Here is a 109,925-nt window from a genome sequence, read left to right as displayed (position 1 = left end):
GGACAGTTTACAGTGCTCCCTGTTACGAACCTTGTGGTTTTCATAGTTCTTAAATATTAGCTGTCATGTCAAACTAAATGAGAAACACGTTCATCTATCAGTCGCTCTCAGCGAATAAATAAACACTGCCTACTATAGAAGAAATTGAGAAGATGAAAGAAGTAAAAAAGATGTAAAAAAAAACTATGGGATATTCTTGAGAGCATCCAACTGGCAAACAGCTTTCGTCCAATGTGTTGACGAGAACAACGGTAGACCGCGCATAGGCTTTTTTTACACAGGCATGCTACTCCTGGTCAGGCTGCTAGGAAAGCTCCAGTCAGATACCCGCTGTATTTTGCGATCTTTGCATGCACTCCGCCCTGCTCGACCAAAACGAGTCTAATCTACTTTCATAACTCGTCGACGCGTGAGGTTGTGGTGCTGCAGATTTGCCTTGCGACTGACAAACAGACCACTAAAGAACTACGTCTTGACATTTGCATTAGCGGCCAGGGATTGTAGTCGATCTATCACGTCAGCTATTGTAAAGACCGCCCAACCACGAAGATGCCCAAACACCGATCCAAACGAAGTTCTCGTATGTCGGGGCGAACTAAGTTCAGATGAACATAGCTTTTAGGTAGATACTTTGTAAATTTTCATCAGTGCCCACCTACGATGCGTGTGCTGCTGTTATGCTCAGAGTTACAGAGTGCCTATGATATTTTAATTTTTCGTTTATATCTGTTTAGAGTTAGCTTATATAGAAAAAAAATTTAAATGACTGTGAGCACTTAATTGTGTCTAGTTAAACATTAGACGACTTATGATTGAATTGTGTGGAACACGTCTACATACACAAGTGGCATGCAGTCCTACCGTTTATGTTATTGCCTGGCATATAAGGCTGTTGGTCCTTTCCTAAAACTTTCCTTTAAAAAAAAAAGAACTTTTCTAAAACCTGCATGAGCACTGACTGTAAGCAAAATCAAAGAATATGTTTCTGAACAGACAAGGAATAGTCCATCACTCGTTACTAAAAATTCTCTAGTAACTAAGAACAAAAACATTTATGCGATCGTTGACTTTTACATTAACGGCGTAGGACAAACACGGAAGGTTGGAAGAGTATTTAGACACAGGTGGCAGGCAGTGTGTCTGCGAAAACAAAATGAAATTTAACTTAGATTTATATTGATGTTATATTGGTGTCAGTTCAGCGGCTCCACTCGTAGGAACCAATTTGCTTACCTCATGATCGCAAAGTAGACTTTTCCTAGAACTTTCATAGATGTTTACCATTATTCCCTGATTGCAAATTCTGCCTGCTCAATTATGACAAGCTTGTATGTTTTCCCGTTGATGTGGCCTGCCACCAGGTTCTTCTAATAGTCAGGGTTTCTAGTAGTCATCTCATAAATGCTTCGAAATATCATCTGATTCCATTACTTCAATTAAGCATCATTAAGTTTAGATGCAGACACGTTACGATTAAATCATCACAGCTATATATTGCTTTCCATTAATATAGTTGTTCCTACACTTCGGAGCCCATCCTTTTTGAACCCGTGCCTTCCAATCATTTTCAACTATTACGACACCTTTTTATCTCATTCTTTTCTTTGACTACAGTTGGCTTTATCTACTCGTCTGGGTATCGGTTTTGACCTGGATGGTGGAGTTTCTGTCAGTGCGCTTGCCCCTTGCTCCGCAACCACCCCCATTCTTAGTTCGGTTCACAGAAAAGCGGTATGTGTCAGTTAGCGATCCCAGATTGGCTATGATATCAACACATCACGTCCAGCGCACTCGCTCTCGAAGTACCAAACACTTTTGGATATACTTCTATTGTAATGAGTATTGACAGTTGGTACTATGTGGAAATCACAAAAACTTGGTGGTTGGTTTACGACGTACAACTTAGCAGTCCTGGAGCTTAACTCGAAAATGTCCCTTAAAAGGTGTCCAATCAGGATTTATAGATACATACATATAAAAAAAACAACTATCATTTGCTTTATTGGTTATTTTACACAAGGCGCCTCACACCCACAGGATAATTTAAACACTGCTAAAGGCAGAACATGTAAGATGATCAAAATCCTTTTGCGACGCGTATCCCGTGTGCGTAAGTTTACCCTCGACTTTTTCTTTTTGTAGTTACCATCCTTGCTTTCGCAACGGCATTGGCAAAAGGGCTATCCATCGAAAGCGGAAAGATCGAAGACAATGAAGTCTTACTAGTGTTCGCTACCACAATGATAGAAGTGTGGTTTCGTGGACCTACGAAGGGACCAAACAGGCGAAAAAATTATTATATCTATCGCCTATATTCTTGTTGTCTGAAGTTTTACTGAGCATCAGAGTTCGCCGATTTCCACGTTCAGATCTAAGCCAATTTTGTCTTCCTTTAGTTAATAGGCTAGTACATTAATAGTGCAGTATTGTAGAGTCTCTATGGTATAACTTTTCTTAGGTGTACCTGTTAGATATTAAATGGTACGAAATAAATTTCGGTTGTCTTCGGAAGACAAAGTCGTTGGCGGATGCCGTTTTCGGCGGATTGCCACTGGGTCAACGAAGACGTGGATTACCCAATCCATCGATGATCTTGTTGCATAAGCAGTTATTCGAATACTACTTATATTATTATTATCAGTATCGACCCGGTAAGGCCTTCTAACTGTAGAGATATAAAGAGCTAACTTTTAACTCTTTCTTTTGCTATATGCGATATTGTTGGCTTTGTCAGACAAACACCTGTCTAAATTTTGGACAATCTATAAATAATGCGGGCCAAATTCTAAGTGTTTTTTTCTTATCTCTTTAGCATTTTTTTATTTTCCCAAACTAACACATTACAAACTCTCTGTGAATTTTCGTGAGTCCAAAGACATGCTTGCTTATCTCACCGACAACTCAAAGGTAACTTTACAGTAATAGCTCCGAACAAGATATTAGGATATTTACTATTACCTACACCTCCCGCCAGCGTTGTTACAACGGTCAGATTAACCCATATCAATATACACCAGCATATAGATATTGCGCACGTTCCAATACGGACAGAAATAAATAAGTAGAATAAACCTCTCACGAATTTTGTCAATTAGCAGATGATGACAATAATAGTCATCTTATAGTATTAATCAGGTGCTTCCTTCTAAAGTTCATCTCGATTTTTTGCCATCCATTCCTCAGGAAGAATCGAGCTCATCGCACAAAACGTGTTGTGCCTGCTAGTTCCGCCGATACTTGGCCCCAAGCGAGCCGTCTCCTTCATAACAACACTATCACACCACCTTTGAAATGATCGAAGTATTGCCCTACCTTTGATGCGAACAGCAGAGAAAATGAAGAAAGCTCAGTATTATTATATTATTTACCCACGTTTAATTCCTTATTAATACTCTGGGAAAGCTTTGAAGTAGGTCTACGGTTACGGCTCTTCCTACAAGTTCTCCGTGACATCTTATTGCCTAGTCTCTGGTTGTTTATTGAAGCCCCTGGTCTCGCCACTACAACGGCAGCAATAACGATAGCTTGGGATTGTGTTTCAACTTTAGTATCCACCAAACACTCGATACCAGATATTCAACTCTGTTTCTGTTTGTTTGCGGCAGGTCTTCCACCGCGTAAGAATATCTAATAGTCAACAGCCTACGTACCATACCCAATCGCGCGCCGTGGGCAATATGTGCAGAATGCGCTGCAAGGGGTCAAGAAACTAGCTCTTCTCCCCCTCGACAAGACTGTGCTTTGCTTTCTGCGGTTACTTCGTTTCAGTAGCGTCCTTTCCGCGATTCACTGCTTCGTTGTTACGCCTCTCGCCGTGCGCCCAAACGGCAAAGATGCCTGAGAAAACGCACTAAGAGTCATAAACATGTGCCCCTCCATACGGATTCTATTGGGAACTGTTTCTAGCGTGCTACGTTGTGCGCCTTGTTGAATGCAAGGATGCCGACACTTCGGAAAGGGTAACGGACTGCGAAGCGCTAAGAGCAGCTTGTAAATCACGCAGAAGTTTCCTGCAAAAAAAACAAAAGGCCTGATCTAATTTTTTTAACTTGTTGCTAAGTTCAAGAAGGCAAGAAAGAACAGGCTATGAAGCAATGGAACGTCGCTATCTTATGGAATCGTTGGTAAGGGCTAAGGATTAGACACGTACAAAAAAGAAAAGACCGTGGCTTGAAGAGTTTTCCAGACAGCGTTTGGCTAAGCTGACTTTGCGAAAATCGTTAGCTACATCTTTAGCGAGTTCGCGTCATTTGCACATTGATCGCAATTGTTCAACGCTTAAATGGTTAGCTTTGAATACAGATTTTTTTTATCAGTATAGTTTGCCGCCGTAAGGAGAACTTCTTGTGTTAAAGCATTTTTATTTAGTAAAATTTGCATAAATAAAAAACCTTATTACCAAGGCGAACTAGATCGCTAATACTATGAGGAGACTTTCAACATTTCATTACTTCAACACAACGCCCGAGCTTTTTTGTTAGAACCAGTGGTTATGCGATCGCCGAAAAGTCATTTGGGGTTAATTCTATGACTTTATGCTAAGCAATCTGGCTGCGTAACTTGTAACATTTTCACAAAGTACGCAACTTTTGTCTACAAAGAAGTCGTCTGCTTGATACATAACATTTTGTAGAGACAGTTCATTGCTTTCTCGGTAAGCGCTATTCGCCTTCCTTTCTATAATACTTATCTTTCACCCCTTTTTTCGCGGATAAGATAATCGCATTACACACGTATCAAATCGTGTTTATACGAACAATTTCCACAATTGGCGGACAGATTTTCTTTTAGGCTAGTGGGGAAGTTTTCATGAATGTCCAGAACGCTGAGGTGATATTTAGCTACTAGGAAGCGGTCAAACAGTGACGATTAAACTGTCAAAGCTGTTAAAATATAATGGTTATTTTGCTAGGTAGATTGCCTAGAAGTTTCATATATTACGTGACGTAAACTGCGTCGGGTCGACGGGCAGCGTTATTCGAAAGCTGAGTTTTAACAGCAATACAAAGTCAGAAGGCTTTTTTCAAGACGCAAGGCGCGGCATTTTGAAAATAGGTGAAATTTTGTTATATTTGATAATCTTATTACGGTACAGGTGTAAATGCTGTCCAGCCGTATGAAAATGTGTGCCGTACATGGACAAAATGCGTTATCGTAAGGAACTGCTGCACCTGCTCTGGAAATTACGATGTGAAAGATAGTCCTTTTAGTGTCGACTAATTATGAGAAAAAAAAAATAATGAAATTATTGTGAAAGTTGACTGATTGGCGCGTCAGTATAGACACCTTGTCGAAAAGTTACCTATCAACCACTAGACAGTTTTAAAGCATTGAAAGAAGGTTGACTACAAAGGGAAGCTGCACGTTTGGGTGCTCCCACACAAATAGGCATAAAATTATTTTCTTTCCATCTGCGAGAATCTCTAGGAAGGCAACGAAGACGAATTACTTCTAAAACGATTGCTCGCGCGTGATAAATAGTCGGCTCCATATGAAGATTCCATGTGAAAATGAAAAAAATTCAATAACATTCCGCAACGATGCGATAATTACAGTATAATCAGAGAAACGATAGAAAGTTAACGATCGAAGTGACCCATATTTAATTCAGTAATGTTATCTCATAAAATTTGAAAAACATTTGCTTCAATCTTGTTCTGAAACCCTTTCGAAAATCCGAATGTATGGGTGCTTCGTGCCATCGGAACAAGCGGTGTAAAAGGGGTTTCGGTCGTTGTGATTGCTGAAACCCGTGTGATACGACAGGAAGCAATCATGTTTCTCTGTAATGAATACATATGGGCCGACTGTTAGCTTAAGTTAGCGGAGGCGGCAACACCTCTTCGATGCTTGCAATTTCTCTATTCAGAGCACAATGATTCCTTGAACTGGCTAACTATTTATCGTTCTTTGTTTTAGCTCCTGCGTAACAGGTTCTATTTAAAGGTAAAGTACATTGTAGGTACATTGCAACCCAAGATCACGAGTAGAATTATCACGTGTCTAAGACAAAGCCGCACTTTTGTTTTTGTAATGCCCGCCCAACGAATAGCATTGCAGACGATGTGACAAATTCAATTCTGGCGCCACACGCAGTTTCAGTCAGAGTCTTCAGCACTACGGTGGCACGAACTGGCCAATTAAGATTTTTCGCCTAATCTTCTCATATGTAACGCATATAATCCTGTAACATTGAAAATTGGCTAGTTTTTTTTACTTGCATTTCTTCTTATATAATCCGACCCTATACTATCCATAATATAGATACGTGATTGGACCAAACGAAAGATAAGTTTGGCAATTCTCAAGAATCTTTATGCGGTCTGAAGTAGTAATTCTATTAATCTAAATAACAATCGCCGCTCCCCAGTGTAGCATTCACTGAAGTGATACGCTACAATATTGACATTTTCTTCCATATTTGCACTAATTATTTTTCCCAACAAACAAATGATGTGTCGACATTCGAGCGCACGTTTTGTTTGCCCTTTACTTGGCCCGGGCTGAAGTTCTCAGTGTTTTGAGCAAATCGTGCGCGCTACCTTTGAAAGTTGCCCTTTACAAAATCAAGCATCCGCGGTTCCTGTGTAATATTGCATGCATGTTGTGTACGAAGATAATATACACAGATTTTTTTCGTAGTGCACAGTTGGTATGTACATAAACGGATATTACGTGTACCGTAGCCTTTTTCTGCCCACATTAGGTCTTTAAGGACCTGTCTCTTGTTTTCTTGAACTCAACAATTTTGCTCGCCTTGAACTTTTACTGCCTAGGTGTGTATAGGGATGCCAGTATAACATCGGTCACGTGGAATCCGTAGCGGACAAGATCGTTGTCAGATGACTGGGTTATTCGCCCGATTCAACCGCGAGATTAAAAGCGGAAACGAGATTGAATATGAGCTTGTAGTAGTCAATTGGCGATTGAGTGCAGCTTGTTATACCTTTGCCTCTCTTGGTTATGGAAAAATAAAATAAGAAGCTCGTCCACTTAGACTATGAATAGCTATGAAAATACGGCACAATGACGTATGCTTGTCTCCGTGATAACGCAAGGCTAGCGCGTTCACCTACTATAGTTACAAACGCGTAGTAAGACGACCTATGTCCGAAACCCCGTGGACACGTTTTCCCTCAATTTGTTTCGTGCTAGAATATACCTACCGTGCGAACAGTGTTTCATTGAGGCAGTAATACAAAACGTACAAACTCAAATAAGTTAGGGGTCACATGCCTAGGAAGAAAACTTTAAGCTGAGGACTATTTCTTGGAAGCAAATATAGTTCTAGTTTTACCCGATCTGAGTCATTATGTCAAAATATAAACGTGTGGTTCCAGGTGAGAGGATACACGTAAAAGAGTTTCGTGCTGTTATCTTCAGCAACCGCCGAATATTATATGGAGGTTGCAGCAGCAGTTTATAGCGTAGCTAAGGCCTATGCGTAATAATAACTCATACAGTTGTAAATTTCCCGACACCCAGAACTCTGTTCTGAAGGCTAGAAAATTAAAAACTATATTGATATCATTTATTTAGTTATGCTAAAATATGAGTTGGATCCTGCTAATACTAACGTGAACGAAAGAAGCTTCAACAAGACTCAATAGGTTATACAGTATACTTAATAATGTCGTTTTCGAACGCTTTTAGAATCTTCTTTTTGGCCCTCAATGAAGCACGAAATGTAGCCTTTTTGCCTTTTACTTGAAAAGATGAGCTGTGATAGCGCTTCTCATACAGAAGCCTCAAAAACTATATAATAAGCTTTTTGAGACTTTTGCACCTATTTAACAATGCAATAATTACCCCATCCAAGGAACATACGCAAAAATCTTAAATATGAGATCTCTATATTTGTTGAGACTAAACGTATTTTTGGGATCAACTTTGTTTATACAAAAAAGCTACTGGAGAGTTTCAATATTTTAGAATCAGCGATCAAGAAGTATTATTTTTGCTGAGAAGAAAACACAGTGCCCGGTTCGTGGGTCGTCCTGCCTCGGCATTGGATGCTTACATCACTTTCATTATTGTTGTTTCACAAATACAATTGCATAATGGGTTGCACCTGGAACAGCTGAGAATCTTCACTATATATTATGAGATATTAGAAAGAAGCATGATAGATTACAAAGATTAATCGTTATATAAGGCACCTCTATGTTTTACGTCCGGCATCGCCGTTCAGCATCTCGTCATATGGCTGGCTCCCAGCACGAAACGACGTTTATTTATACTGAGGTTCGGACCCAGATCACAAGACACAGAAGCTAGTCGTAGAGGACACCTATCCTGGCCTTGAAATAAATGTATTTAATTTTCGAGCTGAATCAAAAAAGGATTTCGTAAAATTAGATTATCAGAGACGAAATCTAAAGCTTAATATCATTCGGAATATTATATATGAATACTTCAATAAGTTGACTATTGATATTATCTATAAGCAAGAATTAAAGTTAGTATCTACAAAGTTATATATATATATATAATTATTTTTAGTTACTTTTTCTATAATTCTTTACAGTCTGAATCTACAGTAAACGAAACATAATATACATTGGATTTTACATTTCGCGTTTGTTATTTCTTATATTTTTTGTCTTATAATTATATATATTGCATTATGCAATGTCAAACTTTTCTATATTTTTTTAATTAATAATATTGTATCACCGCATATATGAGCTAGTAAAACTATTCTCAAGGTTGCAGGTTCTTTTAACATCTGAACATTTATTGAAATTTTTTTTTATGTCTATGAGAAAATGAGGCATACAGGATATTGTTGACAGTATTATAGTTATGATTGCATGGAAAAAGTACATATTAACCTTTCTGTAACTAATATTCCCTCCCGTAAGGAGAACCAACTTCAGTATACAACTCGAACACTGTGAGGTTAACTTGAATAACTCTTAAAAATATATATGGGTTCAATAAAAAAAAAACAACTATTATGATCTCGTCTGAAGTTGACTCAGCGAATAGCATGCAAGTGTTTAATGATGCTTAGCGCTGATCATTATGCTCGCACAGTGGTTTATATATGAAGACGCCAAAAGAACCGTTACAAAGTGCTACGTGGATAAAAGTCCTCACTATGGTAATTACACTGACGGCCATTCTAGACTCAATTCTAAGGAATCAATATTTTTCGGCAGATTCTGTACTAAGTTTGTATTCAATGGCATAGGCGATGTAAAATTGAAACACACTGACAAACTTAGCCACTTTAATCTACAAAATAAAAGAAAATTGGAGTGTATAAGGCGACAAAAGGGAACGTAATCATCGGTTGTTTGTTATGTTTGCTATTAGTTTTCGATAGTTGTCTTTTCTTAAGTATTTACGAAATTATTTTCTAAAATATTAATGAACACATAGCAGTGTAATGGTCAAAACGTAGCTCGAAAACGATGCCTTCGGCACCTGATCACGTTACGGGCCTATCCAAACGTCGTATATCTACATATAAGTAACAATATTGAGCGTCCCAAATTTACGAAAGTGTGTTTAATAGAATTAGACCATATATCTGTTAAATAGGGTCTGGTTGAAAGAGCTTTCGTAGTTGTTTGCTGTCCTCCATTCCACCACCATTCCACATAGTACCAAGTTTCTAGTAGCAAAAATATCTATGTAGAATTCCTTCTCACTTTTCTGGGTAGCCAGGGCACATACAAGCTGAAACTTTTGTTATTTCCCAACCAGTGACAGAAACGACCAGTGACTTAGAATGAGGCCTTAGATAGTCTTTTTTGAATAAACAAATTCGATCACATAGTGTATAATGTCAGATATATTTATTCGATCGAATAAATAACTTCTATCATCATTTAGCACTGCAATGAGGGATTTTACACTTTCCGTGTGCGCAAAATACACTATAAATTTATTTATTTACATAAGTTCGGAGCATCTTCAGGCTGGATGGGTTTTTCAGACTCCGGTCCACAACATATCAGCTTGAGAATATACGCGTTCACATCAACGACACGAATGCTAAACGCGTTGTTTTTTTGCTGGCACAAAGAACACTGTGTATATTTACGGTAGTGTTTACATGGATGCGATGTCCTTTGACCAGCTAGGGATTTGTCCTCGATGACTTTATAGGCAAAAGCACCATGGGATTGGTTCGAAAAGGGCCATCTTTATTGCCTAGCGAGATGGAAAGATTATGGATTAATTACAGCTATATCTTGAGGGCAGCCATTTTGAACGTGATAATTCTTTGCTACTTGAAAAATGCTATCGCCACGCTAAAGTCTGTTGCCTCCACTCGTTTATTTTGTTTAATCTATTGCGGCCTGAAATGCTCAATTTTCGTTCGATAGTAAGATGAAGCCAATTGTTGTCTCGTGATCAATTTTCACTGTATCATATTTTCCATCTAGGTATATAGCTGCTCGTCCTACGGGATAGCTGGTAACGGTAAACGCAAAGGTAAATGCAAAGTTCCATCTCCATTTCCCATGCTGTTTGGCATCAACACAGGTAAAATGACCTCAACAGATACCGTGGGTTTTTTTCTAATACCACCTCAGCTGAGTACGTATTTTGAATGAGGTTGGAACCGCAGGGTCGATATCTGTCACGACCCTGCTCAGTTATTATCGACAACCTCTTTAACCAGCAGAAACCAATTCTGTCTGTATCCCTGCTTTCTTCCCTGTATGCTAATGTTGCTTGGGTTTTTTTTACTTAGTGTCCATCGTATCGTTTTTGCACACCGATACCCCTCGATTGGCTACTATTACTGACGAAATCACTAATGATTGATCCTGAAGAAGATCGAATGACTGCCCGTTATATAATAACTGTATTATTAATAATAATGACTGCCTATTTTCTCCGTTTCGTAGAGCATCTTAGCCGAAGCAGGGCGCCGTTTTGTGTGAGTTGAAGTCGAAGTATGCGTATATCATAATATGTTGAAGTTGCTTATCAAAACTATAATCAGTAAAATGTTTACTACATACTTTATTATATTTGGACTAAGCTGATTATTATGTTTGACTGTTTCACTCTACTCTTAGCTACAAGCAACCTAAATGTAGTTTGATGATAAATTTATCATACCCCGATTTGGCGTTCGAAGCACGCTACTGCACCAGAGGGAAATAATCAGTAATTTGTGTATCAGGAGGCGTTCAAATTCTATTAAGCAGTAGTGACAACGGTCATGAATGAAAATAGTGATCTCAGCTATATAGCCAGCTGCGAAGATAGCCATGTAGCCTCAAAAATTCGAACTGTCTTATTATAATAAACGACCTCCTGACCGCAGAAGGCTACATAGTAGACCCAAGCTCGTAAGCGTATGTAAGGCATTCAGTCGTATGATATCTGAAAAACTTCGTCAATCGAAGATTTCATAATGGGGTACATAATGTTATAGTTATCCTGTGTCATTAAACCGGTGCAAAAGATTTTTATTTAAATCGCGTTTATCGGAAAAATGGTTGCTTGAAGTGTGTGTGCATCGTCCATCGCTGATGCGTACTGAGGATAGAACCGATGTTCTAGCTCTACTTTTGACTCGAAGGCGATGGGCGTTTACTGGCCCTATCGATGCTAACACCCACTCACAAGGAAATGTACGATCTCATAACAAAAGAAAAAAAACATTTCATGGCAGTTTACGAACGCTTCCGCCCAACTGAAACACATTGTTATCATTGGGAATGAGAAGAAGCCGCGCGTTTCCGTAGGCGTACCGGTCGAGTTCCTTCCATTCACTGTTTCGTCATACAGATCTACGACTCTCAGAGACCGAGATCAGTGAAAAGCCACAATCTAGATCTAAAACTCTATAGTATATACATTACACAAAACTATATAGTATAATTCCGTCTACCTCATGCCAGTCAGTTCTTCGTCTAATCAGCGATAAATGATGAGATCAACAACGACGAAAAAGCTTTAATAGCAATCAATTTGATCATACTCTGTTCAGATGACCAGTTATCTAAAATAGGACGGTGTAGATGATTATGGGATATCAAGTCTCATTCGATACTGAACCAGTATAAGAATTTTCGTTAATTCAATAATTCAATTGGCCTAAGAAATCAATATTGGTACCACCCGGTAAAAAAAATTATCACACGCTACATATATCGTTGAAGAATGAGGAAATACCGCATATTTTTTTGAGTTTTAGGCTACGTAGCCGAGAGCATGATAAAAGCGCATTGATAACGTTAAGTTCACCTGTTTCTGTTTCGAAGAACAAAAATGATGTTTTTTTGCCTTTGCGATTCGGTTATAGTATCAATGAGCAATTGGAAATCAGCAGCGTTACAATACATTTACGATCGGCTCTTCGACGAAGTAATGTTTAGTAATCTTTGAAAAGACGATATTTTACCTTCGTCGCATCTACATCATCAAAAGGTCGTTTACCGTCTGCTACAGATTGGCATTTGCATTGGCCTCGTTCCGCTTTTCAAAAAAAAAAAAACTCTACTCGGTCTCGATAAAGATACGCTCATATAGCAAACACACAGGCCGTACAGGACACACTACATAACAGAAAATCATACCACATACGCATAGCTGATTTGAGAGGTGCGTGCCTATAAATAAGCTATAATATAGATGAATTTGTCGGTGTTCGTCATTGGGTGTGGTGAATAAATCTCTCTTCTCAGACGGCCTGTCGGGTTTTCAAGATGGCTGCAGCCGCTTCCGGCTAAGAAGGCCGTCTACGCGATTTTACCACGCTCTGTACCTTAACCAAGGGGTGATTCGGTAGCAGGGTGCTCTAACACTAAAATAGTTATCCGAAATGCTTTGATGCATCTGTCTCGTTCAACGGTCACCAGTTGCTACTGTTATTGCCATTGAGTGACGACGTGCTTACAGGTTTTCCATCATTATATAGTCCGGTATTTTTAGACGTAACAAGGAACGAAATCGCGCGGAAGGGAGACGAGTCTCGGATATTTTTTTTCGTATCCTACGTGAGGTATTCGTTGAAGAATACTAACCTTCTTTATTGAGCACAATAATAGTTAACTCGTTGAGCTCAATTATATAGAGATAACAATAATCACGCATGCATTGGCCCTAAAATAGTCCAACACTGGTCATTTTTTAAGATTAAGATATTTCAGTATTTTCTAACGATGCAGTTTTTTTTATTTTCTGTGTACGACAAACATTATGGTGATAGACAGCCACTTCGATGTCTATGCAGAATAAATACGATGTAAACATATCATCACTACTTTTATTAATGTTTTGGACAGTCGCGAACCGCTACGCCGTGAACTACGTAATAGGAAACAGAGTTGAAAAGGTTGTTGGTTTAAGAAACTTAGATTTCTACCCTGATTTTCATCTGTGCAATGTTAGACAGTTAGTACCAGACTAGATAATGGCGTGAGCTTGTCGATCTATATATATATAGAACAACACAGTAGTTATTGTCATTGTAGAGGCTTGTCGCATCGTTGGCAAAGCTCATACGCTTACGAAGTATATCGCTGAGTCGAGACGAGTAAAGCTTTAGTGTAAAACTAATGGACGTGAAAAGACCTTGTCCTTCTTGCCTCTCTTGGCAAGGGCCTAGTCGACATTCGGTATCAAACAAGTTTATGAAAGTGTACGGTTTTATTGAATTCACGAGGTTAAGCGCGCAACTAAAAGTGCGTTAACCCGTCGATTTATAAGGGAATATCTCCCAGCTTATCGACTGCTACAGTTATATATCGAGTGTATTTCTTTGTGATTTTCTCAGCAGCAGCAGCAGCAGTGAATACAACCCGAAACGCGACTTCCATCAAAGCGTGATCAATCGCTTGTGAACAAACCCAGTGTGAGTGTACACTTGTTATATCCCACATATTAGCTAGCCAGTATATGTGCCTCTATACTTCATAAACTATTTTGTGTGTGTCAGAGACGCATGTAAGGGCGTTCCGCCTTTGTGTGTGTGCATATGCGCGTTTGTCAGTGTCTACGAGACGCATACTCGCGTATATAATGCATCTTACAGAAGAATTTCTATCTCAATGAAACAACTCTGGAAATGCTGTCCGCCCCGCTGCCTGAACCGACTATGTACATCCATAACCTTGTCAGTCTTTAAAACGCTGTTTGTAGAAGGCAAAAGCTTTAGAGTAATCGCGCTTAGGGCAGTTCAAGCTAAGCGAATTATGACTAGCCTCCACCCCAGTGGGTACAGCACAGAGTCATGTGAATGTCGCCTAGTAGCATAACTGGCCTGCTGTTATTAGTCTTCTTCCTCTTTTGAACTAAGACAGTTGTGGGCCCAGCTATCCGTACGCTTTTTTTTTCTGATCACGGCCGCCTTACCTTAAACAGATGCGTCTGTATATGGAGGAACTTCATGGAAAGCTTGACATACTCGATGCTTCTTGGACTACCCAACTAACATAAATCGGAAAAGATCGCGTTCAGACAATTATCGGGAAATAGAGATGAAGACTATGATCATTCCAACCTAAATTGTTGCAAGAGTCTGGCGGGAGTTTGCCCGTAACCGACTTTGTTTTGTGTATTGACCACTCAGCAATAACTAATTATGCTAACTATACATATATATATATATATTTTATATATATAATTAACTAGCAATAAGAGCGCGTATGATGTGAGGGTTTTACACATTCTTCGGCCCAGAAAAAGTGTCATCAGTTCACAGGGGAACTCAAAATTATACTACCACCACATAAAATGTTTTTGCCACATGCCACCAGACCCGGGCTTACCATTTATTATTTTAATTCAGATAGCCTTTCCCTCTATCGATTTGCTTTCCTTCATTTTTTCGAGCATGTTTAGACTGTAGATTGAAGATGGATAATCCCTTACAACTCCATCCCCGTTGATTCGGCCGCCTCCGACCTATTGGGTTTTTCATGCCGTAAGCCGTAGTCATCTAAATAAAAATATTATATACATTACGGACACACTTTTTATAAGACGCAGCATTCATGTATTTAGCTTGGCGTCTTGCCATTCTGACACCGTATTTATACGTGCACATATCTTTTGATTGCTAAAGATGTTAAAAAATTCATGCTCCTCACGGGCGCCTGCGTAGACAGTAAAAGTCAAAGGGAAAAAAAAGCTATATCTACAATGTTATATGAGCCGTGCGCATTCCTTAGGTCCGAGATAGCTATCACAGAGGCACAGTAAGTCTAGGTGTTCTGCAGAAGTGGCCTTACTTATTACTTCAAAGGTTTTCCTTGCATGTGCCTTATGCGAGCGGCTTTCGGTGGCCGGTCTTTCCCCCCTCAGACAGACAGGCACGATCGTATCTCAAAGTTATAGTGACTTGCTCTAGTAGTTGTTGACACTGTTGGTTATATAGGCAGACCTTGCTGCTGCCGTCACGAAGATTGGACCCGGTTCGAGTGTTGAAGCTGATGACCCACTTAGGGCAGCCACTGCCGGGAAGCTTCAAATATGAGAAAAACGAGACCCCGTAATGCTCAGTGTATGAATGACTGTATAGAGGAATTCTACCATAGAATATAGCGCGTCTGAAAAATTCCGACAAGCAAATATGTATCGTTGAAAAAGTATGATGAATGTTTCAGTGTTACTGTGTGCTAATATACACGAATATTTTCATCTCGCAGGGATCACTGGCTCAAGTCCAGCCAACAGAATGACCTGTGTGATAAAAAAAAAAAAAACAATTATATTAATTTTATCTCTGTTTGACATCAACATCGTTTCAAAGGTTTAAAGTTTGAGTAGTGTGTTTGGTGTAAATACGGGTACGCTGCAATGTAAATCCGGCTATGGGGCCGAATCAGCGTGCGTTACGGATTCGCATAAATTAAATCTGATCGTTAATGCTCGAAAGATCGAAAAAAAAAGGCATAATATGATTCTTCTCACCCACAAATAAAGAATATATTCATATACATGTACTAATATAGCAATCAATGAAATACTCGAATTTTTCTATATTCTTAGAAATAATTTCTACTCTTTACTCTCCACGAACGTCGCGGAGTTCCTCAACTAGTTTGATCTCTCGACAGCTCAGCGGCGTCGACCAACAACCACACTTTGAGCTTCCTAGATATAGAAACGGGCAAAGAGTGGTTGATTTATCCACCCGTCTTGACCACGGGCCGTGACACAAAACGTCGAGTTGTCGCAGTTATATCTTTGTGCTGCTTCGGCGATATAGGGTCTAGCTAAGATTCGTTTGTGTGCATTACCGATGCATGTGACACCCTGTGACGACTTCATAGGAGATTAGTCATGGCGGCAAGTATAATGACCGATTAAAGAAGGTATATCGCGTTCATACGAATACTCACCGCTTGCAGAGAGTAAAGCACATTTAGAAGTGGACTATTGGGCTGTGATTAAGGCTTCCTTCGAAGGGGACGTTAATTAATGAAAAAGAAAGCGTCAGCAAGCATACATTCTAATGAGGTAGAATACAGAATAAATGTTGTGAACTTCCTCGACCAGCATGAACCGAGGTATGTTTACGTTTTTACGAAAAGGCTATTACGTTTCCGTTGAAGTTTTACTTAGGGCCGCTTATGTATAATTGTAACTGGAAAAAAATACCTAATAACGAAATTTTCGCGTATCTATTATGAGTCAAGCTTTAACGTTATCGACATATTAAAGTACGTAGTTTACCCTCAGAGTAATTTCAGCATAACCCCTTTAGGCAAGAACTCACATGAACACATACAGTTATGCTTCACAACATTTGCATCTGACAAACTCGGCAAACATTTCGATCAGATCGAAAGCGTCCATGATCAATAGAGACAGTTCAATAGAGAGAGATATGTCTCTGTAATTGGTAACGTATTTGGGACACGTTATGGTCTAGGTTCTAACCTCGGGCATAGACACACTTCATCTCATGCTAGGAGCCAGGCGCCTGATGGAACGCCTAACGTCAATACCGGACGTAAAGCTCGAAACATAGAAACTGAACGATTTATAGATATACCTAGAACTATTTGGTCCTCGTATATTTCGTTTGGTTTGGATATTTTCCAAATAGCTGGCAAATATTTTTAGAATGATCACAACAAAAACAGTGCTCTGTATATGCGTGCAGTTCCTACGCACTTAGACAACGTTATTGACAGGGAGATGATCTTTAGTCATACGAAGTCATCGATAGGTTTGGGTCTTTATGCGTACCCTATGACGGAGAAATGTATGATCACTTCCGACTTATCGATCTGTTGACTTCAGGCTTTCGCACGCTGTTCCGACAAAAGGCATTAAACTTTTAAAACAAACGAAACCAAAATATCAGACTGTGCAAAAAAAAACCATTCGGCACTGAACACTCGAGTAGTGAGCGGTACATCAAAAAACTGGCAGTATTTCCCCTTCACATACATAGAGCAAGTAACAAAACTGTATTCTACAATTACTATTTAATTTAATACATGTGGTGGATCTTGAGGGAGTGGTTGGAATCGGACGAGCTATTGTTGCTCTGAGTTCCGGACGTCACAGTATTAAATGCCGCTGGTTAATCTATTGAGGTCTTTCTGGCGCGTACTTTCACAGATAAGAACACGCAGGACTGATCTATTTCCTATCATTTCTTTATTATAATAAACCTCCCTGGCAGGTTTTGTTAGTATTTAACTCAATACACCGTGTTTATATTAGGCTTTAGTATCTTTCATATGTGACTTAATAATAGCCAGGTTCAGTATTAATCTTAGATCTTATGCCAAGGTATATGAGGCCTCGAACGTTTGCTGTTGCCTTATATACGCCATTATTGGTATTACAAGGTTCCCAACACCAAGATTTCTCTATCTTCGATTTCTTCAAGTAAATCGATAGTGGTATGTGCCTGCCTAGCAGAATACTCCGTAATCAAACGGACATAGATCGGAAAAATAGGCGGATTGAAACCAACGTTGCATATTCTTTGCCTTAGACAAAAAAGTAACGAAATCACGGCCATAATGTTTGGTGTCGCCATTAAATAACCAGACTGCTGGTTACTGCACCCGACGGCTCGGACCGTGCCAACAGTACATGGGTCTCTTGAAAAACGCGAGAAAGTGGGCTGCATTCGATGTTTCATTTTCAGCGAATGTCTCATTATAGCAGATGTCCGCGTACTTACGCTTACCTAAATACTATTATCATCTTACGTTCGAACCTACTCGACGTTATTACTTCAATCGATTTCTCTTTCAAGAGAGGCCATTCTTTCGCCTGTGCGCTTTTTGGCTGGAAGTAGAGGTTGAATTGTTTCGTCCGTGGCGATCGTATGCTTTAGGCAGGTATTTCGTTGAACAAAATTTCATAAATTGCAGGTGGAATACCCCACACATATTTACAACTGGTCGGGATTCGATTCGAGGGAAACGCAGATTCCGCTTTTTCGGTATTTAGGTTATAATCAGTAACGCGTTACATGGCAATGCTAGTTTTGACCAACAACGCCGTTAGAAAGTAGTCAGGCTCTGCTGTCATGAAGGGCCTTCTCAAGGCAATGCGTTCTTATCCTTCGTGTCCCAATATTTAGTCACCTCCTGGCTGGCCTTCAGTCCGATTTCCGTTCTGCACTATATATCTCGTAGTACGGTTTCACTTAAGGTCTCCATATCTAATGTCTTTGCTAATGTTCAATTAGATTTGCCGATTGAGGAATGGCATGGCCTGGGTGATTAATGCACGTTGCCATAATAAACATAATTAAGAAGCCAGCCGTCACGCTGGTTCAAATGTTATTACTCCTATTATTAATCAAATTATTTCCAGATATTAATATCCAAGAAACTAGGCAATGAAGAAAGATGAAATACTATAAAGAAGGTTAGTAACCGTATGATTGCCATGCTGTTTCATAAATTTGTTGGAGAAATCCTAGATAGGTCCAGTAAGACCTACTTTGGTTAGATTAGGAATGGGGGCAAGGCCTTAATGCTATACCTAAAAATAGGCTATTCTAAAGACCTATGCACGTAGAACGAACAATTGATAATGCTAAAAACCAAAGAAAGAAAAACAATCTTGGATGATTTTATATAGTGCTCCGGTCTCAAGGAACAAAAATTCAACAAACGAGTATTGGTTTTTGAGGTTAGAATATGTTTTCTGTCGGACTAATTTCCGCTGAAGTACAGTCAATCTGATTCTACTCATAAGTTTTTTAAAAAGCTAGTGTCTTTAACTAGCCAAATTACGTTTGCTAACGACGCTTAGTTTAAAAACCATTCAGTTAAAAAGCTCGTTTATTTAAAGTTCTCTTTTCTTTATTCAATTATGTTTGTTCGCAGTCTTCTATATAATAATCAGAACAACACGTTACGGAGGTGACGTAACTTTTATCAAAGAAAAGATGTGGAAACCATCTCTTAAAACGAGCGACGAATAGACAACAAAAAAAAAAACGTTTTTTTCATTGAAGATTAGTTATAGAGATGAAAAAGTTGCATCTAAACAACGCGGATTCCCGGCGAAATTAAATGAAGTAATGCTGGAATTATTTAATGACCCACTGTCCGCACGAGGCGTATTTTTAACAACTATCGGGTATTTTCAAATCTCCAACAAATCATTTATGTGCGATCATATATGCTTAATAAAATTGGTATTTTAAATCTTGTGAGAAATGATCGAAAGAAAGATCCTTTTAGAAGATTGCTGAAACAAAGAACGTATCGATTCGTATTGAGGCTTTAAATAAACAAAAACTAAAGTCAAACAAACGTATTTTCTAGAAACTGGGCCGCTTAGTAACTATTATTTTATGATTATATCGTACCTTAATACGTGCAATAAGAAGTTTCATTATCTACGTACATCGCGCTCTCACTTCGTAAGCCAGACATAACGTCTCCAGGACCAATGCAGTTACAAGAGGGTAGGTTTCCGTAATTGTTAAATCCTAATGTATTTACCAACGAATGTTAGACATGCATATGGGGCCTACGTCAGACAGACCCTGAGTAAGCAGAACTGTTCGTGCTGGATCAGCCGTTTGGTGTAATGCTTAACAGCTTTTTCTACCCTTTTTTTCGAACTCGAAGTATATAATCACGACTCTTTTATTTCATTTTAGCGTAACACGATTCTGTTACACATGTACATAAGGAAAAGCACATTAGCTGAATCGACATAACAACGTATACGGCCTAAAAGGCCATATTGATCCACGTAAAGGCTTATTTTATACATAGTTAAAAAATCTTCCGATTAACTATCATCTTCAGTCGAACGCGGTCTCATTCCACCAAAAAGCCTAAAAGCCTTCTGCCACCATGTTTCGCTTGCGACCGAACGCATCATCCTCAACCGATGAAAGGGCTCTGTTCGCCTTAATAATCGTTAGTCTCCTCTAGCCGTTGGCAGCACTATCATGTCCCATCGTTGCGTGATCGTTCTAATCACTCCGCGCATTCTCAACGACTTGCAGTAGCTGCACGACTGTTAAATGTGCCGTGGCGCAAGGACCGTATGTGTCCTAAATCCTCGCAATTGACCTTGGTGAGGTCAAGCTATGTGATAAGATCTCGGCCTTCGCTAAAGACTAATCTCATTTCATGAACTTCCCAAAAAATTTTAAAAAAACGAGTACATTAGCTACATTCGTAATACTTGGACAAGTGATGATAACGGCTATCCGCCAGCACAACAATGTAAAAAAATATAGCCACAGTGACCAACTAAAGTATGGTACGCACGAGTTTGTTGTTGTCTAATGTTGTTATCGTCTGCTGGTGCCGTCGTGTGCTGTTGTGCTGTTATCGTCTGCTGCAACAATGCGCCTCAATACGTCGTCTGGCAGAAACAGGTCACGGGCTCTGCAGGTCACTGAGATGGCCAGCAGTAATCGTTGAGGGGCGGCACGAGCCAATAAAAGTTTGAAGGACGCAAAAAAGAAGTAACAAGCCAATCTACAGGAAGCTTTTAGGGGCGGATAGTAAGATAAAGCATTCTGATATCATACGTCGGGTGGGTATGTAGACATATGACCCAGAAAGGCGCTGCCTTTATGCTGAATAAACCTCGACATGCGACGTCAGGGGAAGCGCTGCGAGACTAACTAAAGACTAGTAAATATCTTTATGGGACGGTAACAACAGTATCAAGACTACACAGATAGCCTCTTCTAGTTTCTTGACGAAATTAGCTTGTGAAAAATGAGTTTGAAATGTGCAGCTGAACCGGCCTTTCTAAACATTTAGAGTACAAGTCCAACACCGCTAATAGGAGTTCTGTAAAACGGCAGGCTCCCAGCATAAAGTGGGTCTACTCTTAGATACGAACTCACATCACGTGTCTTATAAGTTTAGCAGGAAGACACGGTACTTGCTTCGCCACCACCGGGACAGCCTACCAGCCTAACTAATCAGTTATGATAAATGGGACTATATCGTGGTGTCCTGAAACCAAACATTATGATCAAGTGGGTAGGTATAAAAACTATGAAGTGTTGCAGATAATGTTTACGACGGGCAGCATGAGGACGGGTAGACTTCAGAAAGGCATTGGTAACATCAAATTTTAATACAGGAGCATGATGATCGCAAATAATGGTCCACTTTTAAAATACTTTGTAGATGGTTTTAACCATACATACTTATTACTCTAACGTATTTCTCATCGTTAAGTGCGTGCAACAATTATTTCCTTACTGTACACTTTACTTCGTTTTAATTACGCGTTAAGACTGCTTCGTCAAGCCAGTGCTAGCAGGTAACAGTTCGATCGTGTTATCGGGGAGAAAGAATATCGTTTTTATGCGAATTATTGACAATATTCCATAATTGACTTTTGATTCCGTAACAGATAACAATCGGGTAAATGGCTTTCTATGAGTCGGAGCAAGGCTCATCGTGTCTGAGGCCATGTGAGGTATATAAATGGGCCTATTTTAACGCATGATTCAGTTCAAGTTGACCTTTGTTCCGCATGACTTCATCGCATAAGCTAAATATGTCTTCAAGGTAATTCAGTAGTTCGACCGATTTCAGCGCATAATGGCAACGATACGAGCGTTGTCAGGGGCCCTTGTCTCTCACTGGAAGAGGTACTTTGCAATAGTGCAGAAGTAAATGACAGCGCTGAGATCAACAATTCAGGCCTAATCAAATGGTTTGTCAATTAAAATAGCATTACAACATTTATTACTCATGCCCTAAATCTAATCTATATGTCTTCAGGCACTATTCATTTGTTAGACATTGATATATTTGCAATATCTAAAGGCTTTCAGAGGACCGCTTTTTTATCGCGTTTTTCGGCCGATAGAAAAATGTGCGTGAGAATTTTTAAGCAAGAACCCTGAAAGAGTCTTTTATCACTTCCGCTACTGAATAATGATCTGGGCGCTCAGGAAACACAGATGTGATTCGATCGCGTCATCCCCTTACTCGTCTTAACTCTAGGCCCTTTTTTATCCACAAACGCGGAATTACCTGTAACTCGATAGCTAACGTTAGATACAAGAATTACGGAAAGTGTTTTGACAATCAACTTAGGAACCCTATTAAAAACCACGGAAGCACCGCGGTCATCTAATCAATAATTGGGTATCTTACATGCGTTAACCCTGTTTACAGATTGCTTTGTTCCGTCATAGTGGAGTTTGTACTTATGCTATACTTATATACTAATACTTGTATCACCATTACATAACGGCCAAAAGAGACAGACTTTCAAATATCGTTATTTCAAGATCTCGAAGCTCACTTTAGCGCCTCAACTTCATCAACAATCGACAAACAAAATCCCTTCAATTCACGGCGTGTTGTCAACATGTGATTACACTCTCAGCCATTAATTTCCATTGTTAACAATGTCGTATCATTCGTGTACCCCGTCAGACAAGTCTGAGTGAACATTACTGACCGCTGAGACAGTGAACTGCTCTTACTTGGTGGCCTCTCAAGTTATCAAATTATCTGTCTCGGGCTACAAGGCATGTAAATTAAGGCGACTGGGCTATTATTCCACAAAACCAAGTGATACAAACTCAAGGACAAGAAGGTGAGGACTTACAGAAAATCAAGGGCTGAAAGAAGCAAGAAATAGGCCCAACAACGTTTGACCTTTCTTTCCCTGTATCGCCGTGTCCTACTAGTTTCGTCGGTCTCTTTGACCCAAGAAGATACGAGAGCGTTTCTCGGGAAAGAAGGTCCTTCCCAACGCCTCTGATCGCCTCCGCAAACCTCGTTATGGCTTGCCTGACCGCAAGGCCAGCGGCTGTACTTGCGGTATGCGATGGGTAGAGCTGGTTTGCTGCTTTCTGTGGTCAGCAACAATAGTGGCAGCGATGTAGTCTCGACGTAGAATCCACAAGCACCGTCTTGTTCGCCCTGCCAAGCTCGTTTGCCTTCTACCAAAACCGCGTTTATCATGAAGTAGGCAGCAGGCATTTACTCTCCCAGCCTTCGCACCGCCATCACCAAATGCATCACCTCTCGGACTGAGCGCTACTACGGCGGGGCGTGCGACGGCGTAATAATGAGTCTGTCTTTCTATCCGTCTGTCTTCTTGCAGCCGCCGACTGCAGTGAGTAGTTAGTGTCGTGCACCGTTCCCCTATTGTATCAACCGTAAACGAAGTAGCAACGGAAGACACCGTAATGTACATATAAGTAGTAGTGTTAGTGGTACTAGTACTGGAGTGACTAGCCATCGCGCGTCCTTCCCTGATCTACTACCGGAAAGATTCAGTTGCGCCTGCAAGCGTAGCCTAGTCTATGGTATTGGGCTTGGAGGAGGAGGAGGGGGAGGAGCAAACAGATAAACTGATTAGCTCACGTAGCTTATAGAGGGCAAACATATGATACCGCCGTTGGTCTTAAGGGAGGTTCTAACCGCTGCGGGCGACAGGTAGGACAGCGATACTCGCGCCACGTACCACCCAGTTACCACCAGTACAAAAGGGACAAAACAGAACGACACTCACACAAATCGAGACAGTGAGAGATAGCAGGCTATGCAGAAAGAAAAAGCCTGAGAAAGAAAGAGCGGCTGGCTGCTGGTTGCTTCGTGGAAAACCTGCGTGCGTGCACGATAGCCCCTTTGCTAGCTGTGGGACCACAACTGGATAGGCTACGCCAGTTACAACAGCAACGGCCTTAGCTGCGGTGGTAGTAGCGATTGCATAGCCACTGTCTCTTGTTGCTCGCTTGTTTTAACGGAAGGTCCAAGCGAATACCAAAGGACCGCGTCAGTCTTCCGTCTCAGCCTATAGCAGACAGTAGAACGGTGGGGCCCCAGCTGCACCTCATTTATAGCCCAACTAAATTAAACTGCAATTAACAGAGCGCAATAATGCAGTATCCCAAACGAACTCAGTTGCGCGTCGGATTCCCACCCGTTGGATAAACCTGGTCCAGCATTAACGAAGTCGGCTATCCAATACCTTGATGTTTTTACCCTCTGGAAATTATACCAAGCTTGTTGATATACGTACTAATGTGCTTGTGTTGCATCGTTATATTCCTTACATACAAATCCCTGGATTAAGAATTCGCTTTTTCGGTGGCTATTTTCTCATCAAGGCTCGACAACTGAGAAAGTTACTGAGGATAAGTCGTGCGCGATTTTTGTGATCGGTTATCTGGTATTCCTCCTATATAAATTCCCCTAACGGTCATTGAGCACCTTGACGGATTGCGCTGGCTAGTAACAGTTGTGAGTTATCTTAAGTGAAAATCCCTATAGCTTAGACACCGGTAACTAATAAAGGGGTTTATGATGTAAACAGTCGTGGATGCTTCAGATGGATGCCTCTTTGAAGTATTTATTGATCTAGTGAAAGCTTTCGTTGTCGCAAGAAGAAAGCCAACTGACTGGGCGTTACCTAAGAACCAAGTAAATTCCTGAAATTTGGCTGGCGTTTTCCGCTAAGGTGCTTCTCGATTCTCACTTCGTTTCCCTTCACCGTATCTTCGGTTTCTGAATGAGATTTGTGTTCACTTTTGTCTGCTTTTCCATCATCCCCCGAGAGAGAAAAAAAAGAGTTGTGGCGTTGGTTGTTCAATGATGCCGGATTGACCTGATGATGATTTCAATATTTGGTGATTGCCCTCTACGCAGTTTTCGTCAATATGAGTGCGCTGACGCGACGCTTCGTCAAGACGACGACAACGACAACCGTCACGAAGTCGGAGAGCGAGGGTCCCACGGCAACTGAAGGAGGCGAGACTAAGACCGTCACGGTAACCAAGAAAAAGAAATCTATCGATAACGGACTCGAACGCAAGGATAGCAAACAGGAAGAGGTCAGTTAAATTATTCAATGAGGCAGCTTATCAATACGCAGTCAATCAATTGTAATTATGTCCGGATTAATTAATGGGGAAGATACGAGGGCCGCAGAAACGTGATCCTTGATGTTTGCCTGCGTATAAAAGCTAATCTTCAAATTTAACGTTCCTATACTGCTTCAAAGATATATTTTATGTAGCGTCGTCAACACTTCTTGGATGTTTATTTTTACCGGTCACACAATATAATAATGGTACAATATAGTACCCATTAACCGTTGGCTTAAAATTTGGACCAGAAAGTACACGACTGTAATGATTGTTATAATAACTACACGTGCGTAACTTATAGTAGTTCACTTGTATATTTGGTCGTCGAATTCCCGTTCCAGCGAGTCCGAATTCTGTTCTTCTTTTAAATAGAAAACAGTATTTCTATCAAACAAATACAGCGCTAATGGCTATACCTCCCCTATTAGGAAACAAATAGCAGGCAAAATGTATAGAGAACAAGTACGGATTATTGTTGGGTGGGGGGCAATTCCCCAGTAAAATCAAAGTTATGTTGATGTTTAGCATGCCCAATGTGTCGGCCCGATTTAGCAATGTGGGCTGGCAACTATTATATTGTATTTGGATCGCTAAAATGCAGCCCCTCTTCCCGCACCAATGAAAAGCCCTTTGTTGAGCTTTGCAATGACTTTGCCCATTAATTACATAACTCTGGTCCGAATGTTGTCATTTCCGAGACTGCTCAACAAAGCAAGTCATCGACCATTGATTGGCGCGCGAAAAAACAAAAAACGTATTGTAATAACCGGTAGCAGTAGTATAGTCGCACTGATAGATGGCTGCATTTTCGACATGAAGATTCTTAAATTTGGCCATGGGTAGACTCATCTATATAAATGAAAGCGGAGTGAACGCTCTTGAGTCGCAGTGAGGAATGATTAGCCATGCTGATGTCTTCGCACCTCGTACATAAACTTCGTGCTCTCAAGAAAAGGTCGCGTTTTTGCAAATTTCCGAGTACAAATTGCCCCATGGGAAATCTCGGACGATTTTTGTACATTGCGTACCGGTATGATGAAGTCTGAAGTGCTTGATAAATTTACAGTGCCATTTCTTTTGCATAGCAACGTGCGTGTATAATTTAGCTGACGCTTTTTATATTTGATGCTAAAAATTCGAATCGTTCTATCTTCTAATGCTTTTGTTTTTCTCGAAAAAAAACATCAATGTTAAGAATTTTTCGACCCAACGCTATTCAGCAAACCGGGACATTGCCTATTGTTGGTCAGATACTCAGGTCTTCCTGACGTCCTCCGCAGGGATTGAATTTCGAATCTGTACTTAGTGCAGCTTCGAAAAGAACAGCGCCCACATTCATCCTGTGGAAGTTAACCGTCATCCGAGACAACATGCTACTGAGCATTTGGGTCGTTCAATGTGTGTCCCTAACTTTAGGCCACTGTCGGCTTTTAGGCCGTCGAGTTTTGTGCGCAAGGTTGGCGCCAGCGGCAAACGAACGGTTGGTTCATAGATCGAATACGAACAGTTAAGCCGAAAAAGAGTGGCTCTACTTATGTGAAGAAATAGACTGTCGTAAGAAACGTTACCTTTTCCCGAACGCTGCCCGGCAATGTGCCGGCCAGCGATCAGCAAACATAACGCCCCCTTCTCTGGGCCCTGTTCGAAAGATCTAAATGGATGGTTTCAAGCAAGGTCACTTGGTATGGCCAAATTTTGGTCAGCTTTGTTGAGGGATTACTGCATATAGGCGTGTCGCTTAGCTTGTAGGAGATCTGAGACTAACCAATGCTCATATATTTACCGAGTGTAAATACGATCACCGAGGGTCGAATTCAGTAAATCAGAAACACACTATATAATACTAACGGCCGCGATACATAAACTATTTGTACACTGCACCAGACGCTCACTACAGATCAAAGTTACTTCATGCGTCGGTTGTTTTTGTTTCTACAATAGTTAATAACTTTTGTTACCAGCTTTAGTTCTATCAGTAGGCAGCCTTGACAATTAGCCAGGTTGTACCGATGTCGGATGCTGATTCAAACACGTGCTAAATCTTTATCTATAAAATCTTAGCTTCATGAATAACCAAAGCGGTTATAGTAAACAATATTGAAAGGTATTTAACTGAAAAATATTTACACAAACATAGCAAAAAAACATCAAGAAATAGGCATCCGTTTTTCACCTATTGGCCATAAACACTTGAAAGCGTTTTCACTGATCTCAGACTACTGAAATTTTAATGGGATCTGACAAACAGATTCGAATATCTATCTACCTTATCTCCGATTGGCCGATTATATTCAACTTTCACCCATTAGTAACCGATTTACAAATTCCAGTACCACACTGGGCTTTCTGGGCTCTTTTCCAATGCCTTCTTCTGTCCTCGCTCAGTCTGTTTCATACGAAAGTAGCCTTAGTTCATATTTCCGTTTAGGCGTAGTTAATTTTTATTTTGTATGTGTATGCGTATGTGTTTGTGCGTGTGTGTGTGTGTTTTTATTCGAATATATCCTAACATGTTTCCGTTTGCTCTACATTTAATTCGTTTCTTCCGCAGCTGTTTCTCTCTGGCTACGTCAATTGGTTGTTGACCATCAAATAGAGTATTCTTCAAGACGATCTGAAAGCTCATTCAGCGGGTTACTGCTATTTTCTTGCGCTCTCAGTGTCTTCTCTGGAAGAGGAAGCTTGAAGACATAGCATTGTTAGAGTCCTCCAAGTAGCAGTACTTCGTATATTCCCATTCATTATAGATTCTCATGCAGTAGTCTCGCAGTTGTGGCAGTTCCCTAGCAGGACTGAACGGGAAGGCCTCTTGAAGAACGACACCAGTAGCAACAAATGAAAATGGGCGCGTTCGTCTATTGACTGGCAGCGCACAACATGACATGTTATGATGGCGATGCTGCCTAACAGCAGGTTATCTCAGTCTTGTGGTCCTAAGGTGAACTATCGCGTTCTGCCGCTGTCCACGAGGGTAGCCTATAGACAGCTTAACAAGAACGCGCCCGCATATTGGTCCTTCGGCTGCAGTTGCTGATAGGCGCCAGATTGCTCTCGCTTGACGACAACTTTATCTTTGAACGTGTGTTGTACAGCCGAGCTAGGCTTCCATCATTATGTGTCGATCATGTGTTGTTTGCTGGATGTGTCTTTCTGCTGAATCACTGATAAGGTGCTAGTGCGTTTGAATTTCCCTATATACAAAAATGCTGGCATTGGGTACCGATCTGTAAGGCATCTAGGGTCTGTCGCTGGTTTTGGGCCAGTGCTGGCTTAGTTAAAGTACTAAGTAGAATGGTACCAATAGCAAAAAGCCGCTGTGCTTTAAGACAGCACATCTAGTCTTTTCAGATTTGGTTAAATAGAACCTTAAGGTACGCGAGTTTGGCTAAAATAGTTAGCAGGCTAGTTTACTAGCAGGACACGGGACAATAGGCCGGCGGCTTCGCTAATAAATACTTATCAAAATACTCACACCACAATCAAACAAGCTGATTCCTGGAGGCGTTCGAGCCTGTGGAGCGCCGAATTAGCCAAACGTCCGCCTGGCGGTGGCCACTGAGCAGGTGGTATTAATATCCACACTTGGTGATAATGTTGCTGACGGCTCGGACGACCATCTGCAATACGCGAGACAAACGTAAGACGCCAAATGACGGCTAGTGTTTGCGTTGTTTAGGTAGCCCATAGGTAGCGCTAAAGTTCATATTCTTCGCTAGCGGTAAGCGCTTGAGTCGGATGGTGATAGTGGCAGCAACCATGTCTTGCAAAAACAGCAGGACGCAACGGGCAGCCGAAACTGCCCCGGTGCGTCAGCTAGTGGGTCTGCCTGTTTCTCCATTTGCTTCTCATCCATCCGAACAGTGAACTAGTCACTTTCCCAGTCAGCCCCGCTTCGTTTTTATTTATCGGAACTGTCCGACGGTTTGAGTCAACCAACGCGTTGCACCGGTTACAGAGCGGTGTTCGGTACTGCGGACGTTATGGCGACAATCGCAACACAGCGCAGCGCGACAGAGAAGTGTTTCCGTACACGCGAGCCGGCTGCGGCTCTCGCAGCCAGCAAATTACGAGCTGGCAGCCTCCACTGCAGCATTGCTTCTTGGTACTTCCTTAATGGCTTCTAAAACTTATAGCCAGCTGGAAGCGAACCATAACCTAACAGTGTATAGCAGGTGGCCGCATGAGGGCCTGACGGTTGTCTCTCGGCAGGGTCTTCTGCACTACGATTCTGACCGACTCGGACCGGCTGAGCGCTCAGGCGCCGGCCCGTACTAGCGCGCGACCACGCTAAAGCTACTACCAGCTGTGTCATCCGCTCATGCTAATGCTTACTCTGTCCGGGCTCTATTCGCATTAATAGTTAGGGCTTGTAGCTGCTGCTGTTACAGTGAGATGGACTCGGGGACCGTGCGGTATAGGCGACTCGAAGATTGACATTAGCCATTTTGAGAAGCTCGCGCGGCTCTCGAGAAGCCAGGCCACCAGAGGCGGGCATCGACTGTGGACCATCCTTCCTCACCGCTTGCTTCCTAGGTCGCTGTTTCAACAGCTTTTGCTGGGGCTATCGTGACGATCGGTGCCACTCAGAAGTTTCTTGGGCCAGCTCAGCAAGGAAGAGGAGCTCACCGTGCGACGTCGACCACCATCAGTAAACCTTTTTTGTGTGAGTGCTCCGCAATTTTCACTTTAATTTCCTGGTGCCTGGAGCCTTGATGGGGCAGCTTTCCCAACTGCTGTAGCTGATCGAGGAGTATAGTGGCATGTGGTAAACAGCTACTGCGAGAATTGGGGGCTTCGGCTATGCCTATGATCCACTGTGCATAGTGTTGCGTGTTGAAGCGTATTACAGGTGAAAGCGTGCTTTCGATATATGCGGTTGTTTGTGTATGCCAGTAAGTAGGTGAGGTTTAATTATCATTGAGGTATGCGTTGCTATTTTATGAGAGGACATGGCTCTTTGGTTTAATCGGGGAACCCTAAGGATAAACAGATCCTTTATTATGGTTTCAACTGAGAATTGTTGGTAGCGAGTTCATTTTCATTTGGGACCTAGCTGCTACATATTTCATAGGACCTTCTTGTCTAGTACTTATACAGTGGTGCTAACTCGTACTTTGGCTTCATCATACATCAGTACTCTATGAAAAAAATCAAGAAAATGAACATTTGTATTTGAATTGCTCCGTAACAGATCAGTTTAGTCCATATTGGGTCCGAATGGCATCGACTTAAAGAAAATCGTCTTCCAAGTTCTACTTTGTTTTTAAATCTCGAGCTGTGTAGTGTAATTGGACCTTGACAGAAAGTGGTCTAGGCCATTCATTTCCTGAAATGGCGCTAGAGGCACGCGGAAGAATCATGCCCGCCCTGAATTCTCTGCCTTCCGCCAAAAATAGCAGCAGGCGCCGAGATTCTCTATCTGGTTGGATAACGCAGATCTACCGTTATCGGCAGATATTTTAAAGTAAGGTAAAGATGACATCTACTATTTTTGATAATTAAAATTTTGTTTTTAACACAAATCGAGATTCTGGGTAGAGACATTTATAAATGGCCGATACAAAAAGATGCAATGGTGCTACTTCATATTGATACTATAATACAAAGTGATTATACAGACATATAGAAACATATTGTTATAGTTAAATTTGCAAGCAAAATCAGGTTGAGTTTCGGGACTTGACATACAAAAAAAACATATAGATGAAAAAAAAATTTAGCGTGAAAGAAAGTCTTCAATAACGACTCCGTTATTTCTGATCATAACCCACGTCACATGTACGTACCTTTTTCACCCAGCTGTTGCAGCCCCATCTGGGCGCCGACAAAGGCAATTTCACCTCTTCTTTATTGGGCTTTCCCCTTTTTGCACGAAGTGCCCATGTTATACGAGCTAGTCATACGACAACTAAGCTACAAGCATAATTAGATATACCCAACATTTGCCGAGAGACAGAATTGTCATGTTTAAGGTAGGCTACAACAAACAACAACAATAACCTCTATTGCTAACATTAGTATCGGATGAGGAAACACATTTTCTTTTAAATTTAATTGTCAGCTTTTTTTTATAATATGTTGCCATGTGAGACTCTTGCTGACAACGGGTCATTTATATATAACATGAAACTTTATTATTTTTATGTTGTACCGACTACGTGCGTTCGCCTACAAATTCACATTGTCAAAATCTGACACGCTCTGTAATACAGGTAGTCGACCTACTGCCAACCTTTCACGCTACGGTCGTTATATGCAGTCGTATTCTATAGTCACGAGACAAGCTTCGCGTATGACCTTTCAGTGTAGCGCAGTTAGTTTAGGTTAGACCCATCTGGTCATCTCGTTCATGGCTAACCAGCCTATAAGCTTATCCATTTTGTATTTTTTACCACCAAACCCAGACCACACGCGTCAAATTCCCATCGTCGTACCGATCAAACCAACCACAGACGCCAGAGCCCTCGCGGTCCTGTAGCCTACCTGCCTATGTACCTGTCTGCAGCCATTAGTTCGCGGTAGATGGACCCGACGTTGCGGTGTGCCGTGTCCTTGAACCAGCGAGTGAATTGTCGGTCCTCTCCCTTTAATCCGAAAACAGGGCCTAGTTGTCCGCTACAGCTCCCTGACCGGCGCTTTATGAGGGCAACTGTCTACACCAACGGCTTCTGGTCGAGCGTTAACCGCTCGGGAGTTTTTGGGATAGCGACTACTGCTAAATCGTTGTTACTCGCGATGGCATTTTCCCTCCTGCTGGCGGTTTAATGTAACGTAAAAACGCAATGATTTCGAGGGGAAAATAATCACCAGCCAAAACAGAGCAGCCGCCGTAACGAGAAGACCACGGCCTGCAGCGGCAGCGTCGAGAAGTAGTAACGACAGTTTTTTTTTCAATTTAGCGGTACACTTTTAGTAGAATTAAATACTAAAATATATTTTGTGCGCGAGCCGCATCGAAACATATTTGCAGCATTGAGGAACCTAAGGCGACGGTTCGATAGTTGCCGTAGAAGTTGTGTGGTTCCGCCGAGTGATGCCGAAACAGCGAAATCCATATATCGCCGCAGTGCATATTCGACCTGTCTTTCTATATCGTTCCTGGACTCACCGGCTCGAATACAGCAGTTCTGTGACAACTGAATCAGCGACTGACAGGCGTTGACCAGCAGAAGTCGAAGGGTACAGTTTGGCAGTGCAAGGTGCCATCCTAGCCGTCGTCAACGGTTATCCTAACTACGGAACGCTTCTTTTTCGTTTGTTACGGTTAAAGTAAACAGTGATCACCTTTAGGAGACAAGTCTTGCTTTGCTCCAGTGGTGGCTTAATGTTTTGGATTAATTGAAAGTATAGAAGTATTGCTTTGTTATGGTTGTGGTAGTTCGGTGTTTGGAAGCCGTTAATATTACGTTGGAAGTTGTAAAACAACATATCGTTAAGGTGAACGACGGTGAATGGTCAATCATGCTGGGCTTTTTTTTTTGAGTAGGTCGTTAATTTGGATACATCAAGCCTGGCTGTGGAACCTGAAGTGATCCGCTCGAATAGAAAATGAGTTATCTATAGCGGTTGCAGCTAACTTCCATAAATACCACATAGCAGTGTACACCAATGGAAATTTTATGAAAGCACGACTTTAAGAGTATTACTCTGTAGCATGCTATGGAAACTGATTGATTGATCGATGATCGAGTGTGTGTAAGTGCTCAGTGCAGGGCTTTTTATGTCTACACATAATTGGACTGATATTAGGACCAAGAACGCTGTACTTTCATTTCAGGATTTACAATCGCGCTAGATAGGGTAAAGTTCTACGCAGGATGACGTCCCTATGTGCGTGCTTTGGTATGTGCTAACTGGCCATATTCATCTGAAATAGAAACAAGCGCGTCGAATAAGCTCCTGTTTCGCACGGAATAATCCAAAAAACAATGTGGAAGCTGTTTGTTCAGCCTGGCCTCACCGCAGCCGATCAAAACACCCGATTCGAATAGTCTGTATATTAAGAAGTACTACTGCAAAAATGTGTTTCTACCATCGAATTAGTCTACTTATAACACTTACATCGATACGAGTTACGCGGACAGAAGAATCGTTCATCTAGTTTGTTGACACCGGCTAGAGGGCTAGTCTTGGAGCTTGACGATCATCGTGATGGTGACTGCCACTAATACGGTCAATCGTGCCTTTTCCAGTTTTTAGCTTTGTCGACGGGGCAGTCTAATCAGAGTTAGCCCGGAACGCACAAATACGCTGACGGGCGTGTTCAATACGAGCGAGTATTAACCGCCGACTAACCAAACAAGTACAGATTTGTGTTCATCAAACGTTTGGTATTACCTTTTCCGTTATCGATGTGGTGCGGTATACGTAGAATTGCTGCACAGGCCCCATAAATTGACAAACCGTTTAAAATGTCTAGTTGAGACAGAGATACACAAGGATCCAGCTGTTGATCGGAGTGTTTCGCGGAGCTCACGTACTAGTATTACACTTCAATGCGTGGCACAGTGCACTCCAAAGCCGATATAGTACAAATGGTCTGGGAGCACCATAATGTATTACAATTGTCATCAAGATCAACCGTTGCGTAATTAAGTCGACCGCAACGGTAACAACAAAAGCGGGAGGGAAGAATGGGGGGAAATTTGGCTACATCTCTACTGATTCGCACCACGTACAGATCAGTAACGGCAACGTCCGTACGTATACGGTACGTATATGTGTATATGTTCGACCTCGTGTAATCTAGCGGGCTTCATCCAGCGGATTAGCTTCCGAATTTTTAACACTTTACCAACCACGTTGTTTGGCCTCTTCCGTCATTATTTTATCACTTTCCGAACAATTTTTAGCCATGCAGACGCTAATTCCGCACACAAACGTGCAATACAATGTAATGCTGCATCACTGCTCCATCACTGATAGGACAACACGCCTTCAAAAAACGACCTCATAGCCACGGACGAAATGGACAAAGAACACCACAAACCCTGACACACAAACATGCGAGTCCTGCCGTTACAGAAACACGCATAGGGTACTCCACCGTCAACGCTGGAGCGCCGGCTGCCAGAACAACAGCTGAGTACTGAATGAGACCCGAACTACTGATTTCGGCGGCAGTGGCAGCAACAGCAGTAATAGTCGCTATGGCCCCGACAGAGCGATTGTTAGTACCGTTGTACGCGCTGTTACTGTCAACATTGATCCCGCATCGGATGGACGAACCATAGTAGAGTGGAAGGCTGGAGAAGTGCCAGAAATAAGCGAATAGGCCGCTTCGTCGTCCAGCAGCTGTTGCAGCTGCAGTGGCACCGCTGATGAAAAGGACAACATGACTTTTCGTTGGGAGGAAAGAGCGTGAGACAGAAAACAAACAAAAACAGCATGAGAGAAATGAAACACAGACCAAGAGGGAAAAAAGGGAAGTTCTATTTTCAGCACCGCTTGCAGAAGGCAACGGAAAGTTACGGCCCACGACAAGGACATCAAATAAAGTGAACAGCCTGCCCGCACGAAGTCAAGAGCCAGTCGAAGCAGGCATCGCCGTAGCTTCGGACGGAGCCCGGCACAAGCGCTTGTTCTTAGCGAAGCGATTTGCGCTGAGTTCCGCATCTACGAACTAAACTAATGTACAGCCATCGCCAAAGAGTGTAGCCGAATAATACAAACGAAAAGGAGAGTCTGCGTACGAACTGCACAGGCAGCCGTTGTTCACTGCGGATTATCGCTCACAGCCGTACGAACGCCAGCCAAAAAAGCAGCAAATAGAAAATTCAACCGAGCTGGTACATTGGCAGATACGCATCATTGAATGGCCTTAACACATTAGAGCCGACTCTTTCTGTAGGGATCGTAATATCAGAAACACGTAACAACAATAGCGGCAATCACGGCTCCAGTCGCTGCCGGCAATCGGGCGTCACAAACAACGTAAGATCGACTGCTTACTGGCAATTACTAATGCAACGTATATTCGGTGCTATGTACTCAGTCAGAGTTAAGCGTTCAAGCGCAACAAGTGCTCATAGCTGTGACGCTAGCCAATGGCGCTCATTCGAGTGTTCGTCGTAGTAGCGTCGGCGGTGACGACGATAGAAAAATAACTGGACTAGTGGCGTTTCAGCTATAATAACGAGTCCGGCCAGTGCGACCGATGCGGTGATAATGGTGAGACGATATAGAGGCGACGGGCAGGCTGAGAGCTGATTGACGCAGGTGTGCGCCGAGCATCAGCGACAAGGCAATACGAGAGATCGCAGGTAAACGTGTGTCAGGATTGCCAGTTTGATCTGGGCGCTCAGCAGTGTGATGCCAGCAAAAGGAGCACATGCTGGGCGGGATAGTCCGAATGGAACACGGTACTTAGTGAAGGCTTTGATCTGAGCAGGAAGCATCGTTGCTGAGTTTATGGGAGCTGGTGCTCCGACTTCCCTCTGCTCTGACGACGGTGATGCGAGCGAGTGGTTTAATCGAAAAAAGGTGAACGATGTGATTACGTCGTTGCATAGGAACATGTATTGTTGGATGCAGCGCAAGTTAAGACAACTGGAGGGAACGACATTTTCTCGATCACTTCGAATCAGAGAATGCATGTCTGTATATTCGTTCAGATGGTTTCCCTTGATTTTTAAGTGCATCGGTAGTTGTAATACGAGTCCCCAGATACAGAGAGAAGCGGGAGCCAATCGAAAAGGAAGATAGAAGAAACCGCATTGTTGTTATAATTATGGTCGTCACAAACTCGGAGACATACGACGCTTAACGCTGGTATAAGTCAGCAGAGAAAAAGTACCTATGAGTTTGACTCGAGAGCTCTACGCTTGGTCAAGCCAATGTAAGTGTTGCTAGGGCAATGATGCTCTACCTGACAGGTGCCATAACTCAGTTAGTTATTTATGACCAAGTTCACACGTTCAGCAAACGTACAAAAATCCCTCATCACAAACTACTTCGACAGATGCTCTCTGTTCAATCGTGAACTTCAAAGAAAGACAAGCTCTTTAACAGAGATTAGTAAGGAAAGTGGTTAATTTTGTTACTTAGCCGTATGAAAACATGCCATATCTTGCGCCGCACCATATTCGGCGGAATGATAGATGTCGACGCATGACTATGTTATATCTACATTGTTTTACATACCATCTGAACACAGTTTCACTAGCTTCATTGAAAAGTCGAAGTTTATCTTCAAGCCGATCCATTATCTATCATTATCTATGTTACCGTCACGTGTTATTGCATTAATCAGAAGATGCTGTGATAGCAGCTAGAAGGATTAAGCGAGAGATATCATCTATCTGTCTGTGTAATAGATGGCGCTGTTATTGTTATTAAACTTGTTGACATCATCTCTGCACCGCGGTCAGTGTGTATATTGAGTTATACATAAACAGGTGGTGTACATTGATTGTGTGTACAGAAACAAACCCATCGAGAATATAACAAAAAGCGTACTACGCTACGTATTAAAGAGAAGGTGAAAAAAAAAACAGAGATAAACAATGGCGCAGAAGGCAAATGATCCAGAATTGGACCGGATGATTGAGGAAATCCGCGAGGACATCAAAAAAAAGGTGAAAATGCATTAACCAGAATATATTATTAACAATACTGTGATACTTATTGCATTTATTTCAAAATCAGTGTAACAATTACAACTGTAGAGGGGAGTGCGGGCGCTCGTGACGGGACGGCAATTCATCGACAGGAAACGGCAACTGTATTACGGATTCCGTGACTGGCGACACCATAATAATCGTTAAAGTAGGACAGAGATGTTCGTTAATAACCCAGCTCGGTTGCTTTCGGTAGCAGTATAGGATCACAGCTCTTCCAGTAGAGCTCGCGAAGAGCTCATCAATGGGAATCTTCGTCTGGGTGTTTATGCTAAAAAAAAACCATACTATGAATACATCTAAAATTTTACCCTCGAAGCAGAAGTTCCGTTCTCAGGGACATCGCCGCAATTAAGCTGTAACACTGACAAACATGGTGAAATCATGCTTCAGTCGACAATGTATTGATAATGAATATTTTGCTCAAATGAATGAAGTGACTCTTCCAAATGGTTTGCCGCGTTTTTCAACTACAAAATATGGCAAAGTGAGATAAAAAAATATCCAAAAACTGCTATTGCACATATAGACTAAAGATGAAAAAACTGGCATAAAGCTCCTTTAACTACCTTTCGAGGCTCATGTCCAATATCACCATTCGGCATTCCATCAAACAATTAGCTTTCAACACGAAACGAAGTCTGCCCGTCTATGCCCAGGTTTGAACCTATTAGCTACCACGTCTTTCTAAGATTAGCGGTCAAACGTTACCCACAAAGCTATTACTGGGATTTTGCACAATATGAAGGTTTCACTACAGATAATTTCTAAACGCCTTGAGTTTTACGTCTGGTATCGCCGTTCGGCAATGAGTTCATTTTCAATGGGCCTTCGACCCGAGAACCCTGCAATTAGCCAACATCGTTCCACGCTAGCAAATATCGTCGTAAATGTCGATCTTGCATTCGTAACTTCGCCTTCAACTTTTACCAGTTTCCTCAAGTGTGTTTTTTTCCTCTGGGTGAAAGAGACTCTTTGAATATCTAATTATCTAAATGTTTAATTTGCGTCTCTGAATAATTCCATTGATTGTGAACAGCGTCTGAACGTCTGCATCTTCTAAACTTCTCGAGCTGACCTCTGATGATCTGAGTTGATCTCATCTGTTGACGTGCACTGAGGACAATCCTGTAACCGTTGTATCCTGTATTTCATGTGGGGGTATAGGCATCAGTATTATGGTGGGTCCTATTATTATTGTTGTTTTAATTATGAGTCGACGTTGCTCATTCCTTTCGCTAGCAAAAGCACTGGCCGTTGCTGCGAGTGCTTGCGGATGCCTCCCCCACAAAGTCAAAACTTCCGTCTTTCCGGAAGCGGCAGCTTCGATGGCCACGGCGCGTATTTATGCTAGCTAAATAGCATTGTTATGAGTCTGACTCTTTACGTCCAATGACTGCCGCCATATTCTGTATTCTGTTCACCGCTGGGTCGTAATCGAATCGAGGGCGAACGAACAGAGCATGTCATCAGAATCAATGGTGATGATGATTTCTAATGAAAAAGAATAGTGACAACAATTATTATTACTATCTATCAGTTCTATTATATATATAAATTCTATTAATATCATTTTATACTGCCCTGTGGTGCAGGCTGTGATAACACGAACTTGACATTGCCAATGATAAGTGGGCACGCCTTCCATCATTTCCTTGTATGACCTTCATACTCTATGACACTTACAATGATGTACACGTTTACTCATACATATGTATGTATACGATTACTGAGAAAACATTACGATGGAGACCTTGATTTCGCGATTCATTGTTACATAAGAAGTGATTTTCGAAATCCACGATCCATTTCTACGTTGCGGTTTTTCCTTTTTTTTTTTTTGTTTTTACCTTTCGGCATATATCTTCAATTTACGTTATGCAATTTAGCTGCGTTTGTATAATCAACATTGAGAACATATGACAAGCTAAACACTGAACGATAGAATCTTACAAATCCTATAATTTTACGAGGTGACCTTTGTTCATAGCTAGTAAAGTAACAATTACCATCTTTATTTATTTACCACAATGTATCCAGTTTCAAATAATACAACTCTTCCGATGGTTAAACTCAAGCCAGATCAATGATTACGAACGATTCACACGTAACCTACGAATGAAGGTCTCATCCATTACCTTCGAGAGGTGCGCTTCAACCCCGCGGTTTCAAAGTATTAATCTGCTTCATTCCATTATTATTTCAACTTATTACTAATGAATTCAATATCAATCATATCCCATTAGTAAATCAATTAGAGTTTCCTCTACGGTACGATTGTTGCACAAGCAACAATGACAATAAAGTAATAACCCTTCCGGTGTTGAGGGGGCGTTGCTCCAAGTTGCGTTTGACCCAGTCCGATTGGAATATACTGTTTCCGCTATACTTGTTGCAGTAGAAGCCAACGGAGACGCTGTTCAGGTGTTCGGATGAAAAATATGTTTCGCGTTGTACGCACGGCACCTTAGGCTGCTACGCATTGCTTTAGACTGCTGGCTTTTTGTCGGGCGCGAAACAAACTGCGACTACGCCCATATTTGAGCCTAGGCCATCATTTGCCCCTGAGCTTAATAGGCAAACACGGTATTTACTGCACTAAAACACGGACAGACGACTATGATAAACATAACCTATGTATCATTCAGTTTCAACATTGTTGGGTAAATTAACGTAAATGATGAATACTGTAAAAGCTGTCATATTAATTATCAGAATATACCACTAGCAAGTCGTTTGTAGTAATATAATAGTAAAGATAATATTTGTTGTCCCTCATTGGGGCAAAGTTCTATGCATTCGTTATTAATCCTATATGATCAAAATTGCCCCTGTTTTTATCACTTTTTAAGTCAATGTCATTTGTAACAGGAATATGACATTGAGTTGAAAATCGATATACAGGCTGAAGCAAAAGCTTCTCGATAATGCAAAAATTGTGTTTCTTAGCAAATAAGCCTTTCATGTTCTTTCTAGCTTCTGAAGTAGCTAGTAGTCGGAAATACGAAGATACGATTCTGTAATACACACTTTTTAATGTGTATACAATTTTTGCCTCAACTGATATATACAAATATGTATCTATATATAGATTGCTTTGTATACACCGCCACATTATATATTTGTTGTAGCGGGTCTGCGTTCACTCGTTATACTTGGTACCCCGAGAAGCCAGTCCTTTCCAGAACAACACAACAAATTTTCAAAAGGACCAACTGTAATCCAGTGTTTCCACACAGTTTCCGAAAAATGACACAAGGCAAACCAAAAAATCCTCAATTAGGTTTAAATTTAAAGGGCTTAAAATTCATTAACATGGCACAGAGAGCCATTTTTAGTGCACCTGGGGCTTTTATATAGAAATTAACGGTCGTTTTGAAATGTAAAATATAGGTGACTAACTAAACTGACTACATAAGTTACAATAGTTATCCTTATGGACATTTTCTGCGCCTCTTTGCACTTTTGGTAATTGTTAGCCACTCTGAGCCCTTTGGCCTGCTATCAATTCAAAATTAATTTGCGTTAGACTTTTCTGTATGTAGCTCTGTTAGGCAGCGTGTTAACGGCTACCAGTATCGTTTGACGGTTATTATTAAAAAGTTGTTTGCAGATTAATATATAGGTAGATAGTTTCTGACGATTCCGGGCGGTGTTTATTTTATACGTGCGCCAAAGCATCAAAGGTCTCAAAGTTTTGCCATAGTTTAGTATCCCTGTTTGCAGACGAGAACGTTTCTGCTCCGCCTCGTATTTACACGAAGGGAAATCTGGCCGCTTTCAATTGGCTCTCCGTATTTAGCATTTGCATATGAAAATTCTCGTCAGCCATCGGCCCAGACCAGCTATAGGTGCTACTAGACGGACCGATCTGGCCTCTATGTAGTGCGACGAAAGACTTGCGAAGATTTCCCGGGGTGTCCCTTATGCCTAGTATCTTGAAGGAGAAATAGTTGGCGAATGGATATACTAGAATTGCAGGACATGTTGTTAAAGACCGCGAAACGAATTGGTTTGAGCCGAGGCCGAGTTTTGCCACAAGTGAGGTATAAACCGATGTGTTGGAACAGCTTTTGCTTTGCCAACAAACGACCTGACCAGAAACTACTACTGGAAGTGCTGTCACGTTGGTCTTCAGATGAGACGTTCTCGTTAGAAAGGAAGACCTTAAAGATGTTCTTGAAGGTGGCAACTACATACTCAATGAAAAAAGAAACATTTTTTACTTAATAATTTTTAGTGCCGATTAAATTTCTTCCAAGAGGTGGTCGTCTTTTCCAGCTTGTCAATATGCATAGGTATTTCTGGTCATTAAGGAGCACTTATCTCTCTATTCGCATATAATTAATCTAACACGACTCTGGCAAGCGGCCAGGGTTACTGTTGCTATTATCATACTTGCCAATGTGCCTATGCCATTTGTTTTCACATCTGACAGCAGCGGACGTATTGCAAGACCCCCGGCCACTTCGTATAGAGGTGGCGTACCACCCACGACACGCTCGAACCGTATAAGCACATCCATTAGTCTCGCTGTAAAATGATAGTGTCCGCCCGCCTTAGTTTTAGGGTCTCGACTCTGGCAGTCTGATCTATCAAAAATCTCAACCGGTCAGCGTGTTCCAGTTGTTCTGCTACGACTAACAACCGGCCGAATTCGGGTGGATGGTAGCGTCAACGGGGCAGCATTCAGCTAGTGGCACAGGCGCGCACAGAGTCTCCCACCTTCGAAGTCGTCAAGGAACCAGTAAGCGGACAGCAAACAGAGTTCTGGTCTTGGTGTTGATCTGGTTGATCAGCTCGCTGGCTGAGATCGCGGCGTTCCGATTCGGTAGAAACCCTCATTGCTTACGGCCGATTCGCTGGGTGGTAATATTTGCAGCCGTATTTGATGTCTGATGGCTGAGTTAGAGCGGTAGTAGTCTGCGGCCAGATCACGCTCCGCCCCAAGAGAGTCCTCTCCCGAGACCACCCGGCCGTAGGCTTCCATAGGGAAGAGGACCCTTGTGTCCGCCAGCTTACTGGTTAACATTCCGATTACCGGGAAAATGAAACTGGCTTTTCCGGCCTTTATCTAAAAGTATTATTCGAACTGCTCTGTTGAAATCAGTGCTATAGTGCAGAGCGGTAGAAAGCAGGCAACTCGACCAAAACGCCCTTCAGCTCGCACAGAGAAGTTAAGACGGTGCTGCAGAATTCGGACAAGACGCCAACGCTCGCTCGTCGAACAGTTTCCTATTCGTGCGCAATTCATCCACGGTTGAGTCGGTAACGATGTCAGACGAAGTCGTCACCCGGGTTAAGAAGGTAAAGAAGGTAAAGAAAGTAGCTGTCGAAACGAATGAAGAGGCTGGTTCGGAAACAGGCTTCGCGTACGACCCGGAGTCACGCAACGCTTCCCAGGGAGATGTACGTGTCAGGATAGATGTCTTCGTCAGCTAAAGCAGACGTTTTTCGTGGCCTATTAAAAACCGAATCTAGATTTCAATAACTAAAAGTATCTAGTGTTAGTGCAATGGAATATACTAATCAAATAGTAGTTGATGTGCGTCAATGCATTATGGATATAAGTGTTCACACCATTATGACCATTTTTGGATACGAATAATATGGATTTTTGTGAGGACGAGATCTAAGAAGGCCTGTCTGAACCTACTAACCTGTCTAGGTGGACCTATCTATCCAGATGATTCTGAATACTGCGGAAAATTCAAGTCAGAGTATATTACTTCAAAGCAATTCACTTTACATTTTGCCCGAGCTTCAAATCGTAATATCTCACTCACTCGATGGTACCACGCCCGCTTCTCTTGCACCGTATTTGGACCGTACCGAGAATGCAATCTTTTTGTTTTGAGAAGGGTACGGACACGTTGGGCCTCATTCTGAGGTGCGCGTGCGGTACACTATCAAACCTGAATTAGCAGGGCTTCATTATTTACCGTTATATCGTTCTCAGAGTTGACGGAGCAGCAAGAACTAATAGTAAACAACAAAGCGTTGGTAACCCTCGTTTAATGTAAGTTATTTGACATAGACATACCACTCATTTCACTTGACAATGACCTAGAATCCTGCTATGAAGTGACCCCGTGAGGGTATCAGGATAGAGGCTAGAATTGGCTGCCAATGCTCAATATGTTTCGACGGGTTCAACTAAGCTTGACGCCGCTTACTAGGTGTTTTCGATATTATCGCATCAAGTTCTGGCTGTTTTACCTAGGAGGCTATACAATACGAACAATTCAATGAGTTACAATGGTGAGGACTTGAACTATTACGAGCCTGAAAAGGATGTCACGGAAACTCGTTTAGCTGTTGTGCGATCTGTACATCTATACAGTCTATTGAGCATACAGCCTACGCTAGGGTTTTGCTGATGCTACGAGTTACTGATCAGTAATAGACTCTTGTTATAGCAAGTGAACGATGCATAGCAATCTCTGCGTACGTCAAGGGGCTTAGTGTAGAAGAAGAGAAAGCTTAGGGCGATAGCTATATCTATCTGGCCTAGCAACTAGTTTACTGACCGTCAACGCTTCGCCATTTTTCTATAGAGATGGCGTTGTGTAAAAGTCTAGTTTGCTACCTTACTTTACAGTAATACAGCTGCTCACCCGGTGGCTAGTTTAGTCGAATTTTCACAGGGGAAGCTTGTGAAGACACGGCGCATTAAAACCTTGGCCATTCTCTAAAGCTGTTGATGACGCCACGAAGTCGTTGGCGTTCAGTGTGCCTGAAGCGCATAGAATAAAATCGGGACATGGCCTTTCGGAAAGGCGAAGGCGGAAGCACGGAACACAGCCGGGCGTTCTGGATGAGTAATAAGCAGTCGTTCTTATCTGGACGATGAATGAATGACACGTTTCGCTTCCGTTTGTTTCAGAGTATCTGCTCTCAAAGGTCTATATCTTGTTTTTCTCTAGACCTGGTTGCTTTCGAATCATGCGATAGATGTCAGATTTGGTTTGAAAACATCTGAAATTATTCCTCGTAATTATAGGTAAAATACTATGGAATTATCATTCCACTGCGTTCCTAAATCGTATATGTAACGAGACATCTCAGATTGTCATCATTGGCATCCGTAGGCCCACGTACAATTTATTTCATGTGAACAGAACCGGTCTTATGAAATGCTGTCTAACGGCTTTTTTTTTATTTATTAAATATGCTTTTATCGCCTCTTAGAGGTGACCCAAACTTTATTAGGGCCGACATAGCAGAGCTGAACAAATTGTCTGAAGCTTCAACCTCTATCAAGTCCACCGATCTAAAACAATTTATATGCAAATTGAATTGTCCTTTTAAGAATCGTACATCAGATATGCGTAGCTAAAAGAAATTTAGTCAAAATACAGTGTGTGAAAAGGATATAATGCAACCAACAAGGACAATGCTAATCCGACACAGGCCGATATTGAGAACTTTGCGGCTTTTCCTGCCGTATCTATCAATTGGCGCCTAATATAATGTCGGTTTTCTCGGCTAGAGTCCAATATATAGTTTCCATCATTTTACCAAATAGCTGAACGAGAACTAACAGGAACATGGCAACGGTCTATATTTGTTATCCACCGGTTGTTAGAAAGCGGATTTTCACAGCCGTTTGAAATTCTGGGCTAAACATTTGCTGTTCTGTAGTTTGTATTGTACTAAATTAGTGCTTCTTGTTGGACTATGCCACTGTGTCGTCCATAAACATATCGTTTTGCAATCATCATTGGGTCAATCGGTTTTAACGGAGTCCGTCTTATGATAATCACGATTATAAACCATCGGAATCAACACAGTTATTATTTGGTTGTATGGTTCTATTAAAATTACTTAGTGTAACCTTGTGTTCGTCCTGTTTCTTGATGTTCTAGGGCCTTCCCTATTGACGCATATGTCGATCAGTGTGACAAGACAGCTTGCCTCCACTTCGGCTTTGCAGTGTTCAGCCTGCTGTGCCGATACTTTTTCAAATGGCCTTTGCTGTTCAGTCCTTAGGACAGAATCGAAGCCTTTTTGCCGACAGGTATCTATGTATATAATATAGTGATTAGGACAGCGTCTGTTGATATTACTAGAAAACCTCTTAGAACTGGTGAGGTCAAAATTCAAAAGACAGGCGAAAGCTTATAAGAAGAATATCTAAGGCTACAGTATAACCGCAGACTGAGTACCACCCCCGTTACTAATAACAATTGTGCTAGATAAGGAGGCTCTTTGGGACTCAAATGATTATGTCTCTTTCACTTTCCACTAGTGTGAAATCTCACCCTCAGGCTATCGTAGAGTATATTATCGGCTCTAATACATAAGCTTAACCAATAATTCTAATATAAGAATACAACAATTCTATACATACCTATGTCTAAAACAGGCATTTTGTGATTATGGGAAGATTGCTATCTATGTTCATGGCTTACTGATCCAAACATTTTTTTCAACCTTTTTTGTTTTAAAGTATAAAATGTGTTTTGACAAAGTGCAGTCATTGTTGCTTAGAATGGAGGGCCCGAAAGCTTCCACGATATCACTGAGAAACCAGCAATCAACTGCGCTTCCAACTAAAATTCTAAATCGGTCCTGGCAAAAGCGGACTCAACTTATAGGGCCTCGCAGTTGGACATCCCTGTAGGAAGCGTTGAGTAGGTCAGTGTACTCTGGCGCCGCTGGTCCTGTTTGACTACTTTATTAGTTGGTTTGGAGGTCTTTACAACCGTCCTTGAACCCGCTTGCTAAATAATATCCCTTAATATCCCCAGTCGGTGTACACACCTTCGCCTGCCGCGTTCTGTAGCCTTCCTGACAGTCGCCGTTAGGCCGAGAATGCACTATGAACAACTCAAGTTGCTGCCTAGATTCAAAGGACATGTTCCGGTCAGGCCGAATGAAGACTCCGACCAGCGAGTGTCACAAGCTAGGTAAAATCATGGGAATACCACCTGTGTTGAAGCATCGAACGAAGCGCCTGTTGCTATACATGTGCGCACGATCTTTAAGGCCTGTATCTCCCGCTCAGCACTTTGGGCTCGCACCCCCCGCCGCATTTACATTGGACTGCCGTCTCAATGGATATATGTTTGATCAAGGACGATACCTAGAACTGGGCCCATCTTTCGCATTATGAGCTCGTTCTTTAAAGTGTAATCCAACGGACATTCACCAATGGTTCTGAAGTTATCATACATGAATAGACACTGAGAAAAGGTCCTGTACGCAGAACTGATAAATACGAAAACTAACGAAGACAGTGTGTCTGCTAAGTGCGCGAAGTTTTTATAAGAAAATCAAAATGAATCTTTATATAATAACAATATCTTCGACGGGCATTATGACTGCCATCGATTCTACAGGGTGTTGCGATTAACATACTTTCTTGTAGTTATTATTTGATTTTTACAACTTCACTATGTATTACATGTAGATAAAATATATTTTACGGTTGAGTCTAAACCCATAACCATTATACATGTAATATATAAGCGAAACTTATTATATTTAACCTATTTTATTGACATTATTACTAGAAACAATACTGGCCTAAAGTTGTATATCTAATAGACTTTACTTTCGAACATGCTTTCCTCGTATGTCTGTCATTGATTCGACACTTTCAGTTGATCTTCAGCGGTGAGTACACCAAAGCCATGAATAAGGACTGGCATTCAGGCCACTTCTGCTGTTGGCAGTGCGATGACTCACTTACTGGGCAGCGGTACGTTCTTCGAGACGAGCACCCGTATTGCGTGCGCTGCTATGAACAGGTATTTGCCAATTCCTGCGACGAGTGCTCCAAGCCGATTGGCATTGACTCCAAGGTAAGCACTTTTTTTTATTATATCTGCTCACATCAGATACTAAAAACGCGTTACGCAATTATAAAGACACTATTATCTTTTTAACGAATGATTTGAAAAAAGGATAAAAGAATCTCCTTGCACGTAAAGCATGCATGTATAATATCTTTCTATGCCGACCACAACTTACAAGAACCCATAATTCATTACACAACCCCGTGACTTACATTAAAAATTAACATATCGTTAGTACGACAATACATAGTAAAGTATGACACCAGTTAAATAGACCCTATGGAGTTCAACATATTTGACCCTTGATATCTCATTCTCTAGTTTCAATACACGCCACCATTTTTATTATTTGTCTTAGCAACTTACCAAGCCTCGTACCGTTCCCCGATCTTCATTCGCCTTAATTTCTGCGTTGGTCCGGATGTGTTTGAGGTGGCAGTTCTTTCGATCATACGTCCTTTACGATTCACGACATGCAAGGAGCTATTACGACCCTCGTTACTATGTCAACTCTACAGAATGAATTTGTTGTGTGCCGTTCACCGAGTCGATATCACCTTGGCGACATGGTTACAAAACACCTCCTCGACGCCGACTATTCCGCGGCGTAAAACTGCCTCATTGGTCTTCAATGGGAAGTAAACTAGTAACCATTGAGAGCTGGACGATGCCACGCATTTCCTAGTTCCTCCAAGGCGGTTACCTTAACTGCGGCCTTAAAGAGAACTTAGAGTTACAAGTTATTGAACTGTACGTGCAATTTTGTTTGTACACGGTATAAAGGGGAGCGTTGCAACTAAATGGGCCGCTTCCATTAAATTCAGCTTAAAATATTGGTACGGTGACTCGGACGGATTAACCGTTGGTTGAAAAGGGCGAGGGGTCGGTGGTTGAAACCCTTTCCGCCTACAACACATTTGATTAAGTACAGAAATGTATATAGAACTTGCCTTCTCAAACTATGTAGATGATGGGATCACATATGAAGCACCATTTGTTTAATCCCTAATGCTTTAGCTTAGTAAGTTTATCAGAAATTATTAAGAAGCGCGATCAGTGATATCGAATCGAGTAAACAAATGCAAAAGAGAAGCACAAAATGTACGAATTTTCCACGTAAAGACTACCTTTTCTTTGGGAACTTATTCCTAGTATTACATCTGACACTTAATTGTTCATATACAACTTTTTAGGTAACTCATAATTCAATAGGCACAATTAATTAAAGTACCTGAAATGGTTTTATCCTGTTTTACAGAACAAAGGTCTATGCTAGCGTAACTTAAGCTTGTCGATCACCCCGTGTTCTATCTGCAAGAAACCTTTTATTTCTGCCAACGCTTATACGCGTACGCTATAAACTTCCCGTTTAATATTCAGCGTACGACTAACTCTGCAGGCCCAGCGCCTGCTTGGTTAACTGCTTCCCTCAAGTGCCACATATAGCTGCGTACCTGTGCGTGTACTGATAGCTTAATTTGAAGGATTACGTATTTTTCTCCTCTTTGGCTAAGCACAACAGCGTTAGCAATGACATATTTTGAACAATCCGCTCATAGACAAAAAGACATTTAAAGGCGAGGCTCTCACCGCCTCCGAATCATCTAGCCCTTCAACAGCATCGTCACCATCAGGTCGCCTCTGAATCACCCCCAGTTTCGACGGTGTATAGACGAAAGGAAAGGTTGGAGGTGACGTTAAACTTTTTCAATTTTCCTTGCTCGTGTGCTTTCTTTATGGAGTGTGGATGCCAGTGCTTCCTCCGATGGACGCTGCTGAAACTGTTACAGCACACGTGGAGTACGGAGCACGGTAGACTACACTGAGGGCAGCGGTAGTAGCACACAATAGCTTCGGGTCTATGAAACGGCGAAGCTAAGAGAAAAATTAACGGGTCCCTATAATGGTCACGATACATAAGGCGACTCAGAGGTTTGTTGATTGGTTGCTGACATCGCAGACCGGCAGGGCAATCAATAGCGGATGCTATGGTAGTCGCTCGCCTCGGCGTCGAAGCTCTTATACGTCACCCAGTATTATAAAAAAAAAAAAAAAGAATACTTTAATAGAGAGTCTGGATTGCTAAAGAACTTGTGTGAGCGATTTATTTCCATTCGTGGTTCAGGAGTTGTATATTCAAGTAGTGATACTTATCCTAAAACAAAAAAGGAACGAAAGTGGCTTATAAAATGTTAATAGAGAACGCGAATCTTCCTTTAGTCTATTAACTCACCTATGCAATTTTAGCCAACGATCGACGCTATCCTAGAGTCTGCCTCGTCAACAGATGCCTACAGAATTGAGAAGAAAACTAAATTTCACGCTAAACTGTTTTTAAAACTGTCGAACCTTTATTCGACTAGTTAACTTAGACAATTTGTTGATCGTAGAACTTCACGTGCCAGTAGAAAGCAAGTTTATCTGCGTGGGTATTGAAGGCTCACGTGTTAGCTTACGTCCCGTTTCTATTTATGATAGGTGGCAATTGCAATTATAAGCAATATCAGGTCATATATGGCCACGGGGTCACTGACCCAACCTTATTACAAGTACTTTGGCCAAGTCGGCCATAAGAACTTCAATGAGTTTGACTGAATGGAGCTGGGAGAGTGGCTGTCTATTTGTTCGCGTAATGCACATGGTTCGGACACGACTTCATCCTAGATCTCCTGAATCCTTAGCTGACAGAGCTGCATCGATTCGGTGGTGTTTAGAAATGTTTCTCCAAAACGATCATCAGCTTACACGAAACCCAGGTCTCAAATTCTCTGTCGATTGTGTATTTTTTTTCCATGTAACGTATCTTTTGTAAAACTTGGCGGTGAATGTATCAAAAATAACGCTTAAAAACACTATGACAGAAGTAAACAAACTTGTTAGGAAGAACGCTTTATCGCAGACAAACTCCTCTCCGATTCATTTCAGTAGTTTATTTGCCCTCAACGCACTCTGGTTGCCGGAATTAAGAATCAATTAAAACATAGTATTTCTCGTATGTGAACTCGTATATGAACTCCAATAAGAAACATGCAGCTAGTGATGCCGCAGGCCCTTTATTCGATGCAATATGCATTTTTATTGCCGCACCGAGTTGAAACAACTAGAATCAGCCCAACCAGTCAGTTGTTTAGTCAAGCATGCGTTAGACCCGGGTCGCTAGCTTGAACCTGGAACAATGTTTTCTTAAGGTTTACTTATTTAGCCGGGAAAAACGTAATCACTAATCGTTCGAACTGTTTTACGTAGCAAACGTAATAGACCACTTTATTCTTAGCCTATATACCAAGTCCTCTGTTGCTTTGGGTAATACTTAACAACAACCACTGTCTCAGATGAACCTTCCCTAGTACCTGTGTCGTTCGTTATGGCAGCTAATGCTAAACAATATCTGAAGTAACTAGTTCTAATTTCCGAATAGCTGCCTAAGTCCCGGTGGCCGTCTGAATGTAGAGTGTATCTCGGCGATGATCCAAACTAGTCTATTGTCCATGATCCAGTCATGTAACCGTAGTAATTCACGCAGAATGGTGTATTGTTGTACCGTGACTATTCCGATCGCGTCGTTTGGTTCCTTGCCGAAAAAACAGCTAACTCTTGTCTAGAAAGAAAGCAATGGCCTTCGCTGGGACTCGGAACTGGGCCAAGCTCTCTGTGCGCTTTTCGCATTGATCCATCCCATCACATCTGCTATCACATAGAGCTTGTTTGCTCGTTCGATACTTCAATTTAATTTCAATCTACGGATCTATCTGTTTTTACTCTCGTTTGATGTCTTGACTTTGCGATCGGTGTTCGGATGGTCTACGTCGAACTGTAAAGACACAATGGTACAGACGGCAATAGGCACCTTTTGCCTAAAAAATATCAATTATTATCATCAGCTCATTCGTATTTGGATCGGTTAGATCATCGGAAGAGCCGCTTTTCAGCGAAGAAAAAGCAGCGAGCTGCTTTTTATAATCGAATCATTCTTCAATAGTAAAAATAGCAGTCTGCCAATGCTTTGAGCTCGTCGACATGTGTTTTGTGACGGCACAAATCGGCCCGCTTCACGAACAGCAATAACATGTTTAAATTGAAATCATGCATACTGATAAGTAGTAACGCCTTGGACGAGCTGTTCTAACATCGGTAACGAGTATAACATCTAGATACAAATTATTTATAATAATTCCATTAGTACTCCATTCGTGGGTCCTGTAAATAGGATCTGCGCACACGTAAGCGAATACTTCAACTGCAACCGGTTACGTGGTGGCGTAATATTGCGTAGCAAATGCCTTTGTTCGAAGGTAGGATGGCAGGCCATTTCAGGACTGCCGAAACCATTGACAAACACCGCTCAACAATGACACCGCTCCATTTACAAGCATGGGCCAAAATGATTAACAACTTACCATTGCCAACTAATTACCGCTAGATAGACCTAGCTAAGGCTCCTGCCAGACTTACATACATTCTCATAGTTTCGCGGACCCTTTTCCAGTCAACCAAAATATCGTTGTCAACCGCCACCGACATGAATCTAAGCCAGAATCGATTCTTGGCAGAGGTATCAATCCAGCTAAATAAATCGATTTGTTTCTTCTTTCTCGTCTTCTGTTCTGTGCTTGTTTCGCCTAACGTCTTTGTCGTCTGTCTGTATGCACACCCCGTCGACCAAATCGTCGTGGCTGGGCAGGATCTTTCGTACAAGGAGAAACATTGGCATGAACAGTGCTTCCTTTGCGCCAAGTGCCGGGTGTCGCTAGTTGACAAGCCCTTTGGCTCGAAGGCCGAAAAGGTCTATTGTGCAGGATGCTACGACGCCGCATTTGCCTCTCGCTGCGACGGATGCAGCGAAGTGTTCCGCGCCGGTGAGTATAAGTTCGAGAAAAGTTAATTAGATTATTTTAGGATAACGTGAAACTAACTGATTAGTGTGCGGATCTGTTTGCAAGAGTTAATGGGGCTGACTCTGGTAGAAGCGAGCTTTTTTTATTTTCTATTTGCATAGACAGTTGAATTATAATGAAGCAGGTAAGCTTCCGCAAACTTTTCGAACTTCAGTAGAATTGCTAGTCACACGGGTAAATATGTAGAACTGATGGAAAGCTGGAGTGTTTACGCGATTGCTATTTTCGGGTAGCTAGTCTATCGAGGAGCGTGTCTAAATAATGTCCCGAATGGCCTCTAACTCCACGGCTAACAAACAAATAGGCAGACAGTTCGAAATTAGAAATTATTCATTGCGTTAACTCGCCTTGCCGTACGCAGTGGTGTTTACTGGTCATTGATTTCTCACAAACCTACATATCGTTCAGTACAAATATTCTTTCTTGTTAAGTGGCAAAATTCGGCATGGACGGACCTAAAAAACTACCCAATACAACCATAGTCACACGTTGTACTATGTAGTTTACTAAGAATATACACCGGGTTGGATGTTACCCAAATCAAACCCGAGAATTGCACCAATATATTTAGCGATGTAATATGTCAAACCAACAATCAATGGAAACTGTCATTCAAAGACTGCAACCAAAAAATTAACTTATTTCTACGGGCAAAAAACAATGTCAGATTTGGATACGCGATGTATATTCACTTACATCAGTTAGCTCCCTAAGACTGTACAGGTTTAACAGTGCAGGGAACAAGAAAAACGCGCGTAACACAAAGCTACTTGAAAAAAATACCTACCACCTTGAATGTTCAGTTCGAACGAAGGGTTTTCAGCCTGCAGCTGCGAATGGAACCATGATTGGAGCCCAGCTCCAAGACGCAGCTGCTTCACTAGCCAGGTGCGAGTATCAGATACGATAGACGTAGCTCACTGAAGTTATCGTCAAGATGCTATTGTTGTATTGTATGACATTGGAATGACTGGCACACTGCAGTGTTTGATTGACTAAGGAAAACTGGTCTGCCATCTTGTTTGTAAGACAGCCAGAACGTCCAGAAGTTCGGAGACAATCATGATATGTTCTCACAGTTTACCAAAAAAACTGGCCAGCAAACTTTCGATAATAGGCTATATGGACAAACAACGTATTGCCATTCGTTTTCATTTCAAACCGATGCTATCTACGTTCAATCGTGTGATTTTTGCCGACATAGATAGCTTTATTTTCGATGAGAAAATAAACTTTCATCGACGATGAATCTCCTTTTCTCGAAAATCAAGCTTCAAACCCTCAGATACTGCGAACGGCTATATCCGATGGCGCATTAAACTCGATGCTCTAAGGCACTTGGACTCGTTCAGTTGAATATATTCATTATACCTCGCGACAAAACGATTGTCGTCTTCCGCTATTGTAAAATAGATCGTCAACAATTACCCGCTATCAGTCTGCCTATCGTCACCCCCACTGTCATTTTTAGCTATTGGCTGCATAGCCGAATGGGACCTGCCGTATGCAAAGCAATGCTGGCTAGATATTCCGATCAGGTGCCGCTCAAGGGATCCACTGATTCAGTTTGTGGCTTGCGGAAACCATTGAGACACTCACTAGTAAAGATGAAGTGGGTCTGAACTGACGGAAGCTAACACGGGCCACGATGCCGCCAAGCTGAAACGGGGTCATTCAGCCCGCGGCATTCCTTCACTCTGGTCAGAATCTTCCTTATTGGTCTGACTAGCATACGGCGCACGCGCTGTCTGTTAAGCGGCTAAACGCAACGTTAACGGATTGGAAGACCTATCAACTAGACGACAACGGCGAGCTTAATTGGTTCGTAACAACCCTCAACGTGAAGTCTAGCTGGAGCCAATTATAAGGTTATGAACCAAGAGTAACGCATTTGACGATATAAATATCTTCGTTAAACAAAAAAAAAGTAAGAGTAACGAGAAAAGCGTGAGTAGTATTCGCGCAGAGGCTGTTAGAGATATCGATTCTGCCGCTCAGTTGAATGGCGGCCCCTTTTAATTTCCTCATTCAAATTCGCCTATTATTCTAATTTCAAGAGAGATATAATACACTCCAAGGCAGCTCAGATATAATTTTGTCTAGTGTTGGTTTGGCGTCGTCGCTCGCCCAGCGTCCATGCTGCGAAATAAAGCCAGCAAGCAAGCAGGATGGAACGCTATTCCCCTGCTAGCGTATTTGTCCAAAGTATTATCTAATAAGACAATGGTACATCTGAAAATCGCTACTTACTAATCTGTAGCGTGTACGGTTGTCAAATATTCTTACTGCGCTGGAGGCCTAAGATGAATTCAACCATTTAAAAGCAGCTCGTGTTATGATTTTTCCCTGAATTTACCTATCAATCATTCGCCGCGATGGTGCTCAAGGAAAAGGCTACTTCAGCATATAGTTGTATTACATAAAGCGCTGACGTGCTCTTGATCTTGTACAAAGGTTTAGTACAGAAACCACACGGGATTATTTACCCGCTTGAAGGTATGATTGGCTTCCAGTAACCTCATGCTGCGGGCTTACCAGATTCTAAGTCCGTCGAGTCGGGACCATGACGAACTATTTGGACGTCGGCAGTAAAAGTGATAGAAAGTTCACGTCCTATGTTATTTAATGGAGCGATCTCTTTTCATAAGGGCACACGTCCCTCGTCTGACAGATCTCCCCTACAACAGTGATCATGAATCAGTCGGGAACGCAGGAGCTAAAGCGGCTGAAAACGACCTGTTGAACACTCATTAGAAATATGTGATATAGTCGCTGATACGAAAAAGCCAACCAACGGCCGCTAGTCCTGCTTGGCGAAGAATCCGGCGTCCGGTGAGCGACAAGGACGCTACGTTCCCATGGTCCGACGTGAGGCGGAGATCCTTAAATATGCCACAAAATGCAAAGTGTGATGAAAGTTACACATATCGATGTGTAGCTTGCAGATTGTAGTCTAGGCACGGCCGATGCAGTGACATATCAGAGAACCATTTTGCATGTAAAAGACATGGTACAATCCTAATATGCTGCATTAGCGTTGAACTTTCTAGACGCCATAGGTAAGCGAACGTCTTGTCGACTAATATAGCATTTCATTGAACATAGATGTCGGACGTCCATTATAAACTGGGTTTTTGAAGAATCACGATGTTATATTTTCTTCCAAGAAAATCCAACTGCGAGTCCGGAGATACTGTATCTCAGCAAACTCTAACACACATATATATATGATGTCCGTTAATTTGATGACGCTAAGATTGATATCGATGCTTTTCCGCCGACGCCTTTCCGCCAGGAATAACAGCCTCTTTCTTCATGTAAAAACATCATTTCCTGGACCGTTTCCGAAGTAAAAGCGTCTGTTTTTGCTGTACCATTATGATCTTCACCTTAGCCTTCAACGCATATTTATCCAAAAGATGTGCAGTTGCTGACAATGATGCTGGGTGCAAGCCTTCTAAATCTGGCAGGCCGAAGCCATTCGTTGTATCTTTAGGCTATACTGTGCTGTTTTTCTCCCGCCTTCTCTCTTGTCTATACAAAACGGCGTACCTTCGATAATGAATCTACTTCAATGGGGCTTTTGATGAAGACCCCTTCCTGTTTCGCTCCCATGTTAGGATCTATTCGTTCAAGTCCCTGAATGCCATTTCTGTTAGCGAGTCATTCGTGACTTTTATGAAGTGAAGGTCTTTTAAGGGGAATTTCGGACGAGTCCGCAAGGTCTTGCAAGGAGGCTCAATGAGGAAGACCATCATTTCTTCCATTGTTGTTCGAATTCGTTTATTCCACTTATTGAATTCTTTTACACGTTCATATCTCTTAGCGGCCTCTCTCATATATATACACATCTATGCTATAGTCTATGGATGATGGATTAGAGGCCTAGATAGTCAGGGCCATAGATCGAACCAGATGGCTGCAAAAGAAACATGGCAAGAACGAAAAAGGTTTCTGTCAATATATTTTTCACCGTTTTTCGATTTTTTCCTTAGAGGCCTTAGAAGAACTGCCAATGCTGGCTTAAGATAAGTACCGGACACTGCTGTATGGACCACAGCCTATGGCTAGTATTGTGTGGCACATAGGTCCTTCGGCAATTGTCCCTTAGAAAAGACCTCGATGGTTATCAAGAACGATAAAAGAACTAACGTACTACCTCATGATAACAGCTCGACCATGGTTTACGTTCCTCTCTACTTCGCGATACCGCTACAACTATATGTACTGATTAAAAAGTGAATGATACTTGAGCATTCCTAGAATTTCATTTGAAAACTTAAGGCGGAACTGTTCACGTTTAAGAACTATTGAGGGATGAAACAATGATGCATTGTTGATCAAGTTCAAATCTATACATAACGGTAGGCTTGGATGTTGGCTGAAAATAAATTATTCGTCAGCGATTCGAATAGGGCAGTTACAAGTATACTTAATATTATACATACCTCGCATTAAGGACAAATGGTGCAAATACTTGGTCGGACAACCTAACCGATAAAATTGAACATGTATGCTAATTATATGCGTAGTGATAAATCCCATAGTCTAGTTCTAAGATGCCGGGTTAGTCCACCGAATATCAGGTACTGATGAGAGCGGTTAGCGAGATCCCGCGATCGTAAGAGACCCCTACGTACTTCAATGGACTCCACATTATTTATGAATCCCGCACCCAGTTTTCTCAGCTTCAGAACCATTATATGTAAAAGCAATGGTTGCACGTATCGGTACATCCTTCTTTTTTTTTCTTTCGAAAGCTGCGTCTCCTAACTTGAAATTCGGAGACTCTGGTTGCGAACCACTAAATCACAGTATTGGACAATGATTGTGGATTTTTTTGCCCCGCTACTTAATGCCATCCGTCGGGGTTCTTCAGTACGGGGCCGAGTTTCTAGCTTGAATGAACGCGATTAAATTTCGTTTATCTACCGCCAGAGTTGAAATGTGGGCTCAGCTGCAGTTTCCGATTCCCACTGCCCTGGGACGTTGTATAAGCTTGTCCTCGGCTGTGTAGGAATCCCGTTTCCGACGATTGGCAATCCTGATTACTTCCGGGTCGGAAGGAAAGGGCGCTCAGAGCTAAGCCGCAGGTCCTTCTGGGATACAGGACTGGAGGCAGCTAATGGCTTTGGTAGTGACAAGAGCACGCTCTCAGAGATAACCAGCAAACCAAACTTCCCTTTCCACTTTACACTGACAGAATCTGCTCCTCTAGGGGACCTTGGACCTAACAGTGTGAGACCGAATCGTCCTCACACTGAAATAAACGTACCTCACTGGGCGCGTATGGCCTGTTAGGCACGAGAGGCAAAGGCCTTATGGAGACTCTACCTAAATGCGTGCGCGTGTACAGAGTAATGAGTCACCAACTCCATACGCATACGCTTTGTTCCTGAATTAGTTTTACCTTGCGTTGTCTGCTTAGTTTTGTAGCACTTCATTATGCCGTGCCTCCCGGAGCGATTTCCAACTGTCGTGACAGCCGAGCTGACTTAGTGTGTGGGGCATTGGAAGTCACGTCGAAGGTTGTGGAGCTATAGAGGACAAAAACATTGGTTCTGTATACCTATCAGCGCTTGAATAGGGCGTAAACAAAACAGTATATGTGAATCACATCTACGCTGTGATTATGCCCTGGGTTAACTAGCTCGTACGATTATCGCGTAAATTTGACACATAATGAGCTCACTACCTTTTAAAAAATTTTAATATATAGTGTGGACAACTGTGAAAGATGAGCAGCATATGTCATGGTGGTTCTTGTACATGTTAGCAAACGTTGATTGAACCACAGGCCGGTATACTAATGGCTTAAGATTAAAGGATATTTTTTTGTATTAATATTCAAAGTTCGCGACCTTTCAAACACCGGGCTGAAACACGTATCGGACTAAGGTTTAAATCTCCAGCTTAGAGCACAAGTAGTCTTGTTAAAAAATCCACTAAATTCTTTATAACACCAGGTTTGCTGCCAAAGTCTGAGGTTTTAATGCTTATCCGTGACCCTACTCGCAACAGAGCAAGACCGCTTAGCAGACACGTTCATTCCGTATTGAAACCGAAAATAGATTCAACATATCCAACGGTCTGTGCATTTCTATGTACACCGCCTTGTATGGCCATTGCTTCCAAGGTATCCCATGTTCTGGTACACCACATCTGTGTTACGAAAGCAGAACGAATTGCCTGATCCCTCCTCTTGTAATTACACTAAGGGTTTCTGCGAAACCAGCCCTTTCTTTCTTTCCTACGTGCCCCTTCTCAACAGAATTCTGGTTGTGGCCTGCCCATAGCTGATCAGAGGTACATACGCGCGGTGGTTTCTGCTTTACTATACGCAATACGGAGGGTAGTATTGTTATCTAATTCTGCTTAGCTTTTAGTTGACGACGTCTGCATCCATCCGTTCTCGTAATCTTTGCATCTTACCATAAGGTAACGGCTATTTGCGCGTGTTATTTTTATGCCGCACGTGCAGTTCTATGTGTACATACTCACACGCACGTACGCATACATCCATATTAATGTGTGTAAAACGTATCAACTGATAGTAAATGAAATGGCTGACCACAAAGCCGCCTGCCCTTAGTTTACATGTACACATACCGTCGTGAACGTAATCTATTCTCATAGGATGTACACGACCCGTATACGTGTACTCACGTATTTCATGCACAGGAGTCCTACTTACTCTTATACATCACAACTACCCCGCTTAACGTGCCATAGGTTTCAGTCTCCACAAACCCTAAAACTAACCACAATCACTCCCCCCACATAGCTCGTATATATTAATCGAGCTTAGCCTACTTCAATTTGTACAGTCTTCGTGGCCAGAACATAGCCAAAGCAACGGCAGGAGTTTTTCGCAACCGTACCATTCTGCCTTACTCTGAAGCAGCTATGTCTCTTGTTTAGTCTCTATTTAGGTGGATAGATTATATGGTTTCTCTGATGTTGATGCTGGTGACCTACTCTGCTCCCGCACTCTGCAGCGGCAGAGGTAAGTCTCGTAACTAGGTCCCAGCGTTATTCTGTCGTCGCGCCATATCACGGGGCTCAGCGACAACGGGGGATAGCAAGAAGTTCTTAACTGCCTACGATGAGCCGATGGTAGCAAGTTGTTATAAGTCGGTCTGTCGGCTTGGCAACCTACCGTGGACCATGAAATAACAGAAAGAGAAAGAGCATACTGTAAGGAAATGGAGAAGTCATCTGTAAACATGAGCGGATTGATAGAGGTTGAGTAATGGCTATCGTAAAGTGAACTGCCGCTAGTTAACTAGCTACTGGCTCTGCTTATGTATACCGAGGTATTTTCTCGGTGCTAGTGGTAGTTGTGGTCGTGCTGATGCGTCGTCATTGCTGCCGCCGTCATTGGTCTTACGTAAAAACTGCAGAACCCCGCTAAATTCTGCAACTTCCTTTCACCCTCTTTTATCATCATCAGCCTCACCATCATCATCCGTTGGGCATCAACCGAACTCTAAGCGACTGCGCCTATCGTCACGTGGGGGGCATGTATGGGGTATGCGGTATAGTATACCGCATACCCCATACATGGGAGTACAACGTCGGTAGGGCACAACAGGATAGGTCCAAGTTTTTCTGGGCCGCTAGCAAAAGCACCCCTGCATCTTTCGCGTGAGAGCCCTCTCTCAAAACGCGCCCTTTCCATTTACACTTAGCCGGGCAGCCTGGCCGATGTGGCCCCGTTCGCACTGTTCGACAGCCTTTGGCGCGCAAACGCTCAGCGGGGAATTGGCGCTGCTGCATCCGTTACGGTTCCCGACAGACGCTGCGCGACCTGTGGCCGTCAGGGAAAGTTCTACGTAGTTCAATATAACGTGACACCGCGGAGAGTCACGGCTAACAACGTGCCTTTCAACGGTGTACTGTCCGTGATGCACAGTGATGTGACAGGACATAAAGCATGAGGTTATTCGCTTGTGTTTTACGATTCGTAAAGCGCCAATTGTAACTGTGTAAATGAGACAGAGGCTTCCGGAACCTCCAGAAGGCCAATACTATATAAAAAAACAGTGTAAGCAATAAGGAATCGAAACGTTTTGAGCTACCTACGAAAAGGAAGAGCTCGTTGACAAAAAAAAAAACACTGAAAGAGCAACACCCTAAAAACTACAGTTTGATTTGTATAGCATCTGTTGATAATGTGCATGTGGTGGGTGCATATGTGTGTGCCAGTATGCCTGGAGCGCCAAACGAAACCGACCTGAACACATCTGGTACACCGTTACTGGTAGGAGACGGTAGCAGCCTGTCTGATCACTGCATTTCTAATTTAGGCAGGGCGCCATCGAATCCAATAGGCCAAGTCGGGCAAATCAGCGACCCCGTTATTCTATTTTGGGTCAGCAAACGTGAAACGGGCCGGTGCGCCTAATGCGTGCGTCGCTACAGAACATACAGCGGGCAAAAAGTAGAAGCTGTCAGTCTGAGTTAACCATCGTCGTTCGGCTCACACTCCACATGAGCGTGAGATACGCATGAAACCACCGGCGCATCAACGCCACCATCAGCAATAACAACGAAAACTTAAACAATTTGAGCCAAGGCCCAAACCGCTAGCTTTTGCTCGAGGCCGGCTGAAGGCCAAGAGTTGGCCTAATATCTACTAGGCGCTAATGAACAGTCAAAAAAGAAAACCTAGTAGACTTGAATAGGTGAGGTATAAGCAGAAAAAAAACGGCGTAGGGTGATTGCTTCGGATCTGAGTACGCAAAGGTGTACGCTTACAGGAAGGCAGGTAAAGGTCTGCTGATGTTGATCCGTTAAGGAAGCAACCCGATTTTCTACTTGTGTATATCCTCTCTGTATTGATAAGGTTAAAAACATAATACTAGCCAATAGATATAGTGAAATTTCAAAGTCAGCGATTGCAACTGTGATAAACGAACGGAATATGTAGCAGGGACATATTGAATCCTTGCCTCCTGACTGATTAGCAGCAATTAAAATACATTATCGTGAAATTTTCGCTTCCACGAATCAATCCGTAGATATTGCCAACGACACAATGCGTTTTTGGAGCGACTATTTGCCAGCACTTTGGCGTGAAGAGGGTACGTAACAAATCTCTAATTTAATAATTCCTTTTGCCTGTTGTTACAGAACATTGTACCTATTTTACTTTGGATAGGTACATATTGATTTTCAAAAATTTAACCATATTTTAACTATGACCTAACCGAAACAGTTGTCCTTAAAAGCCATGAGATAATTAATTTTCTATTACGTATAGAGCAAGCATAATTTAATCACAGCTGTGATTGAGCATTACGCATGTTTTCAACTTACTCCAGTGTTACGTAGTTTAAGTTGGTTAACGTTTGATGATCTACAATATTACAACTGAGGCTTTTAAGGTTTCATTTAACGCTAATTCACAAGCTTCTTGTTGGGCAGCGACAAATATTGTTTGATATCATATAGTTATGCCCGATGGCATCTAGGCATAGGTGTTTGTAAGCCAAACTAGCCTCAAACGCCTGACATGCTTGAAAGTAGCTCCGCGTCGGCGCTGATTAAGGGTTCAACGACACCTTGGTTTCGCTTGAAATTAAAAGATGATGACTCGCAGACAGCTGTTCTGTCTCGTCTAGGCCTGCTAAGCGTATGTCTTTCAATCAGGTCGTTTTTTTTGTACAAAACGGAACGTATTCAGACATATATATATGTCATCCTTATAGCTTCCTAAGGGCATGGTAAAGTTCATGTGTACTTGTGTCAAAATAAATGTGACCCATTAAGATGTAAAAAGGTAATTTATATGTTAATGTATATATACTGGTAAGTTCATTTTTGTCCCGACTGCGGCTCTCACAGGAAACGTATGCTTGCAGTAGAACAATCGTCAATGTTTTTAGCACAATTTTTCCCAGTTACAGAGACGAAATGATGCCCACTTCTAGTTATGCCGTTATCCTTGTACGGTATTGCTACGTTATCTCTATCCTATATCATTTAATGCCCCCTTTACGAAATAGCTTCGTACAGTTGTAACGAGTTACGATCATTTCGGTCGACAACATGGCCGCCTTCCCCCTGTGCGCATTGCGCAAACCACGACTCGTCAAAACGACTCCCTGTGACAGTTTCTTCCCATGCGTTCGAACGGCCCGTAATAAGTCCTGTTTAACGGTCAGATTTGACAGTGAGATTACATGGAATAATACGATATCTGCGCACGTTACGGTACGCACTCAGCCTCGCGTTTACTACAGTTTCCGCTGTTGTGCTCAAACCGTAAACGTCGAACCATTAAACGGAAATAGAGGCGTCTGCGTTGACATATCAACGTTTATTGGCTAACTTGCCAAGTCGTCAGACAGTTTTTGCTCTGAAAAGCCACCTATCTGAACGGGTGTATGAATGGACGGACGAAACAGCGGCGAGTGAAGTCCACCGCTGTCTTATAAGATCACTTGTCTGGTCACATTTATCTGTTAGATACCCATCTTACGTGTATGCTCAATGCAAATATTGGTGGTGTAAATCTACGCGCTTGTGCCTCATCCGAGCATCGATTTCTGTGAAGAACTACCCTAACTGTTTCACTTTAATAGAGGTATTAGTAAAAGGACGGCGTAGTCTAGATAGCTAAAGCTTTTCGTTTTGAGAGCGTTGTTAGTGTAGCTATAAACTAGCAAGCGAATCTCAGCGAGATGCTAGCAACTAGAAAATTATGTCATAAGAAGTTAAGATGAAATAAGGACCTAGGTCTGTTGCCAAACTCCCGATGAGCCTGACAAGATTCATCTTACCGTAAAAATTATAACCACAGGCGTTATAATGTGAAAAAAAAGGAGCCGGACAATGAACAGGGGCGTGATTCTCTGTAGTGAGATTCAACCTGAGAATCGATGCAATGTGAGAGTTCTTATTTAGGCCAAGCACGACAAGATATTACTTGATTACCCATAGTAGAAGCTGCTGTAAGCACAGATTTTGATTTCTTCATGTTGGCAGCAAAAGCAAGCGAAGGTAAGTCTTATTTAAAGAGATCAGCATTTGTAATGAGGTAAGAAAATTTGATCTACTAGTTTATTCAATTCACAAGCTTCATATCAGAAGAAGGTAACTATCTTCATGAAGAATTGTTTCTTCGGGCTGCTTGGCTTTTCCCGACGCGACGCTGACTTAACCACTTATCAAATTCACTATAAAGTTACGTAACCACTGCAATTGTTGTGTACACAAATGAATCTATCTAAAATAGTGTAAGTTATTAATGTAGCGTAATGCATTATCGCTGTCGAGATACGTCCAGCTAATAAGTAATAGTTCTCTAAAGTAATACGTTTTGCCGTCCTAGATAAGGCCAAGCTGTTAATTACATTTCAATTTTGATAACTATTTAAAGCGCCTTGAATATCTATTACCCCCATCACTGCTACTACGCTGGCTGTTTATCCTCTATCAAACTAAATCAACTTCTCAGGACGCTGGACTACGAGATGTTAGGCCGAGATTGTTAATTCGCAGCTGATAGATCGTTTATTATGCCAAGTTTCCTCTCACTAATTAAAGGTTTTTCTTTTTCTTTTTTTTTTTGAATTAGACTGATCCAACGTGTTCGATTTCAGATCCGCAAAACAACGATAGACAGTCATATTAAATCGGTTAGCAATCAGAAATTAGGACATGTATTATGGATCAGTGTGTTCCATACAGAAACTAACCGTTCAGAAAAATGTTGTCTTATCGAAACAACAGCCTATTTGTAAATGGCTGTGAAGATGATAAAATTATATTATATCCCGATCGAGTCGTTTGCTACATTCAAGAGCTTGTACTAATTGCGGAATTCAATATATAATAAAAATACATGTGAGGGGTGCGGTATTTCAGCCGTTCGCAACTTAAGCAAAGTTTTTTTTTTTTTTTTTCTTAGATGCTCGTTGAATTGACATTTATGTCAGACAGTTCCGTACAAACGATTCAACTGCTGCTTAGTAACTGCAATCAACGAGAGGAACTATGTTTCTGAAATGATTTTCAAGTCTATTGGTTACTTGTAACGCCCCTTTATCCATACCTTCCGGGAACTATTGGAAGGCTATTTTGATGTGCTTGTATCCGTGATGCCGCTACTCTGACCTGTTCAGGAAGCCGGGAGGAAACAAAGTGTCCAACGTACCCCTGATTAAGCGGCGTCTAGGCGGCGTTTGCTTAAGCAGGTCAGTAACTCTTCGTGAGTAGTGATGCGGATCAGGTGTCGTAGCGGAACGTTCGCTCGTGTTCCGAAAAAAGTCATCATGATCCATTCACTCTCGTTATTGAAACGAACTTATCTACTACAGCCCTATGAAAAGCATAATCAGAATTTTAGACGCCTCTGACAGACCGCTGGGAAGATGATCCACATCGACGGGCTATGAACCAGATATCAGTTCTGACCTATGAATATGCAATTTTCAAGACTCAGTTAACAGATGATATATTTAATATTGGGCATGAGTAAGCATACAGCCTCCATACGCTCCGAGTCACGTACAAATCCTAGTTCAAATCTAACGCCCGTTCTACTCGCTCCTTACCAAATTATCTCTAGATGTACATTTAGCAGTTTCATATAGACCAAGTTTTTTTAGTAGTGTATTATTCATCATGCCAAATGTCGGGCCTTAAGGATGATCCCGCTTTCGTACTATTACGTTTATAATTCAGCCCCTTCAAATCTTTTATCTTGTCTAACCCACCTGTGCACCCTGTATCAGTGGCTGGCTCGACGGATACACGATTCTAGACCATTTCTTCGACCAGTTCGACGGAACATTTGTACCACTCGTGGTTCAGTACCCCCGGAAGCCCCACGAAAGCAGTTGAGCCAGACAACGCACCACATCCATTCGACTTGACGCGCTCGCTGCTTTTACGTTTTGCGTCCGTATTCCCAACTTGTTACTGCAGACAAATGCTTGCTTCAGCAGTGGCAAAATGATATTCGGCCGTTACTTAGGCCACGTTGTTAAAATCATACGTTTTTGCTGCCTCGCGAACTCTTGCCGCTTGCACGATAAGTGTTAATATAACGATAAGTAGGACCACGTCCCAGGTGAACAGGGATCTCATACTACCAGCAATGTCCGCGATTCCGGTAAACAGTGAACATGTAGACTTTTGGGAACTGTCATCCCCCGTCCAAAGCCAATATAGGAAGGGAGAACATGTATTAAACAGGAGTAACGCGTCAACATTTTTTGTCACATATCCCATTAGGGATAACATAGGAAGATCTCCGGAAAATGTTTTCACTTACAGGAAAGCTGACAATCCGGTACTATTTGAACCAATCGGCAGAAACAAATAAGGCTGGTATGCAAAGCAAAGAGCAATTCGTATATAAATGGCGTCCTTATTATTATTAACGACGTTTTGACCATAGCAGCAAAATGTCTGGGTTGAGGTTATAGCTGTCTGACGTGAGAACTATTGAGGTTACGAGAGAGCAGAAAGGACACGTTATCAGAAGGCAGCTAGCCAGCAAAATTAGCTGGATCGATCGAAGCAAAATTAACTGTAACAATAAAAAAAAAAAAGCCTAAATTAGGGCGGCCCTCCCAGGCGATAGGGACATTGCCTGAACGCACGAATAGAAACTGAGTCTAACACGCTTGGACGTTGGCCGTATGCGACATGATTACATAGAGAATAACAATGGATAATAATTGCATTATTACGTTTGATAAAAGCGAGCTTGAAAGTTGTAGTGTCCACGGAGTGTCTCAATATCAAACATTGGCGCTAGTGTTTTATCTAACAACAGCAATCAAAGGTGGATTTATATACATAAATGACCCAAGACAGCGCAGTACTCATCGCAGATCCCAGAACGATGTTACAGAGTTATTTGTTGTTATATTGTTGAAGTGCGAAAGAGCCTTTTCATGCGACTGCCTTATGTGTTTATACTAGCGCCAATGCTTGAGCCTACTCTCTTTTCTCCTAACATTCGTTGACTTTATATCCGTTGGAAAAAGGGAAATTGAAATGTTCTATTATGCACTGCCTTATCATATGCCTATATTACCCTAGTTTGGTTGTCCTTATTTCTTTGAAAGGATTAATTGTATTCACGTAGCAGCACCCCAACGGTGGCAAGCGCCCGTTTGCCACCGTTAGGGTACTGCTAGGGAAACAGTCTACCAAGAAAAGACATTTCTCTTTCTAAACGTACATCCTATCAGTTACTGTTCAATGCCCAATGACCACCTGCTGCTGTCATTTTCCACTTACACACGGTTGGTGGCAAAAATGGCGTCTCGAAGCACTGCTTCACCTGTTTTGCTACACAGAGCGCCACTTTACATAGTGATCTACTATTACCCGAATACGTGTGCGCCATGAGCAGCCCCCATTCTGCCTAAAGTTAAGCGCTTGTATTCCGTTGGCAGCGCATGATAGCGCTGGCCTTACTATCCGCCGACATCGCAAACTTCAATGGTACCAACGCTATGACCAATCCAATCCGGTCCAGTCTAGACGGCCTAGTCCTTGAAATCTACCCGCAGTACGAGTAACCTAGAGCCTAAATACAAACTCTGAATGCGGGCGGTGTTGCAGAGGTGACCTTTGCATAGTATTGGTTATGCAATATACTTTATGCTCATATGTCAGACACATATCAGAACACGGACGAAGAGATCTGAAGCGAGATGTCTTTGGCAAAGTATTCGTTGGAGGCCTATTTACCAGACTATCTAATCACATCCAAACTGTGTTGTTATAGTATAGATTCGTAAATTGGGGTCGCACTCCAAAGACTCTATTAGTAACGTCTAAGAAAGCAACCAGTAGTTATCAACGTTAGTTTGTGCCGACCCTAAATAAACTAAAGTATTTGAATGAAGATCTTATCATACAGTCACTTAGAATGTTGCAGTGGGTCGCACGTTCACCTAGCTCAGTTAATGACACGGTAAAAGGTTACATTTATTATGATTCTGTTGGATTACAAACAGAATAGGACCTTTAGAGTGTGATCCAATGCAGCAATTTATTTAGAATGGTCACTTAAAGAAGGTTATGGTTAACAATTCTATAATTATCTAAGGCATATAAATGGTAACGAGATTAAGCAATTTAGAACTAGCGCACTCGAATTATATCGCTGATATCACATTATATCTTTTCTATGAACTTGTTTCAGTTTTTTTTTTCTTTGTTTCACCGCGGAGTCTCTCTATTCACTAGACATCCGGCATTCTAAGCGCATCTAGAGCACAGAACTGGGCCTACACTTTTCCACTTCTTATGTTCTAACTACAATAAAAAAACGCGATAGACATTAATTCCATATATCTGTTTTACTGTCGACTTGAGCAATAGCCCCGTCAAAGACATCGTAGTGGTCAGCGAGAAATCAACAGAAATCATCAAAGCTAAGAAATTACCTTCGTTGGCTAAACGGCATTCTCATAAATCGGCATTAGAAAAGAGAAAAAATAAGCACAACGGGCATGCAAAAAACGCCTTTGAAAATTTCCATAAACTATGCTAGTAACTCTTTAGGGTGCCTCAAGTCAAGGCATCTGATGCGACCAGCTACGCCTATATATGGCCCCCTATCTTCTTTCCTCGCACCCTTCCATTTGTCATGGTTTCATTTTACATGTCGTGAAATTTCTTTGTAACTAATGTACAAAAAAAAAAAAAAAAAGATAAAGACGCAAGACAAACAAGATTGATGGTCTCAGTTTCGAGTTTCGAAGCCTTTTCCTCGACAACGCCAACGATGGCGGTGGATAGACAGTTGATGGACAACCCTCAGGTTCCGTCGGGAAAAACTGGGGAAAATGATGATGATGAAAATATAAACGACAAGAAGTTTTACTATATCCACAACTGGCAGTAGTGCTATCGGTATCGAGGGATTATCGTCTGCTGATTCTGTGCGGAGACGAGGTCCGAGGTCACTTAATCATTGGTCAGTCAGATCATTGACTCAGTGATGTCCGCTAAGCTAAGGAACAGATCCTGGCATAGGCACACGGTTCGTTTCGTGCTGAGGGCCAGCCGTGCGTCTGAGGCATGCCTAACGGTGATCCCGGGCGTAGAATTCAAAACATAGAGAAATTAAGGAATGGATATTCTTTAGTGCCGCGAGGATCGCGAATTTTCGGAACGTCTTTTGCACACTGCTATTGGAAGACCGGAGTAGTCAAAAACTGACGGGCTCCGACTGTGATTGACTAATGGATGATGGTTATAGCCCCTGCGGCCATCGATTCAATGTCCCGATCCCGCTGAGGGCATCGTGGTTGGTTTAAAGTTTCGAAGCTTATTGTGCACGAAGCGGAAGGTTCTTTGATTGTTGCAGGTCTGTTGGGGAGAGCGACACCTATTGGGGTGAGGGAATTGGGAAACGACACGGTTTACACATGCAGTCTAATGCTTGGATCGACAATCACGCTTGTAAAATATATTATAATGTACTAGAGATCAGCGTTACCCCGCTGGGCCAACAAAAGGTGGATAGTTTCGTCTGTGGAGTTAGATTTTCGACTGTTTACACTAAATCCAACATTTTGACTGGTGTAAAAAGCTGCTTTATAAGAATATTTGCTCTTACTGCGGTCAACAAACCTAGGAGGGCCATATCTGTCGACCGCTAAGCATCTAAGAATAGCTCGTTCTGTTCAAGAAAGAAGAACAAAACTGAGCCCTATGCGCATAGTAAAACGTTATATAGTCTCTTTCAGGTCAAATATACGGCAAATATATGTACTTACGTGTATCAAAAGCGGTTAAATTAATACAGTAGCAGACGCATATCGTTAAAAAGAACTAATTAAAACCTAATAAGCTATAGGTCGCGTCCATGAAGTCCTAGCCTCAGCTACCTAAACTGGCCTTTGGCCCTTCAAATATCAGTCGAAGAAGTAATCGAGCCAATATCCTCAAGCCTTTATTAATATATTTATTTAGTCAATCATTGTAAAGCATGTCGTTAGCGGGGTCAAAAAGAATTTAGCCAGAAGTTCAATTGTCAAAGCCATCACCGCGACGCGATGGCTATTGTTCGGCGACCCTTACTGGTATTACAAGAAATTAGTGGAAACGTAGCTTATACGGGACATTTTGATTAAAGGCAACACTCACTCCCTCCCGTATCATTTTATGCTCGATTTTAGACATGTCTAAATGATCTGCATCTGGCAGAAGCGTGTTCGTCTGATATCTGGGTATGACCGATTGCATTCATCCATCTGACAACGTGACGTGTTACGTCCTCACATGTTGCCAATCCGTATAGGCAGCTTATAATTCTGCGCCTGTCGTTAATATCATAAGGCCATAATGTATATGGATATATGAAATCGATGAAAATTACCTACATTCACATTCATTATTGCATAAATAGACGTGCTGTACGTTTCGTTTTACCCTGTTACGTGCAGATAGTATCACCTGACAAGCGATATGGCTTCGTTTACGACACATTGGTACGCCCGGCTGTATAAGCATTGTCACCAATATATATATATATATATATATATACATACATGTATAGGCTTGTCGCTTTTTTACTAAGCTCGCTCCCATTTCAAAAATTCACCATTGTCGTCCTCTAATCTGAGTGAAAGCCAATACACGCGCTCCGATCACTCCCAAGCGTCAAATTGGGTCTTATTTTCGATTCACTGAGGGGAGTTACGAAAGTATTGGCTGACGTTTTTCTCAGATCGCACGATCGGACATCCTGCTGCTCATAACAAATCCGACCATCTGTAGTGCTCCCTAATCAAGGTTGCCCAGATATCGTTTTTTTCGATACTAGCAAAATCGACTTTGCCAAGAAGGTGCGAGGTAAGTGTAATCTCTAGCGCTTGCCAACGATGCACAGGGGACCCTAAATACATGACACTAATACTGCGTTCTAGAAAAAGAACACTTGTAAAGAAATTCAATGGTGGAGATATTGATGGCTCGATTGTACCAAGATTTAACTACTACTTAGACATTGTCCTATTTTTCTAAGGTAGCGACTTTACTTCGCAATAAAGGCTCGGTGTAAACTGAAGTGTCAACCAAGAATTATGACGTGAACATCAATTCATTCTGATATGGGCTACGTATTTCTGCTTGAATTGGAATATCAGCATGGCGCTGATGCGTTATCATTGAATCGAAACAAAACGGCGCTTACGATACAGTCGAACCACACTAGCGGTACCAACGACTTTCGTGCCATAGAATTTGAACCCCGTATTGATTCTTTGAGAAAAAAAAACTATGTTGATAAGTTATGTTGACGTAACATTCGACAGTGATATTGATTTATACATAGTGTACTACGCAAAGCACAGTGCTTTGCCCTTAGTTAAAGCAGAAACAGCTGCTGCTATTTCAGGCCATTACTGGATGTTATGACTTTATTGATTTGTTCAAAATAAGTCCAAATGACAGCAAGCTTTTGATTGTACGAAAAACTACCTGAAAAAGCCTGTGTCTGCGCCTCCCAGATAAAAGGATAGAGCCTCTGTCAACAACAGTTGCTTGAAGGTTCTTCTGAACTTTTAGAGGTCAGGCTTGTGCGTGGACGAAGGCGATAGCACTTGTAGTGAATTAACTATACAATGGTGCTCTGGCTAGAGTTAAAATTAGTTCTGAAGAAAAGTAATACGGCAACAGCAGTAGCGCTAAAAAAATATGGAGTGGAGTATGCCATCTATAGAATCGGTTTTTGTTGAGGTCCCCATTACTTCGGGAAGTGTTGTTCCTCTCCCAAACAACGGCGATGCGCTCAATAGAGGCTAATTCATTACTGATGAATCTGTATTTCAAGTTACTATTAGATCCAGCTATTGGCCGCACATGTACTACGGGGAGACAAGACAAATGTAAAAGCAGCTATGCTACATTAGCTGAGACATTCTAGCTGTCTAAGCTGAGCTACATTCTGAGAAGTAGCAACTTTTTTCTGAGATGATCTGATTGTCTTAGCTCGCTCTACAAATGTGTTTATCTATAATAAACGAACAAATTCACCAGTTCTTTCCGCTCCGAGGGTGGTTCCAGCTGATATACGCTAAGCCTTTTCCTACCGATTAGCGTTTTCATTGCCAAAACCTTCAGTCACTGGTTCGGCCCCGATGACCACTTCAGATGAGATCATTCTCAAGGGCCGCAACGTACGATATGCAGACACAGTTTACGTCAGGGCTCCCCCGCTGAAGTTACACAGTTTAGCCGCCATGTAGCCCGCCCTTCTTTCTGTCTAGCCTCATTGACCTCTAGAGTTTACGGGGGCAGGGTTATATTCTAGTGTCATCAGCGTCGTGAAGTTGTTGCCATGATAAACTTGTGCCAGCTTTGGCGCAGCAGCCGCTGACGGCAGCTGAAACGGCCTGATGTCCCCATGAGAGACTTGAGTGCTGTATGTTGTTGTGCTGTCATAGCCGTAATCGATTTAAAGGTACCAAGGCCGTCACTAGCCCGACCTTTATCATATCGGCCTTGGAGTGAGGCCTTGGGATCTTCGACCCTAAAGTCGCTTTTGTCATTTTACTGTTTGCATGCAGGACAACGCTGCGTTCAGGCGTGTGTATGGATGTGGGCGCGAAGTTTCATTATCAAGGTCAGTGCTGACTCGAATTAGAGGACAGCACATGTTCGCGAAATACTTTGTATGTAATTGCGTTCTGAGTGGCCCGAATAGCGCTAGAGACGTAAATCTAATCGGGAAACAGCTAAAGATAAATGATAGTACTTATGTCGTCTAGTGCTGGACAAATTTTGTCAAACAAATAGCTAATCTGTATATTTTATGTTGGATATCAGCGATAACTAGAAATTAATTTAGACAATGCCAACATTTTAAAATATCACTTTGCTTTTGCGGAGACCTATTCACAAAGCGTTTTTATAATGATGGCGATACCCGCAGATTCGTATGTAACTTCGGAAGAAAAAACAACAGAAAGGAATCAGCCGTAAAATCTGGAGTTGACGAGCCTAATGATGATAACTATTTTTCATTCACTTAAGTTGTATAGTACTTGTGAGTTACTGGCGCGCATCGGATCAGTGACTTCCGGTGTCCTTCAACCGGGTGCCCTACCCGTATAAAGCACTGCATCGGCTTGATAAACACGAACTGTAGAACAGGAAAACACCTTCTATAAATCGAAACTCATTTCTAATACGAATAAACTGTAGTACATTAAATACGTCCGATTTAATGGCACTTGCAACAGCACCCAATAACCACTGACTGATAGGCCAATTAGCGTGACGCAAACCTTGCGAATGAGCCTTAATGACATGTTAGTTGTGCACACGTTATGCCCCTTGATAGCTCTTGAAGCATTTCTATCACTCAGTAATGTCACTTCATCATTGCACAGCATTAAGATGCTGTAAGTTATTTTTGATTATTTCAAACCATGATGCCAGGTCCAGGAACCAGCAGACTTGATCGCGAGACAATGAATACATCGTATCGATCGGGACAAGAAAAATCTACGTAAACCAGTTGACGATGTGCTTCATTCTGCGTAGCCTATAGTCGTTCTTTGAATACACGATAGGGGACTGTCAACGAAAAGCGGATGTCACCAGCTCTCGATTCATCCGTTCGGGCTGACCCAGTTTTGTGTGTGTGCTACAGCCCGAACAAAGGAACTTAATGTTGACAGTAGCTACCCAAATAGGAGCGAATCGTTGTGTTGTCAGAATGTTTATAACGACGATACAAAAGGGTTTTCCTGACTTTTCATGGATTGTTTTTATACGATTCTCGAATAAATTTATTCAGATAGCGTCCCTGTAAAAGTCGGACTTTGGCAGTTATATGTGCAACCGTGCTTAACTCACGGACAATCGGCTCGAGTGGATATCAGTGGATCCATCGAACAACACCTCTATATAAATACAAAAGTGCTCACTACATACCAAATATTTGTAATGTTTTACATGTTTGTTTTCCATCGCGACATCTATAAACTAGTAGCTCTTACGATTTTTCTTCGTTTGGCGAACATCAGACCTAGTTAACTAAACCAGCCTAAATTTATAAAAGCAAAAACGATCCAGCACATCAATTCAGTGCTCCCTCCTACAAACTGCTATCATTCTGATTTCGCCATTATAAAGCCGCTTTACCACATATCTACCTCGATGCTTGCCTCCACACACACTCACGCGGATGATATCTGCTATTCAGTTGGATAGGCAGGAACCAACAGAATTTTAGCCAAACCAGCAATTTTCCCTTAGTAGGAAAAGTTCGAAAAAATTAAACCGATCATTAAGCGCCTCTTTCGCTTTGCCCCGTGCACGCACCTTCTTTTTTTGGGTTCCATCTATCGAACGCCCGACGATCCAACGTCACTTTTTTAAACTCTCATCTGTGTCTTTTGTTCGTATATATAATGCGATAGCTCGCTGACGGCTTTTCTTCCTCTCCTTTTCCCCGATTAAGATTTCCTCTCAAAGCGCCTCTTTTCACCGTTTCTTGACTTTTGTAGTTGGTCCTAACAGAACCTACCTATCTACACTCACATACCTGTAACGATTTCCTTCTCGGGGCTCGATCGTTGCTTTTTTTCGTTCTGGGCTGTAGTGTTTTTCTGTGGGGTGAAGCTGTGTGGATTTGTCTGCTAGCGTCAGACTAGCTGATATGTGTATTGTATTGTATTGTTTATACTAGCGTTTTAGTGTCATTGTTTTGATGACGTTATAATTATTATTTGGTCAATGTGACTATTGTTTTTACTGTTACTATTGCTATCTCATTCTGCTCGTCTAGAGCCAAGCTCCGTTACGTCGACTACGTCACGTTGAGTGAGGCGTTTTACTGGACGTATCATGAGCAGCCAACGTAGGCTAGTACTACGGTCAAAATGAGGCACGCCTTGTCATAGCATTATTGCCCGTCGCTCATCTGCTTGGTTTCGGTTTTACGTTATATATACTACATATCCTCAGATGAGTCAATGACACCGAAGCGGTAATTGCAGCAGCGTCACGTATCAAATACGCAGAGAAGGGAAACGTGCAAGGGTAAAAAGATGCATGACAGTTAAAAATCTGCTGCACTTACTATATATCAACTGGTCATGAAGTCGTGCGCAGACGGGCCTGTTGACGCTTTTTGACATGGGTCTGTCAACCCGAATGATCGATGCCCAATGCACCTGTGGCTGACGTCTGGTAATGCGGTCCGATACCATTGGAGACCGAACGGAGCTTTTCACACGGGCGCTGTTTTTGCCAGTGTGTATAGAGGCGCCTGATGGTGACGATAATAATAATCGTCATCGTTGTAACTATCTATAGCGTTTGTTCGGTCTTTAATGTATTTCCATGTTTGTTGTTGTCAATATAATCTACGCCCAGTTTCTTTTTTTTTGTGTTGCTTTCTCGGTTACAAACCGCCATATCGATTTCGCTCATAATTAGATTATATTCTGATGCTCTTAGTTTGATCGTTTTGCTCTTAATGAATTTTAATCGTTGAAATGGAAAAAAAGGCTCATAATAAAGAGCTTTATTTGTAGATTGCGCTTTTTTTTTTTCGTCTGTGTGCAAATCTGCTGGCAAATCTAAAACGACAATGACTTCAACACTGAAAATCAATTAAAAACTTTTGGATTTATATAAATTATAATTAATTGACCGCTAGTAGTCATTTTTTTAGAAATGAGACAGCGTATGCAAGTTCTCTTATAGCTATTTGTATACCAAACATCAATTGGGAAGTGCAAAGTCACCTACTGTCTGCTACTCGACGAATTTCGTCGATTTAAAAATCCCATATATAAAGCTTACTTTTCAATTGATATATCCTGTCTCTAAATTACTTAAGCGCAGCCACTCATTTAGTCCCCGAAAGTTTCATCAAATCCACCTCTATTAGATCACATGCTATCTAGTAGCAAAAATATAGAAGGGCGGGACACGTCAGTCAGTTCCCAATATTGTGACACGTCGTTCCCACAACTCCTAACTCACTGACACGCAGCCGTGTTGCTTGGTTTACGAAGTCTTTATACGCCCCCCAGGGGGTTCACATATAAAGTTCGCTCTCGTATCAGGTTGCTGTTGCTTCTGCATTTGTTAACTTGTGCCTGGGTCGGGCCCGTTTGGCAGTCTTCCAACAGCGAAATGACGCCATTCCTCCAGGGACTGGATATGGTACCACTATTAAATTAGATGCTGATTGAGCTTATACCCGAGATATATATATATATAGGATTGCAGTGTAAAAGTCACTACTGTTATTGCGTAGAAATGATACCTGTAGATTGTTTTCATTACACAGGAGGCAGATGGTATACTGATAAGCAACTAAAAACTGGCTAACAAATTAATGACGCCCAGAGCTTGAGTAAGTGGACCAACTGAATGGTTGGGTTTGGGTCTGCTACTTATAAAAGCAGCTTAGCTAAACTTATATTCACGACGATAACCAACATATACATGTATATATGTGTCTTCACGCGTGCCTTGGGTTGTTTAATTGTACAGGTACGAAGAAGATGGAGTATAAGGGCCATCAGTGGCATGAGAAGTGCTTCTGCTGCGTCGTCTGCAAAAATCCAATTGGGACTCGCTCCTTTATCCCACGCGACAATGACATCTACTGCACACAATGTTATGAGGAGAAATTTGCCACCAGGTATATAAATATTCAATAATTAAAGTTATTTATTTTCATATATATATATATATATATATATATATGTCGCTGTTAAAGTAAGCAGCAAGACAAAAAGTAGCAGGAGTATACTCAGGCAAACAATATATCAATAAAGCATTTCCAAAAATATCGTTTTTCTGATATCAATACAGGCCCAGTGCTCTCCTCGACCTATCAGCAAAATCGATTATATCGACATTTTCTCTAACTTGTCTGTCTTTTTCGCCCGATTTATATTTAGGTGCATCAAATGCAATCAAATCATTCAGTCTGGTGGTGTAACGTATCGTAACGAGCCATGGCACCGTGAGTGTTTCTGCTGCTCGAACTGCAACACCTGTCTGGCTGGCCAGAGGTTTACCTCGCGCGACGAGAAACCTTACTGCGCCGATTGTTTTGGAGAACTGTTTGCTAAACGCTGTACATCCTGCACGAGGCCCATCACCGGTGAGTACCGTACAAAGAAAAAGGACGCCAGAAAACTAAATAGCACCATTTATACGTTTTTGTATCCATAGAATAAAGACACCTACTGGTTACTCTATAGGAAAGTAAATGGTTTATTCGTCACTTTTCTTTACGAGCAAAAGTCACTCCTGACAAAATGGCTGGTCCACGATGCTAAAAGATCGACTCAACAGTCGTTACCCTCATTGGAGTTTAACCCAAATACCTAGGAATGATCATGAGCATAATTTACCGTTCGAGTAGTAGGCAAACGTCTCTAATTCACATCTTGTTTATGTTTTTTTTTTTTTTTTTTTTTTTTTTTTACTAGTCCTCGTCTACTAAGCGCCAGTACGCTTGATTTGCCAACGATTTTCACTCCTATAATTGTGAATTTTCATTGTTTTCAACAGGAATTGGTGGCACTCGTTTCATTTCCTTCGAGGATCGCAATTGGCATAATGAGTGCTTCATCTGTGCTATGTGCCGCTGCTCGCTCGTCGGCAAGGGTTTTATCACCGATGAAAGTGACATCCTCTGCCCTGACTGCGCCAAACAGAAACTCATGTAAATCTCCTCCACTCATTCTGTTACGCCAGACACAAACACACATCAGCCAACGACTAAACCTATATTGCGTGACTACATCTAACCACGGAAACGCGAACTGTCACTACTTCGAAAATAACGACGACCGAAGCAATGCTTTTATGACCTCACCACAACATTATTATGAGTGAAGTCGCTATCTACCACTCTCACAAGCGAATTTCCATACACTTACCTACCCCAACGGGTACCAGTGGGCGGGACCACTCGCCAGTATCATGCGACTCTGATGAGGCTTTTACACACGACTCCAAGCGGAGCAGTGGCAGTCAGTCTCACGAATGTTGTGATTGAACTGCGTGTGCGAACAATTAAGTTATGAAGTAATAGTGAACCTCAGGCCCTCGTCATTACATCAACTCAAGAATACATTACAGTATAAAGGTGACAAAAACAACAAGCAACAGAAATGGCAAATGTAGAAGCCTTAGGAAAGAATAATCATGAGCTACGAAAGGAACTGAAGTTGGCGCAAACATATAGAAGATACTCATACAAAAAGCGATAACACAATATCGCGTCACAAAATGAGGAGTTCCACTACACGGTGCCGGTTTGGCCTAACAAAGAAAAGCAACGACAAGAACAAATAGCAAACAAAGCATCAATCTAAATTACAACAACGTAGTACAACAAAGCGACGAAATGCCACTACCGCGTAGCAGACAAAGATGATGATGATGATGATTTATTATTTATGTTGAAGTGAGCTAACTGAAACGATAGCGGATAAAAAATCATTTCAAAAAAGAGCATAAATGTAAAACGAAAACTGCAAAAGCAATGCAGCAGACGAACATCAGTAACCCGATCAGCTTAACGACCTCGTCGAATCCACATCGTGCCAAGGCCGAGTCCATCTGTCACCGTCGGCCCTCGCTGCGAAAACCTCGGTCTTCTATCGTCTGTTAACAAAGCAGTCCAGCGGAATATTGTGACAGGCGTGATCCACGCTTTACTATTTCGGGTATGCTAAATTGACAGGGTTGTGTCAACAGCCATCGGCACTGGGGGACGTTGGCGTCGATGGAAGCGAACACTGGCCGCGATTCGACCGATGGAGTCACCCAGCAACCAGGCAGTGCCTAATCAAAGACGACGTCGACAATGATGCATACGATAAAGTACACCGTAACGGTCTCGCTTTCTCATATGAAGTGTACCAAGGGACTACAAAACATACATTACCCACTGAAACTGTAGAAGGATTCGTTAAGTTCGAAGCTTGTGACACCGTAAGAGTATGATGTAGGCGAAATGGGTAACCTTAGAAGGACAGAGCAAGAGAGAGGAGAATACAAAAGGTAAAAAGCAAGCGTTTGTCTTATTTAGCAAGGTCATACGTAAAGAAGAAAAACAGTATACAGGCACACCTAAATTGAGACGTACAGAAACTCTATCAGGTATGAGCATCATGAGTTCCTCGACACGATTTTGAACGTCGAAACGTAATAATAGTAAACAATGGTAATCATTTCATAGTTGGCAACAATAATGAAAAGCACGAAATATAAAAAAAATGCGGAACAAGGCAGCAACCATGATATTTTCAACGAAAGGGCGTCCTCTTCTTCGGAAACCAAATTGCCGGGCCCTTTACATAAACTTCTTCTTAAGGGAGTTTCATAGCAGCGTGGAAGTGGTCACTGAGTAATATGGCATTTGTAGTCGACCACTGTCTATGCGTCGTCTAACCCATGTCGCCGCGATACGCCGTATTTGTGGGATGTTGATTGTTTTTTCTTCTGTTACCGCTGTTATCGTTATCTATCTAGCTTTATTTCTCTCATGTAATCCTTCCTAACCGCGCGCTTTGCCATCGATTTGACAAAGACTCGTCTATGCCTTTATGCCCGGGCCTTCTGTACTTGCATCCTCATTTAACAGAACTCCACGTATGACATGATACTTAGCCGCAGGTGATCAGATGGTAATGCCACGTCCACTAGTACTCCTCGTAATTATTAAAAATCTCGCTGTGGGACACCGCAATCGTGCAACTACAATAGGATACGATATTTGTGGCAAACTGATGATGCGTGCACAATAATATATACATAAACATACACAAAAAAATATACATATATATATATATATATATACACGAGTTGGATAACAGAACAAGAGCGGCAACAGTAACAAACACAACAACAATAATAATAAAAGACAGCTGCATCTGTGTAAATTAAAGCACAGATATTCTATGGTTAGGAAACATGACGCGAAACAGAACGGCGAAAAAATAAACACTGAACGAGTTAAGAGAGTGTGTACGAAACTTTGTTGAGGGAACTTACTCTGACTGTTAATGTTTCGGCTTTCTTCTGCAAACGACGAAAAGCAATACCCAAGCTGATGATGGCAATCGCGAGCGATGCCCCATAATAGCGGAAAGGATAGTAACGAAGACGAAAAATGATATGGAACAAATTGTCGACACGTAGACAAAAAAAAATGGTTGCTGCCAATGGTGACACTTGTTTGCCCTTTTGTTTGTATTTCACTGTTTTTTGAGCCGCTTCCAGTTGGTAGTCGGTTGCTGGTAGGTCAGGTTCTACTATTATAAGCCGGGCTAGGCATGCATACCTGCGCATAGAGATGTGACTCACACTTCAACCTATGCATATGTATAGTATTGCCAAGATCCGGTTGTTTCAGAGATATTTATCGATTGTTACCCGAAAATGTCCAAAAAAAACGCGTTATCCACAGCGGGAGCAAAAAGAGACAAGAAGGAGCAGGAAAGGGACGGACAAAGGCAGGTAGGCCAAAGTGAAAGCTTAGCGGAGGTGTCTCGTCAAAATTGGCACTTGCCCAAAAAAAATGTGTAGGACAGGTGAAAACACGTAGTCGAACGGGGCAGGGCAAGGGCAAACGCCTGTAGTGTCGATACACCAAAACCACGTACATGGCTTGCGCAGAATTTCCCACTAGCGGCAAAGATGGTTGTGAGGTAAGCAGAGGACGCCCAGAAATTTCCCCATGCAATCAATAACAGCCATACGCAATAGTTGAATAGACGGCGATATAGATTTCATGCGCTGACACGAACGACAATCGACCCGAACATTCTTCCAATTGATGTTTGTAGTAATAATTAAAAGAAAGGATAATGACCGCCACTAGCTAAGTGATGATGAAGATATCGGAGAAGACGATCATATATGACGATGATTACCTTTACCATTATTATTATCATATAACAATAACTGTAATAATAATTATGCATTTCGCAGTGCTGCTTCAAAATTTCGGCTTTATTTATTGAATGTGTAATAATGACAGGCCATAATATTAATAAAAATAAGCGCGAGATAAATAAATACTTTCGAAGGCTGAAAAAATATGCTCCTGTTTCATTTGTGTATTCTTCAGTTATTTTTTCTAACAACCTTCGATATTGAAGCGGACTGGCTTAGCTTTTTATCAGTTGGCAGAAATAAATGTTTCACAACTATTCACTTCTTTATGTAGCCAAAGACGCGAATTTATTCATGTATTTATGTTATAATAATTGATATAGCACGAGATATACAGAATATTTCCAAATTTGAGGTTAATCCAGGAGGCAGAGAGTGGGCTCTTATAGAACTTTGTAAATGAAGCATTTTATCTAACAAGTTCATAAGGCATGAGGTTTCTTTTTATCGCGAGAAATTAAAAATTAATATCTAAATAGGGAAGCCGGGGAAATATAGCATTTTTTTTTTTTACCACGTACACATGGGTTCGCTTTCTGATTTGAGGCAGATTTTTTCTTTTGGTAATATAGTTTCCGATATGATATCTTCTACGTCAGTGTCCTTTTTGAATTTTGGCGGTTAAATAAGTGTCGGAATCACGTGGAAAGTATCCTTCGTTTATTGAGCACTACCAAAATCTCAAGAATTCACTTTGAGTTTTAAAACTCACTATCTACTACATATCCCATACTTCTATTTTATATTGTCACACACATTTTTGTTTCTATTCAAAACTGGTTATTGGACTTGCAGAGGGAGGGGACTTGCTTGCGGTAGCAGCAAAGCCAATATCATTATATGTAATACGTTGACTACCATAATATTCCTAGTGTTTAACGTAATAGAAGCGTCACACCAAATATTGTCAGTGTGCTAATAACTATATGATACCTTCGTGATTGAATCATTCTAAAACGGAACGAGAAATGTACATGAATAGTATGTATTTATGAATATTTGATTTCATCAAAATTTTAGGGCTAAGAAAGGCCAGCAGTGCTTCTATACAACGAGTGTGAAATTGCACTCAACCTCGTTTACGGCACTGCACAGAGTTAGGACTTGAAGGTACATTGCTGGCTTAAATGAAACTTGCGCCTTTTTTACTTAGAGGAAGTTTTGCACTTGGTCGGGCTTGGACAGCTTCGATCATGCGGACTTCGTGAGTTCCTTGGTCTGACGAAATAATGGCCGCAGCAAGACATTGAAAAATGCAACGACAGAAAGTGCAATTTAATTCGGACCAAAGTGAGGTTTGTATACAGATGATCGCGACGTATCCAAAACAAGTAAACATTTTTTGAAATTTGTTTTTCTCGTATCAGCGCGAACCTTAATTAGGTAGAATCGCAGGTCTGACTTACCTTCTACCTACAAGACTCTAGCAAATCTGTTGCGCAGAGGTCTGTTCTTATTATTCATGATCCCCTTAGTAAGTCTATCGACTCTCTTCCAGCATTTTCTAAAGGCGTGTGTACACCGCGCAAAACTTTCAAAAACGTTAGTGGACACCATTTTATTGTTTGTAGGCATGAATCTTTGTCTGACATTTACTAGCGCTGTGCATTCAGCCATGGATAAAAAATCGTTGTTCATTTCCTTGACGGGTGCAGGACACACCTGTCCAAAAGGAGCTGCCCCTTTTCTATATAGATGAAAGAGTTCGCTTTATAAAGTGATAACAACGAAGTACTGAACCGCTTTGGACGACCATAAGAAGTAAAAGACGACACTCCTTTAGTAAAACGCGGACTAGTCGACCCGATAGCTCTCTTCACAGCTTAAAGTACGTCAGAAGATTGTTGGCAATCGCTTGCATTCACCAGGAAAGTTCCAAAAGGAAGTGCGATGACTTGCACTAAAATGGGTTCACTTGCCCTAAAGTTACAATAAATTAAAGTACTTGAAAAAAGCAACGGAAATGTTTGCTTCAATTTGTTATAATCGAACGGCTGGCCAACACAGCCTGCTTCTGTCAACTGTGGCCTGTTAAGTGTACAACAGAACGTTTTGGGGCGAGCCAGTGCAAGAGCAATAATCCAGTGTGAAAGAATTAATTTTGACTTACCGTCATTGGGATCCGTTCTACTAATTCAGATCACACATATTCTTGATTTATTTTACGCTCTAGTAGTAAGCAATAGTAACAACCTCTATGTCACTAACAACCAGCAGGTACCCTTTAGTCGTTGCAGCAATTATTTAATATTACAAATGTCCTATTCAGACCTAAAGAAATGGGATTAGCAAAGCCCTAGTAAAATCGCTTGATCGTACTATCAGTGAGAAACGATATTGCGTCCAATAACAACAGATCAACGAAAAGGGAAGTCGTGGTAGAATTTACTGCCAATCTTTGAGAATACCATGACATACATGTTGGCCAAGTGGGCAACTATTTGCGAGCGTTTCGTAGTAGTGAATTGTATTCGATTTTATGAACTAGGAGCGAAGATCGACACAAACGAAGATTCGTGGCATAACTGTGTTCTTAATTAACGGTAACCCACAAAATAACAATAATATGATAAATAAAAATGATCCGAAACAAGATGAATGTGCGTGTATCTATCACAGCGTTTAATTCTAAACTAAAATCTCTACAATTATAATTATATGCTCCAACGTATCCGCGCTTCTCCTGCACGAACAATACGTTTCTCCGTTCGACATCTAAATGCCATTAAGTGTCGTTTCTAAAGTGGACTTGGCAAAATAATTCTCTCCTTCTTTTCTTCATTTTGTTTTTATTCATCCAAATTGGGACCGATTGTAGACAGTTGTAAAAACCTATTTATACCTATTTATGCGTAGATCCGTACTTGGCTAGGTCTGCTTGTGCTTGTATGTATTTATAGGACTTTCCTTGAGTTTGTAAAAAAACAATCTGAAAATCCTGTGTGTGTATTTCAAACGTTTAATGCAGAGAAGATTCATTCAACGAATGAGGATCCTCAACCAAAGTAGAGAAGATAGTTACCCGAACACGTATGGGATGCAATGCGATCGAATGAAGATATAAAACGGTTATATAAAAGGAGCAAAACTATACCGTAAGTAAGTGTCCCGAAAGAGAATGAATGAAGCGTAAGAAAATACGCAGTTTCTGAGTTCTTAAACAACGCGACGCTAGCCCTTTATTTGAGAGAAGCGAGGTGACTGCTTGTAACCGCGATCTTAATGCGCTCCAAAAAGGCATGAGAAATACGAGAGATGACATGAGAGACAGACGAAATATATTTGCCTCAACCCCGATGCAACTCTGTTGCCGTAGCGGTACTTGCTGTCGGGGTCAAACGAGGCAGACTTTGCTTTTCATTCAGTACCGAGCAGGTTTGTCCTGCCTGGTTCGCTTTCGAGTCACTTACTGATGCCGAATTAATGGCAGTCAACTATTTCTCATGCAGCGGTGCTCGAAACATAGGCATAAGAGGCTGGTAAGCCAAAAGGCAGTAAGTGCATCATGCAGTGTAACTTTTTTGTCTACATATAACGAGAAAATGTCGCTAACGTAGCGAAGAGAACAACTGAATGAATGAGAAGCCTAGCTAGGTATGCCTAGGCACTGTCCGGCAGCGACTAGCACATAAAACTCGGAACATTTATTAATCGTTTGTCAAACGGCAATTTTGCATGAAACATCAAGGTTCGGGTCCGCTGACACAAGTCGCGTCTGTTTATAACATTATGAACAGCTGATTATTACTCGAACGCTGCCCTAATGATTGGCGATCGAGGCTTGAAAGTTATACAAATCGATGATTGTGTCCAGCAACTTACAGGAACAAACTTTTGAATGAAAAATGAGCTAAATCGTCTAAATCTGAAGATTCCCCCAGCCTTTACGATACAAATCACTTATTGTCAGTTAATGCAAAATATTTAGCGATTGCTCAACCTTTCAAAACAAACAGAACGCCATTGAGCTTGCTTATGTCGTTACAAACGCCGGCTATAGTTCCCGTTCTCCTTTACCGCAAGCTGTACCTGATCTAACCTGAAACCGTTACGCCGACCGTATAATCTGCGAATATATTCCAGAATGAAAATGCGCTTCTACAAAATGAACCACAGACGAGAGAAGAATAATTTTATTTGACTTGTGATAGTCGTCCCGATACTTTCCAGTCCTCTTCGCAGAGACTACATAGGACCTTCAAGATTGATCACTTCAGATGTGATCGAAATTGTAATACTTTATATTCAAAGATATAATAAACTAAACTAATAAGGTCAATTTTGTTTTCTGCTTATCGCATAGCATATGTCAGAAATAGAGAGCATACATAATCAGGCGAATACGGACGACAGAATTGACTTAGTAATGAACTACGCTGTTATTTGCTATTGAAATTGATGTTTATTGCAGACGCGATTTAGTATTGTTTTTGTTGTTATTGCGGACGCGATCTTTCGTACTGATCTCACGGTCCAGCTCCGGCAAGTGAAAGCACTTCGCTCACATCTTCCATATACTAATATTATCATACACTAAACACAGACAGTTTTATGTCAACAAGTATTTGTAATTGTATCGTTTTTCCAACAAGACTTTAACGTATCGCCTGATATTGTTTATATCCATGGTATTCAAGAAGGACTAACACATTGTTGAACTGATGAAACCTCTGGCATTGTTTTTGAATCTATCTGAACAGATTGCATACGGATCCTGATAACGGTGAGCTTGTGGTCTCCGCCAAACGATGTCAATGAAGAGAGAAACCCACCCCGCCTCCTTTTTACTATCACACTCGCACTCTCTACCGATCCAGAGATCTCGGCCTTGCTGATGACGAATCAAATTTGGCTAAATCGAGCAGATCCATATTTACACAGATGCTTTTCTTTCAGAATTCAAACAAAGTTCTGGCCAACTATTTCTCATGTTATGCTGACAAAAAATGCATCGGCGAAAATCGATATCGTTAATACTTTCCCACACGTTTTGATACTGTCTGCTGTCAGAAATTAAGTAGTTACGTATTTCGACTGCATATTAGAATTGCTTGACAAAACAGGAACAGAATACAATAGGTTGATTTTATAATCTTCCCGTTTTCGACCGATATCTATGCATAGCTTTTTAGAAGATTAGATATTTACTTTGTGATGTTGGTGACAAAAAAGAAAACTCCTTTTTTTTTTTGAATAATTCAACTAGCTGGCCGCTCCTGCGTTTTGCCAGGAGGTACGTTTGTATGTATTTGCCTTCTTAGTTCGTATGTAGACTGCTGCCTGTAACTGAAACGATTCACGAACAGGACACACGTAACGTCTCAAGCCTGTTTCGAAACTGGGTCAGTGGTGGCTCAGAGTTCATAGAAAGTTCCGTTCGGCACTGCAGGATCTTAGTGTCACTTGGAGAGATCACTCGCGAGCCGAGATATGAAGTTCCGATTCATCGGCCGGGCAGCGTGGCCGATTAGCAGCCAGCTCAGTGGCCACTTCCGTTTACTCGACGTTGTCGTAGTTGCTGAGCTGCGTTACGCGTTTTTTTTTTGGTGTTTTTTGTATAAGGCCGCAACTACCTTCTACGTGAACTCGATCCGAAAATAAGATCCGCATCGGGAGCCCCCTTTGGATGAACAAACTTCCGTTCTGGCCCAATTAAATGTTCATCCGGGGCGTCATCGTTCCACGATTCTTCCTCTTGCCTGTAGGAAGAATGAAAGAAATCTGTAAACGTGATGTACTTGTAATATGGACGCGATATAGGCTGTCATACGTCATCTACGTAACAGTAACAAGTCATAAAATATGACAGTAAAGCGAACACCGCATACTGAACGAATGAATCACTTTAGCCGACCGAGTCACTGTCCTGCAGGATCGACGTTTTATGCAGTCGTATGAGAGCAGTAAACGCTTGGTCTTGTCCATTAAGAACTCGATAAGGACACTGATGTGAGGGACGTAATGTCTAATCTATATATGCTCTGTGGAAAAAGGCACGTAGCCCTGACATGATCCACATTCCCATCCCCTGTTGAACAGTTCTATTTAATATTCATCTGCTAAAATCTAGCTACGTTCCAATGAAGTGACGAAAAATCTTCGTTTTGATAACACCCAAAGGAAAAGTCGGTGTCAAAAGACAGTCTAGTTCGCCAGGATAACAAAGAAGATTTTTTCTTGGAAATTATTATTACTCGTAGATCGGGTATCGTTGATCTCAAGCCGGTCAGTACTACCTCCGAAGCACACCATTATTTTCAATTGCAATACTCAACATGCACGGCATGTGCTATCCTTTTAAAAAAAAACATTGAGCGGGTCCCAAAGATCCCTTGTAACATGCATTCGCTTTATTCGTGGATTTTTGACACTCATTTGACATGGGTCTGAGAGGCACTGCATTCTATAAACTAGATTGTGCTGAGGTGCCCGACTATATTGTGGAGCTGCTAAGATCAAAACTACAAGAAGACGAAATGAACGTAGATTGCGGTGTCACCGAGCTGGATTCTTTCCACCAAACCGACGAAGCTGTTCAAGGTGAGAATCACAGTCCGCCTTTGCTTTCCGTGATCGTCAGTGATATACCCCACGAAATCGAAAAGCATCATTTACCAGTAAAGCTATTTTTATATGCCACTTACCTTATATAACTCGCGTCAATATTATCTTCAGCAAAATTGACGCCTTTCAACAGGTATGTCGACAAACTGGGCGTAAAACTTAACTTACGAAAGACGCAGGTTATAAAGTTTCGTCGCAAACGTCCGTTGGAAACATATACAAGTTTTCACTAAAAACAGTCCTGGGCTTTTTCCACTTAGCTCCTTGTGCTTTGAATGAAGTACGCTTAATCTGGAAGCTCCTGAAGACCAATCAACCTCACGGGATCAGTCGCGTGAAGCCAACCTTTCCAAATCGCATTCTGAGACTAAATTTCAACACAGGATAAACTTGTCTATTTGCACAACGACATGCTATTAGTCGTCGAAGAGCTTCCGATACGGTTTGAAGTACCCGAAATAGAAGCTTTCCAGCAACTTTTTTAAAAATGTGAAATAAATAAGTGATACAGATTCGAACTTCTAGCTGACAGGATTAACGACAAATCAACGTTGTGTTTCGCGGTCCGCAGATTTTATCGCGCCGTGTGTCAGACTTCCGGCTACGGCGACACAAAAAATCGGTGCCGACGTCTACGATGTAGGGGTTCATGCCTTTGATGACATGCTCAGACCGCCCAACAATATTCTCTCATTGAGTTGGAACGTTCATAATAACCAGACGACAAAAGCTCTGTGTTTTGGAACAAATCGCAATGTTGATATACTGAATTTATGTTACTCAATAGGAAAGCGTCTGCGTTTTGCAAGCTATTGCTCCTTTTATTTATCTTTAACAAATCATACTTTATCATCGCTGCCTTACTTTTTTTTTATGAGACCGTATGAAATTGTTAGTAAGCTTTGACTATGTATTGCAGAATAAACAGCCTTGTTACACCTTTGAACGTTGATGTGAGTAAAACACCGTAACGCTAAATTTTACACAGCGTTCTAACGACCATTTACTTAACTAAAGGGAGCGACTGTAGCTCTCACTTAGATCAGTAAATAGCCAATGGACATTATTAGTCAATAAGCGGTTCAAGAGCTGTATAAAATCTTGTTGAGTCTGCGCCCCCTTCCCATATCTTTTCCAAATCATTGTTAAGCCAAGAAAACAAACATCATTTTAGAAAAAAAATATTTGATTTTTGAATAAACTTTTTATACATAAATTAGATTATTAGAATTATTATATTGTCTTGTAATAAAAAAGATATAGAACATATTTCCAATAGAATATCGATGCAGCAGAGTTTTACATGCGATTTCCTTAATCTCCGGTATATATACATAGATTAATACGCTAAACAAACTTTGTGTGTAGACCTACCTTAGAAGGCTACTATTTAAACATTGTTTTTTATAATGTAGACTTTAATATGTATCGGCAGGGGATCCTTAATGTCAGGGTTTGTTCCAATAAACTGATTTGCCAATCCAACTTTTTTCAACCACATTTTAGAGGGTTCGATTATGCCTCTTGATTCCCTTATTCCTCTTATGTCTTTGTAATAGGAACAGTTTAATGTTTGCTGAGTAATGAAACCAACAAACTGTAAAATGCCTCATTTGTTACAGTTTAAAAAACTTCATAATTTTTCCGATATTAATCATTCACCACTTACCTCATATTCATGTTCAGCGTAAGCTGTTTCATTCGTTGTTTCTCTTCGCGTTCACGTTTTTGCGTTAGTGCAATCTTCTTTGCGAGTTCGTCACTATCCTCGAGCTGGATCTGCCTTAGTAGCGGTTTGTTGCGGTTGTTTTGCGATCGCATCATGATAACAAAATTTGTTGCTCCTCCAGTTGTTGCTGCACCTGGGCCAATGCCCGCGGATCCCCCTGAGGAACCAGCATTTGGTATGTTGCTGTTCCCGTTGCTGTTATTGTTACTGCTAACGTCATTAGCAGTACTGTTGTTGGCATTATAACCACTGATAGTGGCGTGATTCGTAACGTTATTGTCGCTTAAAGACTCGTCGGCCGTTGCGCCAGCAGACAGAGACAAAAGGCCAGAAGGCGGCGTTATGCCACTAGTGGAAAAGGTCCCGGTCCCCAGTAACTGAGACGATGAACAGCCCGTTTTTTGCAATTGGAGTTGCTGACTGCTTAACTGTGGAACCATGATCTCCTTTACTTGAGGTTGTTGACTGCGGTCCTGAGAGCGTTGCGCCATACTCTCGTAGACCATCTCCTCGAATTCGGCCTCGAACTCCCGTTGGAACTCGTCTGGTTCAACCTCCTCTTCGGGTTCATCCCTCAGTTCGTCGCTCTCGGTTTCATCATCATCATCATCATCATCATCTTCTTCATCGTCGTCTTCATCGCCCTCGTCTTCACCGTCCTCTTCGGCTCCATCCGACATTCCCTCGGAATCTTCGGCTGCTGGCGTCAAACCAGACGCGACACCAGATATGAGGGCGGCTGTGCCATTCTCAACCGTCACCGACTGCCCTGTTAGTTGGTTTCGACTGCCGCCGTTTTTAATAGACGCGTTCTAAAAAAACTCAGACAGAACGTTAGTACAATAAGTTTGTACACATAATGGAATCGTATCTTTGGGTCATCCATTGAAGCTATATTCATGCTACTAAGAGGAATTCAACAAAAAAAAAAGACGAAAGTGTTGTTTCAGGCATGAGAGTGCAACAAAGTTAGGATAATGACAAGTCCATGATGCACACGCTTCATCTAAGTTTTAGTGATTTTCATGACAGTATAGAGGTAACTTCCTTGCCTATTAAACTTAAAGACACGTGGAACGTTCTAGATTTAAGACCGAAATGTTTGTGTTCAAAGAGGCCACCGGAGCAATGCTCAACTATAGTAAGAGACGTAAAAACTTAAAAAATTTATTAAATTTAAACGACATGTAAATGTTTAGTATGTCGTTTATAATAAGCGTACATTGTAAACTGTAAACCTGTACACTGAGTGTCTCGAAGTATTATATGTGATACACAGTATAATATTGACTACCCTTTTGATTCAATAGAAATTAAATCTTTCCTACTATAGAATGTCCGAATAATTAGCAGATTCTGCTAGTTAGTCATCAGCTGACACTCGATCATCTATCCTGCTTGGTAACACTGATTTCAGAAATACAAACCTTAGCGTCCTTTTCAGCTTTTGCAGTTATAGCTTGATTAAGTAATTTGTTTACTGCCGCGTGCGCCGCCTCAAGAGATTTCGGCCATTGAAACTTTGGTCTGAGCGGATGAATGCTCTCCCGTAGGTGAAGCTCAACGGTAACGGGGAAGTTTTCGCCGAAATCTTCTTTTTTTTTCCAAAAATAAAGAAGTACGAAGTGCAGATAGCTATCCAGGCGTTTTTTAGCACTGCCGGTATCAAAGTACACTGCACATGTGTCCAAAAGGCAGCACACCAGTTTCAGCCTGTTGACCTCATTACCATGAAGCATATTAGTTATTCACAGGATTATTCATTAAGCCGGTAACGACTTTTATTGGAACAACTTTGTGTAAAAGCATAATCGAGATTTAGCTCCAGGTAAATGCCACACCGAGGTTGAAATCAAACACAAAAAGGCCTCTTCTTTTATGCAGACGTATTTTATTGTATATAATCAAACTTAGTTTTCTTCCGAGCTCAAGATATTATTAAAATAATTTATGCTCACGAATTCGACAAACTAAATTAGATTTGGGACACAGAATAGTGATGCATAAATCTGTCGGTCAAATTACATAACTAGAATTGTAAGAAGTATGAAAGCAAACAAAATAATCTTTAACCGACCTAAATACATTTTCTGGTGGGTCCAGCGGCGTACCAGCCCCGAACGTGATCAGTGAATAAAGTACCGTGAATATAAGGGCGCTTTCGGTCATGCTGTAGTTGTAGAGTTCGCCTAGATAGTGAACAGCCGCAACTCTCCTAGAACCATCAAAACGCACTTGTGTTCTATAGACGACTATATTATAATGAAAGGCATTTTATGAGAATACCGGCAAATAGACCCTACAACCGGGCGAAAGGTTGATTATGCCCCAGCTAATACCTACAGTACCGCATCCAATTCCGATGTTATCCTTTAAATTTCGCCCTACTGGAGTTTACTTGAGCGCACAGAGATACGACTAGGCAGCCACAAGATATGCAGGAGTGACAGTGAATCACACATGAGCTTTGCTTGAAAAAATCACTTCAGAACCTGCTAAACTGTCACCCTGATCATTATTACTTAATAAAGAAACGATTAAATACCTTTGGTTATATTTGGGGTCAATAACTTCCATCCCAAGACGAATTTCCTCGAGTACAGCATCGACAACACGAGGCCCCACTCCGTCCTGATACGTGGCCAATGTAGCTACAACATGAGCCAGAAATCTGTGCAACGAAATGTACGAATCATGAGATGCAAACCAATGAGTAACAGATACGATAACATCGAGTTTTATTGTAACATAATTTTTGAGCACAACATTTAAAAATACACCCGAAAAAAATAATTGTATTGAGACAGATCTGTTATGCATTTATGAATATATACTTCGCAGGAAGATTTAATATATTTCTAAATATAAAGTTACGTAATGATTACTAATGACCCGAAAAACTATAGTAAACTAATGGTTTTTCTAGATATGATACATTCAAACTTACCGAATATTAAAATAACGCACTTCGTGAGCATTGCTTAAAAGTCGAATTGCCATATGGAGATGAGGTGAACCCAAACTCCAATCAAGCTTGCGCAACTGTCGTACAACCTTGTCAACGGTTCCTTTGTACAGTTCTTGGTACAAGAGCTTACGAATGTATCTAAAAATGAAGCAAACGAAGTCGTGAGAAACGCTTTGTACTTACACACCATTTCGAGTCTAGGCAGATATGTTAACACTGCACTACCATGCAGACACATAGCTAAACCTGTGCTCGAAAAGCGACCATCGCTGGTTCAATGTCTGCCAACGATATAAATAACACAACAAGTGTTGCTAAATTCAAAATGTAAATAAGTCTCTGGGGCAAGATTAACACTGCCAATGCTACTTGCCTATTATCTTGTGTTACCGGACAATTGAAGTGAACTCTAATACAGATCAGTATCGAGCCGGGGTGTATTTTCGGGTATTATTTGCAAGTTATTTATCTATCCATCAACTTCAACGGTACCGACCTCTCAATTGGTGTTTTCTGTACAACTCGGGCAGGCGGCCTTGGAGCGGCAATAGATGTGACCACGGCACAGGCGTTGTCAACCATCAATTGATGCCGGGGATCGAGATTTTGCACTGTACGTTTGCGCAGCATCTGATCCACAAGGGCTCGGGTGGGACCGTGGCTATCCGCTATCAGTTTTAAGTAGAACAATAGATAAAGTGAACTGCGCGTAAGATAATGAAAATTAAAAAAATATAACTAGACTCTCCAGTGCTTCGGTTCAACAGAATAGTACAACCACACAGGCTTTTCACCTTCTCTGAGCACCCACTCAATAATAATTAAGCTGTACTCCTATTAAGCACAAAACACTTTTACACCTCATCTCTTATTGTACAGAACATAAAAACTGGCAATAGGGTTATTTCCAGTTCACTCGCAGCTACTATGGAAATCTCATTTGATTTCTTTTCCTCCGCTTATTGATATGCTTAAGTTCAGCGGGTAGTCACACTTGATTTCAGATAAACATAACATACAGATGTTTATTATCATCCTTGTGATCAAAGATAATTTTTGCTATTACTACTAAGCAATAGTAACTACGTATTGTATGTATATACATATACTGAAACAAATGTAGCATAGATACAAGTGCATCCATACTAAAATTTTCGTTCAAAAACACAATGCTCGCACAACTTCACAACTCACATCAATTTCCATAAATTACTATGTTTTTCTTCGATTTAAGGACTAATTGATCCCCCATATTGAGTCTTGTGATGTCTTCTTCTCGATAGCACAACTGTGAAAAAAATACTGTCGAACCGAACAGTGTAGTGACGTCTTAAAAAGAAGCAATTTCTTTCGTTTTTTTTTTAAATTGTATATGATAAGGTTAAAAAAAATTGTGTTAATGTCTGCATGCTGTTCTACACATAATAGGTTGTGAAGTTAACTGCTTTTGTCAACTTTGATTGATAAAAATCCGTTAACATACAATTCCTTTAGCAACAATATATATATATATATATAGTGTATGTGCCTATACGAGCATGGTAAATTTATTTAAATAATATACGCGATTTTTATAAAGCGAATCGGAGTTTTAACAGAGGTGCGGCGTCTCCAAAAGGAATCTTATGTGAAATATATTTTATTTATTTACATTCGTTTAGACTGCACCACATATTTTCAGAAACAACAAAAAATATAGACAACCATGAAGGTTCAACTTATTGGATGCCAAAGTAAGTTTTAAAGGACTGACGGAATTTTAAGCTTTGACCACTTTTAAAAATCTACGAACCTTGCTTTTTTCATTTTAGAAATATACGGTACTTTCTAGAAAGGTATTTTCAGAAAAAAAAAAAAGAAAAATACTCCGTAGAAGCTTTTTACCCTGACTGTTTAAATTCAGTCGGTTTTCTATAGGGTCACGTAGGTTTCCAAACATTCCTACCTATAATATAATAATATACCTACGAAAAATATACCTAGAATACGGTTTAGCCGAAAATAAGTTTTTTTTTAAATGGACCGTAATAAATAAATTGAAGAATCTCTGAGCCGGTAGCAGGAATATCGTTAACTTACGATGAAGGAACAAGAATCGTCCACAGCACTCAACTAAATGGCAGCTCATATCAATCGCATGGTGAGAAAAGTCTCCAAGGAGCTTTTTCAAACAACGCAGTGTCTCGCTCATTGGAAGAACTCGGAATTTCGTCAGCTCCGCTAAAAAGCGAACAGTTTTAACCTAAATAACCGAAAGCACAAAAACATACCATTAGGCCCATATTAGACTGACGTTCCCAATCAAAGAATCATTTCTATAACCATAGTAATAGTGCCAGTGTAAATATTAACGGAAGAATAACACAATATTGAACAATAAACATGTATCCTAGAATACCTTGGTTTCTATATTCATCTGGTCCTTCTTGCGAAGCTGATACGAGAAGTCCTTGAGCAGCAACGCGCACAGCTCCTCTCCGAGATCAACAGCGACTGGTTTAAGGATAGCTACGAGTCGCGAATACAGCGGAAGCAGGTCGAGACGGGTTCGAGGCACGAGGAAAAGCGCTCGCGTCAATTTATACCGATTTGGCCCTGTAGATTTCGAACACGAAAGATCAGCCCCACTAGCGAATGAGAACAGCTGCTAATAAATTTATATAATCAAAATAACATCACATGTGACTCGTGTTGTTCTTGTTTAACAACAAGTTCATATTGTTTTTATTAATATGATCATTATTATGGCAGTCGCCGTGTGGGCGCACTGGCAACGAGTTCGCCTATTCATATAGGGGTATGATCTCGATTCAAAACGCACTATAGATGCACTTTATTTCATACTGGAGGCCACATGTTTGAATGTCTAACGGCAATACAGGATGTAAGCAATTTGTAACATTTTTTTCATTTTGTGGTAACCGCTTAGTCCTAAGCTAGAAGTTGATCGAATAACAAAATTGAAACGCATCAAGACTTACGGGTGTTAAGGTTGAAGCAGAACTGTTCCGCCATCTGGTCGATGGTGTCTCGATTAAGACACTGAGGCAGCTGTTTGAGGAATAAGTCCAACTGCGGCTTCGTTTCAACCTGTGAAGGGCAATGTACAAAATAATGCATAATATTGATAACACGAAACATTGGCTCGGCCGAAGCTCACTAAGGGTTCGCACAGATGACAATCATCGCGTCTGCCCTATTGGCAATGCGTATGTCGCTTACCTTTCGCATCTCTTTTTCCGCTTTTTCGGCCAGATCCTCCTCAGCTTCGGCCTCACCTCCGGCGCCTTCGGGTGACGGCGATACCGATTTCTCTTCGTCTCGACCGAGTTCGTCATAGTTTTCCTAGATCGTTGTAGGTAAAATTCATAACGATTAGAATAATTCTACTGAAACAGAATTCTTCGCTGGAGGACGAATTTCCCGGAGGCAGGAAAAGAGCAGCTGAAACTTTTCAGAGTGTACGACCTACCTCCCAAGGTTTATTGCCCGAATTAAAGAGGAAACCAATTCGGTTCCATTTTCGAGACAGTTATATTCCTGCTAGATAAACGTCACATAAAAATGCTCTAGTAGTAAGCTTCTTGTTAATCTTTTGAGTTTTGACATATATTTTCTTCTTCTGCAGGACTCAATTAATTTTGCGAAGAAAAATCCCTTAAGCCCTAATCGGGCACCAATGTCCAACGTCTCGTGGCTGGGAGCCCAGTGTGCTACCCACCTAGGCATCGTGCCAGTTGGAAAAGTTTCAGTTGTCCGTGCGCAAATTTCTCGTTGTGCACACGATAATCAAATGGTTCAATACCCACCCGATCCCTGTCTTTGTCGAGTCTTTGTCTAACCTTGTCGTCCTTAGTATTGTCCTTCAAAATTGCGGGCATAATGGCTTTTAAATCTGGAAGATGTTCGTAGAATGCCTGCGTGTCCGAATCTTCCCATAAGGATTCTTCCGACAACTCCGTCTCTATTAACACCTGTGTGTGTTATATGAATGAGAAATGAATAAAATAAACAAGATAAGATTAAATATTTAGTTGTTTCTAACTCTAGCAAATTGCGGCTTTCGTATATGAAATTAGATACGGCGATGGATTCTTGCCACAAATCAACGTGCTAAATTTCGTATCAACTCAATTTTAATCATTATGTCCGTACTAGACTAGTTAAAATAGTACAATAATATAAATATGTGTGTAACCTCTTAAGATAGTACGATCATATAGGTTTGAATACGTACTCCCTGCACGATTCCCTCGCCCTCGGGTGGTTCTTCCGGTTCGCTGAACTGTGGTGCGCTTTCTCCTAGCAATCCTGCCAGCTGCTCAAGTGAACTCGTCAATTTGACAAATGTCATCTGTCATAAGGATTGATAACGAGGCGAAGACTATTGTTTAGAAATGTCGCAAGCGCTGTGAGTTGTTGTTGTTCACTAGCTCTGATATTTTCGGCAGGAGCAGCATCTGGCTAGCCGTCTTTGCCTGTCCGCTTACTACGGGCTAATCATTTGTGGCACTAGTTATCGCTGTTGTTTATGTGATAAACACTATTTCCTAGTTAGCGCTTAGTGGTACCTGAGCATTCTCCAATTTTTCCGTCATCTCCTGCGGCGCAACCCCTTTTGATTGTACTGTGTGTTTATGTTTCTTCTGCATTTTACACAGCTCGCCATGTTCGCGAGTTGCATATCGACAAATCGACTTAAAATATTCACGCACCATCATCTGCAAAGAACAAGAGTAGCGATCAAGTTGAGCGTCGTACTAGAATACCTTTAGATTTCAAAACGTAATGTTGTTTTTGAAAAATTACGCGGGCGTCCTCTAAAGACCACACAGCGCGAAAGATATCGACACCGACACATATATTAATTAGATAGCGATTTGGTTCAGCTCACCTGAAGTAACTTTTGCTTGTCGAGAGGCACATAAATATCATTCGGTGCCCCAGGACTAAGCGCGAGAAGGTCCTCTCCGCAGCTCTTACACAATGAGATCACTGCACTTAATGACTGCTGGCTTTGATTACACATTTCCTAAAAAATGCAGTTATACATATATATATATTCGCACAGTCTTTTCAGATGGCATGGCTTTTTTCTTAGTTGAACCGAAATTTGCTCTTCTCATCACGTTTTTTTATATGCCTTACGAGCCGATGCCATTACTTACGAATAGTTTTCTTTTTGAACACATAGAATTGAATTTTAGTTCAACCTTATTCCTAATGATTCATTCATTGTACTATAATATAGAATATTTTAATTCGTTTGCAACTGATCTGCCACAATTGTACCAAACATATAACTAACTTGTAAAAAATGCTTGAGTAGTTGAAATCCTTCTTTTAACGGGAACACTCCGGCGAGGAGGAGTTCGGCACTAAGTCGGAGATCCACTCGAGCTTTGGCAGGGTTTACTGCTTGAGACGACACCGATTTCTGTATGCAGTCAAGTAACGAACTGGCAAAATCGGCGTACTCTACATGAAGTCGAGAGCACACCTGTGACCGTGTAGTTGTAGTTTATTAGTAAAAATTCCATAAAATCAATGTTGCCCCTCTATTACGTAGTGAAAATATTCGGCGCGATCACCGGCATAGTCTGTTATCAAATTCCTAAGTGTTTTGTCCTGTATCCCATTATTATTAAAGTATTCAAAACACGTATAATTCTGCATCCCGAAGCTAATTTCGAATTGATGATAGCTTTAATATAGTAAATTTTCAAAAAAGGTATCGCTGAATAGAAAACTCTTCATACCTACGGACGTGCGTACGCTGAAGTGTTGTTTGAAATAGCAGATACGGAGAATCGACGATGGGTATTGTATTCTATCAAAAACGCATTATATATTGATTTTTTAAGCATCTTTTGGCATGCTCTTGAATTCATAGGGAACAATACTAACCTGTACAAGCGAAGTGATATCGCTGAGCTTAAACTTTGACTCCACAATCGCTTGGCAAATTTCCGAGATGTACTTTGACAGATTAAGTGATCGAATGTCATTGAGAACCGATAATTGTTGAGCTTCGCTGAAGGTTTTCTGTAGAATAGAGCCACGACACTTTATACTAGGCACTCAACGTACAGAATATTGTAGTAATAAAAAAAAAATAGTGTACAAGGTTAGACCATACATTTCATGTAAATATCAGTGTAAAATAAAAATACAATGTTTATTCCTCATTGATTTAACCAGACTGTGTTAAATTCTCTGCATCAAAAGAAATTGGTTCCATTGTCCTTCACTGTCAACGAGCATTCGCAAATAATAAAAATGAACTCGAAAGAACATACTTCATAAGTAAGATTCTGTATAGTATTGAGTTGAAACCCTGGTTGCTGCCATTAACCATTTAATAGTAATTTCCTTAACAGGCAAAAGAGAATCTGACGATCCTTTTTATGTTTCGGTTTCGATTTTGTATGGTCTTCATTTTCGACTCACGTTAGTGTGACGCCATTTTTTATCATACTTTTAAAAAAAAAATCGAATTTTATACAACACATTTTCTAGTGGTGCTGCTAAATCTAATTATTTTTAGCTTAGCTTCTGCTAATCTTTTAAAACAGTAATATTTGGCTATATCTCACTTAAAAAAAAGCAATCAAAATCAAGTAGAAAATTAAAATTACGCACAATTTTTCGTACAAACGCCGTATTTTTCTTAAGGCTGGAGTCTCTGAGTGCCAGAGCATTTTCGGTAGCGCGAACCGGAGCCAAATTTTCCCGCCGCAGCTCGGATCGAATCCCTCCAAACGTTTTGCCTACACATTAAGGTTGTTGAGGATAAATTTAATTATGTGTCTACTAGTGAAATATTTGAAAAGTATAAAGGAGATTGCCATGATGAAAGAATAAGCGAAGGAAGGCCTACGGAACGTAAACACCGCCTGGTCAGTCTCAACAGGCTCTACAACAGAAAATGTTTACACGACGGACCATAATCCGCCATCTGCTCTGTGGTCGAAGACAACGCCTAACGTGCCAGAATTCACGAAGTAATATTGGCAAGGTAAAAGTAAATTACGATGTCAACTTTAAACTGTTAGTTTATTCTTTTACGATGCGTGCTGTACAGAAATGCACTGATAGATAAATCCAAGTACACTGTTGCTTGTCTTCGGGAGTTTTTAAGCCCGTGTTTTCAACTTTTTATCATATTATTTTGCTATTGAACGCATAATTTTCTGCTGAAGTTGAGTACCAATATAACACGAAATTCACCTTTGTCATCAGCCATTTTCGAGTTCTTTCACAAATTGACACATGAAGATCCTCTATCCAAATGTCATTTTAATCCTTGTAAAGTTGCACTGATAGCGAAGATTGCATTTTGCACCAAAGTTGCACTGAGACACTTTCAATGGACGAGAGCAAACGCAGATACCTGCTCAAAATCGCTGGCTGACTTCACTCGTGAATTCAAACAGTCAAGACTTGTGTAGATTTAAAGATTGACACACGCTCCGTCGATTAGCGGCAAACCCGCGGAAGTCCTAAAACCTGAAGGTTAATCTGGAATTGTGCCAATCCCTTTGCTGTCAATATTTTTATGTCGGGGCACTTTACATAACTTCCGTTCTCTTTCAAATTACAATTATTGAGCTATAATGCGATCGCTAGTGTTCTCAGCTGTATTTAATATTGGTTATGCCAATTTTTCGAAAAATAAAAACAAATGAGTAGGCATCTTGTTTCCTGCGAGATGATCCACACAAACAATCAACACAGCGAGCAGCGCCTGCCGCCACAGCAAATCGTCTATTCCGAAATATTTACAAAGTGAGTTTGCGGAACCATCCATCGTGTTCGAGTGTCCGCGACACTGTTCTTTAGGAAATAAACACTCGGCGTGCGGATAGCTTCGGAGAATGGCAGTAGCCCCCACAATAGCATCTCTCTCAATGCTATTGCTGTCACCGGAGTGGAAATTTAGCAGCTATTTATATTGAAGTTTCGTCCCATCTTCTGAGTCCGCGCAAATCCGCTCTATACGCCGTGTCAGTAGTTCCACATTCGCTGGTGTCGTTATTGCACAATGGTGAGACATCGTGTACGATCGCCTGACCTGCGTCGCCGCAACCGACGGGTGAGTCTTGTAAGCTTTTCATTCCCGGCTTATCTCGAGTCTGAATCGACCTCGTTGAAATGCTTCGTTCGTTGATATTTATGTTGCCATCTCGTAATTATGGTTGCGAGTATACAGTTTCTTTTATGGGGTTGCGTTTTTGGCCGTGTGGGAGACCTCTTATACGTTTGGGAAAAACGTTTACCTGATGCATGTTTTCATTGTTAATTATTAAAAAAATATCGACTAAGCGGTTTAATTTTACGTAAAATAGTAACTCTTCACTACTCTTAGTGACATAACAAAGTAGGCGCCATGACCGACGTAGACGTTTGTTATTTTCGGGCGAAAAATCGGGGAAACGACTTAACGTATTTGAGAGAGCCGGTATCTTACAACTTGAATGGCATTCAACACATTTGCTGCAGTAATCCATTGCCGGATAATTAGGACACTACGGTGGTGGGAGCTTAATTAGGACGTGGCTGAAACCTGCTACCGTTTGAAGTCCTCTATTGTGTTTTGCTTAGTTTTCTACCATGTTTCCTCTATTTAATATTTCTACTATGATTATCTATTGTGCATCAAAACAACCCAAGGGAAATAGAAATGTATGAAGAGTACTGTAGTACCGCCTTACATTGCCGAACAGTTTTCCGCAGGAAGTTTGGTTAAAGGAAATAAATGAGTAAATTCAATTTATAAGGTTCCTTTATTGGAAGATGACACACCAGGTACAATACGATGTTCTCAAAAGACCCCCAACAGTGGAATATTGCTCATTAAGCTTTTTATAATTCATAGGTCCCGCTGACATGGTTCACGGTGTCCAATAAAATCTGTTCACACATAGATGCCTGCCTAACCCTGGCAGCCTGTGATGACCATCGTAACACACAAATATGGTCCTGCTAGTCAAAGTAGTGTAAAAATCAATACTATCCTAGAGTTAGAAACAGGAGAACATAACCATTTAGAGAAGCTTCTAATGCGATTGAAGAATGCCGCTTAAAGTCCCACAACATCGTGGCAAAAACGTCCATAAATAAGATTTATATATTAACCTTTTTAAGAAAATATACATATTTATCTTCTAGGTAAGACAAATGGTTTGGACGGCGACCAATATAAGACATGGCATTTGTTGACTTAGCCCTTACGCTTTTAGGGTAATCGCCAGGAACTTGTGATTTTTTTTACGTATGGCGAATATTTATTTTGAAAATGCGCTAATTGTGAAATGTATATGTTGTTGTTGTCATCGTTGGTGAACACGAACGCAGGCGGATTCTTCAGACTCAGATGGCTATTTTCAAGCGCCTCTTGTAGTTAGACCGATGGAACTGCGGGTGTCCCCATTGCGCGAGGAAAGAGCATATAGAAGCCCGGACACGAAGGTAAGATAGCATCTGCTTAATAGTGAAATCTTACATTGAATCTGCCTTTGATTTTTCATCAGTCGGTTTTCATCGAGCACGTATGCACGTCGTATGCGGACCCCAGCCTTCGGAGCTCTAAGTGAAATTTCAAAACGTGGCTGAAAATTGCAAGACAGTGAAATGTGTATGACAAAGGCCTCAGTAACGAAATGTTTGATTTGGAAGCAAGCAAACTTATACGTTATTGTCTTGTCTATAATGATAACCACTTCCGAGCTCCACATTGGATTTCAAACCTACCGGTAGTTATTATAACGAGGCTTATATTGTAATTGGCGAATAGTGCACCTTGACATGTAGCAATGAATTTTGAGATTACATGCCCGATACTTCGTTTAGTGGATTCCCTGTAACTTATCACGAACGCGAGGATCACGAAATTTGAACGTTCTATCTGTTGCCGTTTCAGGAATATAAACACGCACACAAGAAGCGCCGGCCTCCGAGTTTGCCGCCTTCAGAGAGCTCAAGCGACGAGGAGGTCGAATCTGGCAGCCAAAGCGAGTAAGTATCAATAGTGATTATTATCGTATCGCTCTTGGGGGCAGTACAGCGGTAATAAGGTCGTTCTGCATTGTGGACCGGGCCCTATTTCTATATTTCTTTTTAGGGGGTACTCGGTACCCAGGTGGTTGCTACGGTAGCTAATACTTCTGCAGATGCCAAGGAATGGATCGTTGTGTATTACAGCCTAATCTTAAGTATGTCTAGGCATTACCTAGAATATTTTTAGGCCGACTTTCAATCCTGCGCTGATATTTTAACCTTATGAAGTATGATATATTGGGTATGTTATTAGGAAATATGTCTGTAGGTTTATTAGCACCCTAGTACGACTTATTTCCGTAGCATGGAACCTTCGTAGGATTAATATAATTATTATTGTTAATTATTGTTCCCTACAGGGCTATTTTTATCACATAGTGCACGAAAAATATGTACAGTCATTTAGAAACTGGTTTTTCATAAGTAATGTGCCTATTATATTGAATGTCTTACTTCTCAGACGATTGCCTAAAGGGATTCATATCGAAATTAGTTATACATTTATAAAGACCTCACTGGCCTAGTGACTCCAAGCGCTTAAATGCAAACGATCGATCGGTATTCCCTGGGGAACAGTAAGTGAATCATATAAATTAGAAACATACGTTTATTAATTGGTACATATAATTTCTTTCGGTTTTCTTCATAAATCCGTTTTTGTGTTTCAGATCGAGTTCAGGCAGCGGCAGTTCGGAAAGCGAATCTGGCTCAGAGTCCGGTAGCGGCAGCGATGACGAAAGCGGATCCAATATGAGCGGTTCGAACAGTGGCTCTGAGAGCGGCAGTGAGAGCGGCAGTAGCGAAAACGAGAGTGAGTCAGGGGGATCCGATGATGAACGCAATGACAAAGGCAGCCGACGGCATCGAAACGAGCAACCCCGGCGCGTCAGTAAACATCGAAGTCGGTAGGCAGTCGAACAAGTGCAAGAGGTAGAAGGGGATGCGGTTGTTAGGTTATATCAAAGATATGCCATGCGCAGATAACCGGTGAGCTTCTGAGTTTCACATACCAGTAAAGACTCGGAATCGGAACTTAAAATAGTCTTTCGTTTTCTGGAAAAAAAAATTACCCCTTTCATTAGGGGAAGAAATGAAAATGGGTATGAGGTCTAGTGCTTACGGGGCAGTGCAACAGTATGGTTAGCATAGATCTTCGCTTGGTCTGGTAAGAAGCCGATTAAGAGTTATTGTCTTGCAGCTCATCGCAATTTATATGAGGCCTCCAACAGTAAGACTGCATTGGGCTTTTCTAGAAAATACACTACTACCGTTATGTGCGCGTCATTTCGAAACAGGGTTTTGTCGGAAACTATGTTATGGAAAATAAAAAAAAAGTGAAATTTGTTGGCTTTAGAGAATACTAGCATTTTGGTAGAATGTGTGAGGCTTGGAATAGATGGAAGTCCGCAAACGATTATATATTACCAGTAGAGTACAGCAAATCACATAATTAGGCATCCTTCCTAATTATTCTTCTATATACACCTTGTTCTCGATTCAAAAGTATTAAAAAAATACTTTTGCAGTGTGCTTATTAATTCAGTCTACTAAGAAACAAGCCTAACATTGTTATCCATGAAAATACGCAGATCGCCCGTGGAACGACGACTGTCACCTAGAAAGAAGAAAGCGCGTAATCGTCAGCCTTCGCCACCCAGAAAACGTGATAAAGAAAGGTATTTTGAAGTAAAATGGGCTCTAAATAGCTGAGCAACGCATATAACGGCAATATTGATGCTATTTTTTTCACTTTTCAGTAATTTTAGTGCTTGTAACGTAATCATTTTACGTTTGTCATCACCGTTTTAGGAGACGTAGTGGCTCACCACCTGCCCGTTCGCCAGAGAGGAGGCGACACAAGGAAAAGTTAGTACTTTGCCGTTTTTTTTTTTTACCTGTTGTGCTGTTTTCTACATTCGTCACCAAATCTGTTTAAAACGGTGCTTTTCTGTCAATTGTCAGATTGGTTTCTAGTGTTCTCTACATTACATAAATTAGCATAGGTTCATTAACAAAAATGTAAGGTACGAATGTTTCGACTTACTTTGGAAATATCTATGTCCTGTATACGTAAAGATATTATTATTATCTTAAAACCTTCTTTATGCCTACAAATATTCTTACAGGATTACGACGAACGTTCATTCGTTTAAGGATGTTGGCTTCTTCAATCCTAAAGTTTGTTCTGAAATTGTTTGAAAAAGTCCTGAAAATGATTAGCTGTGCAATCATTGGAATACATAGGCCATAGAAACACGCTTGTTTAGGGTTTCCTTTCAACCGTATTAGGCGAGTTACGTTACGTTTCTGTGATGGCATTGTGGGTAACATATATGCGTGAAAATCTTGAGGGACACGTAGTGGTCTGGGGTCTCGTAAATGCGCCTTGTTTCGTGCTGTTCTCTAGCTATCAGATAAAATGCCTAACGGGGTACCGGACGTACGACTCAGATCATTCGCCTTTAAAGATCGTGCATACCATCTTTGAACGTGCAGGCGAAAACGTATAACACCCATGATTTTATTCACATGCGTGTCTTTATGAATGTAGCAGGAGAAAACGGAGTGTTTCTGCAGAACGCCATCGATTACGCTTCTCTAGCCCAAACGGTCACCGTAAGAAGACATCATCGCCGAATCGCCGAAGTTCACACATGGCATCTCGAAGAGACCGTAGACGATCGAGGGACCGACGAAAAAGCCCTCCGAGGTAACACTACGTAGCCACTAGTGTCTTCACTTCATTAAATTTTTATTTTTATTTTTATATCTCTAATTGTGAATTAGATAACTCTAACTGAAAACAAATAACAAGAAACCATAGATCATGAACAGCGTGAGTCAATTATAATGTAGTCGTTGATTTTATTATTACAATTTTTGTGTAACTTGCAAGTAATAGACGAGGGGTGGCTTTCAATAGTTCTTGGAATTTTGTTTTTTCGTTAAGAATATTTTAGCAATTATAATATTACATTACAGAGAGAGAGCATTTTGTACTGAATTTTAAAATGTCTTAAGCTGAAATGGTTATATAATACATAAAATAGAGTTGAATTTGCCATACTATGAAGTAAGTACTGTTGAAAAAAAAAGAAAGAACACCATATCTGAATATCTAACCTTTCCTTGCTCTGTTTTGAAAATCAAAGTTGACCAGAAGACTAATCAGCTTTTTCCCGGTACTTACTATATTTGCCTATAGTTAAAATGTAAATAACTATCCAACTGCCAGTAACGAATCAAAATTCATAAATTTCAGCCGTGTGTATTTCATTTAACAGAAGGTGGTTAATACATAAGCAATTTAAATATTAGACTGGGCAATATGTTGCCGTTTCCAACAGCTTTCCTTTCCTACTTCCTTTCGTTTATTGGTTAATTTGACACATCATTCAAAAGCGCTTTTTCTGCTCTTTTAGCGTGCTACAATGGTCGTGCGTTGTGAACACTTTTCTAGCCTAACCGAATTTTTCAAAGATGTATATTCCGTCTAGTAAAAGAGTGCACTTTATGTGTTATACATTTCTTAAACATTGACGAAACAGCTTGGTAAATTTGCCTTGTGTGAGACTAATTTGCTAAGTATGGAAACGGTATCCGAAACTTACAGGATATGCGCTGCTCTAGTCAACCTTTTGGGTTTGACGATGATCATCTGAAGGCACTTTTGACAAACAATTCTTGGATCATCAGCTACAAAAGCATCGTTAACCGTTTTAATTAAAATTTAAGTAAAAACACCTTACCCTTATTCTAGTCCCTTTCGTTTATACAAAGACTTAGAACTTATGTATCCCATAAACTTTCTGAATCTAATAAAACATTACGGTTTAATGTTGCATTTTAACTTCTCACTTGTTGTCGAGCAAGATTCGGCCAGAATAATCAATTTCATGCATAGAATCGTCACAGGTGATGAGGAGTGGTGTTTATACGTCAATATTAACCGAAGATTGGAATGGGTAGCTTCAGGAAAGAAGCGAAAGCCTGGGGCCCAATTAGATCCTCATTTTAAAAAAGACTACGCCTCAAGTCTGCAGGAACCGAAAGTGCTTGATTTATTCGAAGTTGCTTCCTATGATCTAGACAGTGGATCGGCACATTAATTTAGTCTAGCTGTATTGAATAAGCCAGGCTTCTCAAAAATAAAAAACCCTACCAACGAGGTCAAACTGTTCTGCTCGATGACAACGCGAGGCCACACGCGGCACATACTCTCAAGCTGCTCTTTCAAATTCCAAATAAAGAGCCTTGCTTTTCTACGTTGGTTGACAGTTCCTTGCTTTTTTCGTTTATTGGGCAATCACTATTAGAGCTTTAATTCAAAACGTGGTTGGAAATCCACTACTGTCTAGCAAAATAACGTATATCATTTAATCGCAAGACGAGGAAAAGTCGTGTACGATGACGGGGAATATATAACATAATCTATTCACACAGGCATAAAAATAACAAAATGAAATATCAAAACATTTCAGGAGACAAAGCGATAAAAACCGAAGACGTGGTAGCAGCATGGAACGAAAACGGTCGTCGCCTTCATCCAGGCGTCGTGGCGATAGGGATCGTGGAGAAAGCCCTCGGCGACGAAAAGGTTCGCTGTCACGGCGAGAACCTAGAGACAGTTCACCTAAGCGAAGTCGAGCAGCTTCACCTCACCGGGCTTCGCGAAAGGAATCTCCTAGACGAAGGTCCTCGCCGCTATCACGAGATCGAGACGACTCGAGAGAAAAAGGCAAAGGAGGTCACAGGGATCGTCGGGAGGGGCGAAGATCATCGCCGAGGAGCGGCCGAGGAGACGATGATAAAAAAAATGAGAGAAAAAGCGATGCCGGTGCAGATGAGGTCAAGAAAACTAATAAGGATGCGCCAAGCAGAGGGTCGCAAAACGAAAAAAGCGACGACACTCGCGGACGAAACGGAAAGAAACCGGATAGCGACGAAAAGAAAGTGGAGGAGTCCCGCGATAGCGGGCGCACAAAGTTCAAGCAAGAAAAAGTTTCGCCAATTCACGTCACCAAGGTGAATGCGTATGAATATTTGTCAATTTGTGTAATTGGCGTAAGTATTGTGGAAAATCCTGTTACGTTCTTCATATACCAACCATTACAAAAAACCCACTTAGTAATTGTATCATTGCGCAAATACGAACGACGCATCGCGCTCAAAAACCTACCCCAAATATGCGTAAAATATGATATGATTTGAGATAGTTCGGTTATTAATGGAACAAGGTTGAGTTACGTATGCTAAACATTACGTTTCAATTCTAGGTAAAGGATGAGCCCGCCACACCTGAGCGTTCTAAATGGGAAGATACAGATGCGGACAAGTCATTGCATGGTGTTAAACGAAGTGCCGGCGACGATGGTGACCGACCAAAAGGCGGGAAAAGGGCGCGAGGTCGCGCTGACGACAAACGAAAAAATCGTGCTACAGAAGAACCGGACGATAAATTCGAATGGGGCAAATCAGAAGATAATGTCAAACCTGAAGGCGAGGTAAAGGTCAATTTTTTGCCGGACTAGGGGTGTATTGAATTTTAAGAAACCATTTTCATCACTGGCTGCTTAGCATAGGAGTATATGGTGACGTGGTATTCATAATTCAGGTAAATTCGGTAGCGGGAATAGGCACAGTTAATTTTGAGCAGCTGTGTCAAATAATAGCGTGTTTACAACAGTATTTATATGCAAAACTCAAAATATAAATATTTTTCTATTGGTTCTACCAAATGACTGAACAGTTGTTTACCAAGCAGTGAACGTTAGAGAGCCTGAGGTAAAAATCTTTCTCCTAGAGTATCCAAAAGCATGCTTTTGTGGAGCAGTCTAAGTGTTTTATGATGGGCCTTTCGGAAATACTCGAACTACCAAAGGTGAATATTAGTTAAATATTAGGTAAGAGCTGATATTCTACTAAAGATTGGTATCCTTCCGAGATCCGTCTTATCGGCACGCAGGCCCCGAACAACGAGCTGCCAGGGTATAAGAGGCTGCGGAACAATATTGGTTTTCGCCGGGCCTCTGACTCTCACTTCCCTAATCTGGTCGTAATCCAGATGTTAAGGGGCATCCTCGAAATAGAGAATTCACCCCAGTATGTGAGGATGTAGTCTTAAAATAGCGATGTATTTCTATAAAATATGTTTGTAAGGGAATAGTATATTCTAGTAATACGTATGTTACATAGACTCATTATCGTCATGAAAAACACTTCTAACATGCTTAGTTTACTTCTACTTACGTTACTGTACTTGCGTTTTAGTTAAAACCTGAAGATAAGAAAAAGGCAGATCTAGGATTGTCGGGTAAACTCGCCGAAGATACAAACGTATTTAATGGAGTGGTCGTGAAATACAATGAACCACCTGAAGCAAAAAAACCAAAGCGACGATGGCGTCTCTATGTGTTCAAGGGAGAAGAAAGTTTACCCTTCATACCATTGCACAGGTATACGTGAATTATTCAAACCTACATGAATTGTTAATCAACAGTTGCAAACACACTGCTTTGATTGAAATTCTATCAAATAGCCCGGATTATTTTGTGCCTACTTACTAGCTAGATATAATTGTGAGCTTATAGAAGAAGTCAAATATTTATCCCCTAAATATTGTGGTTTAGTGTATATGTATACATATTTAGTATATACGTATACAGCGTATAAATCTTTCGATTTTTACGAGACTTCCCTCAGGGCACAGTCGGTAGAGTCTCTGACCAGTGCATATACTATACGCTTATAATTAATATCGTATTATTTTCGAAAGTTGTGATATTCAATTAAGTGCATATGACGGTAGTTTTTAGTTAAAGTACTACCATATAAATCTGGATTGTTGTTTCGTGGAAACCTAATAAAATTATATTTCTCATGCACCTTCGTGTATCGTATTGCAAACAGACAAAGCGCTTACCTTATCGGACGTGACCGTAAAGTAGCGGACATCCCTATCGATCATCCCTCATGTTCCAAACAGCACGCTGTTCTCCAATACCGATCTGTAGCTTACGAAAGACCGGACGGGTCTACGGGCCGCAGAGTGCGTCCCTACGTCATTGATCTCGAGTCTGCCAACGGGACATTCGTCAACAATAAAAGGTGGGGAAAAATCACATCGTATGTGAAAATAACTAGTCAGGTTTTGTGTTAGATGATTTTTGTACATACGTCTCAAACCTTTTCTGAGCAAAATTCGCTAAACGCTTCTTGTCTGTGATGCATTTTTTTGCATTTCTTACAGCCAATCATAATATGAAAATACCACTAATGCGGTATTATGTCAAGAAGTATTAAAGATAGTACATTTAAATTTGGGTGTTGTAAAACTGGCGTCAAAAACGGCGACAGTGAAAAATCGGCTTGTTTAATCTTAATCGTAATGCTTTATCGGGCTTTCACAAACGAAAACATGCAATGTCTTACATAAGCGTACTATAGTTACGACCAAAACTTATGTAGAGGATATATTACATATCTCGGCTTGTTTCAGAATCGATGCTCGGCGATTTGTGGAATTATTTGAGCAAGACGTCATCAAATTTGGGTTTAGTAGTCGGGAGTATGTTATTTTGCCGGAGGATGCCGCCGAAACCGGACAAAAGGAAGACGGTGCTCAAGAAACTACACAAGAACCTGTGGGACCTTAGATATCGTATATCTAAATGGTTCTATATATATATATATATAGATGAAAAAGGAAAGAACAGATGCTGATGGTCTCTTTGGATGAGTTAATGGAACAGCCTCTCGAAGCTGATGAAAAAGTTTTAGTACTGCCTCAATGAGCTACACATAGCGCTCCCACAGGTTGGTCATGACCCTTGTGCATCACAGATGACCATTAACATACAGTTAAAGCACACGGCTTGCATAATCATTCATTTAGTGTGAAGTGTTAAGCACATTGACGATTTGTGCGAGTATCACGATAACGTCCTATAAAGAGTAAGACCCGTCATCAAAGACGGCGCGCATTTGTAATCATGATCTTTTTAGGTTGCCTGTAATTTCCTTAAAGAGCAGCTTTTGAGTGCTGTTGTGATATTGTGAATTTATGCGTCTGCTTGATTCTGGCAGGTTCCTATCGCTTAAATTTGTATTAAAGACTATGACGGCCGTATTAATATCGCGCAGGAAAACGTATTTGTAACAAAATAACTAATAAGTTTCACGACAGTACTCGGTGAAATTGTGGAATGGAACCATCCATCCGATCTATTAACTTTAGTTAATTTTCCAGTGATAGCAGATGCCCTCAAGGTTTACAAACGTTTTTTCTTTCAGCTGTTTCGACCTCGATACGAAGTCGATTTGCACTAGACGAAGAGCAAGTGCCCCAAATGGGCATTCAATAAATATGACTATTTCCAATGGTAAAGTGAGTATTCTAGTGAGCCTCATGATCGAACCATTATGAGAAGACACGGATTAGAAAAAAACTACAAAACATTTTATATCAAAAACAATTTACGTACCCGCAGACTCAAAATATAAATTATACAAAACATATTACGGTAAAATACTAAACTGAGGATAATGTGATTATCTGCTGAGAGGCAGTTTCGTTTGTGTATCGTCGACTGTGAGCAAGCAAACATTTCGTTCGTAGACGACGGCTCTTCCAAACATTTTTCTATGTGTATTTACAACAGTCACCTGATGAAGATATACTATGAACTGTAATTTACCTAGTTGGATATATTCTCCACTATGGTCGAGATGCTTAGGATGTTCGTGTAAGATATACGAATTGTTCCGGTTCCCTAAGCGCGAACTGACAGATCCAGTACTGCAGAACCTCGTTTGAGAGACAACATGTGGCTAAATAACAAACAAGAGCTAATTTCGAGTGAGTCTTGTGCCATTGCTGTCCACTGAGTTCACACGATTTATAAAAGAAAAATAAGTACGTCCCTGTACGCATAAGCCTGATGTGTGGTGGCGTGTGACATAGACTTGTGTATCTGTAGGTATTGCTCACTGACGCGAATAATCACTGAACAGAGATGAGACAGACAACTATTTCTTCAAGTTTCCAAACAAAAAATATGGCAGACACACATATAAAATTAAAA

General features: G+C 41.2%; 3 protein-coding genes, 1 long non-coding RNA gene and 1 pseudogene across 12 annotated transcripts; 2 read left to right on the top strand and 3 right to left on the bottom strand.

Annotated features, from left to right (window-relative positions):
• Positions 1–13,692: 13,692 nt before the first annotated feature.
• Lmpt (four and a half LIM domains protein limpet) lies at positions 13,693–79,795 on the top strand. 6 transcript variants are annotated; one of them, XM_086973018.1, is made up of 7 exons: positions 13,693–13,828; positions 25,059–25,243; positions 46,506–46,706; positions 51,382–51,556; positions 75,095–75,245; positions 75,508–75,713; positions 76,127–79,795. In XM_086973018.1, the coding sequence occupies exons 2-7, from the start codon at positions 25,070–25,072 to the stop codon at positions 76,282–76,284; spliced, it is 1,065 nt and encodes a 354-aa protein (XP_086829144.1). In that variant the 5' UTR covers positions 13,693–13,828; positions 25,059–25,069; the 3' UTR covers positions 76,285–79,795. The 6 variants fall into 6 exon arrangements, with proteins under 6 accessions (XP_086829144.1, XP_022708439.1, XP_022708442.1 ...); XM_022852704.2 differs by lacking the exon at positions 13,693–13,828 and adding an exon at positions 23,874–24,224; XM_022852707.2 differs by lacking the exons at positions 13,693–13,828; positions 25,059–25,243 and adding an exon at positions 29,666–29,942.
• A 3,823-nt stretch (positions 79,796–83,618) lies between these two features.
• Upf2 (UPF2 regulator of nonsense mediated mRNA decay) lies at positions 83,619–98,454 on the bottom strand. Its single transcript, XM_022852702.2, has 19 exons — positions 98,014–98,454; positions 97,426–97,553; positions 96,691–96,828; positions 96,092–96,283; positions 95,678–95,815; positions 95,355–95,504; positions 95,021–95,137; positions 94,626–94,757; positions 94,006–94,128; positions 93,765–93,873; positions 93,182–93,378; positions 92,863–93,025; positions 91,280–91,451; positions 90,763–90,921; positions 90,361–90,486; positions 89,893–90,030; positions 89,243–89,528; positions 87,756–88,627; positions 83,619–85,221 (listed from the first exon to the last, which is right to left on the bottom strand). The coding sequence occupies exons 1-19, from the start codon at positions 98,027–98,029 to the stop codon at positions 85,092–85,094; spliced, it is 3,486 nt and encodes a 1,161-aa protein (XP_022708437.1). The 5' UTR covers positions 98,030–98,454; the 3' UTR covers positions 83,619–85,091.
• On the bottom strand, positions 91,887–92,043 carry LOC147751955 (5.8S ribosomal RNA; annotated as a pseudogene).
• A 196-nt stretch (positions 98,455–98,650) lies between the features above and the next one.
• On the top strand, positions 98,651–109,228 carry LOC111271731 (uncharacterized). 3 transcript variants are annotated; one of them, XR_002687066.2, is made up of 13 exons: positions 98,651–98,878; positions 100,141–100,254; positions 100,706–100,800; positions 101,511–101,747; positions 102,432–102,518; positions 102,652–102,708; positions 103,394–103,552; positions 105,324–105,867; positions 106,119–106,346; positions 107,113–107,297; positions 107,752–107,949; positions 108,341–108,657; positions 109,135–109,228. XR_002687066.2 is itself a non-coding variant. In XM_022852701.2 (12 exons), the coding sequence occupies exons 1-12, from the start codon at positions 98,828–98,830 to the stop codon at positions 108,495–108,497; spliced, it is 2,109 nt and encodes a 702-aa protein (XP_022708436.1). In that variant the 5' UTR covers positions 98,651–98,827; the 3' UTR covers positions 108,498–109,228. The 3 variants fall into 3 exon arrangements, 2 of the variants coding, with proteins under 2 accessions (XP_022708436.1, XP_022708435.1); XM_022852701.2 differs by having other exon boundaries at positions 103,397–103,552; positions 108,341–109,228; XM_022852700.2 differs by having other exon boundaries at positions 108,341–109,228.
• Positions 101,752–107,891, bottom strand: LOC111271732 (uncharacterized). Of its 2 annotated transcripts, none has more exons than XR_002687068.2 (3): positions 107,765–107,891; positions 107,092–107,215; positions 101,752–101,914 (listed from the first exon to the last, which is right to left on the bottom strand). It is a non-coding gene; the product is annotated as an uncharacterized LOC111271732 (long non-coding RNA). The 2 variants fall into 2 exon arrangements; XR_002687067.2 differs by having other exon boundaries at positions 101,752–101,895.
• Positions 109,229–109,925: the final 697 nt, after the last annotated feature.

Source organism: Varroa jacobsoni, unplaced genomic scaffold, assembly GCF_002532875.2.
Source record: "Varroa jacobsoni isolate VJ856 unplaced genomic scaffold, vjacob_1.0 contig00932, whole genome shotgun sequence".
NCBI lineage: Eukaryota > Metazoa > Arthropoda > Arachnida > Mesostigmata > Varroidae > Varroa > Varroa jacobsoni.
This window is presented reverse-complemented; position numbering and strand designations above follow the sequence as displayed.

Coding starts and splice junctions, on each gene's coding strand:
- Lmpt (XM_086973018.1), top strand. CDS start 25,070: ATGAGTGCGCTGACGCGACGCTTCGTCAAGACGACGACAACGACAACC. Junction 25,244..46,505: donor AGGATAGCAAACAGGAAGAG/GTCAGTTAAATT, acceptor CGACACTTTCAG/TTGATCTTCAGCGGTGAGTA. Junction 75,714..76,126: donor CTGCACGAGGCCCATCACCG/GTGAGTACCGTA, acceptor TGTTTTCAACAG/GAATTGGTGGCACTCGTTTC.
- Upf2 (XM_022852702.2), bottom strand. Junction 95,505..95,677: donor ACAAGCAAAAGTTACTTCAG/GTGAGCTGAACC, acceptor TGTTCTTTGCAG/ATGATGGTGCGTGAATATTT. Junction 85,222..87,755: donor ACGCTGAACATGAATATGAG/GTAAGTGGTGAA, acceptor TTCTTCCTACAG/GCAAGAGGAAGAATCGTGGA.
- LOC111271731 (XM_022852700.2), top strand. CDS start 98,828: ATGGTGAGACATCGTGTACGATCGCCTGACCTGCGTCGCCGCAACCGA. Junction 100,801..101,510: donor GAATCTGGCAGCCAAAGCGA/GTAAGTATCAAT, acceptor TTTGTGTTTCAG/ATCGAGTTCAGGCAGCGGCA. Junction 107,298..107,751: donor CCCTTCATACCATTGCACAG/GTATACGTGAAT, acceptor TATTGCAAACAG/ACAAAGCGCTTACCTTATCG.